Below are 144,179 nucleotides of genomic sequence, written 5' to 3' on the forward strand. Positions count from 1 at the left end.
CATCAGTTTTCATTAAAAAAATTCTGTTGTTTAGACATTCAGGGAAGAAGTTTTACTGGAGGTTTTACTAGGTGCCTGTGCAAAGAAAACTTGACACATATGTTTCTTGTATCCTGAGGAACAGCAGGTCTAGTTGTGGTTGTGGTTTGAAGGGAACACTCCTACAGAATGGGGAATGATAAAAGCTTTCTTGACATGCACTGCTTGATTAAACAGTGTTTTTGCTTCGCATTGTTGTACGTATGCAGTCATGGTTTCCACTATTATAAGTGTGGCCATGTGTAACGCGTTCGCTTTTTCTTGGGCAGGAGTAAAAGTCGAGGGTTATGATCAACTTTCATGTGCAATATGCAATAATTATCCAAACAAACAATTTGTTTACATGGTTGACATGATCCAATTTTAAGAATGGCTACTATAGACAGATTATGGGTGTGAAGGCCTGGAATAACAGTTCATATGGTGAATTCTGACATTTTCTATCATTTTGAACAGAAGTGTGTTTCTCTTGTTTGACCTTAACCACAAAAACAATTGTAGTTCAGTCACCATGAAGAATGAATCAACAACAAAACCTGAACTATCCTTGATCTATGCATATTATGGTGATTCGACTTATGAGCATTTGACTACTGAATCTTGCAAAAACTAATGCAGCCATCTGCTGTGTGTGTGTGTGTTTGTAATGAGTAATGAATAATGACTTTGTGTGTTAATATTGGATTAAATTTTGTGACATACATTCCTCATTGCGACTGTGCTTATGTGCACATATATACTATTTGGCAAATTCATTTAACGTTAAAAGAAAAAGGCAGGGATTGCTAAAAATGAATAAAAATAAATTAAATAAGCCACATTTGGGTCATTGTTAATGTTTTTTATTTAACGTAGTTCAGGGTATACTTTTGTTGGAAATGTAACACAGATAAACTGTTATTCTAGAATCAAAAAGGCTTCTTGAAATTTGGCCCAAAATAAAACTGTATGAGTTACCCACTAATTCAAATCACTTAAAAAGGCCTCAACTAAACTGCCTGATCCTTTATGTCTTTGATTCATTCTTTGGGAGCCCATTAAAGTTGGAATCAATCCGATTACTAAAGTTCTTTCCTCTTGAGAAGTTTGAGCAGAAACAATAACAGTCCTGTACTGAGAAAGAACCATAAAGAAGAGGCTTAGTGGTTTTCTAAAATGAATTAAGATTTTAAGAGTGTTAAGAAAAAACATAGAACTTTATCTAAGCAAAGTTTAAAACAAACAAACAAAACATACAAACTCTCAGATGCTCGTTAACTTAGTACTTTAGCTTACTGGATGTGTAGCAAAAGTACTACCTGATGCTTTGTACAATATTACGGTATAGTGCAATCAAATTTTTGATGCCCTGCAATAAACAGCCAATCACAGGGTTTAATATTGTGCTCAGTATTCCTAGAATGGACTCTGGATTTTATGTATATTGCACTGGCCAGGTAAAGTAGTTAATTATATGTAATTCAAAATGCTTGTTCATTTTATCATGATGCCACCATGATGCAGACCTGATTCAAAACACCAGCAATTTTCACACAGCTGAACAAAGTTGATATTGAAAATAAATATAAGAAATGTGTCTATAAAAATTTGTAAGCAATAAATTATTTAAAATTTACAAAATAAATTTGTTTTAAATTTGTTTCAGTCAAATAATCCAAACTGAAAGACTATGCCATACTTATATTCCAACAGCTCTATATTATATTAAAACAAATGTGATCTTTATTACTTAATTGCTTACATAAATAAAAAAAAAAAAAAATGCTAATGCTCCTAAAACAACTGGCAACTGTCACATTCAGCTTTTACTTTGCCTCATGTGGAGTATGTTGTGTAAATCCAATAACATATTTTGCAATTACAGATTTGAAAATAGAAGCGTACACACTGGGAAAATGTATCAGTAACAATATATCCACAACAGAGTAAGGACTACACCTTTGATAAAATCACTAGACCACTCATTTCATATCCCATCATCATTTATTAATGTCTAGCAAAAGAGAATTATGTTTATAATAGTGAAAACAATAATTATGCCTTTAATGTTTTATTCCCAAGCTCCTCAGAGGTTAAAGCTTTCCGTTGAGATTATAAAGCATCTAAAAGCTATTGGGGAATGTTATGATATAATAATGGTCATTAAGCACTACAATTCCTCCATTCAATTACATGTTAGCATTGCTTTACCCACAAGTATTTTACTAAAGCACAAAAATGCTAGGTGGTTCTATGTTCTCCTATCAGCTACTTGCTATTTTCAAATGCAAATTCACATATTAAAAGTCTAATGATCTTAATTGGTGGATGTACAGTAGTGTTTATAGTTATATGGAATCCAAGAAAGATTTTATTTCACGAAGCTTGTGATTGTCATCCATTTGCTCCTATAAACTGTAACTAACAAAAACAATATTGTGTATATTTTCTTTTGAATACATTTTACATCCCATTCTTTAGTCTGACCATCAATATTGATTGTATTTCCTTGATGATCTTGTAGATAGTGTGCAATTCAACCAAATGAGTAACAATTATTATCTGTGATTTTGGAGTATTTTTGCCTGTTGTGGACCAAACAGCATATAGATAAGAAATGGCCATTTATTTGTATACAGATAGACTTTCAGGCACACACATTATCTCCAAGATTATCATCACCAACTTGGGCCTCTAGATCCCTACCTACCTCTGTTTGTTTTCATTTAATGTTGACCAAATAATTGTGGTTGTTGATGAACTTTTTACACATAGGAAATGGAAAAATACACTATTTGGTGCCACCACCATGATTGCTTTATTTATGATTATGCAATGCAATGCAATCCTGACCAGAACATCTGATAACACTGCATACATTCTCAAATAAATCCCTCTAGATATTATTATTTAATGTCAAAAAACAGATATAGTCATACTGTGTTTGCTGTAGAGAAGAGACCAAATAACCGCTTCTAATTCTTTCAAAAAGTGATGCTATGATGTCAAATGAGGTTCTGTTTGAGTTTGCAAATCATCTGGAAATGCAGGAGTTTGGTTTAATTTACCTTTGGAAACTTCAAAGGCTGGGTCTAAGAGAGACCTGTTCTGCATCTGGAGTCTTGGAGGGTCTTGAAAGTTTTGCATTTAAAACTTAAATAAATATGGGCTAGGACAATATAATGTGAGCCTCGTAAGATATGTCTTAGTATAATTTTAGAATCTGGTTCTGGTCTGGTTGTGGTTAAAGGCTTTGGGGTTGGGTCAAAGATCATTCTTGAGGTGGTCTGTTTTGTAGTTTGGTTTTGTGTCTGGGACCAGAACATCTGAGCCTGGAGGCTGGAGGTTTTTGCCCTCTGGTATGGGTTTAGGCTTTGTGGAACCAGGTTTTCGATCCTGGAGTTTCTGGTTGCTAGAGAAAACATGAAATTAACAAGTAGATCTACAACAGCATTGTTGCAGTCACTGTACCCTTCAATTTTATGTTCACCTGTCAACAGATATACCTATCCTTAATATAAAATATGGAAAACAACTGAGGATTCAAAGCAGCCATAAATGGAATGTTTGTAGCTACACCAACAAAATACATGTTCCATATGTGTGGTGATCCTTTGAACCACAGAGTCTTTATTTCCTTTGCCTATTATGTGTGTTTAAAATGCTAATGTCTCACACCTTTAATTCAAATAACATAAGAATGAATTGGTACCTCTAGGTATTTCCTTATTCCCAAACAAATTGTCATATGCATATGGTATGATAAACAGTTGGTAATTGTCATTTTTTCTTCTCATTTATTTAAAAATGAAACTGTGGGGATAGTCAATGCTTTTTTTGAACTTCATAACTCTCCAAAACATCAAGAAGAACTTAATAGCATGCTGTGTCATCAGTGATGGGGTGGAATTTGTTGATGTTGGAGAGCACTTAGAGAAACACATAAAGAGATATTTCAACACTCATGACTCAACAACCTTCTGCTTATCTATAACACCAACATGGTTTCTTATATGTGATGGCACACACAAGCTATGGGGGAGAAAGTTTATAGTCGGAGAGGGAAGAAAATATTAGTCACTTAAAGTTAAAGCTGTTTTTAACACTATATTTTCCAAAAGGGACATCTTTGGTCTACCTACTTTTAAAACCTTTGATACTATTAAATTAATACAAATATCACAATTGCATTGGCTTCTCTGTGAACCCTGACACACACCAACACGCCCTCAGAGCAGACAAAACAAGACATAAAAGTGCAAACACAAAACATCTGCACAGGAAACAGGCACAGGACCGGAATAACCAAGACCCTGCAGAAAAATGAGTACATGCTGTTTTCCAGGACTTACTCAAGCCATGGGTGGGTGAGTGCACCTCTGACATTGAACTTTCTATCAAAAAGCAAAAAGCGATTTCATCTTTATCAGGTGAAACCTGCACCATTTGCATAAACAGTCACTACTCTTTTTTTATTAAATTAGAGCACTTTGTTTAAAACCTTATATTATTATTATCTATTTATTCATTTGCCTTTACTGATTATCCTTATCAGGTATGTGGTGGATCCCTGGAACAGTGGACATGAGCTTGGACAATTCATCCCGGATGGGAAATGAACAGAATACACCAATGATTTTTTTGTGCAGATCAATTTCTCGTCATTTGAGTACATTGTATCATATTTGCATCTACAATCTGTGGAATAAAACAAAGCAGAAATGTTGATGTGTGCAGTATGGGGCTGACTTTTTTAAAGACCTCTGCATCAGTTGTGAAATCATTGAAAACTCTGCACAGTAGGATTGTAGCTGTCTCTGAAAACAAACTCAATCAAACAGGCATCAGTGTATGCTTATCCTTTGAATTTACTCATAAAATGCACATCATGCTTTTGTCTTGTACTATGTGTATAATATTTAATTAAGATCCTGAAAATATGATCAAATATATAATTAGTAACATAGAAAATAAATAAATAAAACCACACTTTTAGATATATGCATATAGAAAAAACTATTGGAAATCTGAATGCTTGAATCTTTCATCTATGTGTATTGTACTTACCTACATTTTAAATCATATCCATTACTGAGTAAAAAAAACCAACCAAATATCAATAATACAAGGGAGTAAAATCACGCCCAAACTACTGCACTGATTGATTGAAGGGAGGAGAGCAAATGTGCTAAACTCACTAGAAAGAAAGATGGAGATGGACAAAACAGATGCCAATGATGAAAGCGAAATGCCATTAGAACGAAAGTTGTTCAATACATGCACTAAGTCTGAATACTGAATCTGCATTTGCAATTACTCCCATATCATAAATGGAGATTTTAATTTTTTTTGCTGTCAAAATGCATAACTCATTAGAATCAAGTCATGGACTAGTGTTCTGGACTCGTGTTTTTTTTTATTGCACTTACATTTATAAAGGTGTTTATAAATTGACCACCCCACTCCCCGAATGTTAAAACTCATTAAATTTTACTCTGAGTAAATTCTAAATGTTAATTTTTAATTTAACTTCAGTAGACTTTTAGACTGGAAAATTGACTTGCACTTAAGTAAAATGTAATTAATATAACAGTACTTTTACTTGAGTAGCATATTATATTACTCTTTCCATCTCTGGTTGTATGTGTGACTTTAGTTTTTCACTTTTTTTAGTTTTCACTTTGCTTAAACTAGGAGACTTAAACCTGTTTCAGCATGACATTGCTTCTGTTCACAAAAACAAGCAAAGTCAATAATTTTGGAATCAGGTGGTTGATAATATCAAAGGTTCACACTTTTTTTGCTGCAGTTTATTGCTCCTATTCATCATGTTTATGTTTATGTATGCTTGACAGGTACGTATATATTGTATGAGAGCATTTAAAATTTGTGCTTTGAATACATACTGGCCACTGGATGTTCAACATGGCACGTCAATGGAAAAAACTTTCTCGAAATTTGAGAATTAGAATTGTTGCTCTCCACAAAGATGGCCTAGTCTAAAAGAAGATTGGTAATACCCTTAAACTGATTTACAGTGCAGTGGCCAGGTTCATACAAAGGTTTTCCGAAACAGGTTCCTTTCAAGGAACAGGCCTTGAAAGGGTCAATTAAAGAAGTCGAGTCCTGTGCATCAGAAGCTGGCTTTAAAAAACAGACACGAGTGCTGCCAGCATGTACTGTGACATTCGAATGGTAGTTTTCCAACATAAATGACACCAAACACACTGCCAAGATGACAACTGCCTTGCTGAGGAAGCTGAGGGTAAAGGTGATGGAGTGGCCAAGTATGTCCCCAGACCTGAAACTTATTGAGCACCTGTGGGGCATCCTCAAGAGAAAGGTGAAGAAACGCCATGTGTCTAACATTCAACAGCTCTGTGATGTCATTATGGAGTACTGGAAGAGGATCCCAGCAACAACCTGTGCAGCTCTGGTGAATTCCATGCCCAGCAGGATTAATGCAGTGCACATTGACTACTTTAAAATATATCCAGTTTTTTATTCCTATAGTACTGTCCCTTGAGAACATATAATAAAATGGTTGCAGAAATGTGAGGGGTGTACTCACTTTTGTGAGATCCTGCATTTGTATTTGTGTCCCATCTCTGTCTTTCCTTGGTCTTGACCCTGTTAAGACTTGGTCTTGTTCATTTTGAGTGAGTCTTGAAATTATCCTTGACTGGGCACTATCCATGTACATTCCTATACATGTTCAACTGAATGCAATACTTTTTCAGTAAAACAGCAAAACTGCTGCTTTGCACGATTTATCTTTGTACCTTTGTGATACTTATATAAAACATTTTACTGCAGAATATAGTCTGATGAGAACAATGTCTGGACTCAGTCCAATGAGTGTGTGGTCTGAGATATCAAAATGTTTTTGTATAACTTTACTGATACACAGTCAAACATTTTAAGGAATGTAAGTTACTGGGAAAATAAAAACAGGAAGGACATGTGTACTCCTGTAACTATGAATTTCTTTAAGCTGTTTAACAATGTTTCTTGTAACCTTTGACAGACATTGTGCTAATATTCCAATGCTTCTATTGGTTCTGTGTGAAATTAACAAATACTCTATTTTTAAGTACACTTCCTGTGTGTGCCCAATGTGGAGGAGGAAACAGGAAATTTTGACCCACACTGTGCTCAAAGAAAGAAAAAACATAAATAACAATATCACGAACCATCATAAGAGATAGCTGTGGTTTAAGTTGTGAATGCCAGGGATGAGCTAATGTGCTGTCTTGTTTGACTACATTTTCTTTGTTGGTTAAGCTTAGACATGTGTACTGGCCATGATTGTCATTTTCTTCTTGTAATTTTTAGCTTGTGTTTTTTCCCACTGTTCTGTTCTGTTTTTCCTTCTTTACTACACCAAGCTACCATTAACCACTTGGCTTGCTAAATGTGCTTTTGAATATGTGATTGGACTTAGATGCAATAGCTTTGTCATATCTGTCAAATGTCTTGTCTTATATTTTCCAGGGAATGTTGGCGGGATAGTTTGCCAGCATTATCTGTGTGAATGGCTTCAGAGTCCTGAACTCTCCCTTTTGTGTTTGTAGCTAGCTAGCTAAGGTTATCTAACTGCTAACATTCTCAAGACTTAGCTGTCTGTCATAGCATGTGTTGAACAAAGCAAAAGTTTTTCCCCTTTCAAATAACAAGGCTGGTATTTGTTTTCATCAGTTTGCTAGAATTTCTGGATTGTTTTAATCTGGGTTACATTATACAATAAGAGAAACTGACACTTGGCAACTGGTCTCACTACATGATTGTTTTCTTGAAGTGAATCTGAAAATGATATTACACATCAACATGCAGGTGCCCACATTTTACAGCCAAATTAAAACATAAACAAAAATATAACAACATCAACAAAATTGTACAAAATTGTTAGTCATAGATTTGTACACCAGATTTAGCTAAGGTTTTTAGCCACTTAGCTAAATCTAGTTTGCTAGTAGATGGTTAATTTTTGTGCTTTGTAGTTGGCTACATACTGCAAATACAAATACTTACTATTCTATACTATACTATACTATACTATACTATACTATACTATACTATACTATACTATACTATACTATACTTCATTGTACTGTAGTTCAACCATATATGATACAGTAACTGTGTATAAACACAAACACAGTATAATATATCTTTGTATTGTGTTTTAGTCCTATATTACCCACTGGTTTTGCTAAATATTGTGTTATTTGTAATAGGATGACATAAGCTCTTCTTGACTTTTGAGTAATAATGTTACACCATAAATATGGCCTCTTGAGAGCTATTATGAATTCAGAGATCCTGCAGCTTTTATTGACAATATAACTTCAGACAAAAAGAAAGTGAAGGAGTAAAGTAAGCCAAAGACATGCTCTATATTCTTTTTGCACCTGAATAAATAGAATAACAAGTTGATGGAAAATGATCAAACTAATAGAATCCAAATTAAAATAAAACTAACTATATGTTGAAATATGTGAAAATCCTTTACGATAATTTTTTTGACAGTCTGAATTTGAACTTACTGTCTAGCAGAAATTGAGCTTTGTTGTGAATAATACAGCCTGCTTGAGAATATTTATTATAAACACAATCAAATGGCTTTTTCCATATAACCTATTTAGAGAATGTTTTCTAAGTAAACGTGTTCTTATCTTGGAAATTCAGTATAAATGTGACGTGTCGCGTTTGGCTCAGCTCAGTGGAAAACCGAATGGCACATTAAATATACATCAAAAACTTGGTGCTATGACCCAGAATTAGCCAACTGCATTCAACCTTTTGAACCACATCAGACACACTCTGGTTCACCTTAGCATAAGTTTCCTTAGTTAAGAATGTCCATCCTTCATTATTATTATCATCATTTTGCCATGTGGTGCAGTCCAACAAAAGCACAGGGAGTATTTACAGTACGGAATAAAAAAACATAGATGCCTGACTTCCTTGGTCCCACCCCAAATATTCTCTGTTAAGGGAGGAATTGTCCCATAATGACCCTCCACTCTCTTATATTAGACTGATGGTGGAGATACACTCTGACTTTATACGAAGGAGCTTGAATTACATTAATACTGTTGGAAAACAAGACAGGAAAAATAGCTAACACATCACATTCATACAAACACACTGTTCTTTTATCTTTTAATTCAGACAGGATTAATGGTCAATGCTTAGATTACAAAGAATGTCGATATTTTACAGTCATGCATGGTGATTTTTTGAAGAGTAAGTAAATACAAATCCAAGAACAAATAGAAAACCTGTTAATTCGGCAGGCAATGGCAGCTCTTGTTACCACTCTCACTGTTCCCAATAGTATTTAATTATTTTTACTTTCTCTTCCATTGTTTCTGCACAATGGTGATATATATAAAAATAAGATTTTTGCAATTTCATATTGGTTCAAAGCTGATCAAATCTAATGAGTGAGCCATTGATAGAGCTCCAAATGTTATTTCTTTAGGTAGTACAGTTTATTTGGTCACTAATATAATATTTCCATTTATAAAATGTGTGAGTTATTATGCATCATTACTATTTACTTTTATAGTTTTTTTGTTTTATTTCTGCTCATCCTCTGATAACATAGCAATAGTTTAGTAACCCCAAAAACATCAGATGATCTTAACTGGCACAACCAATCCATCAGTCTTATTTCTTGGGAACTCCTTTTTTTCCCAGGCTGTATTATAGCCTAGGATGTTATGTTCCACAGTAAGTAATCACATCAGTAATGGTTTGTTTACAAGTTTATGAAAGTATGCCAGTGATGAAAATCTACTAAACCACTTAAAATTCTTTTGGTAAACCCAACAGGATACAATTATTATTTTAATTTTGATGGTGTTCCCTGCTACTCAGGCCTTTTAATTTGCAGTTTCATTGCAGCCCATGTCCAAGATGTGATATAATAGCTCTGCTTGATAACAACTGATGACAGAAGTTACTTTATCTATAAATAATTAATTATTGTCAATGCTGGAGATTTTATTTATTTATACTTTAAATTAATAGTCCAATAATATCAGCAGTCCCTTTTTTAGTGCATTTTATTTTGTGTCCCAGTGCCATCCATTGACAGAACAAAGATTTTATCGATGTGGTCACATGGATTAATCTTCAACAATTGGATTTTGAGCAGAGGACAAGGCCTTCAATATGCACTGAGTGGCCTAAAAAGTCCTCGAGCTTCTCAATCGCATTATGGTTGAACAGGGATTGCAATTAGACCTCTGTCTCTGAAGAGATTAGCTTTTATTTTATTTGCTAAACAAATTTAGCAACTTTGACCTTTTTTGGTGTGTTAGGTTGAATAACACCAAAGGGGGACAAATGAGACAGGAAAGGAGATGTCGAGGAAAACCAGAGAGATGACAGCCTGAGAAATGGGGAACAGGACAGAGGTGGATGTAAGCGGAAATGAGAGCAGGAGGCAGAAAGAGAAATTCTGTCACTTATCAGTGCTGAAAATCTCTCTAGAGTGGGAACATTGGAAAACAACAGAGTTTAACAGAATGTATTCTTGTTTTGTTTTCTCATACGCAAATAATATATATAACAAAATGATAAGATGGATAAACAAGATCCTGCTATAGACATTTTGATGTTGTTTTATTCACAGAAGATCAGGTTCTAAACTATACCAATTTAACTATACCGATTTAAGTAACAAGAAAATTGTTATTTTAATAACAGATCTACACTGTAAATATTGTAGTAAAATACAGTCAGTAAAATAAATAAATAAATAAAATATAATAAATATATATGTGTCTATTAATGGTTTTGGCTCATTAATGTTAAGAGTAACATTATATTATGTAATGGTATGCAATGTTAAAAGTTAATAGAGTTGACAGAGCTATGACGCTCTGCTGAAAATATCATACTTACAACTCTTAATGTACGTCACCATGGATGGAACCGCATTTGATTATCAGTTGTGTGTTTATGTGCAGGAATAGGACCACTGTGTAATATTAGCCTTACCTCCAGGTGTCCATTAAGCATAGGCTATTTTGAATGCATCTTTCCTTTTAAGAACATAATCAATTTAAATTATTTGAATTTGAATGGTTATGTTTATATATTGTAATGGAACAAACCTGATTTTCAGCCTAAATATGGCAAAGATTTTACTTATTTCAATACTTTGTGGTCACAAAAATCCAATTTGTTCAATTTAGACCTAAGACACTTCTGAATCTGGTGCTAGAATGACTACATGTCCAATATGTAGTCATGTGACAGAAATAAAAACACTTAGATCTGAATGCAATAATATTTTCTTCAATGTGCATGCAGATATCACTTTTTATCTGATTATCCAAGGATGGCAGTGTAAAAAAAAAAAGAAAAAAAGAAGAATGGAGAAGAATAATAGCAGTGATTATATTTAGTGGAAGAATCTATATAAGAAATCTATCCAAGATTACTGTCAATATAAACAGATCTATTCTGAGGAGAATTTGGAATTGTGGAAAGAAGCTCAGAATAAAATACAAATACTTTGTTACTGTACTTAAGTAGCTCTTTCTGGTACCAGTACTTTACTTCACTATTTATTTTTAATACAATTTTTTACTTTTACTCGTTATAGTTTTACACAAATATCTGTACTTTCTACTTCTTATATTTTCACTTTCACTTTTATTTTACTTTAGTTTGAATCTATTCAGTGAAATATTCAATATATTTTCTTCTCACTTCACACCATTTTCAGCTCAACCTATTTCTTGTCAGGCTTTTTCAACCTGCCACTAGTATATCTTTTCCTTTTCCACAGACGCAAGCTAGCAAACAATGAGCAAGGCAGAAGGCAACAAGAAGTATGGGGTTAACGTGGATGAGACAGAGGGTGTCAGCGATGTAAACATGACTGGGAACAGAGATATTTTTGATCACCGTCATCTTTGCTATCCTTGTGTTTGAAATTTGTTTTGTATTAATATATTAATTAGTGCTTTCAAAATTAACGTGTTAATAACACGTTAAGACAAATTCATTTTAATGCCATTAATTATATTAACGTGCGTAGTTCTGTTTGACCATTTTTATAAAAAATATAAATAAATACATATAAAAGAGGCGAAAAGAGGTACAGTTTCTCCTGTATTACCTCATTAACCATCCATGTGGAAACATGGCAAAGGTTCCGTTTGGTGTCCTGATAATTTATGTAATTTAAAACACTATAATTACTTTAAAACATTTACAAGATTATTTTGTCTTTATGCTCTAAATTAAGTATGGTTTCACTAATAATAAACATACATTTGATTAAGCATCATTTGTCCATGCCTATGTTGATTAGAGTATTAAAAACTTAAAAGTATTAATTTAAGCATTTAGAACAGATAAAAATGTATGATTCATTTTCGTTGAATGTTGAGTTAACTCATGACAAGCATGCAATTAATCGTGATTAAATATTTTAATTGATTCACACCCCTAATATTTATTTGAGTACTTTAAAACGAGTATCTGTACTTCTACTTAAGTGAAAGACGTGTTTACTTTTGCCACCTCTGACATAGACTATTTGCTTTCTACAGTTAACCTCTGTGAGATACCCAGGAGAATACTATGTACACCCAGAAGCTGTGGATCTAAAAGTGTTTTAGCATAGTGCTGGTGGATTACTTCAGCAATTGCCAAGTGTAGTTTCCCCTGAAGGAGCTGCAAAGACCACTGGGAAAAGATGTTCTGGCTACTCACTGGCCACACAATCAATTCAATTCAGTTAATTTTTATTTGTATAGCACTTTTAACAATGTCTCAAAGCAGCTTTACAGAGATAAAGTGATGATAAGGTATTGAACAAGAATGTATAAGTTTAGTGCCTATAACTTTTTTCATTATAAATGTAAGTTTATTGGTATTAAGCAAGCAACTTTATAACTTCCATCAGTTACTAATAATTTGTGGCACTTTAAAAAACAACAACAACTGAGACCTGCTCATTGTAATAAATTGCCAGCTGAGTGCTATCATCTAACAGTTCAGAAAACAGTTTTGAAAATGGAACTTGTATTTTCTTATGCCAGATATCCCAAATACTAACCTTTATTTAGGGACTATTGTCTTGAATATAACAAGACAATTCTATGATTCTTAAGAGCCTGGCAGACAATCATTCACCTGTGCTGTGGTACCTTAAAGAACCCTCCTCATAGAGAACTGCATGCTCTAATGGGGATGTGTTCCTTGAATGCATTAATGGGAAAATTTGTCCTGAGGTGACCTTGTGGTAGAACCTGCTGGTATTTCTTTCGAAAGGACATATCACTCAGTTTATTAAATCTATCAATATCACTTTCTGTGTTCAAAGAAGGTAAGACTACTGTAATATTTAGACCGAATAAACCCTGATCTGATTCTCAGGCCATCTGTATATGAAAAAAGCCAACAAAGCTCTCTTGTCTAAGCTGAGATTGGCCCACTGATTGGTAGAAGGCATCTGGCTCTTAGGTGACAGGAACTTTCTTCCTAATGTCACCCAAGGGCTTCACCCCCAGCTTGCTCAACAAGAATATGCAGAGTTCTGTAATACTGCTTTGTCTATTGATAAAAGTGTGTACAAATAAAATTGAATTGATTTCACTATTGGCTATAGATAGATTAGATGCTCAGATTCTACCATGTCAGGGCATGTCAGTTAGCATGAGAGGGCATGACAGTTCCTAATGATATGACCCATAAGCAGACAACTACCCATAAGAACCCATAAGAACAACTTTGTTACTATGAACCCTGGATATCAGCCAGGGTTTTTTATTATTCTGTAGAAGCACCAACAATATAATATATTAGGGAAATTTGTAATCTCATATGGATTTTCTGTCCCATGTTTATGACATGGTGATTGTAAATAAGTGTAAATAAATGGTACTTATTTCTTGTTTGTTTTGATTTTCATTGTAGATTATCCTGAAAGTCTTTTGAACTTCTAAATCTTGATCAGACATTCAACCTCACTTTTTTATGAAACCAGAAACAATGTAGACTATGTCAGTTGTAAGCCACTGTGAAAAAAACAATGTTTTTTTTTTTTTCATGAGAAGGTAGTTTCCAAAATTTTCCACTATCATTTAAAAAAAAAAAAAAGATTGTGACGAATTTCCAAACAATTTCCTTGTTTTTGTTTTTGCCCAGGTTTGTGTTCATAATCATTTATACATGTGCACATTAGTACTTTGGTTATACTTGAGGTAGTGGTGGGGTCAGTGATGTGGCTGGATAATGTTATATCATAATGTTTGCATATAAGTTTGAAGCAACTGTAACTTTTTTACTAGACATGGGAAAGTGGATTATATGGTTATAGATCTGCTTTTTAGTGACTGGAAATATATCCCACAATTTAGCCCAACTTGTTTTGTCCCATGGTTTGATTATAAACATCTTTAGATAATAAACTGATTATTCCAACATTTTCACTGTGCACAGACAAGGCTAGTATGATAATGATTTTCTTTTTACTTAGATTTCTTACAAATGTTGAAATGGCTTTGTTGTATTACATTTGTTTTTCTATATAATTTTAAACCATCATTTGAATTATAGCAGAAGCCTTGCTGTTTTAGAAAATTAACCCACATGGTTAATCTTCTAACCAGTCAGCTTTAAATATAAAACAGTGCATTGGTAAACACCCCTCACCCAAAATTACAAACCCAATACTGTTCCAAAACACAGGAAAGAATAACACTGCACAATTGTTATTGTTCTGTGGAAACCTCTTTATTGTAATAATGTGCGTATTTTAACTTTATCATAGATATCTATCAGTAATGAACAGGACATTTGAATGTCTACTCTGTAAACATTGCTCAGAAACACCAGGATGATCAATTTACCTTTTTGTGGAAGAACCACCCCAGCTACAAAGAACATTTTATATATATATATATATATATATATATATATATATATATATATATATATATATATATATATATATATATATATATATATATAATTTTTTTTTTACAGTTTTACCTTTACTTACATCAAACACATAATATTACAGTAGACAGCCTACATTTAAAATACATTCACATATCATTATAAAGAATCTGATAAATACAAGATTAGATATATAACAAAGAATATATTTAATATATAGGAATATAATTATTAATTAATATATCTAGACACCACACCGTGGCTTAATCCCAACCGGTTACCATGTTTACAGTGTAACGTGTATATATATATATATATATATATATATATATATATATATATATATATATATATATATATATATATATATATATATATAAATATATATATATGAATGTATTTCCAATAATAAATATAGAAAATATAAGAAGAATTTTGGCACTTACAACACTTTTTGTTTCCTTCAAGTGACTTGTAATGGTGTATGCGTTTTTCTATTAAACTAGGGATGCAACACAAATTTGACCTGAGAGAAATTCTCAACATATTAGTAACCCCAAAACACACACAGACACACAGACACACAGACACACACACACACAAACACACACACACACACACACACACACACACACACACACACACACACACACAAACACACACACACACACACATTATCATCAGGGAGAGATTATGATATGGGCAAGACAGTTGTATGTGTCTAACACATGAAATAACTCTATGTACCAGAACATTTATGGCATCTGTCTGACACCTTCATCCAGAGCGACTTAACTTTATCTCATTTATACAACTAAGCAGTTGATGGTTATAGGCCTTGCTCAAGGGGTCAGCAGTTGCACCTCGAAGGTGCTTTAATTTGAACCTTCAGGAGTCCAACTTTTTAGCCACTGAGCTACTACTTCATTGTGTAATCTTCTCAAGCACAAAACAACAGTTTAGGTCTCTTTTTGTCTGTCTAAAAAACAAATGCTTATAAAACCTAACCTGAATTATCTATATTTTATTAGGTAGGATATTTTGATAGTCTTTACTCTTAAATCTCCCAGTCATTAACAGGCTTTAATTAGGCCAAAACAACTTTGATACATGTAATATTCAGATTAATCTATCAGTGACTAGAAAAGCCCTACATTTGTTGATGATATTGAGCATGAGCTTTAGAACAATATTAAAGATGAGCAATTTTGAGCTTGAAAAAATCTTTTTGGCATAGTGCAACTTAAAGGATAATTTTCCTTTATTATATAGAATAACTAATAATTCTGTCATATTACTATAATTATTTAATAGATAATAATGAAAATTGTGTCTGGTATATTTTTTTTTAGAAAATCTACTTAATTCTTGACCACGTGTTCTAATAATTTTAAAGATTTGCCTTATTACACAGATTAAGGGAGCAGTAGATTAATTATAAGGCACTGACACAGTGGCAGGTGTCCACAAAGCTAAAATTGTGTCAAGATACACTGGCAATTCACTAGAGGACACAAAAAAATGTGTATGGGATTCTTATTCCATTTAAGCATCCCATTAGCTAGGGTTTTTTGTGTTTTTTGTGTTTTTTGTTCTGCCCTCATAAACACATGCTCATACACACACACACACACACACACACACACACACACACACACACACACACACACACACACATACAGACATAAAAACATTGACATGTGATGATGTACTTTGGAAACACTAAATGTTCTGCAGGTTGAGGTTAAGTATAAAAAAATAATTAATACAATTCATTTAAAAGGTCATAAATAAAATATAAATTGAGGTTTTAGTGGTGTAATGTATTAAAAATCATTACTATTAAAAAAAGCAAAATACAGACTTTTTTTCTCCACTAATGAGAAAAGGAGACCCACAGGACAGAAGCAGAGTTGTGCAGACACTAGGGTACATTGTTGAGACAGTCATCGCTTTTCTTTGTCTTCTTCACTGGAGGCACATTTCTTTCTGGGTCCACATATGGCACATCAGCCACCTAGGATTTTTAATGGCATTCCAGCACCAGTAGTCACATCAGATGGCAAGCCAGTGTTTGAGCTGTAAAAGGAGGTGCAGAATAATACATGAGCAAGTTAGTGACCAGATCTGTGGTTACTTACCAACAGTCAAGCTTTAAGTGGGACTCAGTGTTGTATTATGGTCTATGACTGTATTTGTATGCAAGAAAACCTCGATTATTTCACAAATACTTTTTTATTTATTCTGTTTTTTTTAGTTTAAAGTCCAATATTCAGTCATTTTATAACTGCAATAAAAGTAATAACGATGGTACGGTATGTAGTGTTGTTAGTGAGGAAGGCACAGTAACTATGACCACTGATGTTGTTTAAAATTTAGGGGCTTAAACTTTGTATCTATCTATCTATACAGTAAACTCCAGTTTATCATGGTGTTTACGTTCCAAAACCACCATAAAAAAAACCCCGCGATAAACGGACGCCACCCCAAAATTCTTTTTTTTTATTGTTTAAGCCACAAATCATCCTCCCACATATTTTAAAAACACACAAAAAACATTTGCAAGAATATAGCGAGATAAATTTTGTGTAAATTCATAGATATACAGTACACTGTATCACATTTATAGTGTTTATAGTGAGTACATGTACTGTACAGTATTAACATTTTAGTTAATTTTAATATTTCATCATAAAACTTCATCAAAACAATTCCCTATAAGTTTTTTGGTCTATCGTGCTATCCGTGAGACACCGGAAAAACAGTCAAACAAAGTAATGTGGAAAATGCAATTACATTCGAACATTCGAACTGCGGTAAAGCAGGGGATACCTGTATACCAGATCCATACAACAGACTACCAAAGAATTATATCAGACAAATATTTTGCATTTTGAGATTTTTGGAAACCTTTCCTCAACTTTTCTCAACTCAAGTTTAACTTTCCAGGCATCCATCCATTTTCTATACCTCTGGATCTTAGCCCAGAGTTCTTTTAGATTATATTAGATTAGATTAGATTATATTAGATTAGATTAGATTAGATTCAACTTTAATTGCATTGCACAAGTTATGGTACAAGGCAACAAAATGCAGTTATCATCTAACCAGAAGGCCATTGGTAGCAGTGTAAAATATTTACATTTGTACAGGCTGGTACGGCTATGATATATGATAGATACAAATGATTTATGACAGATGAATTATATACAATGAGTACAATGGTCATGGATAGTGCAATAAAAGAGATATGTTATACCTAAGTCAAAATTTGGGGGACACAGCCCATCAGAGGGCACAACTACACACACATGCACACCCAAACTATAGCAAATTTGGAAATGCCAATCAGCCTGCAGTGCATGTATACAGACTAGAAGAAGAAACAACCATAACCCTGGAAACCTCAAACGTAAGAGTAAAATATAGAAAACCCAACCCAGGAGATACTATGCAAAGTGTAAGAAAGTGGTGAACAAAATTTGGTTATTTTATTCCACTTCCCCTGGCTCTTTTGCTTTGCTTGCCATCCTTAGAAATAAACACTGTTAACTATAGTGACTGAATAAGCTGTATGGTATATTATTCTCTGTTATGTATAGTAGGGTGTGGAAAGTAGTCATATGATAAGACAGAAATCTAGTTTTTATTAGTTACCTACTCCATTTAGTGATTACTTGATATTTTGTGTTATGGTAGTCTTATGTTTTTATAGATAAAGTTAAAAAACAAAACAAACTAAAGTTCTCACCTTGAACTGCCTGACATTCCCCTCTGCCACCAAGTGATGTTCATGCTCTGGTGTAATACAGTATGCTATTCTCTGAAATAAAAACCAATATAAATATAAATATTGTGCAATATATTAAGGCAATACTAAAAAAGAAATGAAGAATACCAAACATAGGGCACAGCACAATGTATATAAACAGCCAATAGAAAAAATAGCAGAATTTATTGCATGAATTATTAAACAAAACAGCATTTTTAGAACATAAGAATACAGAATATACAGTGTATAGTGCAAAGTTCATGGGAAGCTGCTAACATAAAAGTGACACTTACCTGCTTAAAGGTGCCTGGCACACTGAGGAATTTGTAGATAGCATATAGTGGAACAAACATCATAGAGGAAAGGGCGATGCCCCAGCCCACCAATGTAGCCCAGCCTGGAAAGACATAGCCTTCATACTCCATATTGTTGCCCGTGACTATGCTGGCAATCACCACAACCTAAAGAACAACGTCATGCTATGAGGGAATGTCATCTATCATCCATTGGGGTGTGAGTAAGCTGAGACAATAATAATATTGTTATTGCTCCTATTATGTTTAACTACAACTCCCTGTGCTTATTTGAAACAGAATATCAAAGGTATGAATATCAAGAGCATGTGTTTGCGTATGTGAAATATTACACTACTCTGTTCATGGCCTGTGAGGGCCTTACAGTTACTTCATTGCTTAACAGGTGTCATATAAACCAATTTTGTTCCTTCATTCGGTCCTAAAGTTCACTGAGTTATTAGCAGCAAAGGAAAGAATCTTGTCTTGGTCCAGGTGGAATAATGTTTTACCCAGACTTGCTCATATGTTTCTTATAATACTGTTTATGAGTGCCTTTTAACACAAACATCTGCATTTGATTAATATTTATTTGCTCCAGAAAGAGACCCTGAACCGATATATGTTGCTTGAGGATTGGATGTGGTATATTATTATTTCTTGCTCTGTATGAAATTGTTTAAATAAAGAATGTAATGCAATCTAATCCCTATCACTAAACCCATTACAAGGCACTAAGATCATTAATGTTGATAATGTGACTACACTGTGATAATTGTACAAATTAAATTTACTTTTGCTTCACAAAAGGTCAAAGTAGGGCTTATGCTGCATTGAGCAACTAAAGGGAAAAAATGCCCCATGAAAAACAAGCATCTATCTCATGAACAGACTAAAAAACTTTCCTTCGGCTTCTCCCGTTAGGGGTCACCACAGTGAACCATCCGCATGTTTGATTTGGCACGTTTTTACACTGGATGCCCTTCCTAATGCAACCCTCCCCATTTGGGACCGGCACTAAGGCTTGTGCAACCCTAATGGCTGGGGTTGGTTCTCTGACCAGAGATCAAACCCGGGCCGCAGCGGTGAGAGCGCCGCATCCTAACCACTAGACCACCAGGGAACATGAACAGACTAAAAGCCTTGTTTAAATATCAGAGATGTCAGATTTTCTTAAGTTTAGACAACAATCTTTTTAACATGAAGTGTTCTGTTTACCATGCTTGTTATCCAAAATAGGACAAGGCATGATTATTGACTTGAAACACTTTTAATGAAAAACGTTGTCACAAATGGTATAAGCTATCCTGTCTTTCAATCAGTGTGTTTGAATGTTATCATACATGTTTTCCAACATCATTATCACTCCTTACCAGCAGAAAAACAGGACTGACAAACTTCCAGCAAAGCCTCCAGTAGAGTCCTGGCTTGAAGCCCATCATTTGTTCAATGTCTTCACTAAATCTGTCCACCCCTGAGACAAACACATACAGACACACACAGACACACAGGCAAACACACACAGGGTGAGCGAATACAGTGATTCAGTTTATCCACAAACATCTGGACTCTCAGTTTGACCAGAAATCTGACCTTATAAATTTTGCAGCAAAAGAATAGGGAAAGTGAGATAATCAAGGCTAAGGAGGCAAAAAAGGATGATATTGTGAAACATGAGATGAGTAATGCTGTCAAATGCAAACATAAATGCATTATTCTACTAGTAAGCCCTGCTACATTCTGAAATCAAATAAAGTGCAAGAAATGCAACATGACTTATTAGATAAAAAATTCTAACCGCACATTAGGTCCTGGCTATGACTTGGATTCCTAAATGCCTTTCATTCACTCAGACAGTCAAGCTCCAAGGCACCCATTTAAGGCAGATTTAACGTCAGTGGATTTATTATGAATTGCAGCCACCAGCTTTCAGTACTTATTTTTAAGTTCTTCACTTTTCCATTAAGAAAACATTGAATGACTCCCTATGACATAATTCTATGACTTAATATATAGCTCAGACCGGTCATTACATTACATAGGAATCCTAACATATGGTTTGCATTTAAACAGTAAAAACATGAAATGCAGTAAAACAATGTAATATTTCCATGATATAACTTCCTGGTCTGCCATTTACAGTAAAAACACAGCAACACTTATAGTTTGCTAGTAATACTATATGTCTGCACATGTTTAATACATATGACAGAAAGAAAAACAAAATCAAACCTTTTTCAGTCATCTTTTTTTATATTTTATTTCCACAAACCATCCTTGGACCTCATTTATCAATCTAGATATGGTGCATAAACAATGGGTTTTGTATTGAACTTCTAAAAAGGCAATTGTATTTTACTTATGCTTCTTAGTGTGCACAAATTAGTCTATTGTGGGAGATTATTTTTTCCATTTCAGTCTCCTGCAATATACTGCGGAATGAACAAAAAACATGGAATCCCTAGGATACTCAAACAAAAGTAAGCTTAGACAAGCATTCAAAACTCTTAGTGCCAATTTGTCTTAGACAATCTTTATTTCCTAATCGGGACAATTCTGTTTAAAATGTAGGACACTGAAAAATGTTAAAAAGATGTTAATTCATTCAAAAATAACTTCTAATGTCAGCAAAACTCCAGGCTAAATGTGTAATCCCATGTTCAGCAGATTGACCACTTACAGTGTTATTCCTGTAACAAAACCTAGGCTTATAGGTATGGATATTTCACAAGAAAGAATTGCACTTCAAACAATCAGGCTATAATAGTTTGATGCATTCATTGGAAAGAATATATTATATTAATAAATTCTATCTGTAAACTAGCAGTCCTTACATGTCAAGGAGTCATCATCGTCTGTAAGACCATTATCCGATCCACATGGAACCTCTTGGAACCAGTGGACGATGACTTTACAGGTAAGCCACTACTTTTACAATCCATGCCTCTCACTACCTTTTTTAATTTTTTTTTAATTTAAACAAATTACCAAATATGCATTGCCATAAATAGTAAAAAAAAATTCCAAAGTTGTTGGAAGATTTTACACTTGCTTATTATTATTACAATAATATATATTTAACTATAGATATGTGTTAAAATCATTTTCAAGTCCGCCGTCCTTAAAAATAAAGTCCACTTTAAGCTGTACACTTTACTGTTATAGAATTTTGTGGATGTCTCTATGTGCAAATGAGCTGTTTTGGGAATACACTCTGCACTTTATGTATCAATAACATATGCACAATAAGAAATGTATCCTTTTTTATTTACTTTCAGATTTTTCTGGTGGAAAATCTGAGTTGGGTTTGGTTCATGCACGCATGTACACACAACATTACTACCAAAGTTATAATTGAGGCTAACTGTGAGTGTTTATCAAAGAAAAAAAAAAATAGGTGGATAAATATAAGTTGGTGAACTAAGTCAAAAATAAATTTCTTCTTACAGGTCTGTTCAGCAATATCCTGCTCTTTCAAGTATGATCGCCACCATGCATACTAATATAGTGCAGATTGTATATAGCAAGTAATGCTTAGTTGACTTTAACTATTTAACTGAACTGACTGGCCAGAATCACATACCATAGAACCAGGACACTCCTATGGCCTCCACAAGGACCGCAAACAGAATGGATGTCCCTGCAGCATAGTGGTCCAACAGGGTAAAGACATAGATCCCTCCCTATGGACAATAGTTTTCAAAAATAACATAAAAAAAGGAGTCAATTATAAACAATAAAAAAAAAATTCAAACAATTAAAACAGTTATCACATAAATGTATCATCAAAAATATGCCCAAAAAAATAACCATGGAAGCTCATTTTTACTTTATTAATGTTTAATCATTCCTGTCAGTCATTTCCTGAAATTAAATTAAATTAAATTTCCTGAAATTTCATAAAAAAAAAAATCAATGACCACATGTTAAAAAAAGGTTTGTAAGCAGGAACTATTTCCTGTATCTGACAGCTTACAGGACAAACAACAGTTATCTTCAGAATTTATGAGAAAATCATGTTTTATATAAGAAAGGCTATATATATTGATTATGCTGCTTTTTAATAGGGCATGATATAGCTAAGTAAGTAAGGCATTGCCGAAAACATTGCTGCAATATTCGAAGTAAATTTGAACAGGATTCTGAAAATTGTCAACATCAATTTCTAAAATGTTTTCATTCATTCATTCATTTTCTCCCGCTTATCCGTAATTCGGGTCGCGGGGGCAGCAGTCTAAGCAGGCCCCCGCCTTCGACTGCTGCCCAATCTTCACAGCACCGTCCCTTACGGTCCCTCCTGCAGGTGGTGAGCCCACGGGAAGGCTAAAATATTTTTTGTATGTTCATTTACACTTCTGCAAAAAGTTCTCACTAGCTCACTATCAGAGTTATGCAATCAAATGTTTCATACTTTTGTAATGCACAGTAAGGCAACCAGGAAGGTCCCAAATGCAGTGATGAAGGTGAACAATTTCCTGTTTCTCTTAAGAATCTTGAAGTCATCTGTAAGTCCAGTGATGACTGCTTCCATGCCACCCATCTGAACAAAAAGGACATAGTGTATGGGTGGTGTTGGTTTGTTAAATGGGAGTGTGTTTGTGTGTCGTGTGTTTGCTTTTCTAATCTGTTTACAGTTTTTTTTTCCTGTCAATGTGAAGTTTGTTGTGGCATGCTAATGGCAAAACAAGGACTATACATGTCTGAAATATTTATATATTATATTCATATCAAAAATATTTTCATTTATATATTCTTCTAAATAATTATTGTTTCAAATATCTAAATATTTATTTCCCTATAGGCAAATCATGTTTGCATAGAGGATATTTGGACTAAGAATAAATAAATCGTCATACAAAAATCAACAATCAAAAACAAAACAACAAAACTTTTATTATAGCTCATGTTTACTGGAAAGTCTAGACTTTATGGATCCAAATATGGATTTATGTTAGCACACTAGTTAGTATTAACAGTAAATAAAATACAAATTTGCTGGTTAGATTTAGTCATGAAAATCATTGACATTAATGAGTAAAATCCTCTTAGAAATCTCTATGTCTGGTATTAATGAAAATATTGATTGTTTATTAATTATTAATTTGACTTCAAATGTATCTCAGAGTTTTTGTCCTGTCTTAGCTAAGACATTTGCTGTATAAATACAATTAAAAAATCCTCTCTGAAATCCTTTCACATTAGAACTTTAGCTACTTGTCTATTGCTGGATAGTTTATGAGTCTTACTTGAGGATAGCTAATCTTAGGCAACTAATTTGTGTTAGAATTAAAATAATAAGCATTTACAGTTTGGGATCACAGAAAATCTGTTATGATTTTTTTCATGACAGCAAGCTGGATAATTAAATAATAATAATAAAAAAATAATAATAATCTTGTACATGGACAGAGTCATGCTACCATGCATACTAACAGCATACCAACCTACAAAATTATATATAGACTATATATAGACTCTCTTACACAACTCAATTTTCATATATAGCATCAAAATAGCCAGCATATTGAAAAAGTAATCTTTGCTGATTTGAGATTTTATTTATTCTTCAGTAAGCTACTTACAGCGCTGTCAATGCCTAGGGTTAGAAGCATGATGAAGAAGAATATGGCAAAGAAAGTGGATCCAGGGAGAGTGGAAATGGCCTCTGGGTAGATAATAAACACAAGCCCAGGCCCTGCATTCAAACACACATCAGAAATAAATGCAGTATTACAGGATGATATGCCAAGGAATAACAACATAATCTACATGAAGGAACAAGAATGTTATGATTATGTTATGCAATAAGAAGTAATATACAAATAGAACAATGAGCAATAATAAACTAACTATTAAAACAATGACATTCCGAAAATAGTATTGCTTATATTCCACTCAGCAAACTAGTATTCAACACATTCAGAAATGTTTAAATATTTGTTTTTTTGCACTTGAATGTTCTTTACCATTATTTTCTGATTCAGCATTGTAAAATAATGGAATCAAGGATCTGCCAATCAAAAAATAATGTCTAAATCTAATACAGCAATGTAACATACACACCGTCTGTGGCCACTTCCTTAATGCTGACGCCATGCTCATGAGCCATGTAACCCAACACTGAGAAGATGGCAAACCCTGAGAAGAAACTGGTGATGCAGTTTATGGTGCTGGTCAGGAGGGCATCCCTGCAAAAGCACAATGCACCACAGGTTTATATCAGCATGGGTTTACATAATAGCTGTCCTTTTACCAAATTAATGAAATGTATAAGTGTTACCAGTGCATTTCTGTATTTATTTAGATAAATGATGGACAAGGTTAGATAAACGCCTGGGATTAATTCTGGAATGGTGTCCCATTTATGGTGTATTCCTGCATTGCAGTTTTCCAGTGTTCATAAACCCTAGGTCTACTGTGGCACTGATGTTAATAAAGAATCTAAATAAACTAATGTAAGATCTATGTAAGATCTTTCCTGTAAGTCAGTCTGTGTTATCACAAAAACATGGACTCTTTCACAGACTTTTAGTTTTCTCTAACAGAAACAAAATAGTAAATCTACATTTTTATTGGAAACATGTCTTGGCCCTGAGCTCCATTCTTTTTTATTTAATCCAAAGACAAGAGAGCTTTGCTTTTCCATTAGCATGAAGCCAAGCTATTGTTCATCTAATGGGGAAATTCAGGTTAATGATGAATGAGACCCTGTGTGAGATCTTATGTTTAATTACCTCATAGAACTATCATCGGGCTTGTTTAGCGTGGGGTCAGGCTGTTAACACAGCTAAACAAATGACTTTAGAGTGCTGTTTGAGTGTGGTCTAGTGTTGTTTGTTGTTGGGTTTTTTTTGTCTGTAATGTGACCAATATTGCACTTGTCCTACTATTTAGTGTCCAGTGATTTAGAGTGTCCAGCTCAAAACTGATCAGTTGCATAATCTGTAATTTGAATTAAACAGCTTCTGCAGGGACTTCTGTGTGGTGTAACAGAAAAGCATTTAGCAGTATTATTAGCTAAAATCCAAATGATGCCAACTGTCATCTGATGCCAGAAGTCCAATCGAGCTAAATGTGGATTTAGCTCTCTTATTTTGTCTAAAAGTAGATTTACTCTCTCACAGTACCAGTAGCCAATCATAGGCATAGTTAATGAAATGTAAATGATATACTTAACCAGTGAATTTAAGGAAATGATTTGAAAGGGAGTTGCAAGAAAATGTAAAATTAATTATGTGAATCATGCAAACAATTGCGATAATGTTTTTTCTTAACTTCGTAACTTCATGTGCTTTTAACTTACATATATTTTCCAAATATATGTATGTTTTCATTGCTGTTTAATGTAGTCAATGTGGTTTAAAATGTACAAACAGCATAATCCCTCAATTAATATTACTTATCCATTAAAAAAAAAGGTATTATAAAGAGACACAGACTTAGCAATAAAACACAAACTTTTATCAGTAAGGCTTAAGGTCCTTCTATCTGACATGTTCTTTAGACATTGACACAAAGCAGAAAGGACAATCACCTGGTAAGAGCATAAATGTGACACAGGCCATGACACTTATTCAATTGAGCAATAGCTCCAAGGACAAAGATGGAGATAGCCATCATTTACCTGAACCTATGTCTATTTAATGACGGAAAGATGAGGATAAAATGCACAGAGCGGCAGTGTGCATGATATAGTGCTGGGGAAGGAAGCCATTATACCCAAACCCAACAGATTTCATCAATGACTGTGTTTTACCTATAGCAGTTGTTGTCAAATTTATTGTAGCTGGCAAAGGCTATAAGCACACCGAAACCTGCCCCCAGAGAGTAGAAAATCTGAGTGGCAGCTTCAATCCAAACCTGGAAGACAACAATACATATAAAGGAAAAGAAAGACACAATACTTATACTGTAGATAACTGAAAATGTCAATCATTTATTCCCAAGGAAATAACATAATGGTTTAGGTGTATGGTTTAAGGTTATAGATATGATTATTTTAAGTATTTTATTTTATTATAGTAAATTGATGATAGTAAGTTAAATATTTTTAAATTGCAGTTAACCACAAGCTCACTTGAGGATTGTTGAGCTTATTGAGGTCAATGTAGAGGTACGCACGGATTCCATTCATAGCACCAGGTAGTGTGATGCCTCGAATCAGCAGCACGAAAAGTACAATATAGGGCATTGTGGCAGTGATATACACCACCTGCAAAAAATTGGTCAAGATAAAAAAAATATATATTAATTGAAAATAATTAATTACATAAAATGTTAAAATGCTGTATCTCTCTTTTGAAATATATCATAAATATATATTTTTTGCCTCCAACCACTTGCATATCTTCTTAACAGGTTTACAATCCTCTTTCATGCATTAATCCCTTCATGCATAAATCCCTTGATGCATAAATGAATATAAACCATATCCAGATGGTTAATCAAAAATGGCATTCATTAAAAAAAATCTGAAAATGATTTAATAGTAAAGTTTCCAAGTAAAAGTAAAATCAGAATAAAAAGTTACTGTTGAAAAAAATACTATTAAAATAAATGTCACATTCAACTTTTTAGTACCTTTCCAGAAGATTTAACGCCCTTCCACAGGCTGAAGTAGAGAATAAAAATGACCACCACGAGGCAAAGAGACAGCTCCCAACGAGGTTCCTTCAGATCATGGATTCCTTGACTCTCATGGATGCGTAATACTTCTCGTCTAAGCAAAGAATACATTCCTGCATTTTAATAAGTCTTAATACAGTTTGTTTTTCTGAATGATCAAGAAGACTGTTATTTACATAGATTACGGTTTTACAGAACATAAAATATGACAATTTATTTATAAGTTTAATTGTTGTCTTTAAAAGGGTTGGGAATAATGATTGTAAAATATGACATGCTGCAACTCATCTTTATTAAAGGTGGCAGAAGTCACAAGGCATTCAGAAATGTTTTATTCACTATTTAAAGATCTGACCATTGGAACAACCCACATCCAGAACACAACACTCACATAACAATTGCAAAGTTATTCAGAGGACTAGAGGAGAACAGTTTGTTCTGGCCATGACTATTTATCAAAGTTTATACAAAAATGCATTTAACTGCTTTCAGGATCTCCTCAAATTTATGAGAACTGAAAGGGACTGCATCCTGTCAGAAGACCTCAAACAAGTGGTGAGAATTCTACACAGAGCTTGTAAAGTTATGTGCAAATTTAATTTGTTTATAAAAAAAACTGAATTGGGAGAACCCATAGGATCTTAAATAGCGAGAACATTTATATAAATTGCCTAATAATAAATACATTAATTAATTAATTATTAATTATTTTTTTTTATTTAAAATAAAATTTTTAGGGGGAGAAATTCATTAGCTGGTCTAGTGAAAGTCCCAAGATGCAGCCAATTTGCTGTTTTGTTTTTTATATTTACAATCACGCTTCTTTATTTGAGCTCATATTTCTGAATTAGTTTTTAAGATTGGTCATTGTAATAGCAAATTTGCTGCAATAGTTCTACATTTGTTTTGTGTTTACAAATTAAAATGATCTGTTGTGCTTCTGAAAATTCTGCAATCCTTACACATTTTATGTTATGTTTTCCATATTTGCTGTTGCATCTCTGAATGTGCTGACATAATACCAAAATTGATGTGATGTTTTAAGCTTTGCTGTTATGTTATTTGATTTGCAGTCTTAGTTTGTTAATGTTTTTGCACCACCAGAATACCATAACATTTTAAATGTTTGTCATTTTGTGTAAGAATGCATTAAATTAAATTCATTGTGTCATGACAAAAAACTACATTTTTTGACTGTTTCTAATCTCTTATCCAAAAAGAAAAATGGTCTTATTTTACATACAGTCAGTTATAGACTCAGTTCTCTATGTTAAACACATTCGCCCCATGGGACCTTTTGCTACATCAGGTCTTATTGCTGCTCTGAGTTCCTGAGGGTTTCAGAATTTTATGGCTGCATAAATATGAAAAGATGAAAAGTAACAGTCATATATAGGGCCTCACCTTAGAAGAGATAAATATTAATTATGTTGTTTTTCTTTTTCTAAGTGTCAGAGCAAAATATTAGTTCCACACATTCTGAGAATAAGCTAACCTGATCCAGATTCCCAGAAGTTCCAATGCAAAAGAATTTAAGGCCATTGTTCCTAAATGCTGAACAAACCCCATATACAGTAGGAACATAATTGTTTTGTTCCTTTCCTTCCTAAATAAAAACTCTCATGAAGAAGTTACTGTTTCCTTTCCATTTTATTCATTTACATTACTGTTGGAGGGCTAAATGGTGAGTGAGTGAATTTCTTTACAATGTTGCCATTTAAAAGTGATGCCCAAATAGCTGTCTCTGTGAAACATGGGAAAATATTTCTTCTATAATCTGAAGCAGATCTCATCTGTCTCTACTCACATTTCCACAGGCAAGGTTTAAAACTCTGACCTACACTCTTCAATCTGTACTGACAGCTTTCTTTTATAGCAAAGTCCAAAATTCAGAGTTCACAGTAGAAACTATTCTTGCTGGTATTAGAGATTTGTTGTACATTAGCATAGAGGCAAGATATAATACATATAAAAGTACATATGCAAAATAAAACGTAAAAATAAAAATTACATAAAAAAATATACATATTTTTCATGGAGAAAAAGCATAATTAGAAGTAAAATAAAACACTTTGGAGCATGAAAAATGCCAATTTAATGCTTCCCTGTAACTAAAGTCCCTATTTATTAATTACAACTTATTGAATCTATTTACTGGGCACAATGTCCCCTTCAGTAACAACACTTATTAAGTCAATACAGTATCTTTGCCTTCAAGAAATAACTTCAATGGGTAATGGGTTAGAAGGAAACAAGTAACACAAATAAAATAAACTCCATCATCTTTTAACACACAATGTATAGAGGATATTTAGATTTAGATTTAAATTTCACATCTAAAATGTCCAGACATCTATATATTTTCCTCTACCAAAATTTTTTTTAATAATTTTTTTTGGAAGTAAAACAAAACAAACACTGTTAAACCAACATGATTAGCACTGTTTTAAACTGTGGTTACTGTGATTAAACTGTTTATAGCTACGTTGATGTTATGGAACGTCATGAGACAAGTTAGTTCCTGTTATTACTTAAATTGTAAACATTGGAAAGGCGAGTCATACAAACCTTTGTGCATAAGCTATTACTATAGAAACAACAATGAAACAACCCCATTAGCAAAAAAAACTATCAGATAAAGATTTGAAAACATTTTATGCCTGACTCAGAACTATGTTGTAAACATACATTAGATATTTGCCCCTATTCACATCTGCATAGTGGAAAGACACATACCCTTATGCACAAACTCACGCACACACACACACACACACACACACACGCACACACACACACACACACACACACACACACACACACACACACACACACACATACACATACACACACACACACACACACGTTTACAAATAAACACAAAAAAACACAACTCACATTAATTATTCTGCAGTATACAGAATTTCTCTAATATCCAGACAAGACACTGAGCCTGATATTGTTCATTCCTTAAAGTCGTTATTTAAAGAAACCCAATGCAACATCTATTCTAAAATCAGAAAATGCCTTTTCTCATCTTCAACCAAAATTAGATTTTCAAAGGGGAATCCTCACTGACTGACAAAATTATTATTTCAAAACTAGGTTTAGACGATAATTTTTGACAACTACTATTACGTCCCACCCACCAAAGACATAGATTGACTCATAAAACAATGCACTGAAATGCAGTGTGGGTAGTACGCTGGCTGCTGACACTTCCTCTCCTTGACATTGTCACACTTTCTTTTCTCTAGAAGTCATAATTGATTGTCTACTATAGAAAGACATAGTGGTGACATGTGACATAAATAAATCTGGAAACAACTTCCTTAATGTTGCCAAAGCTATCTATTGTTTTGTGTTGCTTTAAGTTTACTATATGGTGATTTTTTTAGGAAAGTGAAAACCAAGTCAGTTTTCCCATATTGTATGATATATATATATATATACATATATACATATATACATATATACATATATATACATATATATATATATATATATATATATATATATATATATATATATATATATATATATATATATATATATATACTGCATGTATAATTCTTTAAAATTGCTTACACCAATTCTCTATTTAATATGGAGCAGATGTGGGTTGAACTATTTAAAATCATGGGTCCATCCAGGGTGCAAAATCATGATTCTTAAAATGGGATCCAGAGACAACTACTGCTCTGTGAACCATGGGCTTTTTATGATCTGCTATTTTATTGTTGTGTTGTTCTTATATCAGGCAATTTAAATTTGTGTCCCTTTAATGAGTGTAATCCAAGCCTTACTCATTCTCTTTCAGTACCTAACAGCATCCTGGTCATGGTTATGGCATATGCAGAGACTACCTTGAGAACATGAACATGAGGCTTGAATGCACCTTGGTTAGGATTCCAGTTAATCACATAGCACCATATATACCTAGTCACACTTAAAATAATTGTTTTAAAGCAATGTATCTACTGGCATGTTTGTGGGAGGTAGAATAATACTGGAGAACCCATATAAAACCACACAAAGACACAAAGTACATGAAATGAAAATCCCCACACACAGGAATACAATCTTAGGGTCAAACCCTGGGACCTGAAGCTGTGAGGCAGAGAGGCAGACACGACCTGCTGTGCCACTGCACCACTGTAATCCAAACTCAAAAACAGTACTTACTTTCAGGTTTAGAAATCACTACAGTTACAGTATATATCCAAAATATTTAGCTACATTTAATTTAATAATTTAAATCATTGGATTATGTTCATTAAATTAATCTGTAATAAGAGGGTTATTAAATTATTTTTGTCACTTACAAGGCCAAGAAAAAAGCTGATGCAAGACTCCTTCTGGAACACTAATGAGACAAATCATAGTGTCCTGTGTTTTTTTCCTGTGGTACTGGCAAATAACAGCTGTGGAAACCATGTATCATTATGTAAGAGACCAAAAGGAGAAAGGTAACACACAAAAAAGAAAGCAAAATGTAAGAAAAAACAAACTGTAATGTAAGGAAACATAACAGGGACATGAAGTTTAATAGGAAGTATGCTAACTTGACTAAACTTAAGACATTTCCTTCGTAGGGGGTGTGTTTTATTGCCTGCAAGTACAGGGTGGTATAATCAGCTTAAAAAGTCCAGAATCTCTTGTGGCTTTCACTCCCTCTCATGTGCAGTATTAAACAGCTTTATGGTGAGTCTTTTGAATTTTACTTTAACAAAGACATCAAACACAACCTTTCCCTGTTTAGATAGAACTCCTGTATATTTATCAAGGGGAAGGCTTCTGCCCAGTGCCTTGAGATTTTTCCACATAATTCTCACCCTCAGGAATGCTTTCGCAAGTAGAAACTCCAGCACTTTTCCAAGTAGTCAACTTCCTTGTACTTTCTTTAATTATTTCATTCTGTCTGCATGGAATTCTTCTGTGTTGTCTGGTTGCCTTCTAACTTACAAAAAAGTCAGTAGATTGTAGCCTCAGGTGTAAATGTACTGTAATGGACTGGAATCCCAACCATGGTGTATTCCAATATTCTAGGATAGGCTTGGATTCCCTGCGACCCTGACAAATAGGTTGCTGATACTAAAGCGATTGTTTAAAATTAATGAATGAATACATTAAAAAATGTCATTTTGGAAGATATGCTGTGGTTCCAGCTATGATTTGCACATCAGTTCAAATATTATTATATTTTTTAAATACACTCTATGCACTTTTGTCTTTTATGTCAATCAATCATATAATGAGGCAGTCAGCTGTCACATCTGATAGTAAGAAAAAGAAAGCCTTCATATTATATTTTTTAAGTTTTATCGATAACTTTAAGGATGTGTATTCTCATGTACACTTTGTTATAAGAATATACTATATAGAAATAAATTCCCTTTCAGAGATGCTACCAGGAGTATGTAAACAGCTTACATGCACAGAGTCTATTATTATTATAAGCTAATCTTTATAGCTGACCATTGTTTAAGGTATAGATGGTGTTACAGACTGCAATTTGAATCTTTGACCTCATATTAATGCATTTGACTTAATTGACTATATAAGGATTGTATGTGTATGGCCGGTGTTTTACATAAACAAAGACAAGTTCTCTTTGGAGCCCTTTATTTGTCTCCATGTCACCATTTTTAATATTAAACCAAGTGTGGATTTTTGTATTGTTCGCTAACTGGACATTTTAAACGCTCTTTTTGAATCCATGTTTAGAAAATATATACATACACCTCAAAATGTTTAAACCTTCTGCATAAAACAAAGATGTCATTAATGAGTCACTTTTTAAACAAACACTAGATCCACCTTCAGGTTTGTTTCTGTGCATATATTAAATAACTTTCCTATAAAACACACTCATGAGAACACACTCAGCCAGACATCACTATAAATCAAGGGCACTAATGTTCATCCAGCCTGGTTGAACAGAAATAAAACTCTTGCTAACATTCTAATTTTCCACAGAAAACCGCAATTTCTAAAAATAAGCAAAAGTTAGCTCAGATGCTCCACTGCCCTGAGTACGAAGAATTCAAATAGTCTGGATTATGGGTGAACATCTGTTTTTTTTCTTACTTTTATCTTTACTTTATAATCATGGAGCTTTAGTAGGAGTTATGAATGTGTTTCGAAATAAAACCTTGCTGTTTAAATCTTTGGCCTGTAGCAGCAGACTTTCAGGAACCTTCATCTAGGTTTTGACTTATTGCATGAACACATGATAGGTATGAAAACTGTCTTTGGCCAATAACCACAATATGAATAAATATTGTGGTATGAATATAACATTTGAAATGTAAAAATTATAATTAGACCACTAGACAAAAAAGGTAATTTAAAATTTGCAAAACCAAGAATGAAAAATAAATGATATATGTACCCAAACGCTGCTATAAATGGTATACTTGAGCAGGGGATAAATGTCAATGCAAAATAACTTCCTGGTAAATCAGACTAATTAAGTTGATTAAATATTATGCTGAAAAAAGAATTTTCAGTGGATCATCTTTAAACCACTGTTCTATTCTAAACCACCATCTGTTAAATTTTTTAGATCCAACAAATGTATGTTATAATGATACATTGGCGGAATACTGCTGCAGAGCTTTGAAAGAGACCTCAGAAAACATTCGGAATACATAGAACATTATTCTTTCTGCTAAACAGAACTTTTCCGTTCTAAGTTTCACTCCACGTTCAATGCAGAAGATTGTTGGAATGTAAACTGCTCTACTTTCAAACAGCCATCCAATGCTTGTACGCCCCACTGCTTTCAGCCTAGACTGAATCAATTATGGCACCTTCCACGCTCTACTACTGTTAACGATTAACACCTGAACCCATTCAACACAGCCTATCAGGAGTAGGATCCGATTCATCATGTTTTTTCAAAATTTTCCTACATTATCTAAAGAAACACATCTTAATTTAGTAACAGATGCTTTACAGAAGTGCTGTTAACACAGCCAAAAGGGATAGAAAAATTAAATATGGAATTAAAATGGAAGCGAAAGATTTGATGCATTGTCTGAATAGGGCAAAATAATTCTATGGAGTATCTTACTTAATGGATGTAAAATAATCTACTTATTAGAGCAGCCACGAATCCATTATAAATCCCTAGCCCAGACTGATGAAAAAAGTCAGGTGTCAAAAATGCCACACCCTCTAAATCTACTCCTTGCTCTGAGGAGTACATTCATAAACATTTATAAATGTTCATAATCTGAGATGAATTATTTATAAAAATGATAATTGGTAATCATGATGCTTTTACTGCAGAGTGCATTTACACTGTAGCTTGATCTACAACAAATCTGAACTACATGCAATGTCTCATGCAACTCTTGATGAAAACAAAAGTAAGCATATTCAGAGTGAGAAAATGAAGTCAATGACAACTCTGTTGTCCTTAAAAATGCATTTGGCCCAACAGCTCAATGATACAGTGCTATAAAAACATACAGTATCCTAAGCACTGACAAAATATAGGATTTAACATAAGGATTCAACTCACTCATAGAACTCAGCAGCAGGCGTTCGCTTGTACTTGGCATAGGTGGCATTGTTCAGGAGCATGGAGCCAGTGATGAGCTTGGGGTCTTTGCACATTTGGCTGTTCCATGTGTTGTTGCAGTGCTGCCAGGGCAGCTCACTCGTGAATGAAGAGAACAGGTAGTACAGAGACCAGGCTATAATGACGTTGTAGTAGAAGCCCACATACAAAGCTATGATGATCACAGTATAACCAACACCTGTGAATAGATGGGACAGATGATATAGTGCATTCTTTAAAATGGTGTGATAAGATTATGTTGGAATTGCAGAAGTTATAAGTCACGAATGAGTCATTTCTTTAGAAAATATTAGGCAATGTCTAACATTACACACTTGACTGCATTAATTGTGGAAGTCGCTGCATTAATTGTGGAAGTCACTGCATTGCAGGTCATTTTGCAGGTCAAATCTTATCAAATCACATCGTCAGTGTGTTAACAAAATTTCCCAGTGGGTATAACAAGTTTGGCAGAGAATATGATGCCTTTTTAAAAGTGGAAAGCTTTAATTTAAAAATATTTTCTATAATTCCGACATATGAACATGTAGTTAGTTTTCTACAGTGTTTTTATTTGGAAGCAACTTCTGCATTCCACCTGCATTCTGAGCGTTCCACCTGAATGGAAAACCAAAGTCTGTTTTAATGACAGTGTAGCAAATATACTGCATATAGTAGCAAATCTAGGATTCAATTAAAAGTAACAGTAAAGGCAAATTTCTTTTACATTTTTCTCCTACATACAGTACTACATACTACTTTTACTACATCCTGACATTTAATACATTAAAGGATTGCATTGGTTCAAGAACTCTCCATAGTACAACTGTACTGAAGGGATGAACAACATTTTTACAAATAATTGATGATTTGATCATATTATTTGAAGTGATGCTGATCTCAAAGACATTACGTGTACCCAAACCATGTCAGCAAAATAAATACATGCTCCAGACAAAACAATATACCAGAACCATCAACATTCTTTTTTTATTTTATCACCTGTTTGTACTGTACTTAAAATATCCCCAGGAAGACCTGTAGCTACCATTCTAGTATAGTATATAACAGATTGTGAATACAATTACCATTATTTTATAATAGGCAAAAAAACATTGGCTTGTAAGTACACATTTAATTAAAGCATATTAAATATTTGTTCGAAAAACTTCAGGGCATGACATGATCAAACCATGCCTTTGTTTGTGTAAGCAGGTAATGAAGCTTGATTTTAAAAACACACCTTTGAAAATAGGGCAGATCTTCCACACAGTGGCCGCCCCCTCTCTGTTATACTGACCCAAAGCCAGCTCCATGTAAAACAGCGGCATTCCCGCAATAAACAGGAACATGGTATACGGGATCAGAAAGGCCCCTGAAGAAAGAATTTGCATGTGTGTTATCATTCCAGAAACAAGAAAGAGATTGAAAAGAAAAATGAAAGGATTGTCTGCATGTGTACTAAAATAAAACAGCATAAAAGTGAAATTCATGTACTGTTATCTATAATTTAAAGGCAAGGGATCAATAGTGATCACACAGTATACTGTTTTGAGATGTTTTGTCTTTATATTTCTGTATAAAGACAAAACTTTTTAGCACTAGATTAGCACTAGCACTAGATAACGTGTTAATACGGATACGGGATATGGAATAAGCTTTGATTTGAGATACAGCAACACTGCTACTTCTTTTCCATCTCCTCGATAACTTTGTGTTTTTCCCCATTGGTTCAATCTGAAAGCAGGAACAGATTCTCTGAAGGTAAGTGGGTGTTGACAATGCACACAAATTAACAATTTTGAAACACATTTTCACATTTTTAAATGTTTACTTGAATTGAATTAAGCACATGATACAGTAAGCTTGCATTATGCATTATATATTGCATTATAATTCTTGATTAATGTTTATTAAAAGTAAAGAGGAGCTAATGTTCACTTTATGGTTGCCTGTTCTTTAAAGCAGAGCCAAGGGTGGCAAAACATTTCGGCAAAAATTTTGAGCAAACCATACAAGATAAATCATAGTGACTCACACAAAGATAATAAAAAGCTATGTGGGATTTGTCAGCTGGAAAATGTATGGATTTATATGGCAGAAATGGAATGTGTGGAAATAAAGTAAACAAAAACTAAATCTAAATCTGAATCATTATACTGCTGTTAAATTTATTTAAATGTCTGACATCTTAGCTGCAAAAAAAGAAGTAAAAAAAAAAAAAAACCCTTGGCAGACACTACAATAGCCTGCATTTTTGATGATTGTGTCATTAGAGATGCAATTCCAGCCAGAGACAATAATCAGGACATCTGCGTGACTGATCAATCCATGCTCTATTTATTAGCTCTACTTATTTATCTAGGCTCAGTTCACATAATATATAGGCAAGTATGGTGTCCAATATAGCAGCAGTGGAAATAACAGTAAAGGATTTTGGGTAATATGCTGAGTCAAGCTTCACCACACCATACAGTGGCTAAAAATTAAACAAAATGTGCACTTTTCTATGTGCACTGATTTGAACAAAAACACAAACATCTTGCTTATTATGAAGCCTTTAATTCACATGTTTGAATGAACGTAACACTTTTCCTCCTCTTTTGCTGCATCACTAAGAAAAATAAATAAATCTTTGCATGATTGATCCATACCTGGAAATCTGATGCTGATGAGTACAGGAGTCCACCACAGGGTTATTAATAAAGTGTCTGGCCATTACCATTACTTTGACACATTAGGTCTCCTGTCTTAGTTTGAAATTAGTTCACTCATTTTCAGAGACAGTACAAAATACAAGTGGACAATACAGAAACTACGGTCCATGCTTTTACAACCACTCGTTTTAACCAATGCAGTTCTCTTCACATTGGAGCTCAGAATAAATCCATGTGTTTGTTTCTCACCACAACACAAATCTGTTAATGTCGATTTACATCACTGTGTTTTGGAGGTCCTGGTTAATGGTCTTTTTGGAGGCTCCTTGTTGTGCATACAGTATGAGTCCACTATGGGGTGCAGGTCTGCAGGTTTTAGTTCTCTTTCATCTGTCTTCCTCCTCTATTTTTTTTTATATATATATATATGCTGCACTGTTGTGTTGCTTTATGCTTCTTTAACTCAGACTTTACTAAAATAGGTTTAAAAGAAATGCGATGTCCTCTATTCAGTTTGATTTTAAACAGCATGCAAGTATTAATGGTTGAGTCATTTAATGAAAGCCTGCAAGAACTAAGTTGTGAGAAGAGCTTTGTTGCAAATGAAGAACATCAGTAGCACGTCACTAACCTCCGCCGTTTTTGTAGCACAGGTAAGGGAACCTCCACACGTTGGCCAGGTCCACAGCGAAGCCGATGACGGAGAGCAGGAAGTCCAGTTTCTTGCCCCACGTCTCGCGTTCCGGCACCTCGGTGCACGTGCGCGTGCGGGAGCTCGTGTACTGCAAGCCGTTGCGCTCTTTGACCAGGATGAGCTCCACGTCCTTCTTCTCCACGGCGAACGGCTTGAGCGGGGCCACTGACGCCAGCTTGTGCTCGGGCACCACCTGCACGTTCATGACGGACGCTGATGCGCGCGCGGTGCCGGAAGAAAGGCGGGACGGGTGGCCGGCGCTCGAGTCGGCACTGGCAATGATGATGATGATGATGATGATGTGATGCTGGGGAGGAGAACTCTGGGGAAGAGGAGGGTGATAAGGACGACTTTTGGTTCTTACTGATTCATCAGCTGTAGAAGAAAGAGGGAAAGAGATAAGGTTGAAGGGGTAAAAGTCAATGAAATTATGAAACATGAAACACTGAAGTGATAAACAAACAAATAAACAAAAACACTTGTTTTTATGTCGACTATAGACATAAAGTTGTACAGTTGCAAAGTTTACATGCTACAATGAAACTTTTGGATGGTTAAAAAAGAAATGAGTCTTATGTAAAGTTCTACAGATATGAATTATTGTTTGGCGCATCAACAGTAAGTTGTCGCGCGCCCCAGAGTACCGGAGTTAGTACAGGAGTTATCACTAATTCATGCATTAGGCTAGAAAGTGTTGTATAAATCGAGGCGCTGATCAGTTAGATATAACGTCCATCTTTAGAGTAAAGCAGTGAAAGTCGAGTTTCAAGTCCGTACTTCTGTCTTGGAGATTGTTGGTCCATGCCCGACTGCTCGTGCGCTCCAGACGCGAATGAGAGGCTGCTGCCCATTCTTACAGGAGGTGGACTTGTCCCCTCCCTTAGACTACAGGACTATTTAAATTGGCATCCTCCTATTTTTTCACGTGATATTCTATATCTTAGTGTGCCTCGGATCCGATTATTTCCATTATTTCTTTTTTTAGACCACAATAAATTAATAAAGCAATAAATCAATTTACTGAAAATGTGACAAATTTTTTACACCTCTTTAAATGTTTATATTCTTAATGCATGTATTTCTTGTAATTGATGTAATGATTTTGTTATTGCACTTAATATGCATATTATGTTGGCTAATTTATTTATAATATTTTAGTTCTTTAGCTTTTGGCGTTTATTTAACGTGTAATCAATAAAATCATAAATTACACCAATTCCTTAAACATATTAACAAAATATATTATTTTCTTAATATCTTTATTATTATCTTTTTTATTGTTTTTTATTTGTTGGTTGTTCTTAAAGCACCAGTTCAGTTTTCTTTATTTACTAATATTACTTTTTACTACTACTACTACTACTACTACTTCTACTACTACTAATATTGATCATTATTATTCTAATTATTATAATTATTTCACGTATTTGTTAACCATTTGCTTGTTTGTTTGTTTATTACACTAACACCAACAAAATGCAAGAGTTGCTTTAACCAAGCAAGGTTGGATTATGATCTTAATATAGTCTAGTACCTTGTGAGTAAAAATATCTGGGCTGTTTTAACAATTTAAAAGAAATTAGAATAGTTACATAGCAGGGTCAACATTCTGTAGATGTAGATTGATTGAATATAAATAAGAATGATCTAAAAACACTGTCCATCAATTCAAAAATCTAGTACATAATATTCAAAAACAAGTTCTTAACTAAATTAGAGCATAAGTGGAAGTGAACAAAACTTAATGCAGTTGCAGGTAATTTATTTGACAGACTTTTTCTCACTGCCACTCTGTCTTACCTGGCACTGTGGAAAATTCTAGAAAACAAATTTTTACGCATTGTTCCTGCACTAAAGTACACTTCAAAAAGCCTCAGACTTAGCCTCAGACTAATCAGCCTAGATGTGAGATGTGTTACAATACATGTCAGGTAAGAAAACAAGCTGATTTTTTCCCATTTGGATTCTCATTCAGATATTCAATGAAATGTGCCAACTTTGCATCTGAAGTGGAAACACAAATGCGCAAATTAATTAAAATAATAAGAACGCGTGAGCAGTGTAGATTAAACTTTTTGCCAGTTACTATAGTCTTCAAATTTTGTGTAAAAAAAAAGATAAAAACAAGACCTCCTTAAAATTGTATAATCTTCTCTTTAATTGTATGTTTCTCTCCTCTTATTCCTCATAGATTCAATTACCTGTTTTCTAAGAAGCCGTAAAAGCATTGTGTCCCATGTGTAATCAAATCCTGCTCAGCTTTAGCCAAAGGCTATGATTTCTATTAGATATGGGTGATCAGTTCATCCTATTAAAGTCAATGAATGTCCATTTAAAGCTTTCCAGTGCTTCTTTTATGAAACCTTTACAGGCCTGTTTTTGTGGATATTCTGACAAAGATTAGATAAAATAAGGAACCAGGTTACTCAGGCAGGTTTATGCACTCATAAAGAACATTTTCTTACTACAGGAACAGGAATTTGTTCATACTTCTTTAGGAAGTTGGCATACAAATTGGAGACAATGACACCAGGAAAGGACAAACAAGCAATGTCAAAGAACATTCCAAGAACAAGGATTCTCCACCAACATCAAGCCTGTTAGTTTTATCTGTTTCCAATAGATCTGCACCTGTTAGGTGATAAAAACTCATGACTTTGAACAACAACATCCTTTTAAAACATATAACTTACATATAAATCATATTTTAAAGTGGTTAGAAATGTATATGTTAGTAACTGATCAGTTTTTTTAACTAAAAAATTAAACCTTGTTTGATAAGCTTTAAAGGAGAAATATGTATTATAGAAAGTTCTTTATTTCATAAGTTTGTCACTGAAAATTCCAATATGATCTTGCAAAGTGGTAACATCAGTTCAAAAAGAAAAAAATGATGGAGGTTTGATTTTACAACGATCAGTTATAGCATTAAAACCACCTCTGTAATAATGTGCAGTCCCACTGATATCAAAACAGCTTCGACCAATAAAGGCTTGCACTTTACAAGACCTTTAAGGTGGGCTGTTATATCCAGCACCAAGCCATTACGGAATATAACTGCCTTTAAAGGTTATACTTGGCCTGCAACAGTGTTTAGATAGGTGATCAGGGTAATGCCAATATGAATGTCAGGACCCAGGGTCCTCCAACAGCTTACTTTTTCCCTCATAGTGCATCCTGGTGCTATGGGTTCTCCAATAAAACCATGGCCATGCACCTGCTTACATCTTTTATACTCATGTAATTCAGCAAATCAGATCACCTTCTTTCATTGATCCATGGTCCAGTTTTGAGTTTTCCTGTTTCAAACAAATCAACTTTTAGAAGTGACAAATAAATCCCATTGCTGCCTTACCCCCACACACACAAAACACACACACACACGCACGCACGCACGCACGCACACACACACACACACACACACACACACACACACACAAACACACACACACACACACCTCTTATTGACTTGCTGTAGTGAATACAAACAAATAACATTTTGGTAAATGTTTTTTCACAGCAACATTGCCAAGTTTTTTATGTATCTAAAACATCCACAGAATTATATTCAAAACATAATAAAAAGCTAACCATGACGAAAATAAACGGCATGGGAAGATCTTTGAGAAATTTTTGCTCAGGAGACATATATATAGGGCAGGTGTTGGAGTGCCTTGGGGCTCTGGGTGAAAGGTTGATCATTAAACCAAACAACGAGCAGACCTTACAAAATTACATTCAATTACATTACTTCTAGATAAAAATCGCAAGTTTGCCAAACAGCTACACAAAACAGAAAACTATATATAGCTATATAAAGCTATATTTTTCATGTACATGCAGATTTGTAACAGTCTGTGCAACCTATGAAAAGATACATAAAGTAGGAGGAGTTTAAGGTATGAGCAGAACTCACTTCTATACCTTTACCTTGGTCACGTCTTTACTGATAATAATATTAATCCAATCTCAGTTTTGTTTGAATACACACACACACATGAATTAAAGATGCAATTCAGTATAATTTCTGCTAGGCTAAAGTCTTCACACTTAGGATATTGGACTGAACAACAGGGAAATTGGCATTTTATTGGTGCTCTAATAAGATACCATTTTAATATATTTTTTATTAGATCCTTTCAGTTCTTTACACCATCACTAAGCCGCATCTAAATGAAAATTAAATCCACTGGAGGCTTTATTGGAATGAATTGTTTTTATGCTCATACAACACATATCTGTGTGGTCCAAAGCATAAACAGTGCATTTATGAAAGGATGTATGAAAACATCAATGTGCTCCTGACCTTCAAATAATTTCAAGGGTAATTTAAAGCAATATACATTTTATTTAATGACATTCATTTCTAAAAACATAGCATTGTATTTGCACTAAGGACATACTGACCCCTTCAGTAAATAGTGTCTCTTTGTCCAAACCAAGTTTATTTATTTGTTGTAGATTATATAACTGGCCTTCCAAATTTTGATTATCATCCATATTTACTTTATTACATTTAAAAACACATCATTTTAATTAAACAACATTAAAAAAAAACTTTACATTATGTGACACCATGACACTAGTGAGAAAGATTTTTGTGTATCGAGTTAACAGAATGCAGCCAATTATCTCATTTCAATCTTCCAGATATGATACATGATGGGGGAATTAATGCTATTTTGTGATTTAAAGAGAAAAGAGGGCAGAGAAATTATTATTTTTTGTATTTAAGGACATACATGGTCCATAAAAATACAACACAACAAGCAAAACCAAACAAACCAACAATCGCAACACAAAAAAAAAACGACAGGGCATAATCCACAATATCACATATTTACATACAAAGTAAGATGCTAGTGGTTACATTGGAGAAAAATATGACCTTAGATCTGACCTTGTATCTGAACTTAGTTCATGGTTTGTCAGTGTTGAAATTTTACTGTTCACAAAATCTGATATCATAAGCATACACTTGTACAGGGGATTATGTAACGTAGCAGAACAGATTGGCACATCGAAACTACTTTATCGTGGAACCTGAAGCAACAGCCTCATTCCATCATTTTATGATTAAGTTCTGCTCCATGCTGCTCCATGCTGCTTCTTCTGCCAGAAATGGGCAGTATACATAGGGGTAAAGTATGCTCTATAAAATACAATCTTCATAGATCTTTAACACCTACGAAATTTCCAAATCAGCAAGCATATTTGCTTGTGCACATGACACTGTCTGTAGATGTCTCTATCATCAGACAAATGATCAGCTATATAAGTATCTAACCTTATCACATACTTTAAAGACAATACCGGAGAGAGAAAATTCAAGAAATGAAAGTTTCCTGTCCTCCCTACTACTGATAATCATAATATTACTCTTCTTACTTTATTGTATTTAATATCAAAATTTAATCCATACTGAAAATAACCTTCAATAGCTGTTGAAAACCTGCCTATATGAACAAAAAAAATCACTAAATCATCTGCATACATCAAGCGGTTGATGATAGTATTAGCAACCATACAACCTGTTTCACAACTGTTTAGCAGCTTCGATAAGTCATCCTTATAAACATTAAGGAGAAATGGAGACAAGGATTAGTAGTATAATTAGTATTATATGTGACACAAACACTGTTGTTTTCCTTGACAACAACATACAACACTGTAAAAGCACTCCTCAATACGTCACTCCCCAGGTCCAGTAAAAGGTTTCATGTATGTTGCTGGTGGAAAACTAGCTTTGTTTTACACCAGCACATTTATAAAGATTCCTTTTTAAAGCTTCTTCTTTTTCTTCTTCTTCTTCTTCTTCTCCTTCTTCTTCTTCTTCTTCTTCTTCTTCTTCTTCTTCTTCTTCTCCTTCTTCTTCTTCTTCTTCTTCTTCTTCGGCTTCTTTCGGCTTCTCCCATCAGGGGTCGCCACAGCGGATCATCCGTCTCCATGCCCCTCTGTCCTCTACATCTGCCTCTTTCAAACTAACTATTTGCATGTCTTCCCTCACCAGATCCATAAGCCTCCTCCTTGGTCTTCCTCTTTTCCTTTTTCCTGGCGGCTCCATCCTCAGCATTCTTCTACCGACCTACCCCATGCCCCTCCCCTGTACATGTCCAAACCATCTCAATTGTGCCTCTGTCACCTTATCTCCAAAACGTCCTACATGCACGTTCCCTCTAATAAACTCGTTTCTAATCTTGTCCATCTTAGTCTATCCCAATTAAAATCTCAACATCTTTAGCTCTGCCACCTCCAGCTCCACCTGCTGTCTTTTAGTCAAAGCCACTGTCTCTAATCCATACAACATCGCAGGTCTCACCATAGTTCTATAAACTTTCCTTTTCACTCCTGCAAATACCCTTCCATCACAAATCACTCCTGCCACTCTTCTCCACCGACTCCACCCTGCCTGCACTCTTTTCTTCACTTCTCTAACACACTCTCCATTACTTTGCACTGTTGATCCCAGGTAACTAAACTCCCCCACCTTCACCACCTCTTCTCCTTGCAACCGCACCACTACACTGCCCTCCCTCTTATTCACAATCATGTACTCTGTCTTGCTCCTACTGACTTTCATTTCCCTTCTCTCCAGCACGTAACTCCACCTCTCCAGGCTCTTCTCAACCTGCTCACTACTCTCACCACAAATAACAATATAATTTTTAAAGCAAATAATGCGTCCGTAGCGCTCTTCCTCGGCATGAAATCATACTGCTGATCACCGATGGTCACCTCTTCTCTTAGCCTGGCTTCCACTACTCTTTCCCATAACTTCAAGGTGTGACTGATCAACTTTATTCCCCTGTAATTACTGCAGGTCTGCACATCTCCCTTATTCTAAAAAACCGGTACCAGCACACTCCTTCTACATTCCTCAGGCATCCTCTCACCTACCAGAATCTAGTTAAACAATCTGGCTAAAAACTCCACTGCCATCTTTCCTAAACATATCTACGCTTCAGCTCATAAGTCATCTGGTCCAACCGACTTTCCACTCTTCATCCTCTTAATCGCTGCTCTCACTTCCACCTTACTAATCCTATCCATTTCCTTCTTCACCATCTCCACATCATCCAATCTTCTCTCTCTCTCTCTCTCTCTCTCTCTCTCTCTCTCTCTCTCTCTCTCTCTCTCTCTCTCTCTCTTATTTCCCTCATTTATTAACTGCTCAAAATACTCCCTTCACCTTCTCAACACACTCTCCCCACAAGTCAACACACTTCCATTTCCATCTTTTATTGCTCTAACTTGAAGCACATCTTTCCCAGCTCACCATTAATGAGTTTCTTACACCTCTTTACTGGAATTTTGGAACACTCGTCTTTTGCAAACTGCTCCAGGTCATTCAGATTTGAAGGATACCTTCTTCCAATTGCTCTCTCCACAGGTGTTTTATGGTATTTGGATCTAGGCTCATTGCTGGCCATTTCAGAACTCTCCAGCTCTTTGTTTGTAACTATTTCTGAGTGCTTTTTGGGTCTCCTTTTTTTGGGCTTCTGGGTCTCCTACCATAGCATCCCTTTTCATCCAGATGCCGACGGATAGTGCAAGCTGGAACTGTTGTACCCTGTGTCTGCAAATCAGCTTAAATTTGTTTGAAAGTTAATCTGGGTTCTCCCTTATCCACAGACAACTTCTTTCTTTTCTCCATACTCAGTGTGATATTCTTTCTTACAATTTTGAAAAGATGGCAATAATTTTTTCCAGTCCATTTTTGAGTTCTGTGTGAAATCTTATCAAGTTTGACTTTTCTTTTCTGTTTTTTTTTTCGTGTTGTTGCGGTGCAAACAAAAACAATAAGCACGCAAATACAAAACATTTGCAATTGGAAACATTTTCTGAAAGAAGGGTTGCATTTTCTGACAAAATTGCAAGGGTGCCGATATTTTTGGCCTTGACTGTATATATAAGCAAAAGTGGAAAACCACAAGCATTAACAATGACATATTTTCCAAAAATCTTGAAGCTTAGTTTGCTCTTTGGTGTCTTGGGGTTCCTTTTATTCGTACACGATTGCGTAAATATTTCCTCACTCTTTCCTTAGAAGAAAAGGATTGTAAGAATCAGCATGGTGTCATCCAGAGGTTTCGAGGAAGGAGTTGTCCTGTGTTTGTGTTTCACCCTCTGGGAGGTGCCGTTACGGCTTTTGTCCCTTCTGCCCAAGGCCAAGTCTTTTTCCTCAGATCAAAGGCAAGTAAAAGTGCTAAAAGTTATGTTTACTCAAGAAGGCTGCATTTGGGGAAGCTGTGGGAGACTGGGGTATGGCATCTATACAGTACAGTACAGAAAATACCCACCCACAGAGACAGAGAAATGTGACATTACTGTGAGAATCTACAGTGTAGAATACATTGATGCTCACAGTACTTAACTATAATGCATTATATACTGTAATTATTTACCACCACCATACATTACATTTAATCTGACAGTTCACAACACATGGCATCATCTCTTTTAAGCATAATATTCTATAAATTGGGGAATAAAAAAAAAAAAAAGGATTATAATAATATATAGATACAACCACAAAATAGAAATAGAACTATTATACATAGTGTTTAAAACTTGAATCATGGGAATGCTAGAGGATGCAATAAATCTCATGCAAAACAGATGTTTTACTGTCCATTCGGTTTAAGCGATTTGTTAGACATTAAACTTGTACTAATCCAAATAATGTGTATTAATCTGATACTAAACTTGATAGGTGGTTCATCACCTTTAAACTTTCATGTTACATTGACAAATCCAGCCTGAAAACAGTTCCATAAGCTTAAAGATAGTCTAAAGTTGAAAGAACAAAGAAGGGTGTCAGAAAGGAAAATAAACTGACAATTACAGGTAAATAACAAATAAAGTGGTGCAAGTGGGAAGTCCCATGAAATGAGGGCGCAAAAAGGTACAGCAAAAGAGTTATTAGTAGAAAGACGTGGAGTGAAAGAGTGATACAGCTAGTGTGAATGAAAGAGAGAGAGAGAGAGGGAGACCTACAGGTAGATTGACAAAGATAGGTATGATAAAAGATAGAAGTGAGGGAGAAGAGGGGTTCATGCCACACACTGCATGCGTTTTAACATTTGGAGTTTAAAATATTAAAGCTGTCAAGGTCTCTAAAGGTTTTTGATATATTTGATTATCTGCTATGAGCAAACCCTAAATCTGAATGTCGCTTGCACAATTTAGTTAGGCAATAGATTTCTGCAATTGATTTCTGCAAATTTTGGCCACTTTGAGTTTCTGTAAAAAGAACACCATAATTTTGATCAGTTAGAGAAGTTTAGAGAAAGGGGTGTGGTGAATTTGCTGCATATAGCTTGAAAGCATTAGGAGTTGTAGCATTGAGAAATGTTGGTTTCTATTTACCTAACCATAGGTGGCAATAAAATAATATCAGAAGACTAAACACAGTCCCACACATGTTTCTTGAGTGATGGGACATTCTGTTTGTCTTATTTTATGCAGGTGAGGCAAGTATAAGTATAAATGACAAAAAAAGTTTTACAGGCATTTCACAGCATTTCATGTAACTATAAATGGATGTGTCATTCTTAGGTTTAGAACTACAGTAAATACAAATCAATGAGAGGGCAATGCATGTATGCAACGTCTCTAGTGCTTGCAGGATGGTGTATGATTAGCTCGCTGCATTTTGCAACAATTTGGCAGTTTTGCCAATTAACTGCTCATTTTGTCAGTGTTGACCTTTCTTTAGAAGAACATCAGATCAGTCTCTTCTACATTTGTATAGGCAGACACCGGCTCACCCAGACCCCTTTATCCAATCCTCGTTTGGTTGGTGCAAATCAAACCTAATTAGTGGCATTGATTGTTTAGGATTTGACTAGACAGCCTTAGCTTGAGGCTGCTCTAAAATGGATCCAGCAATATAACAGAGAAGCACTGAAAAATAGAGCAGAAGTGGAAGAAAGAGCCAACAATGCTATTTAATTGATTATATGCCATCCCATCAATATTAGTTAAAATGAAATGGCCTTTTTTGTCTGCAAAGGTTACAACAAATTGACGGTGGAAATCACAGCTGGTGATCACAGTGTACTGAACAGCAGGGATTTAATGAAGTGAGCTGCATGCCATCATTCATGCAGCAGAGGCTTACAAGAGAGGACATCAGTCTTCTGTAGGACGCTGCCATCATCATCACTGACCCAGAAAATGAATATTGTACATGGACTAATTTTGAGAAAAATCATTGGTTATATACACATTACATGCTCAATCAATATCATTCCTTTTTCATTATCTCCAAATAGCTCTGCTAAATTTGGTGCTTATCTTGTCAGTGTATAAAGAGTAATATTTCTTATCTGATGAGGAACAATGGAAAATTGTATCAAAAGAGTTTGATTGAAGCTGTAATAGACATAAAATCTTAAAATCCTATACATTAGGTTGTAGGATTTGTGTGTTCTAGTTATGTCAAATGATGTGTTTTTAATTTGGGAAAAGTACACTATACAAAGGTTTGTGATTTTTTTTAACATCCCATTCCACATTTAGTCTCCACTGGCACTATATTTATTTTCTTTATATATGGAGATATGGACATTCAACCACACGGGCATTTGGAAAGTCATGTACAAATGTAAGATGAGAAGGTCTGGGATGCAGTCACCGTTCATCCAAAAGGTGATAAAAAAAGGTGGAGGTCAGCTCTAAAGAAGGCCATTCAAAATCCACATAAACCACATCTTCATGTAAATTTAATGATACCACATTGGAAGACATCCTATACCAATTGTGTTCCCAACTTTGTGTTAACAGTTTTGAAAAAAAAACCCAGTTTTTGTTCAGGTTACGTTTGTATGTTGGCAATCATATAAACAAATAATGTTCCAATCTCAGGATATGTACAGCTGTTCACCGATCAGGCATTATGAACATCTGCCTAATATTGTGTTACCAAAACAATTCTGACCCATCGAGCATTAACTTCCGCAATTTGAGCTACAGTAACTCTTCTGTTGGAGCAGACCACACGGACCAGCCGTCGCTGACCACGGCATCCATAAGCCTTTGACCACCTTGACCATGTCGCTGGTTCACTTCTTTTTCATCCTTGGACCACTTTTGATAGATACTGACCACTGCAGACTGAAAACAGCCCACATGAGCTGTTTTGGAGATGCTCTGATACAGTCATCTAGCCCTCACAATTTGGTCCTTGGTCAAACTCGTGCAAATCCTTACATTTGCCCATACATTTTTCATGCTTCTAACACATTAATTTTGAAGACAAAGTGTTCACTTGCTGAATAATATATCCCACCCAATAACAGGTGCTACGATGAAGATATAATTAGTGTTATAATGTTATAATGTCAGAACAATCGTGACGCCTTATGTTTTTGAAGAAATGTATTTGATGAATGATTTTAACATCAATAACTTTGCGCTCAGTGTTTTTTTTCCTTTTGAAGTTTCATAATTAGTATTATTGCACACAAAACGATACAAAGCAATGGAATAAAAACTAAATGTTTGCAGAGCTTGGTGACTTTTATATTCTAAAGACACTCAAAATTAAATTTTTAATGTATATATGAAAAGAAGCAATTTAAACCCAGTGCAAGTGTGCAGTGCCCAAGGTGTGTTTTTCTTAATAAAATTTCTAATTCGAATGTACAAATATTTTCTAATATTTTACAATAAACATTTCTTAATTTTTGTTACTGCACTAACCCATTTTTCACATAGTTATATTATATATAATAGACCTTATTTAAAGGAAAAACACCTTGTTCAAAGGACCAGGAGCAACAGCTTGGTTGTGCTGAGATTTCAGCTCTTGACATTCCGAACCGAGGGCCAGCATCTTAACCACTGAGGTACTGAGGTGCTTTGCTTGGCTTTGTAAGGTTTAGTCTTGATTTTAAAAGGTTGATTTTGAATTTGTAATATTTGGTCTTTGATTTTAAAAGGTTGATGAAGTGGTGATTGCACGTGAACTCACACATAAAAAACACCAAAACAAAAGTTTCAGTCAGAAAATAAGTAATGTATGAAGAATTGTAAAATGGGTTTCTAGTGTCACCTGGTGGACGACTGCAGAATAAACGCATTGTATATTTCTTCAATGAGTCTTCAGAATAGCTTCCATTCTTTTTCTACAGTGAGGAATCTAAGTCTGTATGCAGTACAACTAAGCACAAATGAGGTTTGGAGTGCTTTTACTGTGTGTAATCAGTAATATTTTATTGATTTACAGTAAAGCTTTTACATGTAATCAGTTTACTGTGTGTAATGAGTAAAACAGTACAAGTGTATAAATCCACTGACAGATCCTTGGAGTTTCATGAATTATTCTTTATAGTCGAGTTTAAAATGAGAAGTTTTGGGTATACAAACATTTGCACTTGACTGTACAAAATGATCATATATTAACTGTTTTTGCAGTGTTCAAGACACAATTATTTAAAGCAGTAAACCTTGTAAAATACATGCTTTCTTTATGCAATATATATATATATATACTAATCCATTGCAAATCCACTATATTTGCTCTAAGGCACATGGGAGTCACAAGATTTCAACACGATGCAATGGCTGTGTTTCAAATCAAGAAAGTAACCATTGATTTCTAGCAGAAATTTGCCACACTGTTTGCCTCACAGTGTAATCAATTTGGCTTTGCGTTTCATATAAGTAAGGTGCTTAGTTATCTTTCTTGTCTTCCTGTTGCTCACTCGGGGGAATTATACAGGAGGAAGTGAGACCTGAGATTGGTCCTTCTCCTTGTAGGCACTGGTAACGCTGGAGTTCAATGTATGTCGTGATGAGTTTAGCGTACTCGGGGTGGGTGTAAGCAAAGGACAAAAACTCATCTAGTGAAAATACGACAGGAAAAAGGTCTGTTAGTTATAAAACATCAAGCATATTGTATATCCCAGCACTGATCTTCTGGAGTTTTATAATTACTGTACCAGGTTAATGCCTATTATTGCATACAAAATCACACAAAGCATAAATAAAATAATGGAAGCTAAATGTTTGTTGTGCTTGGTCCTAAAAAAGACTCTAAATGACAGATTTAAAGCCTATATGAAAAATAAAAACTGTTAAAAGCCCAGTTCAAGCATGCAGTTCCCAGAGTGTCTAATTAGTATTTTTCTCATTACTTTTTATCCATTGTTAAAATATCTAAGTTTTTCATATACATTGACCAGGCATAACATTATGACATTATAACATTATGAACAATGAGTAAAAAGCATCAATGATTGCTTCTTCATGGCACATGTTAGTGGGTGGCATATATTAGGCAGCAAGTGGGCATTTTTTTCCTCAAAATGTATGTGTTAGAAGCAGGAAAAATGGGCAAGCGTAAGGATTTGAGCGGGTTTAATAAGGGCTAAATTGTAATGGCTAGACGACTGGGTCAGAGCATCTCCAAAACCGCAGCTCTTGTGGGCTGTTCCTGGTCTGCAGTGGTCAGTGTCTATCAAAAGTGGTCCATGGAAGCAACAGTTGTAAACTGGCAACAGGGTCACAGGCGGCTGAGGGTCATTGATGCACGTGGGACGTGGGACGTGAAAGCTGAAATGTTTGGTCTGAATCAGCAGACAAGCTCCTGTAGCTTAAATTGCTGAAAAAGTTAATGCTGTTCATGCTTGACATATCAGGACTGTTTTGGCAGCAAAAGGGGGACCAACACAACATTAGGCAGGTGGTCATAATGTTATGCCTGATTGGTGGCCATAAAAGTATGCCTGGTTGGTATTTAAAATCGAAATTTCTTAATTTTCGCTACTGTACTTGAATATGTGACAATAAGGTGCTCTTTTATATTTATAAGATTTAGGCTGTACATTGCACATAAAAATGAACCTAAAAAATTATGTTCTAGGGTTTTGATAAACTGTAAAATATATTAAATTCATATTTTGGCCCCTAGTTTGAAACTGAGGGAAATAGAGATTAAATAGAAGAAAGCCAAAAAGGTGCAAACTTTTGCAATGTAAAACTGTATACTCACCATATGTAATATGGTCTGAGCCATCAATATCAATTTCATTGAACAGTGTGGTGACATCGAGATCAGACACGCCAAGAGTGGAGCGCAGCATACTAGTAAATTCATCTCGTGTAATGATGTTGTCTTCGTCTATATCGAAAAGCTAAAGCCAGACATCAAGTTATCAGAGCTACTTTACTTATATACATACATCTTTCTTTACTACCGTCAAAAAGCTATAATCTAATGGTTTGCCACTAAAATGGTAATATACAATGAAAAACATAATGACTACAGGCATGGGGATTCTGTCTAACTGAATTTGTGTTTAGTTTATACATAGAATATATATATATATATATATATATATATATATATATATATATATATATATATATATATATATATAAAAGGAATGAGCATGTACCTTGAATGCTGTCTGGATCACTTCTTCTGTGTTCGCTGGTCGACACAACACTGTCATTCCAATTACATATTCTCTGAAATCAATAGTGCCATCCCCATTCTGTAGCATAACATTATAAACAATTAATTAAACATATTTAAATGATTATGTCTGCCATAATCTTGTACAGTGCATTCAGAAAGTATTCAGATCTCCTTCACTTTTTTTTATTTTATGTTGCAATTTTTTTTCCTGAATTAATCTACATGCAGTGCTCTGTAATGACATAGTAAAAACAGAATCTGTTAAAAGAAAGAAAGAAAGAAAAAACATGTCATAAGTATTCAGACTCTTTACTCAGAAATTAGTTGAAGCACTTATGACAGCAATTGCAGCCTCAAGGTTTTTTTTGGGTATAATGCAAAACATGTGATTGGGGGATTTTCTACCATTCCTAATAGCAAATCCTCTCAGTAGTTAGTGTACATTAATAAGAAAAAAAATCTCAATTCGAAAAAAGTGAAGTCTGGATACTTTCCTGGTGCACTGGACAGAGAGAGAGAGAGAGAGAGAGCGAGAGAGAGAGAGAAGAGAGAGAGAGAGAGAGAGAGAGAGAGAGAGAGAGAGAGAGAGAGAGAGAGAGAGAGAGAGTGGCTCATAAACATACAATTTTGCTAAAAGAGTAATGTGGGCACACACACACACACACACACATACACACACATTCAGACACACAAACACACACACACACACACACACACACACACACACACACACACACACACACAAAAACAACAACACAAAAACAACAACACAAAAACACACCCTGTCAAAAAGAGAAAAGAGCTCCTGAAGCAAAGGGCTGACAGGTAGCTTTAGAAAACTAGCAAACTCCTCAATCCTGATTCGTCCTCCTTTGCATGATTGGGCGATGGTAGCAAAATTCTCCAGATCCTTCCGCATGCTGTCCCATTTCAGACTGAAGTTTTAAAAAATGTAAAGGAAAATAGATTAATCTACTATTAACAAGTTGACAAGTGTAAACAATACACTTTATAATCTTTATCCACTCCAAAACTATCAATTATTAGCTAGCTGGCTTACAGTGTTAAAAATGAAATATATAAACAGTAAAGTACTGTACATGGGCCCTTAGTCCCCTCAGAAACACTTTTAGATTAGCTCCCAATTAATTAGCAACCCCATCAGAAATACTGTCATGTTAGCTAATGCTAGCTAGCAAACTAAATAAATTAATTTATATACAAATGCTTATTAATTTTGCCTTCAAATGTAAACAATGCCCTCTGTGGTTTCTGATCTTTGTTGAATTTATTTAAGAATAAGTTAAAGGGTTCAGTGTTTAGAAATCAAAAAGTAAAAATTTCATTACATTTATTTATAGAATGCTAGTTACTGTGTTGTGATTATCATAACCTAAGTGTGCAGGTTTATATATGTCCAGTGTTAACAGTATTAACTCTGATGTGATAACAGTGTTGACTGATACTGAAACTCTCTTTCAAAATGGTACAGAGAAAGGCAAAAAATCTAAACAGTATGATCTACTTAAGCTTTTTGCTGATCTTAGTGAACTCTACTAGGCCCGCTTCCATGGGCAGAGTCAGCTGCCCTGCTGAGATCATCAGTCGACAGTCCTCAAAAGTGTGATCTGTTATAGGCACGCCCAGAGCCCTGTCAAACCACAAAAGCTTATTAGAACTGTCTTACTCATTTAGACATATCAATACTAGAGCACCTGAAGAAGCAAACTTCTTATGTATTATATTTCTTACTCTGCCATTTTACTCCTTACAGATTGTGCAAATTTTATGCCGTTATTTTTCTCTTCTTCAGTGGGAATATATGGAGGAAGAAACTGGAAAAGTAAAAAAAAAAAAAAAAACTGATCACATTTTAGAACATTTTACTTAAAACTGTCAACATTCACATAAAACTTCATGAATGTTTATAGTTCAAGTAAATTTGAATCAACATTAAATTATATATTTAGCTAGATTTGTATTTAAATGTTAAACTCTATTTTATGTTTTCTTCTGACTTCTTTGGCAATATTTCTAAGGCTATAGGACATTAATGCTAGTTAACTTTGTAGAAATGTTCTAATGAAAAGAGCACTAATTTTCTGTTAAAATTTGATGCAATGTGCATTTAAGTCATAAACATAAGGTCTGTAAAATAAATTAAAACAGAGAAGTAGACTCCAAGAATGCTAACCTCAACTTGCACAGTTGTATAGAGCTGACACAGCGTGAGGAGAACTAGAGTCCGGCTGAAACAGGAAGCAATGATAATGTTACTACACGCATGCTCAAATAGGAAATCAAACCACAGTATATTTTCAGCTTTAAGCAAATCATTGACTCAATAGTTGTTGACTTGTTTTTTTTTCCCCAAGAAACACATGAAATGTTTTGTGTTGCCTGTCCAGTGAGGATTATTCCCTTGATATTAGGACTGGAAAGTATGAAAATTCTCAGAGGTCATTACAGGATGTAAATACAAGCCAGTTGTGGCAACACTGAAAGGATATTTTATGTCTGGGGCTGAGCAGTGGGCCAGATGATATGAAGATAAACTATTTAAGGTTGTGAACTCTTAACTGAATCTTCACTTACAATGTAGGACCTTGCCATGTCCATGTTACTGTGTCCTGAAGAACAAAAAAAAGAATGAAAACATATTAGTATAAGATAATAATATAGTTCAAGTTCTATTATTTTAACCTGAATATTACATAGAGAAGAAAACCTATTTGTAGTTTTCTCATAGAATTTGCAGGGATATGCTTTGTTCTGTAGAATCTCTCAGTTTTCAATTTCCCTTCTTAGTTACAAGATTCTCAAATAATATATATAAGCAAAAAAATAATAAAATCTTTTCCTCATTCTGTTTGGCTGAGATCATACGCAGTGCAAGAAATGAGTTTTAATAAATACAAGCTCATGATATTTATTAAATAATAATAAATAATAATCTGATCACTATTGACATCACTATCTAAAGTTTCAGAGGGCTTTACTGAAAACCGGTTAATTTTCTGGGCAAATCTCATCATTTTAATTGCAGCCTGAATCCAGAATTGCTGTGAAGTTTTATTAAAATATAGATTTGTAAAAGAAATTGGAAGATTCCATTAAGGCACCTGCTGTAAGTCACAGACTAAGATTACATTTAACAGCATAACTAATTAGGCTTTAGCTAACTTCATCAAGAGCATTTACTGAATGCTTGTTTTATTTGGAATGTCAGTCAATCCACTTATGATAAGAAATCTCCAGTCATTTATTTAAAACAAAGCACTTTCAAACATGGAAACTACCACTTTTACTTTAAAAGATTTATCTTGAAAAATAAATAAATATGCATTTAACAATAATTACCAGTTTATTTGGGTATCTGATAAGCACTGGCTGAACAGGAACTCCTGGTGAGAAAGCACCTGAAAATAAAAAGAATAATAAGTGATAAGGACCCCACCAAAAAACACACACATATGCACGCTCGCACGCACACAAAGTTTTTTACATCTCGTTTTCAAACACTTACACCCATTAAACACCCTGTGTAAATACAAGTATGCGAGACCCACCATGGTTAACTCTTTCCTTACTACATAGCTGTCATTGGATATACTTTAAAATTCTATGCTGCTTATCTGAATGCATATCAGTAGCATGTATTGATCAGACCATGCCCGAGATTTTGGTGTCATATTTGTCCTGCTGTGTAGCATGATCTAATTTAATCAATCACATTTTATATGAACTCAAGACTCATTTTATTCAGTATCAGCTGTCAGCAATGATAATGGGATATAAAATATGGTGAACTAAAATAAATAATTTTTATTAAAAAAAAGGGTGTGTCTGGTAGAAAGATCTGATCTCCAAGATCTGTTTCTGTTACAGATTCTTTCACAAGCAAAAAATAAACACCTTTCAGATCTGTACAGTTTGGTTACTCTGGAGATTACAATGTCCCTGTCCACCAAAGGGACATTCTTATATCAATGTACAGTGCCTGTCAAAAGTCTGGAAGCACCTAGTCTTTTATCAGTTTTGAGAAGGACAGGCATGTCCTTTTAGTTTATATGTAACAAACAAGGAAATCTAACAGTATGAACATGTACTTTGACTAAACAAATATATCATTGTACACATATTCATTGTAAAGATGTTCCTCTCTGGGTTTTCTCTCAAAATCTCCAAACTTCCCTGCTCCAAAACAACCCCAAACCATTGAACTTCCACCTTCATGTTTGACTGTAAGAGCCAAAAATGTCATATTTGGACTCCACAGAACAATTTTGCAGTCATTTACTTTCCAATTTTTTGTGTTATTGCCTTTTGCCTAGTTTGTTGTATATAAATAAAAAGAACATGTATGTGTCTCCGTGGCACTGAAAGATCCACTGCCATCCCTTGTATAAGATGATCATTAATTTATGAATGTATTTATATATTTACTTACTTACTAAGGATGACTTGTATGCATACATGCTAAGTCCAAATTTCACTTCGAAATATAAATACTTATAGAAATACAGAATTTACATAAGAGTACCTCCTTACCTGGTTTAAAAGTAATAAGACATGATCTGTTTGTGCATGTTCCTTCTGGGAAAATTAGCAACTGGAAAATATAGAAGATACAGTCTGTATGTATTTAGAATAACTTAAACAATAATATTATATACATTTACTTATGTTTTTATCAATCCAATGTAATGTGTGCTAATTGATCCATAATGCAAAATTTCATACCAATATATATATATATACAGTGAGGAAAATAAGTATTTGAACACCCTGCTATTTTGCAAGTTCTCCCACTTACAAATCATGGAGGGGTCTGAAATTGTCATCGTAGGTGCATGTCCACTGTGAGAGACATAATCTAAAAAAAAAAATCCAGAAATCACAATATAGGATTTTTAAACTATTTATTTGTATGATACAGCTGCAAATAAGTATTTGAACACCTGTCTATCAGCTAGAATTCTGACCCTCAAAGACCTGTTAGTCTGCCTTTAAAATGTCCACCTCCAACACATTTATTATCCTAAATTAGATGCACCTGTTTGAGGTCGTTAGCTGCATAAAGACACCTGTCCACCCCATACTATCAGTAAGAATCCAACTACTAACATGGCCAAGACCAAAGAGCTGTCCAAAGACACTAGAGACAAAATTGTACACCTCCACAAGGCTAGAAAGGGCTACGGGGAAATTGCCAAGCAGCTTGGTGAAAAAAGGTCCACTGTTAGAGCAATCATTAGAAAATGGAAGAAGCTAAACATGACTGCCAATCACCCTCGGACTGGGGCGCCATGCAAGAACTCACCTCGTGGGGTCTCAAGGATCCTAAGGAAGGTGAGAAATCAGCCCAAAACTACACGGGAGGAGTTTGTCAATCACCTGAAAAGAGCTGGGACCACCGTTTCCAAGGTTAGTGTTGGTAATACACTAAGACGTCATGGTTGGAAATCATGCATGGCACGGAAGGTTCCTATGCTTAAACCAGCACATGTCCAGGAACGTCTTAAGTTTGCCAATGACCATTTGGATGATCCAGAGGAGTCATGGGAGAAAGTCATGTGTTCAGATGAGACCAAAATAGAACTTTTGGGTCATAATTCCACTAAACGTGTTTGGAGGAAGAAGAATGATGAGTACCATCCCAAGAACACCATCCCTACTATAAAGCATGGGGGTGGTAGCATCATGCTTTGGGGGTGTTTTTCTGCACATGGGACAGGGCGACTGCACTGTATTAAGGAGAGGATGACCGGGGCCATGTATTGCAAGATTTTGGGGAACAACCTTCTTCCCTCAGTTAGAGCATTGAAGATGGGTCGAGGCTGAGTCTTCCAACATGACAATGACCCGAAGCACTCAACCAGGATAACCAAGGAGTGGCTCTGTAAGAAGCATATCAAGGTTCTGGCATGGCCTAGCCAGTCTCCAGACCTAAACCCAATAGAGAATCTTTGGAGGGAGCTCAAACTCCGTGTTTCTCAGCGACAGGGCAGAAACCTGACTGATCTAGAGAAGATCTGTGAGGAGGAGTGGGCCAAAATCCCTCCTGCAGTGTGTGCAAACCTGGTGAAATACTACAGGAAACGTTTGTCCTCTGTAATTGCAAACAAAGGCTACTGTACCAAATATTAACATTGACTTTCTCAGGTGTTCAAATACTTATTTGCAGCTGTATCATACAAATAAATAGTCAAAAAATCATACATTGTGATTTCTGGATTTTTTTTTTTAGATTATGTCTCTCACAGTGGACATGCACCTACGATGACAATTTCAGACCCCTCTATGATTTCTAAGTGGGAGAACTTGCAAAATAGCAGGGTGTTCAAATACTTATTTACCTTACTGTATATATATATATATATATTAAAATATGAAATTGTGCATTATGGATCAATTAGCACACATTACATTGGATTGATAAAAACAATCTGTATAAGAAAAATTAATTGTCTGGCTTTTCACTGCTGTGCATCATATATATATATATATATATATATATATATATATATATATATATATATATATATATATATATATATAATTAACTTTCACCTTTGATGCACAGCAGTGAAAAGCCAGATCATTCATTTTTCTTATACAGGAAGTAAGACTTACATAACACCTAGACTCAACTTTGGAATTACCCATTTAAAGACTGGTTATGAAATCAGCTACTTCAAACCAGTTACCTCATATCTGACTCATTCACACATACATACATACATATATATATGTATTCACACACACACACACACACACACACACACACACACACTGAAGCTGAAGCCAGACATCATAGTAATCAGAGCTACTTTACTTATATACATACATCTTTCTTTACTACCGTCAAAAAGCCATAATCTAATGGTTTGGCACTAAAATGGTAATATACAATGAAAAACATAATGACTACAGGCATGGGGATTCTGTCTAACTGAATTTGTGTTTAGTTTATACATAGAATATATATATATATATATATATATATATATATATATATATATATATATATATATATATATATATATATATAGGTGCATGTCCACTGTGAGAGACATAATCTAAAAAAAAAAATCCAGAAATCACAATGTATGATTTTTTAACGATTTTTTGTATGATACAGCTGCAAATAAGTATTTGAACACCTGAGAAAGTCAAAGTTAATATTTGGTACAGTAGCCTTTGTTTGCAATTACAGAGGTCAAACGTTTCCTGTAGTTTTTTACCAGGTTTGCACACACTGCAGGAGGGATTTTGGCCCACTCCTCCACACAGATCTTCTCTAGATCAGTCAGGTTTCTGGCCTGTCGCTGAGAAACACAGAGTTTGAGCTCCCTCCAAAGATTCTCTATTGGGTTTAGGTCTGGAGACTGGCTAGGCCACGCCAGAACCTTGATATGCTTCTTACAGAGCCACTCCTTGGTTATCCTGGCTTTGTGCTTCGGGTCTTGTCATGTTGGAAGACTCAGCCTCGATCCATCTTCAATGCTCTAGCTGAGGGAAGGAGGTTGTTTCCCAAAATGGCCCCGGTCATCCTCTCCTTAATACAGTGCAGTCGCCCTGTCCCATGTGCAGAAAAACACCCCCAAAGCATGATGCTACCACCCCCATGCTTCACAGTGGGGATGGTGTTCCAGGGATGGTACTCATCATTCTTCTTCCTGCAAACACGTTTAGTGGAATTATGACCCAAAAGTTCTATTTTGGTCTCATCTGACCACATGACTTTCTCCCATGACTCCTCTGGATCATCCAAATGGTCATTGGCAAACTTAAGACGTTCCTGGACATGTGCTGGTTTAAGCATAGGAACCTTCCGTGCCATGCATGATTTCAAACCATGACGTCTTAGTGTATTACCAACAGTAACCTTGGAAACGGTGGTCCCAGCTCTTTTCAGGTCATTGACCAGCTCCTCCCGTGTAGTTCTGGGCTGATGTCTCACCTTCCATAGGATCATAAATACCCCACGAGGTGAGATCTTGCATGGAGCCCCAGTACGAGGAAGTTTTAACAGTCATGTTTAGCTTCTTCCATTTTCTAATGATTGCTCTAACAGTGGACCTTTTTTCACCAAGCTGCTTGGCAATTTCCCCCTAGCCCTTTCCAGCCTTGTGGAGGTGTACAATTTTGTCTCTAGTGTCTTTGGACAGCTCTTTGGTCTTGGCCATGTTAGTAGTTGGATTCTTACTGATTGTATGGGGTGAACAGGTGTCTTTATGCAGCTAACGACCTCAAACAGGTGCATCTAATTTAGGATGATAAATGTAGTGGAGGTGGACATTTTAAAGGCAGACTAACAGGTCTTTGAGGGTCAGAATTCTAGCTGATAGACAGGTGTTCAAATACTTATTTGCAGCTGTATCATACAAATAAATAGTTTAAAAATCATACATTGTGATTTCTGGATTTTTTTTTTTAGATTATGTCTCTCACAGTGGACATGCACCTACGATGACAATTTCAGACCCCTCCATGATTTCTAAGTGGGAGAACTTGCAAAATAGCAGGGTGTTCAAATACTTATTTTCCTCACTGTATATATATAGGCATGGATCTATCCTGACCTGTGGCCAACGGCCTTCAGATCTGGCCCGGTTTCTGATATTTGTAAATGTGTTTTTGCGTGAGTCCGGGTCTTCCCGTGAGACAACGACAGGCTGCAGGCAGCGCGTGAATCCTAAAGGACACACACACACACACACACACACACACACACACACACACATTCCTGAATGCACCATGTGAAATATAAACATCGACAAACAAGTTTATGTGCACAAAATCTGTATATTATTATAGTCAAATCCCAATGCAAAATTCAGGCCATTTAATTTCACTTTATATTTTTCTAGTGAGTACTGGATTTCCCTTCTAAAAGATTTTCCTTATTTCGCTGATTGTACATGACCTTTTGGCTTGTCCACCGAACATTAAACATCCTTGTTCAAACAAACTTAAAAATACAATATAAACATACATTTGCCTTGGAGGTGGAACTGTTTGGGCTGCTGTTAAAGAAAATTACCACTTTCTAACCATGTCATATTGAGCAATCAACTGAATAAATTGCATTAAATTATTACCTATATCTTAAATAATATATACCGCATTTTTATGTGCAACCGTATACTTTCAGGAATTATACAATTCTATTAGTCTTATACAGTCAAAGATAAGTTACTTACAAAACAGTTTTAGACTCACTGATTATCCTGTTGACATTTTAACTTGATTTCAAATGTGGTTAGTAAAGAATCTTGAATTTAAAGCATTTATAATCCTGTTAATAATGACTTATACTGGCTAGACTTAGACTTAGCTTGATATCAACATTAGGTTCATAACGAGTCACTTGGACATCACTTAAAGGTAATTATGCCTTTATTTTCAAAACACAGACATAAAAAGTGATGAAAAACATTTCTATGTTACTTACGGCCAAACATGAGAGGAAGTAGATTCTCAGTACGGGACACTACAGATGGCAAACCTGATACAATGCATGTAATAGAGTCAAAGAATGAAGAATGAGGTGCCACGACCAAAATTGGAGCCTCGCTGCTGCTTGCTTGTTTCCCCTTGACTTTTACACGAAAGCCCATTGCGAAGAAACACAGTCGGCCCAGAAACACCAATACTCTGTGACACAAAAAGCTTCACAAACAAACAGGTTCATATATGAGTAGAAACACAGACACATATAGACAGTATTATTAAAGATAAAAGATACATATTAAAAAAAGTTTTTTTAAGTAAAAAAAATATTTGAAAAATTTACCCCATTACATCTTCCATTTTCTAAACTGCCCAAACATTCCAGCTCACCAAACCAATATCTCATGTCAAAAGACAAATGCATGTTCCCTTTGCTTATATACAACAAACTAGATAATTTAACAGTATGAAGATTTGCTTTGACCAAATATATAAATGTACAGTTGTTAAACTTTATTTTAATAATCATCCCTTGCTATACATAAAAGCTTTACACTCTTTACATCCAGATCCAGCTTCTCCAAATATTCTGCTTACTTTGCTATATGCTTTGCTATGCCTATTTCAAAACTTGCCAAAAGTGTCCCCTGCTGTTGTGATCCTTTGTGATCCATTTTATCCCAAAGCAGTTGCCCAGACTGGGCAGGCCATGTGATGAAGGGTAACACTTAAGGAAAATGTATGCTCTCTAAATAATGATAACAGAGCCTGGAGGTATGTGTTTGGTTACTTGTGATTTGTGTCTTTTGTTGTACATTTGTTTGATTCCAGGAGTGGGTTGTCAGGGCCATCAAGACCTTCTCTACTGGCATAAACTCTATTAGAATCACTTACATATTAATAAATTTTTGTCCATGAAAATATATTAAATTATTCCCAAAAGTCTATTCTCCTCATTTCATAACATATCTTTCAGTGTGCTTATTCAAGTACCGTATTTTTCAGACTATAAGCCCCACGTCTTAAACAACGAAGCGGCTAATTTATGAATTTTTCCTGGGTTTTTCCCGGTTTCACAAACTTCTAAACAAAAAACTGAGCGACATAACATTAGACCAATGAAATTTCCAAACGGAAAAAAAACCGCACCTCACCTGTGTTCTGAGCTGCACGGCATCGGGAAAAAAAAACTTCCATTGGTGGTGATTTTAAAACGCACGATGCCAAAAGACAAAGAGAAATAGTTGTGAAAGAAAGGAGGAAGATAGTGAACAATGACTTTCTTGGTCGGCTACTGTTTAGATACAAGCAGTTGTAACGCGTTGAGTCTGGGTCATGGGAAAGCTTGCTAACTCCAGTTGCAATAGAAATCATATAAGCACAGACAAGTTTCCAAAACTCTTGCTTTTTTATTTTTCTTGGCAACAGCGTTTCGGGTTAGTCAAAGAAACTTAGAAATGAGCATCAGAAAATAATAAGGACATATTCCTTGGTCTTGCACACATGCAGTAATACCGGAAAATGTGGCGGCAGGCTATTCCCAAAATGTATTTGTAAAATTCAGTGGGTTCGGCTTATATATGGGTGCGCTTAATAGTCTGAAAATTACGGTAGTGTCTGTTTACATTGGAGTTGGAGATTCAATCCAATCATATATCAGCCATTACATCACGTGTTATCAGCATCAAGGGAATATGCATTCAGCCTCCAGAATCAGCAGTGTGAGAGCCTGCAATGTCAAATCCATAACAATGAGCTGTTGTCTTTCAGATTTTGAGTTGGCAGCACTGTGGCCACCTAGCAGGCTTAGAACAGTGGATTTTCATGTCCTTTTGATGGATTGTCAGAGAGCGCACTAGTCAAAACTTCAAACTGCATCCTTAGCAAAATGCATAAGCTCAAATATATTTGTGTAGACTTCATAGCTGTTGTGTGAATTATGTGTACTTTGTTTCTGTATAATATAAATGGTTTCTATAGGCATGGTGATATAATGAATGTTTAAGTGGTGGACTGATTCAGGGAGGACACCACTAAAGGCCTTGGTGTTAAATGCATGGCCCACCACTGCTGGATTCTCATCCACTCTTCCTACAGTTCATCTGCTAACTTGTCTAATTGATCAGAGTAGGGGACGTTTTATTTTTAAACACCATGCACCATTTAATTAATCAGAGCAGAAAAGGAAACACACTACTTCCTGTGATTCTACAATACAATGTACTGTATAACTGAAGATCAGAAGGTATGATATTTTTATCAGATAAAATGTCTTCTTGCATGTCTTTTTTTTTTTTTTTTTGCATCTTGAAATTGCTGCATATTAAGAAAACAGCCTTAATTTTTTTAACATCATAAAATACAGTTGCTACAAAAAAAAATCAATAGTGAATATTTTAAAAGCATTTGTTATGTTGTCTTTGTTTTCCCTTAAAATAAAAATAAAATAAAAAGGTCTACATCTCACCACCATAAATTCCAATAGCGATGAGCAGTAGGTAGAAACACCATTCCGTGTTGATGTAAACACCACGAGTCTTACCGCACAGAGCTGCATTTCTGTCTGCACGAATCGCGGCTAGCCCGTCCAGCTTAATGGCGGCGGCCGGATTTGGTACCTGGGCATTCAGTGAGAACTTACCCGACATAATCCACCTCTTAATACCACTACTATCACTTCGCAATAATAGAAACCATCAATACTATACAAAAAATATACTAAAATAACTAAAATATAACAACGTGTGACATTACAGAGGGAAAGGCATTTCGCATATAGAGGGTGAATACCATTTTTACTAAAGCAAGCTCCAAACCTCTATACTACAACCTCAAGTGTGCCACCTTCAACATCTGGAGCAATTCAGAATCAATATTTGTCTAATAACATGACAAAAACATTAAACATTTTAATAAAATACAACCTACTCACCAGAGATGCATACTTATAATTTGCACCGCTGCTCAGAGGCTGTAAGTCAGTGGTATTGCTCGTATTCACTGGTCTGGAAGTGGCGAACAAACCCTTTTCCAGGCTGAGACAAGCTAGCTAGCTTCGGGTTTGGCCTCTTCTCAGGATGTCTTGCTTTTCTTGAAAATTTATTTTTAAGTATGTGCGAGACCAAATCATTTTCTCTTCCTCTATAGGCATAAAAAAGTCGAACTCAGATGTAATAATGTGTGCAACCCGCTACAGACGTGTTTTGCCAGTCAAACTTGACTGTAACAGTTTCCCTCTGACCACACATTTGGAGGATGGAAAAATGCTGATGCTATTCTGGGCTAGCTAGCTAGCTAGCCCTGTAAGGCAAATTTTAAATCTGATTGGTTAAAGAAACAGACCTATTGCTTATAGAGACTATGGTAAAATAGCCAACCGTACAGACTTTGAAGGCCCTGGGCAGATTAGATTGACATGGCAGCACATAGATGCTGAAAAAATAGAACATTCACATAGACGTACTGGAAGCAGTGCAGCTAAGAGTAACGCTACGAAATGAAGAGAATAAACTGTTGGGAATAAATTAATACAATTTCATGGAAAATATATTAGAATTTAGGTTGTAAATGTAGCTCAGTGTTTCTAATAGTGTATAGGCCAGCAGAGAAGGCTTTGCTGGACCTGACCGCCCACCACTGCTTTGATCTCTCTTTCTTTATTTTATATTTAAAATGTTTTGTCTTTTTGTATTATAATCCTCATTTTATATTTTTTTCATCTAGTCAGTGGACATTATAAAAAGTATGTTTAAAAACTACACTTATTACCTAATTGTCAGATAAGAAAAGGAATAATAATAAAAAAAAAACCTGTTCAGATCTGAGCAAACCACCACATTTTTCCTGTGTATCTTTGACTCTGTAGTATCTAACAGCATCTCATGGACTACCTTTGGACTTGATATGCAAAGACTGTGGGATTCTCAGCAAACAGCATTTGCAAATTTCGAACAAGGTAGACTATTATTCATTATATAACAACACTTCCCTGTCTTTGGTCACCTATTGTTTGAGCCACACTTCAATAATCATACACTACTGTGTCAAATGACTGGGGTGGATTTTTAACGGTCAATGATGCTTACCTTCTCCAGCCCGTAAAAGGTTCCACCTCACCTTTGAGAGGACACTTGAAAGTAATTAGGGTAGAAACGAGCCATGCTACCATAAGAGCCAGGAAGAGGAAGACAGAGCGCAGTGGCACCAGAATGATTCCCAGAAGAAAACACTGAAAACAAGGAAACAAGTATGGAATGTTTTTTTGCAACAGTGGAAAATGACATATGGATGGAATCTGTAGCTTTTAGACTAACTTAAAGTAAAGCAGATTGATATTACTATTGGGGCTGAATCGGTATTATTAATAAGAGGACTGGAGCAGTATTGTAGAAGTCGTTAATGGTTGTAAATTGTGGTTATTTAAATGATCATAGCTGTCACCTGACCTACTGTTAGAACAAACCAGTCTGGACATTCTCCTTTGACCTTTCATATAAATATTGCTCACTGGATGTTTTTTTTCTTCTTTTTTTTGGAGCCTAGAACATGTTGTGTGCATACTCACGATCCAGCCCAGTCTGACACCAAGATCACATTTTCTCTATTCTGATGTTTGCTCAATCTTAACCCTGATTGCATGCATTTACTGCTGTCACATAATTGGCTGATTGGATAACTACATAAATAAGCAGGAGTACATGCATTTCTATTACAATTAAATGAATTGAATGTGTGTAATCTCTCTCTGTCTCTCTTGCTTTCGTTTTTTAATCCATTTTTGTGAAAAAGTGTATATATATAATAAAAAATACACTTTGCTGCACATAGCTATGTGTAAAGTTCATGTACCTTTTAAAAGCCAAATCACTTTTACACATTTAAGACCGGGTAAGTGCACTATGAGGACACGCCTTTCTTACAGCTGGATTGTACGAATGTTCGTGTAAACAAACGTGTTACAGCTTGTGCACGCGGTTAGTTCGGTACAATAAATAAATAAATACATTTGAGGGATGAACATATGCATGTTGTATTTGTATGCAAACATAATTTCGATTTAAACGCGTGCGTTTCCTCTACCGCGTGATTTGGCAAATGTTGCATAACAGGCGTAAAGAAAATGACCAGGAGCTGCACTCACTTTTATTTTGTCGCGTTTGGTTAATCTGAGGTCCAAGTGGAAGGGATTGATGACAGCGGGGAGAAGGAGGGACTCCTGCCTCGGAAACACTCTTTTAGGTTGCATCTTCAAATTGTGTGGACGTTCGAGCGCGAGGACGCGTGTGTATGGTTCAGTAACAGACACACAGTCTCTGCACTACACTGTACTGCACTTCCTTCTTTAACCCCCGGAGATTCCACACACCAGAAAATAACTACGCAAGCCTTCTGTCCTAGTGTTTCCTCTTTTTTGTTTTTAAGGTGTTACCGCTGTGTAGCAAGCTGTGTGTCCACCCTCCTATTGCTTTAAGACTCTAATCCTCTTCTTAGCTGCACAGACGTGTATTTAAAGGAGAACGGATATAATACGCTATTTACATGATAGGTACAGAAAAAACTCAAATATTTATCGACACTGATTGGTCAGAAACATTTATATGATTCAGCTGGCAATAATCCTGTTAACACTAACTGACGCACAGTGTAGCTTCAATTTCAGAATACATATCTTGTGGTCTTGAGTTTACTGTTTCACAAGATTTTGCCCTGCATTAAGCAAAGAATGGAAATCACTGGAATAGGGTTTCACTGTCACTGGAAATAACTGGAATTGTGTTCTACTGTCACTGGAAATCACTGGAATTGGGTTCTACTGTCACTGGAAATCACTGGAATTGGGTTCCACTGTCACTGGAAATAACTGGAATTGGGTTCTACTGTCACTGTAAAACCACTGGAATTGGGTTCCACTGTCACTGGAAATCACTGGAATTGGGTTCTACTGTCACTGTAAAACCACTGGAATTGGGTTAAACTATCCCTGGAAATAACTGGAATTAGGTTCCACTGTCACTGGAAATCACTGGAATTGGGTTGATGTCAAAAACATTATTAAAACCTGGAAGGATTGTGAACTGTCAAAATGTACAATTGTGATTGGAGACGTTCAAAACGTTTCGTGAAGTCACACAAAAAGATAAACAATTAGTGACAGTAAGCATTATAGGATTATTACTAAACAGCTGTGTGAAGCCACCTCTTAGTAAGCCAAATAAAAAAACAAAACAATAATTCACTTTGTTAGAGAGCATAAATATTGGATCGTGGAGCAATGAAAAAGGTTCATGTGGTCTGGGGAGCGCAGAGTTACACTATTCCAAAGTAATAGGCATGTCAGGATAAGAATGGAAGCACATAGGAGATGCACCCATTACAAATAGTGCCTACAAACACCTAGAGCCAGTGCTATATTTCCTGCTTGCTTTCGTTTGGTCAGGTCTTCTCTCATCTAATTAAGTCAACTCAACTTATCTCAAGCTTTACTGTCATTCTTACATATACACAGTATACCAAAAAAAATTTCGTTATTAATGGGCCAAGGTACATAGACAGTAAAACAGCAAAAGTAACATGAAACATAAAAAGAAGAGTAAACATTAAACATAATAGAACTGAGGTGCGATAAATATGAGGCTCCTCTGCAACCCTGTGTAGGATACGCAGCATAGAAAATGAATAGACACAGAACAAATCTATTCAGTGTATAATTTTTTTTAAATTTTTTACCTTAATGGAATATTTGCCTGTTCTACCTTATAAAAATAATTAGTTAAAAGTATTGATGTAACCGTTCATTCAATTCATAATGTGATATGATTTATTCAGGTTTCTTTTTTTGTTTGTTTGTTTTTTGTTTTTTTTTACAAAATGAGAATTAAGACAAATTTAAAGTGAAAGGGATTTTTGACCAGCTCAAAGTTACATCTCTAGATGTTGAAGGTGTTTTGGCTAGTTAAAATTTTTATGAAATGTTCCGGGAAACGCTGTTGTAAAATTATATACTGAAACCTTTTGGGTCCCCAGGTCAACCAAGGTTCTTAATTTAAGTCTGATGAAAAATCCAGCATAGATCATCTTTGATCCTGAATTATTTATGCAGTTGTACTGGCCTGGTTTACTTTTTTAGAACTATTCAGAATCACCCATGATAATCAGAGATGGCAAAACCACACACATCTTTCACTCAAGCAGAAGTACAGATACTTTTGTTTTAAAAGACTCTGGTAAAAGCTGAAGTACTGTCTACACTTTTTCACTCAAGTTAAAGTAAAGAAGTTTGGGCTCTGACATGGACTTCAGTAAAAAGTAGCCATTACTATTACCTGTTTTAGTGGCACACTGGTAACTGGACCTCACATCATAATATATTAATACCAAATAATATAAAAATGTGTTATCTAATAAATGTAACCAGACTCAACAACCACCATATAGAACACAAGCCGAGAAAAGATGATGATCAGGTGATCATGAATGTCTCTGTTCCCAGCCTACTTGTTGCCTTCGGCCTTACTTGTTGTGGCAAGTTGAAAAAGCCACACAATGGCAACAAATAGTTTGATGGGCTGAAAATGGCACACAATGGGAAGAAAAAATATTGATCGTCACCATAAAACTAATGGGCCTGGTTTGAAAATGTAAAAGAAGTAGAAAGTACAGGTATTTATGTAAAAAAATATAATTAGTGAAAGTCAAAAGTTGTCCAAAAAATAACAGTGAAGTAAAGTACTGATACCAGAAAAATCTACAAATGTACAATAACGAAGTATTTGTACTTCATTACTTTCCATCTCTGATGATAATTTAGTAGGTCTGATAAATGCATTAAATCAACTGATGTAAAAATGGAATTGGAATTTAAAGAATGTAATTGTTCGTTAGCAAGAAAAATATTTAACACTGTAACCAGCTCTCTCTCTCTCACACACACACACACACACACACACACACACACACACACACACAGCTGAGTATTACTCGAGTACATGAACATCTACTGTTATTTCTGATTGTGTTGTTAATTGTGTTCATTGGCACAGACACATAAAATTAGCTTTTTTTTCAATATAAAGTTAATGTTATGTTCATTCTACTGTAATATGACAATATGCAGATTTAATCATTTCAAGTTATATGTGCGTTTCCTTCTATCGGCCAGAAGGTGTCAGTGTTTATTCAAGAGTTAATTGTATAACCTTGCTGTAACCATCATGCTGTATGCCATGAAGTGTATTGATTGTATTATAGGATTAATAGGTATGGCGATAATATTTATTCCTGTACTAATGGATATTTTGAAAATAAAAGGCCTATATTGTGCACATTTAGTTGATTGATTTAATAATAAAAATGCTACGGGAGAAAATATCTATTTTCTGAATAACATTTAATGACAAAGTGCACAAAGCAAACATCAATAAAAAACATATAATGCCAACTCAAAAGATCAAAATCAAAGTACATTGGATTAATTAACAGTATTTTCCATGACACTTTTCGGTCATGAGTCCATCACGCAACAAACCCATTTACAGTCTCAGGCAACCCGTGCCCTCAATTTCCTAGTGCCATGAAAGAAAGAGAAGAACAAATAAAAAAAAAAAAAAAAAAATGATGTGCTACTGTTATGTTTGGTCTCTGTGTTGCTGCAGAACACAATTTTAACTAATGTACAAAAAGTGCTTCCCCCTATGAAATGATATAAAAAAATACTTCACCAGATAATTTCCACTAATAGAATAATAAACAAATGTCAGAACAGCAAATACATTTTCAAAACATTATTTTTTTATGCTTATAATCGTGCTTTTACAGTCCTAGCTTGACTGAATCCGGTTAATGTAAAAAAGAAAAAAAAATGCAATACAATACTGCATGAATATTCAGTGGGGACATACCTGATGTCTTTGCAAATCTAGAGACACACAGTTGAATTTTCTTAAAGGAGGCCATTAACAGAGAACAAAGAGCACTGGAATAAACAGCAATTATTACATGGTTTAACAAATAGTTTGTAAGGTCAGGTTTTTATCTAGGTTTCATTACAAAAGATCACCAGATGTTTGTGACTATAATAAAGCCTCACAGGCTGATTAATACCAGACTGATCTCACCTGAACGAGATCAGTCAGAAAGAAGACATTCGGACAAATTGGAGTGTTGACTATAAAAACGTTACACCATAGTGGCACAGAATAAGATGATCCGAGTTTACAGGTCATGGCAGGAGGATTGTGCTGCTGTTTAGCAGTGCAGCCAGTCTGTTTTCACCTCTCCTACTTTGACGATCCTAAAGTTCTCATCCATTTTGTGATAGTGGGAGCCTTTGAAGAAGTAGCTGTAGCCTATAGGGCACAAACAAATGAAAGGAAATGAATAATGCCAGTAGCCAATCACGGAAAAACTCCTTAATAAATATTTAACGTAATAAACACTACGCATGATAGATTTGTTTTTTCTACCAGATGATACAGTGCATGAGGCAGTAAATACAAAAATTGGCCAAGGAGAAGCTTGAGAGTGCTGCCCAGTCACTGGAAACCCCTGAAATTAACTATGACAATGTACGCTATTTAACATGCAAGCACTGGTAAAGGGAAATTAAATAAAGTAAAGTATATTATTCTTGAAATTATAATATTAAATAAAGTAAAGTATAGTAAAGTATAAAGTAAAGTACATTATTCTTGTATTTTTGTAAAAACCCTGATTAATTATTACCTCAGGAAAGTTCCCCTTTTACATTTTTATTTGAGTAAAAGTACAAACGTACTTAAATGTAAACTATTTCAATAATTGAATCAATAATTGATGCAATTCAATGCTCCATTCTCCTCTAAATACTTCAAATTTTCATTCATTCAGTGGAGTCAAAAGTGAGATATTACACAAAAATATTATAGAGTAAACGTTTGGAAAAATAATATTTTGTTACTATTCACCACTGCTTGTAGCGCATAAAGTGTAAAAAGGTCAAAAAGTGTTGAACACCTTTAAAGACCGGCCTGTTGGGCCAAATAGCAGTTTTGTGCCAGACTTTATTTTGCTCAGTTTGGTCAGTGATTCCAAATAGCTACATGTTTTTATTTCTGAAATGAGAGTTTGTCATTGTAATTAATCTGCCTAGTAGCACAGCAGGTCACTACTGAGTTGATGTATGTAGTGCTGCAGGTGGTGGAAATCGGAATGAGCAATGAACTCTGTAGTTACAGCATCGATGTGCAGCACATTACCACAAATCATCTAATATTACAAGTATTTACTTTAGACTTTTGTAGAGATCATTTATGTAAATCCAATTAAGAAGCAAAAGTAATTTTTTCTCATATCTGTGAATTAAGACACAATTGATATAAATGCTCATTAAAATCCTGTTTAGTTCTGATTCCTGGCTGAAGAAACTGGCTGTTTAAAGCTTTATTAAGGCTTTACTTCTATCTATTACTATTATCTTTAAAATTACACATGATAAAGAGGAAATAGTTTAGCTGGTAAATTCAGTGGAAGAAATTGGTCTTCAAGAAGGCATTCACTCGGAAGCTACACTGGTATGAAAAAAATAAATTGCTGGCATTTAAGGAAATAGGAAAAAATGATATACAGGGGAGAAATAGACTAACATAGAACTCGTTTCAGGCACCACACACACTTGCTCTATTTAACACTTTTTTAGAGTGTATGTGTGTATGTAGGAGTTTAGGTGACGACTGACTGCAGTACAAGTGTGCTTGTGTACTGTATGTTCTCTGCATAGAATGTAACAGATGGAGCAGTGATATAACTGGCAAGAAATCCATGTTGACTTTCTATAAACCTACCCACATATTTAACACAAGTCACCTCAGGTATATAGGGTTTATATATTATACAGTACATTTATCTATTAATAAGATGATAGAAAAACTCTTAATCTCTTACCCCCTCCATTAATACTGAAGGCAGCATCCAAATCATCAGGGACTCCGTTCCAGGAATCGGCAATGAGTTTGGGGAAGCCAGGATCCATTTTCATCTTAGCCTCATTGTATCTGTGAAGTTATAAGCACATAAACATGCTTCGTACAAAGCTTACATGCTTTTGCTATATAGCTAATTACTGTAAGATATAGGTGTTTAATTATGATATTTGCATTTTTACTCCTGCTGGTATTATTATTTTAAATTGCTATGCGTACAATTTAACACAAATTTATATCCATAAAACATAGAATAGAATTTCTGTGGCATTATTGTCATTTTGATGACATGATAAAAAAATCACTTTTATAAAGTTTCTGCTGTTGTGCAAGAGAAATTTCATCTGTGAACATTGGTGGTAAATGTGTATTTGGTAAGATAAACGCTATTCAAAAAGGAGGAGGAGCCAATAAATAGCCACTTCCAACAGCAGCACATTCCAAAGTGTCTTATTCCTTCTATACCACAGCAACTTATTTATAAAAAATACTGATAAATATTGATTCAAAATATTGAAGAATATCATAATTGATTTATTTATAGTTACATTTATGCTACATGTTGTGGAAAACTAAGTTAGTTCCTGTTATTACTTTTGTTGTAGCATTAGTCTTATATAGTTGCTTCCTACCAGTCTCTTTTTTTGGCTTAGTTTATAAAATCACAAAATGAAGCTTGTCATGTTACAGAAAAACTACATCCTGAAGAATTTCTTGCATTGGAAGAAATTATATTTACAGCTGTATCTAATACTGTTACTGACGACTCCTTCCAAAATTGCAAATAAATGAGAAATTACTAATTATAAAATGCATTAAGAAGTTAAATGTCCACCAGACAAGAGAAATTTACCACAGAAATGATAACTATTCTAATATTAGAAAAGGTGTATTGAAACAGCTATCATGGAAAATATTCAACACCTTACGAGTTATAATCATTTTATACAGAATCAATATCACATTATATAGAGTGTGATATTGTACCGTCTTTTTTATCTTCTTGTTTTTGTCCTACAGGAATGAAACCCTTTGTACTGAACTGTATGTATTTTAGTGCAGCATGTTTCCCATGTACATGACTCTTCATCAGTAAGTGTGACAGTGTGCGTGTGTGTGTGTGTGTGTGTGTGGGTGTGTGTGTGTGTGGGTGGGTGTGTGTGTGGTTGTGATAGTTAAGAAGTTACCTCCAGAATTTGTCTCCAGAAAACAGGTAGGTTTTCTTGCTCTTGTGGAAGGCATAGGCCGCATCTATGCGGTTGATGTCTGGTGGAAATCCCATGGAGGAGATCTTTTTGGGATAACCTCTCTCCAGATTGCTCGCTGAATACACCCACATTTCATCACCTAGGACACATAACACACATCCCTTCGATATGAATGCATGTACAGACACTGAATGCAGGTATTTTTTATTTTTTTATAAAAGTCCAAATAAACTAAATGCATCTTAACTTGCAACAATTACAGCAACAAAATCCATTTTACAAAGCTTGGCATTATGTGTTAGGACATTTTTTTTTTGCATTGCTTAATATAGCTCATCATGCAATTTTACATACAAAAATTTTATCTAAAAACCAGAATCTAAAAAACCTCCTTACATACCGCAATGCCCAAGGAATGAACAAATGCAGAGGCTGCAAATATATAACTCTTTTAGAAACTGGCTTAAAACTTAAGTCAGTAATAAGGAAACTTGTCCTGAGTATAGTACAATTACTCATTGTGAGGCAGATTGCACACCACCAAATAGAACTAGCTGCAAATAATCATTTTAAAATGGAACACTGATGCATGCAAGTGTCTGGATGTCATAGCCTGCATATGCATTTATTACTATAAAAACACCATTTTATATTATATTATACTATACTATATTATATTGGAGGTCAGACAGGAGTCTCCCTGGACTATGATGTTTGCAGATGATATTGTGATTTGTGGTGTGAGTAGGGAGCAGGTTGAGAAGAGCCTGGAGAGATTGAGGTATGTGCTTGAGAGAAGGGGAATGAAAGTCAGTAGGAGTAAGACAGAGTACATGTGTGTGAATGAGAAGGAGAGCAGTGAAGAAGAGGTGGTAAAGGTGGAGGAGTTTTTGTACCTGGGGTCAACAGTGCAAAGTAATGGAGAGTGTGTTAGAGAAGAAAAGAAAAAAGTGCAGGCAGGGTTGAGAAGAGTAGCAGGAGTGATTTGTGATGGAAGAGTGCTCTGCAAGAGTAAAAAGTGAAAGACATGCATGTAGTTGGTTTTAAAGAGGCAGATGTAATGAATGGGGGTATGAAGACTGATGATCTTGGTGACCCTTAATGGGATAAGCCAAAAAAAGAAGACATATTACATTACATTATTTTATATTATACTCCATTACTTACCATTGTGAATACATATATTATTGGAGGCAGTTTTATTGACATAGAATGACAGGTGTGCAGAATTAAAATAATCATTGTAAGATTTGTATTTATGTTTGTATATACTTTAAAGAATAATGCAGAGTGCATTTACAACACTGTATATAGCAGAAAATCGTAGCTACTGCTAAAAATTAAAACAATTTATTTTTCAGATATTTGGCAACCTACTGTTTTCTTTCTTCTGCACGTTCTTTTCATTTTGTATTTTTAGCATTTCTTTCTATCTATGAAATCATATATCTTTAAAATGATTGTCATTGATTTTATTTTATGATGTCCTCTGTGCAACTTTACCTGAAAAGAAAATAGACTTTTCCTCCAGTGGATTCTCATAGGCTGCATCTATCTTCTCAGGAATCTCACTCCAGAATGTGGCCACCAACAGTGGACCTGATGGCTTCTTCTCTATATTAGTAGTTCTAAACAGGAACCTAAGAGAGAACAAGATGTTTGACTTACGCATATGCACATTATGAGTTATCTAACTGAGCGACTCTATACACAGATCAATTTGGATTTAGTAAAGGTGGTGCTAGTGAGCAATAGACCAGCATCACTTAAAAAAAAAAAATAGAGAGAAGTGCCAGCCAAAGGCTAAAGGGAAGAAGTTAGACACTGTGTAAGTGAGAGAGTGCGAGAGCAAGACTTAGAGATCAAGTGAGAGAGCTGCTTTAGTAGATCTGCCTCCTGGCAACAATAGGGTGATTCATTGGAGCATCTGTTTCTCGTTATGGCAGAGATCGGAGCCAGCGGGACAGGCCCAAACTGTGCTTTTCCAACATTCAGCCCAGCAACAATACCCACTTCCCCCCAGCTCCTTTTCCGCTGACCTATTTTTCAAAGGCCAAATTATTTCAGACCTTGAATAGGCAGATCCGGTCTATGCATTTCAATAAACAGCAAATAAAAAACTTTTAAATACACAAATTAAGTCTGCATTGAGACCTTCATTATAAAGTCTTCCACCTTTATCCTGTTCTTTGAGTTTAGTAAACCATTGTTGCATGAGATTTTTGCAAAAGATTGCTGCAAAATTTTGGAGTTTCACATGGATTTTTTGAACCATGCAGACCAATGACCTTTAACTGAACTCAGGTGGACAACAACACTAGAAAAGTATAGTACACTGACTGTATAGTCCTATACTGGATAGTACAATGAAGAACAACCCCATACTAATGTGGTGGGTATGAGCTACTCTATAAAAGTATTTTTACAAAAGTACTCAAATATCACAGGTCATCAGCATGATAGCAGTAAGGATGGCAAGATAGTGGGTGAGAACCCATCACCTGGCAAGCCTCGCCACTCTCCCTACACCAGCTCTATGCATAGTAAAACTACCATCTAAAATATTACTCAACGAAATATTATAATCATCAGTCAAGACAAAGTCTTTGGGCTACCTCCACAAAGACCATATGAATACACATTTTTTCTGAAGTTACCACAAAAAGGTAACATACATATTGTCTATTTTCACATAAAGAAAAGTAATGAAGGAGTCCATCCTGAGATATTACAGGGGTGCATAATACCCATAAGTGAAAAGAAAAAGGAGAGGTCTAAGACAGTGTTTAATATTGTTGTTTAAGCAGATGCACAAAAAGCAATAAATAAATAAATAAATAAAAACAACAACAACAATCTTTTTAGGATTCTGAAATACATTATTAAAAAAGGGGAATTTCGACAGTCACTTAATGGCCAAAACAACAATACATCCAGGGCCTTGTAAGGTTAATAGTTTTCACCAACTTTTTTTTATTAAATTTTTTTATCAGTGTTTTATTAATAGCTTTAGTTTAACACTGGTGTTTGTCATTTTTAAAGGGTGGATCCAAGAAATATGTTTGTACCACCCAGACAGACCACCTACACATTTACCACAACTCGTTACCAACACCCTGATGCTTTGTGGATGCTTTAGATATCACTAAATTTCATCAACATTGAGGATCGCCAGCAAAAATATTTCCCACTGCATTCTTGAAAGCAAAATTACTTTTATGGAATGAAACTGAGATCTTAATAACCAGAAACTGATTGCCATCGCCCCGGCATGGAAGGAATGATATCACTAGTTATGAGGAATGGAACATCCAGTGTAGACTTTAAAAATTTAGAGTAAAAGCTACACATTTCAATTAAATGCTACACATATTACCAAAAGGACTACCTAAATACTACATTTACGGCATTTGGCAGATGCCCTTATTCAGACCGACTTGCTATTATCTCATTCATATAACTGAGCAGATGAGGATTAAGAGCTTTGCTCAAGGGCACAGCAGTGGCAGCTTTGTGGTGGTGGGTTTTCAACTCTACCTTCTGATCAGAAGTCCAACATAATAACCATTGAGCTACCACCTCCCCTACTACTATAATAAATACTACCTGCAAAATTGTAGCTATCACTAGGGGCTCTAAAAAATTGAGGTCAACCTCATGTCAGGCTACCAGACCCAGGCAAATAATAAAGCACAGAGTATGCATAGAGAAATTTAAAGACTCTTAAAAAATTTATTAATTAACGATCACATATTGTTCCATAGGCTCAACATACAAAGCATATACTCTCTTGCATCCTTCCAATATGCTTTCAACCATTATTATTTGCTGTTGCACCTTCTGATAATGAATGGTTTCACAAAAGCAAAGGGCCAGATATGCACATAACGAGCAGTCATTCCACAAGAATTTGCTGACAGACATTACTCCTACACCAGCATCCAAACCAAGAGATCTGGTATTCCTGTACACAAGAGATTTCAATCAGGATAAAGGCAAGTTTCCCTTTTCAAACCAGTAGTTTCTTTTCCAACATAAACAACAAATCCTTTCAAAATCACATACTGGGTTGTACTTAATTCTCATGGTCACAGAGGATGGCAACAGTAACTTATACGCTATGAAGTTTGTGACACTATCAAAAAAAGCCTGGATCACCAAGCGCTAAGGCCAAAGATTGAGTTTTAGGATAAACTGCTGTGAAGCTGTGCAGCTACCAGGATGAGAGTTGGAGTTCTGTCATGCGAAAATCAGCACCTGCTGCAGATTACAGTACCCATGAAGCTCAGCCAAACACAATGTTAGCTAACATGCAGATTATGTCTGTATATTCACATTTTGAAGCTTAAAGCACTATAAAGTGGTCCTATGACCAGTTCTATTCTTTAAGAGCAGATTGTCATTTCCAACATACAACCCCAATTCCAAAAAAGTTGGGACACTGTGCGTAATGTGTCAGATACTGGATTCTAGCTGCTTAACAGTTCTGGGTGTCCGTTGTATCTTCCAGTTGATGATGTGCCAAATGTTGTCAAATGGTGAAAGGTCTAGACTGCAGGCTGGCCATTTCAGCACCCAGACTCTTCAACTATGGAGTTATGATATTGTAATAGAAGCAGTATGCAGTTAGCAATGTCTTGCTTAAATAGGCAAAGTTTTCCCTGAAAAAGACGTTTTCTTGATTGAAGCATTTGTAGCTCTAAAACCCGTATATACCGTTCAGCATTGATAGAGCCTTTCCAAATGTGCAAGCTGCTGATTTTACAGCCACTTATGCACTCCTATACCATCAGACATAAAATAGGATTTTGTCATTTGCATTTTATAGGGTTGATGAAAATGGCTTCATATTTTGTATCAAAATACAGTGTTTTGTATTTTTGTTGTTTAAAAATATACTTTACGAAGTCTACATGATGACATCATAAAAATTTAGCCTCTGATTGGTGCCTTCATCTGGGAGATCACAGGGATATGTATGTGAATTGTTATATCCATTAACTGGTTGCCTGTGTAAGATTTATTTCATGACTCAGAGAAAAAGCTGTTGCTATCAAACATTGTTTACTTAATCAAGTAAGTCAGTGTAATAAGGAAGGGATAGATTAAATTGGTCAACTCATTAAAGGTTGATTGAGTTTTTTAATACAGTAGTTTATTTTGATACATGGTGTGGCTGCTGTATTTTCTAGTTAATTTTGATACTCTTAAAATTAAGGTATTTGGTATTTTATTTTAAAATACCTTTTTATGTATTTTTGCCCAACCCTGGCCTCGGTACAATTGAAATGAGCTTTGGCCCAGAGAGGATAGCGGCATTTCTGGATCATGTTCACGCATGCCTTTTTCTTTGCAAGATAGAGATTTCATCTGCATTTGTGGATGATTCGGCAAACTTCGTTCACAAACAATGATTTCTGGAGGTGGTAATGAGCCCCTGCAGTGATTTTCATTACAGAATCATGACTCTTTTAAATGCAGTGCTGCCTGAGGGCCAGAAGATCATGATTCATTCAAGTATGGTTTCCACCCTTGTCCTTTGTGCACAGAGATTTCTCCAGAGTCTTTAAAACCTTTGATAATATTATAGACTGTAAATGATTAGATATTCAACAGTTTGCAATTTGCAAATTTTTCCACAATTCGTAGACATAGTCTTTTACAGATTGGTGAAGCTCTGCCCAACTTTTCTGATGAGAGACTCTGGGTTTAAATATTGTCTTAGAGAAGCAATCATCTTACTGACCTGTTTTCAATTAAACTAATTAGTGGCAAAATGTTCCTGTCCCCGGAACATTTTGTTTTGAGACCTGTTTTGGGATCTGTTGCAGCCATGAAATTTAAAATGAACATAAACCATTTCTTTAAATTGTATATTTCCTCTGTTTAAACATTTGCTATGTTTGTTTTCTATGTTCCATTGTGGATAAAATATGAGTTTATGAGATTTGCAAATCATTGCATTTTGCAATCATTTACATTTTACACAGTGGCCCAACTTTTTTGGAAATGAGGTTGTACTAAAGCCAACAAGCACAAACAAATTTAAATGAATTCCTTAGATAAATGGGAAAGTTAAGTCTTATCTATCTTAACAGTCTGCCTATACCTCTAGACACACTTGAAATGGGAGACGAGGTAATCAAATGGCTAGACACCACTCCCTTCCACCACTGAGTTAACAGCCATTCTTGAACACACACCTGTCAGCATTCCCTTCTTATAGTCCAGCAAGCTCCAACAGGACAGCAGGATTACATAGAAACTGCCTAAAGGTTTTGACTCACAAAAAAAAATAAAAAAAAATAAATGGTGCCCATGACTACTTATTAGACTAGCTATATATTTCCACTGCAGCTACACAAATGTCATAAGCACAGAACAGAGTTTCCCAAATGGTTTAAACACCTGTTGAAAGTGACCCAGACATGAATGTCTCATGGCTAATATCAGCATTCCTTAGAGTAATGTGACTTTTTATTACTTGCTGAATTTGAGTTTAGATCATTATAAAATAGAGTTTACAACAGTGGCATTTAAAATAAAATTGTTCTTCTCTCTAAGGATTATTAGGTTTATCTTAATTTTAAAATTATTTCAGCCTTTTTTTAGATACGTTGAAAATCTTCATTATTTATAGCAAAAATACAGATACAGCTCCCCACTTTACATTGTAAAAAAGTGACATTCACTTTACGAACTTTCGCGGATACGAACAAACCTGTTCTTAAAGTGAAATTAGTTTGAAGTCGAAAAAATTCTAGATTAATTTTTTTAAGTGAATTATTTTTTTATTACATTTTATATTTTTTTAATTATATAATACAAAATATTGTATACAGTATTTTTCGATTATTTCTATTTCTATTATTATTATGTGTTAGTACATTTTATTGTTTATTTGATTGTATTTATAGCTTTTACATCATATGAGATATGCGTAGTCAATAACAAACACAGTAACAACTTACGAACAAATTCATGGTACGACTGGTCGTTCAGAACGTAACGTAAGGTGGGAGGGTTTCTAAAGAATTCTTGTTGCTGGTGTTTATACTGCAGAGTACAATAGATAACATCCATATGCTGTAACTTATCTTAAACTGACCCTAATTTAAAAGAATACACAGATAAGTTACTAACAACAAACACAAGATTATCGGTAAACTGAATCTCAAGAAAACAAACCTGCACATGAGGAGATGAATAAATATAGCTCTGTTACAAGATTTCCATAGCTTATGCCAGTTGTACTTTTTAACTACTAATGTTTTTGACCCCACAGGCCATCAGGACACCATAGCTAGTTATTGTGCCTATAGTAAAGGAATATGAACAGAAATGTGTGCATATTCACAGTACAGTCATATTATTATGCCTCACAGCTGGTCACTAGGAGTGTTTTACTGTACATGTCTAATCAAGAGACATTCTACATGCACAGTGTATTCAGAGTTGGCAAAATTAGTTATTAAGTTAAAAGATACTATGTCATGGAGCTATGTGGGAAAAGTTATATGACTATCACATCCATATGAGGCTCTAAAATGTTGCCACAAACAACTGTAGCACTGAGATTGCCCTTTACTTGAACTAAACTCCAAGCCTGTTCCAACATGACAGTGTACCTGTGTAAAATGCAAGGACCATGAAGCCATGGCTTGCCAATTTGAATAGAAAAATCTTGAACTCAACCCTATTGAACACCTTAGGGATGAATTAAAACACTGATTTTTCGCTGGCCTCCTCACCAACCCTGTCTGGCCTCACCAATGCCAGTAGAAATCCAGTAGAAATTCGATTTATATTCGATTATATTGTTGTTCACTATCACAGACCTAAATATGAAGACGATGTCTATGTGCCACAAGAATGATCAGATAGCTGGACTACATTTCAAACAGGAAAACATTCAAACAGGAAAAAACAAGTTCAAAATGTTTCTACAGGAAAAAGAAAAGACCTCTGTGTAAGTAAACTCCACCCCTCATGCACAGATGTCTAATCAATGCTTAACTCCATAGATAATTCTGAGTACTCAATACTGGTCTATGTGGTATTTCAGCATCAGTCCCTCACTACCGGTGCTTACCAGAAATCTGAATACAGCCCTCAGTGTGTGTGTGGTCTCCTGATTATCATTGCTAACCACAGAGCAGTAAGGATTTAATTTGTATTAAAGATAGGTCTGTGTTCAGAACACTAAGCACTCTCTCTTGCTCCAAAGGTTTGATTCTAAAACCACATTATGTACATAAGCATGGTGTGTGTGTATTTGTGTATGTGTGTGTGTGTGTTTATGAAAACCAACAACTTCAAGGAGTTTTGCTTACGGTTGTATTATTTGGGTCAGCTGATCCCATCAGATCTAGTCCCCAACAGAGGACATCTGGAGTTAACGGATGTCTTTCTGTGTGTGTGTGTGTGTGTGTGTGTGTGTGTGTGTGTGTGTGTGTGTGTGTGTAAAACTTTGGGGTTTAGTTAAAATCACAGCCTGATTAAACATGTATTCATGCAAATTTCGTAGCTTTCATGGCCAATTGAGTTTAGTAATTTTATTACATTACTGCAAGACCCCCTCAAGAGTTTAGAAAATTAAATAGAGCGTCTATTGCAAAAAGCAGACAACACATTTCTTGTAAGCATGTTGTAAAGTCTGTGATGGAATGCTTTATCCGAGGTTTAATTACGCAGTTATAATGCAAACAGTACAGTCAGCAAAACTCCTTGAAGTTTGTTGAAGCATGCTTTTGTTTGTAGCATGAAAAATGTTGCTTTGGAATCTGTAGAGAGATTTGTGGTTACTGCTCACAGTCTAGCCACACAGACTCACAGACTCACACACACACACACACACACACACACACACACACACACACACACACACACACACACACACACAGACGTGTACCCTCAGGGCAGACACACGCAAACATATGCATAAGCACTCACTGCAGTCTGCACTTAAAAGACTTCAACTTTGATTTGAATTCCGTTTAGAATGCAGAAAAATATTGCAGTTACAGATGCAGCATAACATGTATAGCCCTTTCTATGAAACCAGTGGTGGACGAAGTACACAAACCATGTACTTGAGTAAAAGTAGAGATACACTCAATAAAATATTACTTCAGTAGGTGTAAAAGTGCTCTATTTAAACTTTCTGTTCAGTAAAATTACAAAAGTATTTGCTATAATGGCATTAATGTCCTTTTTGGACTTGCTTAATCAACTCAGTTTATGTGAAAAGACTCTATTGTTACTCTTAGCACACCAAACTATTAATTGAATTGATTGCTTTGTATTAAAATGATCATGAGCCCAAAACCTTCAACCAGTAACCATGTTGTCTTCTCCAGAATTCTCTGAATTGTATTTTCTAAGCGTAAAGCTTTCTGACACTACAGAGGTGTAAAGCCTTCCGATTGGCTAAAAAAAATCTCGAAATTGCAAGGAAAGATTTTTTGTATCCGAATTACTCGAGGAATCCCTCCTAATCCTAATTAGATTAATGTTGTGTTGATCAGATTTAATCAATCTGATTTGCTTTTCTGCTAATTTTATCTAAAGATTTTAACAGATTATCTAATCCTGACATGGAGACCAATACCATAACACTTACCTATCTGTAAAGAAGAAAGTCTCCCCTCTGAACTGTGCTATAGCATCAAATACAATGTTCTCACTGCAAATATCCATAGGAGTGACTGGACCCTGAGTGGGAGGAAGTGGCTTTCCTGTTGGTGCTCCTGTGAGTGACAGAAATAGTGTTCCATCATACTGAGTCACAAAATATAAGCGAAAAAATTTTGACTATAAACCTTTTTTATTCTTTTAATGACATTTAACACTATAGTCAGAACTTGTTATAAACCATCTGCCGAAGTCATTTTAGCATCAAATTATTTCGTTTGACTCGAATTACCATAGAGGTCCTGAATTCCTCTGATGTCATCGTTGGAGAGCCTGAAGTGCTTAGTGTAGGTGTAGATGGGCGCCATGAGTGCTCCAGGATCTTGGGAGTGCTCCAGGCCCAAAGCATGGCCAAACTCATGAGCTGCCACCAAGAACAGACTGTAACCTGGTGGATAAAGACCAAAAAACAGGTCAACACTGTGCCTGGTTATTGTAACGTGAAAATGCAATATAGAGAATCCCAAACTGCTTTTAATAGCAACAAAGCCATATTGTTTATAAGGAATTTCTGTATATCTCTGGTTTTAACTTCTGTGTGGTTCTACCTAAGCTGAACAGATCTAGTGATTGATTACCTTGGTCTGGACAAAAACCCCATTTTCGGTCTTCGTCAAAACTCTTGGTGACACTGCACCACGACTTCCCATCATTACGCCCAGAGGTGGTGCACACATCATAGGTTTGGCCCAGGAAAACAAAGGGGAACACACATGGAGCTCCCTCAGCATTCCCTCCAATTGTAGAAAGGGCTGCAAGCAAAAAAAAAAAAAAAAAAAAAAAAGATCTCTCAATTCATGCATATATCGTTTGTAAGACACTCTGGCACATTTTATCAGTAAACCAATGGCCATGTACTTCTTCTTCCATTTACAGTTGCAATATGACTGCAATTGCCATGTCCAAATATTGGCTAGTTCATCACCAACTGCCTCTTTAATAACCTTTAAAGATGGAATGTCATATACCTCCTTAAATTCTGTGTGTGCTAAAAAAAGGTTACCATTAGATAGTTTGTTTTCATGAAGGATAATGGTTCATGGACACACATTTAAAAGTACAGCTAGCTAATCATTGTGCAACCTTTAAGATCCAAATACATGTGGCCAAAAATGTGCAGTCTACCTTTTTGATGCTTGTGGAGGAGTGAATAAGGCTGAGACTACTGCAGTAAAGTCAAGATTGAATAACAGCAAATAAAATGTGCCTGTCTCTTTAAGTCTTCCTTGTAGAAATAAACAAAGTATGGTCAAGATGAACTCCTTCTGAACAACCTGGTGCTTTTTAATACATCTGAAATCAGTTACAAAATAATTTCCCTTTCATCATGGAAAAACCTTCCAGATGTTTCCAGGATTTATTTCCAAAATGAATTTATGAAGTGGTTTTTGACATTGTATATTGGTTCCGTTTTATTTAATGGAAATAAATCATAAAGTGAAAAAGGGAAAACATGAAATGTGATATTTATTATTAAGAAAGGCTGTGTTTATGTAAAGAGTTTAATTTGCTAATATTTTAATTATCATTTCGAGTTTATATAACTTAACCCTTTCATTTGCATAATCCTTATTCTAAACAGTTAGATCTTTCCAGGTTGAAAAACAAACTGAGAAGAAATGTCATACCTTTTTAAAATCCTTAGACTTTTTAAAGTTAAACCATACTTTTAAGCAAAAGTTGTAGATGGTAAAGCAATTTTCTGATGCAAATTTACTGAGTTATTCTTCTTATATACTTAGTAGATCTCTTAAGGGTAGTTAAAATGTTGACAAGGTGGATACTAGTGGAAAGCTAGCTTCCTTAGGCAACATGTGAATGTGTCTGTTATTTACATTTCACACTTTCTTAAGGCTATTGTACAGTACAGCTGGCAGTAATTGATTTTTACAGCGGTGTTTAAATATCCAGGGAGAGATTAATGGCATGAGCATCTGTCATTAAGAGACTAGAATGTCTCACTGGTAGTTAATGGAAAAAGCCTGGCTTCTTATCAAACGTGAAGATACGGCGTTTAAATCTCTTCAGCAAAAGGATCTATCTGACTAGCAAAAAAAAAAAAAAAAAAAACTCATTGGTTATAATATGAAAGAATCTGACATAGATGCTTTTAACATTACCATAACACCAGATGCTTTGAACATTAGTATTTCAGTATTATTAAAGAAATATAACTCCAAAACCGGTGAAATGAGAGGCTTTACTTCCCCCCGCACTGCTCTGGGTTTATTTTGAACGATGAGCTTGATGTAGCCCAAGGCTTCTTTTGCTTTTTAGCCAGAGGTTATACAGTATGAAAACACACACTGGCACAGAAACACTCACAGGGCTACATTCCCAGAGAATTAGATCCAGATGAAGAGGCCTGCTCTCTTAGTTTTAGCCATTTCTTTGACACAATGGAAAAAAAACCTCTGCCAGCCCACAGTGAAAAAAAAAAACAAAAAAACAGATGGGTAAATTTAATAGACTTCAATGATATGAACAAATGGATGCTGCAGTTAGTTCTCTCATGTTTATGGGAAGGTGTTAGGAACTTTTTTTAAGTCAATAAATATAGAAGTATATTCACATGCATATATAGAATGCATATTGTTCATTAGAATGAGTGGTATTTAAAAAAAAAATATTCTACACATTGAACACTTTGTATTTGTGCCCATGGAACTGACAAAGCCTTAAACCGATGAATAAACATTCAATGAATTGAACTTAAATGCACTTATATCTTTATATAAAAGTCTTTCACTGAAGTGGCAGAGAAACCAAACTGCTTTGTTGTTCTTGGCTGGAATATGACCACAGTGGACACATTTTTCCTACTGCGCGCAAAGCCCCGTTTTTAAATACGGTCTGTTTATGTGGATAAAGTAGCATGACGCTCTAAGCATGACTCTCTGCCAACTGTGTGACCATAACAACGATGATCTCCTGAACAGAAAATTAAGCTTTTGTTTGATAATGTTTCCAAATACTATACATCTCTAGTCCTTTAACTTTCTAAAATACTGTTATACTGCACAATGTATTAGCAATAGTTGTCTATAAAACAAAATGCAAATATTTTACAACCCGTGTAATTATAGGTTAATGATATAGTTAATAATGATTATAGTCATTAATATAAGCTTATCACATGATCTTTCTAATGTTTTGTGATTCCACATTGCAGCGACCCCCTTAAATATTAAAAGTGTGATACATTGGGACAGTAAAATAATAATAATAATAATAATTACCAGTTTCAGGGCAGAACCCATAGGTCTTATCCTGGTCGTAGTTCTCAGTAGTGGCACACCAGCGGTACCCATCGTCTCTACCTGCAGTGGTACAGCTGTCATACTTTTCTCCTTGGAAGGTGAAGGGAAACTTACATGGTGACCCTTCTCCATTTCCACCCAGTGTGAGAAGCACTGTAAAATGCAGAGAAGCTCTTATAAAAACGGTTCTTCAAGTTATTTAATATTTCATTGGATAATTAGCATCTTCGATTTGATAAACATTCCAAAAACTGTATGACATGTGCTGTGGTATTCAATTTGTTCAAATCAATTTTCTATTATTATTAGTTACTAAGGTAAATTGCAAGCAAGGGTCTTGAAACACTCATAGAAGTATGATATTGCTGGTATTCAAACTCCCAACCTTCTGATAGAGAGCCAAAACCCATATCATGGTCTCATTTTTGCTATAAGTCGTACAAAATGGCAGTATGATTTTTTTTTAAAACATAAGAAGTATCAACTAAGTGGTACTCACATTCATGTGGACAGAAGCCATACTTTCCATCCTTGTCAAAGTCATAGGTTGTCGAACACCACAGAAAGCCATCATCACGCCCTTGATTTGTGCAACTGTTGTATATTTTACCCATGAAGAGAAACGGAAACTTACAGAACTCCCCCTCTGCATTGCCAAACTTCACCTTTACAACTAGACAGTAAAAGAAAACCTAGTTTTGTTTGCATTTTAGAAAAATAACTTTGTACTCATGAAAACTGTTAGGTGAAAATACCTTGTCCATCTCCCAAAGTCCAATGCTCATCATCGTCAAAGTGAGAATCGCCTCCAATTCCAGGACCTGGAGCAAAAGCGTGGGCCAGGAGACCGTCCTTACCATCGAATGGATAACCGTCGCCATGCTCTAAAGGTCAAACCAATGTCAAGTCAACACATACAGTATGTTCGCTGATTTCTTCAACATTGGAAAAATCTGTACCAATATTCTGGGATTTGTTTGCATGGTTATCTGTGATTTTTGCTTTCTATGTTCTGTTCTTCTTTGGGTTCATTGGCAGGATAGATATGCAGCTACAGGATAAATATCTCAACTGGTCAAAAATTATTGGGGTCTTGGACAGGCATAATTGTCTTCTGATTTCCTTGGACAATTCATGTGCCAGCATAAACTACAATTTCCAGTAAACTGATCTGTGTTTTTTAATTACACACTGAAAAAGCAAAGGCAAAGTTGAACCAAACCACAGCGTGTACAAAGAGGTACTGCAGTTTCAATATGTGTACTCATACTCATTCATTTTCTCAGAGTATTCTAGCATTAAGTACTGCATACAAAAACCTTGAAAACTGTTGCTGTAAACTGGCATGTCTTGGCAGTGTTTCATGTACTTTGCTTATTATATTGTTTAAAGAAAAGAAATTACACAAAAGTGTTTTTACAGATACCATTGCGCCCAAAGTTGATATTGATATCAGCATCTCCGGACATGACCCGCTTGAATTTAAGAGGTGTAACATCACTCCAGACTTTAAAAGCACGAAAGAATGCATCATCAATTGTCTCCTCATCCATATCTGGACTGTGACCTAAAATCCTGAGGAGGAGAAAGGTAGTTAGTTTTAAACTCTTCGAATAAACTGTGTTTGACATTGTAAAATCCTACACAACATACTTATGACTTATTCATAGTGATGGTTTTGTCCTGCTATAAGCATCCAAAAGAATCTTTATCAGAAATATTCCCTTTTACTGTCTTTTCTGACACATTATTTTTGTGGTGATGCAAACACTATCGTTCCGGTCAGTTCTAGCCGCAGAAGGCAGCGTCAGGACATTCTTGAAACATTGCTAATGCTGTCATTGCTTTCCAATTGGTTCTTGTGGCTTGCATTGACACCAAATATGGCCTTTGTTATATGTTTATTTTTACATTCAGAGAAGAGGAAAAAACATTTTCAGATCCAAAAAGGGGACTGAACATCTTTTACCAGAACATAATGTTTAAGTAGTCTCATTTCCCTATCTCACAAAACAAACAGCAGTGGGTTAAGCAATGACTTGGCTTAGCAACACACACACACACACACACACACACACACACACACACACACACACACACACACACACACCTGTATGTAATTTCATTATTTTGCCACTTAGGTTTTGCTGGGAAAAAGTTGTAATTAGCCACATCTGGGACTCCACAGCGTGGCTTCTTCATAATCTCAACTGTATTCTGGTCAATCTCTCCAGTCTCCGGAAGAGAAAAGAACTTCTGCATCTTTTTCAGCGAGTCCTTCAGAACCATCAAGTTGCAGCGGTCTTGTGGGCATCCATAGAACTTATTCAAATAATGCTTTAGATATAGAGAGAGATAAGTGGTGAGGGAGAGGGAGGTGAAGGGGGGGGGGGGGGAGTAAGAAAACAAAAACAGAGTTTATGGAGGTTAACCTCAATGGAGGGGCTACATTCCAAACTTTCTCCACATCCCACATACAAACTATATCATAATGAGTGGTATAATCTTTTAATCTATAATAACGATACGATTTTGAATTGCACCAAGAACAACTGAATAAATATACATTAAATCTTCCATGCCCATAATAAAGATTAACTCCATGGTACAATGTAAAATCCTGATGTATTCACCTGTAAAACGCTCTAAACCATTTTCTACATGCACTCACTAATCATAAGTCACTCACCAGCGCTACTTCTTTGTCTGTCCGGGTTACAGGATCATCGCCTGGGAACTTAATAATAGGCGAAGGCGCTGCAAAAGTTCCTAAAGAAGCAACAATCTGAACCAGGAGAACTCGAAGGACTAAATGCCTCCGACTGAAAGGCACAAAGAAACCCATTTTATCCAGTTGCAGAAGGAGCTCGGACACGGACGGTAGGAACAGATCGGAACCGTGCGCTGTCGCAGTTCTTCTGTGTGGGCGTGCTTTTTAATCGCTAGTTTTCTTACACTACTGCACACGCCGTCGTTTCAAGAGCTCGCGAAATCTCTCTCTCTCTCTCTCTCTCTCTCTCTCTCTCTCTCTCAGTCTCTCTTTCTCTCTCTCTCTCTCTCTCTCTCTCTCTCCCCCCCTCGCCGGCGTGCACCGAGTGACGTGCTGACGCACGCAAACCTGAATCAGACCAGATGTGCAAAGAAGGAAATAAGAAGGATAGTCCTGATGTGGCTCGTGATCTTAGACAATTAAATAATTCCCATATATATATATATATATATATATATATATATATATATATATATATATATATATATATATATATATATATATATATATATATATATATATATATATATATAAAACAAGCAAACAAACAAATTACACTTTTATTTAAACATAATAATAATAATAATAATAATAATAATAATAATAATAATAATAATAATAATAATAATAGTTTTGCTCACAGACTTAATTTACTTTGTTAAATGCATGCAGATCATGCTGTTTTATTTCACAATTTATGTTTTACATATAATACACATCATATGCTTTAATTCCACACTTGCAACTTATTATCCCAGATTATTCATACAATCTTATAGGGAAAACCTTATATGCTCATTTTGTTAAATCGACATGTGTGGCAAATGTTTAAAATAATTCTTATATGCGTTATACACATAGACAGTAAATGCACCATTTGAGGTTGAGATTGACACCAAATAAGGTGTCTGGTTTATTTGTGATAATGAACTATACATTATTATTCATCAAAAGTTGAAACACCAGTAGAATTAAGATTGGTATGCTGAGACAGTACTCCCACCGCCATCATCATCATCATCATCAAAACTTTTACTAAAGAAATATGTTTAGTATGAACAGTGTTCATCAATAGTTGAGTACTGGAGTAAACTAAACATGACAAATACTGAAATTGAATATGAAAGTTTTTTTTCTTTCTTTTTAATTTAATACCTAGACAGGAATCAGACACTATCAAAACAGCATATGTGAATCAACTGATCCAAACCATAAAATATGGCTGCCTAATAGTATATAAAATAACAGCTACTGTACTACTTGAAATGATCAGTGTGGTTATTTTAAACCCTGATTTATATCTGGAAATGTGACACTGGCTGTACACTTGAGTTATAACAACAACAACAACAACAACAACAATAATAATAATGATAATAATATTTAATAATTATAATAATTATAATAATTATAATAACAATAATAATAATTATTATTATTATTAGAATGAAACCCCTTAGCTCAGGAAAACTGAGTAGACAGTATTGTCTACTGAAACGTTTAAAGGGAGAGACTGCTCTCTGGTGGTGCATGACTAAAATTGAACTTATTCAGTTAATATATCAGCAATCATGTGCAAATACCTGCATGCTTTCTTACCTGTATTTTTACTTAAAAAACTCCACTGGATAGTGTAGCCGAATGCATCGTGCTGTTTGTAAGTTTGTGCTACTATTTTATCCTTCTCATTAGAACATACTATATTTGTAAGTATTGAATTTGGTGATATATAGTGGAACGGGGCCCCTGTGTTAACATTAATATACAGTGCATCTGGAAAGTATTCACAGTGCTTTACTTTTCCCACATTTTGTTGTGTTGAAGCCATATTTCAAACTGGATTAAATTAATTATTTTTCTTAAAATTCTTCCAACAAGACTCTATATTGACAATGTAAGAGTGTTTGAAATCTTTGCAAATGTATTAAAAATAAAAAGCCAATACAATTTTTTAAAAAGTGAAGCACCTTTGGCACCAATTACATACTCAAGTCTTTTTGAGTATGATGCCACAGGGCAGTTTCTCCCGAGCGTCGGTGCACAGCCATTTTCAGATCTCTCCAGGGATGTTCAATCGAGTTTAAGTCTGAGCTCTGGCTGGGCGATTCAAGGGCATCCACAGAGTCATACCGTAGCCACTCCTTTGTTATCTTGGCTGTGGGCTTAGAGTTTTTATCCTGTTGGAGGATGAACCCCAGTCTGAAGTCCAGAGCGCTGTGTAAAGCAGGATTTCATCAAGGATGTTTCTGTACATTACTGCATTCATCTTTCCCTTGATTCTGACTACTCTCCCAGTTCTGCCATTGAAAAACATCCCCACAGCATGATGCTGCCTCCACCATGCTTAACTGTAGGGATGGTATTGGACAGGTTTCCTCCAGACATGAAGCTTGGCATTTAGGCCAAAGAGTTCAATCTTTGTTTCTCTTGGTCCGAGAGGTGGTCTTTTGCCAAACTTCAGGATGCAGGGTGACCATCAGATTCTTGGTTAGCTCCCTGACTAAAGCCCTTCTTCCTCGATTGCTCAGTTTGGCCAGGGGACCCGCTCCAAGAAGGGTTCTGGTGGTTACATATTTATGGATGATGGAGGCCACTGTGCTCATTGGGACCTTGAATGCTGCAGAATTATTTTTCTGTGCTGGTTCTGTGGCTCGATATAATCCTGTCTCAGAGGTCTACAGACAATTCCATGGACTTCATGGCTTGGTTTGTGCCCTGACATGCACACACTTTCCAAATCATGTCCAATCAACTAAATTTACCACAGGTGGCACGGACTCCAACTCCATACCATAACAGTGCTTTCTGATGCCAGTGGGAAATATTAGATTAATTGTTTAATATTAATAATAATACTCACACTAATGATATTACAACAACTACTACCACTACTAAAAGTATAAACACTATTAATGATAATAACAAACAACAGTAACAGTAAAAAAAACAATAACAAAATTAATTCCATGACTACTAATATTAATACTCTATAAATAAAAATGCATCTTAATACAACACATTTTTTATTTTCTTATGTATATTTTACATTATTTACATAATATGCATAAAGGTATACAGTATAGCAAAAATAATCCAAGTTTAAGACACAGCGCCCTCTAGTGCTGGAGCAAAACATGACATTATCTAATAATTCCCCATGTCAGGTCATCATTTAATTATGATGATGATGGTGGTGATGATGGTGGTGATGATGATGATGATGATGATGATGATGATGATTATTATTTTTATTATTATTATTATTATTATTATTATTATTATTATTAGTTTTATTATTATTATTATTAGTAGTAGTAGTAGTAGTAGTTGTAGGAGTAGCAATAGAGTAATACAAAGACCCACCATTTCACTATATCAAAAAATTTAAATACTTTTTAAAATTGTTGGACTTTTGGAAAGTATGTTAATTTACTGTATATGTACTCAATACTTGGTAGGGGCTTCTTTTTGGTGTGGCGTGGAGGTGATCAGTCTGTGACACTGCTGAGGTGGTATGGAAGCCCAGGTTTCGTTGACAGTGCCCTTCAGCTTATTTGCATTTTTTGGTCTCTTGTTTCTCATTTTCCTTTTGACAATACCTCATAGATTTTTTTATGGGGTTCAGGTCTGGTGAGGGTGCTGGCCAGTCAAGCACATCAACACCATGATCATTTAACCACCTTTTGGTGCCTTTGCAGTGTGGGCAGGTGCCAAATCCTGCTGGAAAGTGAAATCAGCATCTCCATAAAGCTGGTCAGCAGAGGGAAGCATGAAACGCTCTAAAACGTCCTGGTGGACATCTGTGCTGAAACTTGGACTTGATAAACACAGTGGACCAACATCAGCAGATGACATGACTCCCAAAACCACCCCTGACTGTGCAAACTTTACACTGGACCTCAAGCAACTTAGATTCTGTGCCTCTCCACTCTTCTTCCAGACTCTGGGGCCTTGATTTCCAGATGAAATGCAAAATTCTATTTATTTTAATCTGAAAAGACGACTTTGGCCCACTGAGCAACAGTCCAGTCCTGTTTGTCCTTTGCCCAGGTAAGACACCTCTGACGTTGTCTCTGGTTCAGGAGTGGTTTGACAAAAGGAATGCGTCAGCTGTAGTCCACGGATACGTCTGTGCCTCGTGGCTCCTGAAGCACTGACTCCAGCTGCCGTCCACTCTTTGTGAATCTCACCAAATTCTTGAATGGGCTTCATTTCACCTTTTTCTACAACACTTTTCCCTTCCATTCAACTTTTCAATAATGTGCTTGGATACAGCACTCTGTAAACAGCAGCTTCTTTAGCTATGCACCTTTGTGTATTACCCTTTATTTGCAGAGAGTCAATGGAAATCTTCTGGACAACTGTCAATTCAGCAGTCTTCCCCCATGATTGTGTAGCCTGAACCAGACTAAGACACCATTTAAAAAAAACTTTGCAGGTGTTTGAATGGTTTGGACAAAGCGAGTCTCCAATATTGAACTTTTTCACAATATTCTAATTTTCTGAAATACTGAATTTAGTTTTTTTTATTAGCTGTAAGCCAAAATCATCAAAATTAAAAGAAATAAACACTTTACATATATCAGTCTGATTGTGATGAATCAATATAATATACAAATTTCACTTTTTGCGTTGACTTACAAAAGTAAATCAACTTTTTAATGATATTCTAATTTATTGAGATGTCAAGTCAAGTCAAGTCAAGTTTATTTGTATAGCGCTTTTCACAAAAGACATTGCCTCAAAGCAGCTTTACAGAAAACAACAGTGAAGGTGAATGGTGTGCGTTTGTCCCTGATGAGCAAGCCGTGGTGACAGTGGCAAGGAAAAACTCCCTTAGATGATATGAGGAAGAAACCTTGAGAGGAACCAGACTCAAAGGGAACCCATCCTCATATGGGTGACATCAAGAGTTTGATCATAAATCTTTCAACAATACAGAACACTGGAGAGAGAGAACTAACATGAGTACTGGAGTATAAGATTATAAGTGAATGTTCTTTCTACAGTCTTTGGTATAAAAAGCTCAACATTTGTGATCATCATAGATCCAGCATCAGCTTCTCCATGCCAGGGCCTTTAAACACTCGGCATCTACTTCTCCATGATCATCCATAGGTCCATAATCTTCACGAGGTGGGACGTGACTGGAGCTGGCCAAACCTCAGGATGCCTCGGGATGGGGAGAGAAAGAGAAGCAGTGGAGAGGAATTAGCGTAGCTGCTGTTCATGATATTAACAGCACAAGTTGATAATGTGCATGTGATCATATATTCTGGAGCACAAGGTTGTGATGTGATGTGTGTGATGTGTGTTATGTGTAGGCTTTGCTAAAAAGATATGTTTTTAATCTACACTTAAACTGGGAGAGTGTATCTGAACCCCGAACACTGTCAGGAAGACTATTCCAGAGTTTAGGAGCTAAATGTGAAAATGCTCTACCGCCTTTAGTGGACTTTGCTATTCTAGGAACTACTAGAAGCCCAAAGTTTTGAGATCTCAGGAAGCATGACGGATTGTAGCGTGTTAAAAGACTGAAGAGATACATGGGAGCCAAACCATTTAGTGCTTTATAAGTGAGTAGCAGTAGTTTGTAGTCTATTCGAAACTTAATAGGAAGCCAATGTAGGGACGATAAGATTGGGGTTATATGATCGTATTTTCTTGACCTAGTAAGAACTCTTGCTGCCGCATTCTGAACTAACTAAAGCTTGTTTATTAATGATGCAGGACATCCACCTAGTAATGCATTACAGTAGTCTATTCTAGAGGTCATAAACGCATGGACGAGCTTCTCTGCATCAGATATAGATAACATATTTCTTAGCTTAGAAATATTTCTAAGGTGAAAGAAGGCTGTTTTTGTAACTTGATTGATGTGATTTTTAAAAGATAAGTTGCTGTCTAAAATAACTCCCGGGTCTTTTACCGTTGAACTAGTAGTTACAGAACAACCGTCTAAATGCAGGCTGAGATGCTGGAGCTTCTGTGTACTATTTTTTGGGCCGATGAGCAAAATCTCCGTTTTATTAGAATTTAATAGCAGAAAGTTATGGGTCATCCAATCTCTTATTTCTTCAACACACTCAGTTATGCGAGCTAATTGAGCTGTATCGCCTGGTTTGGATGAAATATATAGCTGGGTATCATCAGCATAACAATGGAAGCTAATTCCATGCCTTCTAATAATATTTCCTAACGGAAGCATGTATATTGTGAAAAGCAGGGGTCCTAGAACTGACCCTTGTGGCACGCCATAATTTACTAGCATTATCCTGGATAGCTCTCCATTTAAATCTACGAAATGGTAACGATTGGACAGCTAGGATTTAAACCAGCTTAATGCCTGTCCCTGAATACTGATGTAATTCTGTAAGCGATCGAGGAGAAGATCATGATCTATAGTGTCGAACGCAGCACTAAGATCTAGTAAAACTAATAGGGAGATGTAGCCTTGGTCTGAAGCTAAAAACAGGTCATTAGTGATTTTAACTAGAGCAGTTTCTGTGCTATGATGGGGCCTAAAACCTGACTGAAACTCTTCAAAGATATTGTTCTCCTGCAAGTGGTTACATAACTGGGCAGCGACAATCTTTTCTAAAATCTTAGACATAAATTGGAGATTTGAAATTGGTCTGTAATTCGATAGCGTGTTTGGATCCAGATTAGGTTTTTTAATGAGGGGCTTAATAACTGCTAACTTGAGGGATTTCTGGACATGACCTAACGATAGTGAGGAGTTAATAATATTGAGAAGAGGCTCACCAGCTGTATATAACACTTCCTTCAGTAGTTTAGTGGGAATTGGATCTAACTGACATGTTGTTGATTTAGCTTTCATAATAGCATCATACAGCTCTTCCTGTCCTATACATGTAAAACAGTGTAGTTGTGGGGTTGTAGGTACGATTGTGTCGGGAGATGCTGTCAGAGGTTGATGCACCTATATATATAAAATAATATGACAATAAAGATGGCATCATTAGACATGAATAAATATAATGTTTATGTGGAACATGGTGAAGAATTACACAATGGGAGTCACCTTTATGTAAAGTTACATCTAAAGCAAATCTAAAAATAAATGCTACAATATTATCTGCCTTTGACGTTCTCTTGCTGTATAATCCCACAGAGAAACCAAAGTGCCCTCTGGTGGAATTAAGGATCTCTGCACACTTTAATGATTTCTGAGTAGGGCTTGTTGAGCTTGACTAGGCCTGTGTATCCACCCCTGGATTTCTTTTAACTCCTCTTGACATCTCTCTTTTCTCATGTGGAGGATTAGACTCGACAGCATATTGACACAGACTCTTTATGAAGGGAAGCCAGGGGACTTAGTGGCGAAATCTTACAGTGAGAGTGCTCTCAAACAGGATTATTTCTGCCTATCTCGGCCTGCAAATCTCTCTGCATCAGGGGGTGGGTTAATTTTTCAGGTCTGACTGCAGATGAGGAGTGGCCCGGTGGTACGGTCCATTTGGCTGCGATGGGCGAAGGCTTGTGGCTCTGCAGTCTGCCTTCATTTCATGCTCTGTCACATACAGCTGTCTCATGCTGCTGACAGGAGGATGCAGTCTCTTGTCTCTTTCCGCCTGCCTCTGTCTCAGTCACTCTCTCTCTCTCTCTCTCTCTCTCTCTCTCTCTCTCTCTCTCTCTCTCTCTCTCTCTCTCTCTCTCTCTTCATACTCCTTCTGTCTCGTTCTGTCTCCCCAAGTGTGTGTACAGGCTCGCTTGGTTACATGAATGCCTTGGAGCATGTGAATGCAAATGCATCGAAGAAAAGCGTGAATAAAGATAGACTTGATAAACTTTGATTTGCATGTAAATTGTTTTTTTTTTCCATGTCTTTTTTTCAGATTTATTTTAAGTTGAAGCATTTTGTTCTATCTGTCTCTCTCTTTTCTTATTTCCAACTCAGTACAATTTCCCAACAGGATTATATTGAATTTGAATGCAACACTGAGTCACAATCACTAGCACATACTTTAAAATGAAAGACATAACATTGACTATATGCTACTGTACAGAATAATTTAGTTCTAACGTAAATAACAGAATAAAAACAAGTTTTCCGTCTAGACAGGATTACATTGAAACATGATGGTCTGAAGTGGCTTTAATCTCACAGTATATACATTTCTTATGGCTTTTTTGGAGTTTAACCTACTTTGCATTCTATTTATTATTGTCTTTTTTAATTCATTGTTATTCTTCTTCTACCTCTAAATATTGTCTTGTTTTTAACTTATTTTATTTGTAAAGCATCTTGAATTGCCTTGCATATACTGTATGAATTGCTATTTCGATTTACCTGTACTTTTTTTTGCCTTTCCTTACAGTCAGAAAAGTCTTAAGGAAGTGAATTCCTAGATTCAGAACAACTATGAAGTGTGTCAGGACACTTAAAAATTAGGTGGCATCTATTTAAATTTGAGATACTGATAAAAAAAACATGATATTTCTGTCTTGTTTTCAACCTATTAAAAGTCACTGGGGATTCCCTAAGCATGTCTTGCAGATCCAGAGAAAAATAATTTTATGTATTTCACATAATTCTAATTGGAAATATGTCAAAATGAGACTGTAGATTATTTGCTTGGATACAAAAATCATATTAAAATCATAAAATTTATATATTTATTCATCTTCAGTAACCACTTCTTCTTGGCAAAGGTTGTGATGGATCTTTCTGATGTTTCTTTTTCATGATGGTGCTGCTGCCAGCTTTTTTTTTCTTTCCACTTTTGCCCCTGCATGTCTTTTGTATAAGGGGAATACTAAAACAGCCCTATGACACAATCTGTGTACTTGGACTGTAACACTGTGTTTTGGCTCCTGGTCTCATGCTCTGGACTCGGACTGGCAGTCCTTTGCCCATCAACAGGCCAAAAAGGTCTTTTGGTGTTTCTGAGAGTGCTGGCCCGTTCATCTGGGTCATGTTAGAACTCGTGTCAACCCCTCAGATGCTCATCTGTTAGGGACATGTTCCATATGTGTTCATGTGCTGCACCGCAACGGGACGCCTCCTCTGCTTTCATGCTCAACTCTCAGCCCTTATGCTCTTTTTTTTCCAGTTTGAATGTGGATATGTGGGAGCGCACACTACAAAGTGAATCACAGTTCAGATGTCGTACAAGCATGCACAACAAAGCGAATGCTGGCCATGTTGGTTTTTCAAAAGATGCCGAAAAGCTTATGTGCTGAGAATTGCACTGTTGCATCAAATATATGTTTGTGTGTTGAAATGGGGTCAGATGTAACATTATACCATTCTTTTTTAACTAGATCTATTCTAAAACATATCAGGAATAAAGCTGCGTTTTCTAAAACATTAGGTACAAATTATGTTCACAGTTCAACTATTTTCAATAACTAAATAAAATTTCATATATACTATAAGAAATAACTAACATTTCATAACTGGATGCATTGTTTCTGTTTTCATAAATGGGTATGTATATGTTATATAAGTTAAAGCAAATAAGCAAAATTGGACCTTCATTTTCAAAAGTTTTTGAGAAAAACCTATTTGTGTAAATTATTTGATTGCATATATTTGTACTATATTTGCCCAAGGTGAACTCACTGCATAAATGCATAAATATTGAGCACTACATGATGCAAAAATATGTCAGTCATACTCGCTGATACATGCAGGTCTTTGAGCTTCATCTTCATGCTACAAAATTTGCAGGAAGGAAACATTTATTTCTAGTACGATGAACTTCATCTGTATTTTGGTAAATATCCTAAATTCTTGCTTCATTAGCGGCACCTCGGACTAACCAGTGTAACATGAAACTGGCGTAGTTTGCTTTTATTTCTATTCAAAATGTAAACATCACAATCAGAATGTTCTTCAAATGAGGAAGTTGGTTTCATAAATTCTTCAAAGCTGTGTTTTTTTGTTCTATTGAGCATCCTGCTGAGCAATTGAAAGTCTTCACCTGACTTAAATCTAACATATTCTCCATGTCAGGTTTTACAATGAAAATTCTCTTGAATCTTTATCTGACTGACTTCATGAATCAGTGTTCTCCAAACAGAAATTGGCAAAAGTAAGATTGAGTTTATTATGTATATAATAATTTATTTCGGCGTATTAAATCGAAAATAAAATGTTTCATTATTAAAATTTGGTAGCTTTCCTGCAAGGTTGGAGACATCCTTTCTATCTTTCTACTGGTAGGTTTAAGAGAAGCGTCAAATCAGCAGTCTCATAATGACATTGCAAGAACTTTAGTGTTGGGCAGCTTGAGCTACGATGGCACTAAATCTTCGAATACGACCAAAGAATACTTTTACGATGTGTTGTTTTTTCTTTGTGGCAGCAAAATTGTTGCGTGCAAAGGCAGCTGAAGAAAGCAGTTTTGGAATGTGACTCAATCTGTTGGAAACAGAAGTTAATTTTGCTAAGTACTTCATAACAGTGCCGTTTTACACCTTGCTGTGATTACGTGATGGAAATATTCTGATTAATAATTGAACATGAATCCATCATCTTTTATTTATGTACGCATTAAGCAGCACTGGGACTCCCCTGGTACTGCGTAATTGTTGTTCCTTTGTGTCACTGCTCTGATTTCTGCTGTGACTGGTGAAGCGAAAGTGATGCATGATAGATCTAGGCCTTTGACTGATGGGTCGTGTGCGGATTTTAACCGGAACGGGCAACAAAATTATTGTCATTTAACGCTTTTTTGCTTTTCTCTGTGTCTCTTTTAGCAGCGACTTGTAAACACTGATGGAATAGCGCTTTCCATTACCGGTGCTGAGGGAAGACGGCTCATCTCCCATGGTTTCTTTCTGTCTTAATAATAGGTCCACAGCTGTAGTTAAAAAATTAATCACACTTCTTGGCAAGTCAGAAAGGTTAGACTCCTTGCCCCGGAGATGTGATCATCTCGGCGGAGATGGGAGGAAATGCCTTTGATGAGAGAGGCATGTAAATGATTTGTGTGTCATAAGGGGACACTGAAACACCATGCATGCCTAAACAGGGTTCCATGATTGTGCATGGCACAACACATGCACACACACATTTACACAGATGGAAATATAGATAAAGAAAAGAAGAGAGAGAGAGTAGGGAAGTGCAGATATGGAAAATTAAGTGAGAGCACTCTCAATCATGGAACAATCAGACTGGTACTGACATATAAATTAGCTCAGAACAGATTTAAATCTAAACACAGATGCACTGATATAAATGAAGACTGTGAGTGGCTCAATGTCTGTTCATGATGGATTTAGTAAGAGATAGAGAGAGAGATAGATAGAGAGAGAGAGAGAGAGAGAGAGAGAGAGAGAGAGAGAGAGAAAGTGAGAGAGAGGGAGCAAGAGAAAGCAACATCAGCCTGTGGCCTCCTTTGATTCTGTGTTTACTTTTTTTTCTAACCAAATTCAAATATTGATGCCTTTTGAGCCATAGACAGATTACTCCCCAAGGCATCAAAAAGTATGAGCTTGTGTGTATGCGTGTGTGTGTGTGTGTGTGTGTGTGTGTGTGTGTGTGTGTGTGTGTGTGTGTGTGTGTGTGTGTGTGTGTGTATGCTCGAGCGTGTGTGTGTGTGTGTGTATCTGCAGATGAAATATGCATGGCTATTCCGAATTGCTTTTAGTTACTGTAAAATATTCACCCAGGTGTGCACTGGGTGCAGCTGACAAGCTGCCAGAAGAGATGAATTTTTCACCAATGTAATCATCCTTGCTGAAAAAGCAATGGCAAACTGTGTGATTGCTCGTGACAAGGAATCCAAAATAATCACACTAACGTCTTAATGAGTTTAATGTGATTTATAGGTGAAGGAAACTTAATTTACACAGGTTGTAGGTGCAGAGATAAGTGTTACAAAATGTGTAGTGTGTGCATGGTCTCTCTCTCTCTCTCTCTCTCTCTCTCTCTCTCTCTCTCTCTCTCTCTCTCTCTTTAAACTAAGCATTCAGTTCCTGTGAGCTTCCAAATCCTTTCCTCTACCTGACACAGAGTGGATATGTTCCCTCTCTCCAGGGGTCCTGTTCCCAAATGCTGCCTATCTGGCATTAGTATATTTATACTCGTGTGTGTGTGTGTGTGTGTGTGTGTGTGTGTGTGTGTGTGTGTGTGTGTGTGTGTGTATTTGTCCCTCCTTAAAGTGTAAGCTTGTGTATCTACGTGTGTGTAAGAGTGAAATATCCTCGTCAGCTTTATGTAGATGTGTTGTCCTGAGGCTGACTACAGAGCAACAAGCGGAGCAAAGTGTTTAGAGCTGCGAAACACCAACCGACTTTGGTGTAAAAGTTTGTACCCTGTAGACAACAGTAAAAGAAATATGAAAGTATACATTATTTTATCAACAAAGGATGGCTAGTGTGTGTTAGGTCTAAAAAGTCTTTATTTAATAACAAAAATTAAATGCTCAAATAATCTCTCGCACTCTCTCTCAATAACAGTAACACTTTCTGGTCAGGGTTGCAGTGCATACAAATCCTATCCCAGAAACACTGTGTATAAATATTAATATTAGGACAATAATTATATTGAATTTTACATTTCTTTATTTAGTTTTAGTATACACTCACTTAAAAAAAACTCATCTGATAAATGATTGATAAATGGTAAGTATGGTTACTTACCTTTAATAAAGTTTGTCATCTCACACTTTTTAAGCCATAATATAACTATTATTATTATTATTATTATTATTATTAGTAGTAGTAGTAGTAGTAGTAGTAGTAGTAGTAGTAGTAGTGGTAGTAGTAGTAGTATTAGTAGTATATTATTGTGTTTCAGTCAGACTGCTTCATTAAATGGCCTAATGATAAAATGTAAAATAGGATAAACATCCCTTTTTACAAAACTTATGTAAGTATAATGAAACATGTTGTTTTCAGTTTACCACTGAGACACGCCCTCCCCATTTAATTATACCTTATACATTCATGAATTTCAGAGACACAATTTCACAGACACAGACCATATAACCCATAAATGTATGCTTTAAACGAATGTCCAGCTTTCTGAACATATTGTACCCAGAAACATCTGGATGCAATCTGCCTTTTGACCTTTTTCAAAAATATTTTTTTTTTACCTGACACCTTGTGTTTAAATCAGATCCTGTCACCCTGAATGAACCTATAGGTATCAATACATTGCTGATATACTGTACTCTCTCTCCTGTCACAACTTTCACACCAAAGTGAATTTCCTCTTCTGTTGTGAGGTTCACTCCTTACATCTGAGAACTGCATGATCCAATAAAGCTATGGCTTCATCACTTTACCCTGTTCACTCCCCACACCTTCTTTACAATATTGTTATATTACTTCCAATATTTGCAGCCTTGAATACAGGCCTATACCTCTATCTCAGAAGGAACTATATTATTTAGGATACATACACTTGCCACTGACCTGGTACACTCAAGCAGACATTTTTGCACTGTTAATGTGTATCTTTTGTTTTGAGAAGGTGAATGTTCTGTCTTTGTTACAGAAAACAACACACATATTTTACATTATCATATAAGTAAGTATGTGATCATGTGAAACTATGTGAAGGTGCATTTGACTGTGGTGTGGCCTGAAATAGCATGCAAGTAGGTTTGTTCTATGTGTTCATATACTGCAGCACAAACACATTTTGCATTATAATTTTATACATTCGCAAATGAATTACATGAACTTTGAGGATGGATTTAGACTGTAATTAATATCAACTGTCTACTACAATGGCTCAGGACTGCAGGTTGCATTTAATCACTGCACACCTTAACTATAATGAACTCTAATGAATAGACATTCGGTGTTATTTAGATGAGAATGGGTTTCACTTTTAAGTCTGGTTCCTCTCAAAATTTCTTCCTCATATTATCCCAGGAAGTTTTTCCTTCCTACAGTCACCACTAGCTCACCCATTAGGGACAAACTTACAATTATAAGGAGCAAACTTACATTATACATGCTTTTATTTCCATTACATTCTTTTTCTATGTAAAGCTGCTTTGAGACAATGCCCATTGTTAGAAGTGCTAAACAAAAAATAAAAATATGAATTACATTTAATTCAATTAAAGAAAACAATGTCTAGAAGCAGGCATAATAATTATATTTTATTCAGAGTACATTAAAGTTATTTGCATTTTTGCATTATAGCATTTAAATGTATTTGTTTAGTTGAACTAAAAACTTGGTCATGGCTTGAATTTTTACTGTATAACACAAAACGTGTGTGCTTGCGTGCATGTGTGCGTGTATGCCTGTACATGCAAGGATGTTGCTGTGTCCGGTATGGCGTCTTTGCCTCCCCTGATTCCGGCAGGGTTTGATTTAAATCTAGCCTAAGTGGCCTCTCCTCTCAATCTTAACCATGACCTGGCACGCCAACTCTCTCCCTCCCTGTCATTCTCCTCTCTCCCTCAGTGCTTCTCTTTTCCCCTCCCTCCTCTGCTCCCTCCATTCAGGATATTGAAAAAGACCTTTGACAGGAAGGGGAGGCCCGTGGGGTGTTAAGCAAGGATATGGTGCCCACTGTGATAGATTACTGTATCACCTTTCAGCTGTCAGGTACCCAAAGTCTGTTTCCTAGATGGAGAAATGTCAAAAAACCACTCCATCAGCACTTTTCAGAGAGATTTTTTTTTGTTTTGCTACAAAATGCACATTATTTTACACAGTACGGTACTATATTAAAAATGACATGGAAAGTCTGGGTTGTCTTGCTTTATTGAAATAAAATATATCACAATGTAGTTTGAGAGATAATACAAAATAACCAGTGTCTATTTTTATTTCAGCCAAATGAATACAGCATGTATACAAGGAACATAAAAAATTTCATTAAATATATTAACAAAGCAAACCTTTTCTCAACCACTTCTGAATATATATAAATATATATTCTAGAAACTAGAATCATAGAATGAATTAGATCATAAGGTCATAAATAAGTATTCACAGCCTTTGCTCAATACTTTGGTTATGCACATTTGGCACCAATTATAGTCTTTTTGATTATGATGCTACAAGCTATTTTTGGGCAGTTTCTCCCATTCTTCATTGCAGAACCTCTCAAGCTGCATCAGGTTGGATGGGGAGCGTCGGTGCACAGCCATTTTCAGATCTCTCCAGAGATGTTAATTCGGGTTCAAATATGGGCTCAAACTGGGCCACTCAAGGACATTTACAGAGTCCCGTACCCACTCTTTTGTTATCTTGGCTGTGTGCTTAGGATCGTTGTTCTGTTGGAAGATGAACCCCAGTCTGAGGTCCAGAGTGCTCTTAAGCAGGTTTTCATCAAGGATGTATCTGTACATTGCTGCATTCATCTTTCCCTCGATCCTGACAGTTCCTGTTGCTGAAAACATGCCCACAGCATGATGCTGCCACCACCATGCTTAAGTGTAGGGATGGTATTGGCCAGGTGATGAATGGTACCTGGTCCAGACATGATGCTTGACATTCAGGCCAAAGGGTTCAATCTTTGTTTATCATGGTCTGAGAGTCCTTCAGGTGCCTTTTGGTAAACTCCAGGCAGGCTGTCATGTACCTTTTACTGAGGAGTGGTTTCCGTCTGGCCACTCTACCAGACTGATTGTTGTAGTGCTGCAGAGATGGATGTTTTTCTGAAAAGTTCTCTCTCCAAAGAGAAACACTGGATCTCTTTTAGAGTGACCATCAGGTTCTTGGTCACCTCCCTGACTAAGGCCCTTCTTCCCTGATTGCTCAGTTTGACCAGGCGGCCTGCTTTAGGAAGAGTCCTGGTGGTTTAAAAACTTCATGTCCAATCAACTAAATTTACCACAGGTAGGATCCAATCAAGTTGTAGAAACATCTCAAAGATTAACAGTGGAAAGAGGATGCATTTGAGCTCAGTTTTGAGTGTCATGGCGAAGGCTGTACATATTATGTGATTTTATTTATTTTTTTACTTTTAATAAATTCGCAAAGATTTTAAACACACTTCTTTCAAGTTGTCATTATTGGGTATTGTTTGTAGATTTTTGGGGAAAGTAATGAATTTAATCAATTTTGGAACGTAACAAAATGGGGAAAAAATGGAAGCTTTCCGAATACTTTCTGTATGCACTGTATATATATATGATAAAGCTTTCAATTACATGTTTGCTAAATATTTTAATACATTGCTAATTAAAGTTCAAGAAAGAAACCAATTACATATCTGCTCTTCTTACAGGAAGATGATAATTTAGGGCCTTGTTGAAAAGGTGGCCTAATCCCTGAATCTGTAATATGTCTCCAACTTTAAAGGTATTGGCATGTCCTGAGCTTGCAGCAGCTTGTGCAAAGTATATTGTGTCATCTGTAGAAGGATCCGACAGCATATGAATTATAAAAGAAAAAAATGTACAGCACCCAAGCAGCAGCTATTAATATGCAAGCAGAAGAGATGGCTTCAGTTTAATTTATATAAAATTCCCCAAAGAATCATTATTATTCCAGGGATCTTGCCAGCAACATTTGGCCTTTAAAGGAATTAACTTTGTCTCCTTGCTAAGTACACCAATACATCAAGCTATAATCTCTGCAGTAGATGAATCGTATTTCAAATTATACAAGACGAATGTATTCGTATTTCATATTTTTCTAATTTTTCCTGTCTGACCATCTGTATGTATTAAGACTTACTAAGATTAATCTCTTGATTCTATTGGAGCAGGAGCCAGGTGTTTTTCCTAATACAAGCATGAGTAAATAAGGCTGAGTATCAAGACCTAATCCCTAGCATTATTTTTTATATTTCAGTAATGTATTTGGGACAGTGATTTCCCCGTCTTATACCAATGTCAGACTCGCTTTTGTGATTCCTGTGTGTGTGTATGTGTGTGTGTGTGTGTGTCTGAAATCCCATATGTGCTGCATTGTGAATATCAGTGGCGTATGAAATTGCTCTGCATGTCTCCAGATCGCAGTGCTAAATCATTTAAGAGCTCCATCCCCTTTGAATGAGGGATAAGGCTTGCTGTGGGTATGGGTGTGTGTTATAATGTAAGATTGGGGTGTTTAGGATTTAAGATGGAATGAATAGGTCAACATTATCATTTATAATTATGGCTGCAAGAATGCCATGATAACTGTTTTACATTACAAGGAAGTAGATAATATTTGGTCAAAACAAAGGTGATACTAAAAGGCTGGTCCTTGGATAACAGCTACCTTCCATTGTCAGAAAATATTTATTTGTTAACATATTTGGTGGTACTGTCTTTTTTCTGACAAGGATAGTAGAGCATGGATTTTATATTTTGCATAGTAACTTGGTTTAAATAACTTCTTATGATATCTTAATTGTATTGGTCTGTTGTTTTGGCGTATACATTCAAAGTCTTTATGGATTTTTTACTTTAAGCATAAGAGATTATTGGGCTAGTTTGTCTGGGGTTTACTCCTAAAAACCTGATTTTGTTACAAATTCTACCAATGAGTGGTTATATGTCATTTAATTTTATTCTAAAGTAATTTTTATAGTCAAAAGGCTTTTATGCTAATTTTAACCTAACCTTAACACATAAATAAACATACACTTTTACACAAATTGGACAGAATGAGACACAGATCATACAGAAAGGTTAAAAATAGTGGTGAGGCCACCCTTTTTATATTTGTTCATTCATATTACAGTAAACCAAATCTAACCACATTGTCCTCACTCACGCATAAAAAAGTACTTAATTTTTATAAGAAACAGAGCAAAATATATTCATGAGATCCATCCATGTGGACAAATACTTAAAAATTAATATTATACTACTACAACACTATCTATCTATCTATCTATCTATCTATCTATCTATCTATCTATCTATCTATCTATCTATCTATCTATCTATCTATCTATCTATCTATCTATCTATACATACATACATACATACATACATACATACATACATTTCTTAGTTCGTCAGTATACACTTAGCAGATTGCTCATGGTCATGTGAATCTCCTGTATGGAACAATAAAGTGTGATGATTAGGGTGGGCATTTGCATTATGAAAATGAATTCCTCAGCTCTCAGGAGGCTGCACCTGGGTCAGTGCTCACACAGCTCACACGCATGCTGTAATTCATTCTCCGCATTATCTCAATAATGATATATGCCCAGGATTATGAATGGAGATGTTTCCCCTGATGACAATTTAAATGGTATTCGAGAAGCCTTTTAGACCACTTTTGCCCTCCATAATCCTGAAGGTGGCAATCAGGCTCCACCATGCCAAAGGAATCATACTGAAATCATAAAGATTATCTCGCGGTGGGAAAGACCCATGCTTTGATTTGCATGTAAAATAAATTCGGAGTTGGTTATAGGGCAAGTTTAATAAACTGTATATTTACTATTAGTAAAAGAGGAGATATTTGGTAAGACTTTAAATGTATTGTTTATTGCTTGCATGTTGTAAATCTTTTATTATATTGCATAATACTGCATAATCCACCCTGACATTTTAAAATTACATTCTCAAATCTGTTTTACTGTTTCCTACAAAAAATACAAATAAATAAATTATAAAAATAACATGGTCTATAAAATGACCAAGGCTTTAACACATCCATGTTAATATGAAATTGTAGTAGTGTGAGCTTGCTCATTTATTTATTTATTTATTTATTATTATTATTATTATTATTATTATTATTATTATTATTATTATTATTATTATTTTATTTATTTTATTTTTTTTAAAGTGGATTTTAAAGTGAATTGCAGTTAAACCAGTTACTTTATTTTATTTTATATTTTACCTATATATTTTATACTTTATTTTTGGCTATAGTTTTGCTGTTTTAAATCACATGTAGCCTGTCTTTTTACATGCTAAAATTGCTAATTAGCTTCTCTGACACTTTATTACACAAAATCAGTCACACTTCAAAATGTCTATAAACTAACTAACTCTATTTTTTCATATTCCTGTTAGCTAAATACCCATAAGAACACTGACACTCTTTGACATGGTGACTTCAACTCTCATGCAAAGGAGCACATATAACATTTTCCTGACCAATTCCTTTGATATTCATGTACCTCTTTGTCGAAGGTTAGCTCTGAAGTCTGCTCAGAGCTTCAGTCTCTATTAAAGCACTGTGAGTCTAAACACTAGGTGGATTTGTGTACACACATGTGTATGTTTCCATGCATTTAAAATAAGATGTTGGGTGTCAGATGGCTAACTGCAGATGGGTGGATGTGTATCAGATTCTCTTTGAACTAAGAGCTCTAGCGGGACAGTGGGTTAGCAGAGCTCTGCATGGGGCAGCTGATTCATTCGTTCTTTCCCTCCTTCCTTCCGTCTTTACTTTCTCTCATCAGGATCTAGGCCTCTAAGCAGCACATACAAAGATGATGCTAAGCAGCTTGAAACACCTCCAGTTTTGCTATCATGATAAAACTGAGGATCACATTCTCAGTTAATATATATATATATATATATATATATATATATATATATATATATATATATATATATATATATATATATACAGTGAGGAAAATAAGTATTTGAACACCCTGTTATTTTGCAAGATCTCCCACTTAGAAATCATGGAGGGGTCTGAAATTGTCATCGTAGGTGCATGTCCACTGTGAGAGACATAATCTAAAAAAAAAAAATCCAGAAATCACTATATATGATTTTTAAACTATTTATTTGTATGATACAGCTGCAAATAAGTATTTGAACACCTGTCTATCAGCTAGAATTCTGACCCTCAAAAACCTGTTAGTCTGCCTTTAAAATGTCCACCTCCACTACATTTATTATCCTAAATTAGATGCACCTGTTTGAGGTCGTTAGCTGCATAAAGACACCTGTCCACCCCATACAATCAGTAAGAATCGAACTACTAACATGGCCAAGACCAAAGAGCTGTCCAAAGACACTAGAGACAAAATTGTACACCTCCACAAGGCTGGAAAGGGCTACAGGGAAATTGCCAAGCAGCTTGGTGAAAAATGGTCCACTGTTGGAGCAATCATTAGAAAATGGAAGAAGCTAAACATGACTGTCAATCTCCCTCGGACTGGGGCTCCATGCAAGATCTCAGCTCGTGGGGTCTCAATGATCCTAAGGAAGGTGAGAAATCAGCCCAGAACTACACAGAAGGAGCTGGTCAATGACCTGAAAAGAGCTGGGACCACCGTTTCCAAGGTTACTGTTGGTAATACATTAAGACGTCATGGTTCGAAATCATGCATGGCACAGAAGGTTCCCCTGCTTAAACCAGCACATGTCCAGGCACGTCTTAAGTTTGTCAATGACTATTTGGATGATCCAGAGGAGTCATGGGAGAAAGTCATGTGGTCAGATGAGACCAAAATAGAACTTTTGGGTCATAATTCCACTAAACGTGTTTGAAGGAAGAAGAATGATAAGTATTATCCCAAGAACACCATCCCTACTGTGAAGCATGGGGGTGGTAGCATCATGCTTTGGGGGTGTTTTTCTGCACATGGGTCAGGGTGACTGCACTGTATTAAGGAGAGGATGACCGGGGCCATGTATTGCGAGATTTTGGGGAACAACCTCCTTCCCTCAGTTAGAGCATTGAAGATGGGTCGAGGCTGAGTCTTCCAACATGACAATGACCCAAAGCACACAGCCAGGATAAGCAAGGAGTGGCTCTGTAAGAAGCATATCAAGGTTCTGGCGTGGCCTAGCCAGTCTCCAGACCTAAACCCAATAGAGAATCTTTTTGGAGGGAGCTCAAACTCCGTGTTTCTCAGCGACAGGCCAGAAACCTGACTGATCTAGAGAAGATCTGTGTGGAGGACTGGGCCAAAATCCCTCCTGCAGTGTGTGCAAACCTGGTGAAAAACTACAGGAAACGTTTGACCTCTGTAATTGCAAACAAAGGCTCCTGTACCAAATATTAACATTGACTTTCTCAGGTGTTCAAATACTTTTTTGCAGCTGTATCATACAAATAAATAGTTAAAAAATCATACATTGTGATTTCTGGATTTTTTTTTTTTAGATTATGTCTCTCACAGTGGACATGCACCTACGATGACAATTTCAGACCCCTCCATGATTTCTAAGTGGGAGAACTTGCAAAATAGCAGAGTGTTCAAATACTTATTTTCCTCACTGTATATATATATATATATATATATATATATATATATATATATATATATATATATATATATATACACAGTGGAACCACGATACTCGCGACCTCGATAGTTTGCGACTTTTTATGTGGAACCGGACTAAGAGCAACTTGCGAACAAGCCGCGAGTGGTTTGAAGGTTCGGAGTAACATTTCAAAACAGATTTTGTTTAAAAAACTATTTTATCATTGGATTATTAATTTAAAGTAGTAAATAAAACATTTATGACAAGTAATTTCACAAGTTTTGTTGAGTTGACAGTTCATACATGTACAATTCCCCTTGAAAAAGGAACCATCAAAAGAAGAGTCAAAACCTTGCGATTTTTTGTTACTCTTGAGGGGTCATAGAACGTATGATAGATCGAGGTTGCACTGTATATATAATGTATTTTTTTCCAAGCCGTCAGCATGATTTCTGGTGGTGACACTCACGTCCAAGCCTTTTATAATCCCTCTGTCCATTAGCTTGGTCTGAATGGCCTTGATTAAAGTGTGTGATTGGGAGCACATGGTGGCTGAGTGGAGTGTGTGTTACCCGTTTCTTTCACACGGAAAGGTGCACAAGGGGAAATTGCAGAGTTTTGCCGTGCTGTAAGCTGACTCCTGGGGCCGATTTCCTGTGCTTGCTTTGCACGCGTGGCCTGCCGGCTGCTCCGTGCTGGGACGGAAACGCTACACACGCAGGGACCAAATCAAGCCTGGCAGCTCAGTAGAGCCACTAATCTCTGTGTATACACTGTGTGTATTGAAGTCAGAACTGAGAAAGCACTACTGTTGAAATGCCAGCGCCTGGCCTGTCTCTTTATTGAGTTTGTGGTATAAACACAACATTATCAAAGGCATCTCTTAGAAACGCCCCCTTGCATACCACTCAAAAGTTGATATTTTTGAAGTGATGCCTAGTGAATGGGTTTTGTCAACAAATCTACAATCAACATTGGTTTATAAATGTAGGAAATATGACAGTAGTATATATGAATATGATGATTGAAGAACCTTAAAAAAAGCATATTGTCACTGGATTGTATAAAGCTCTGATATTGTGTGTGCATCCATTCATGTAGGTGTACGTGTGTGTGTGTGTGTGTGTGTGTGTGTGTGTGTGTGTGTGTGTGTGTGTGTGTGTGTGTGAGTGTAGGGTTAAAACAACTAAAGCACTATGCACACTCCCGACTGCTTATGGCCTGGGTGAAAGATGAAAAGTTTTCCGGACTTGTATCCGTTCTTTCCCAGCCGGTAATCTCCCACAAGCCCTGTAATCCCGCGCTGCATGCAGATTCTGCCAGCATGAATATTACTGTTCATATTCTTCAATTCTCTTCTCATACTTCTGACGAGATGTCCTACGCACCGTGTTCTACCGGGAATTAAGTGTACTACACAGGATTCGTCAAATACGCAGACTTTTTCCCTCTCTGAAGGTTTAGGTTGAGCTCGGAGGTTGGAGCTGTTGTTTAAAGAATGCCGTGTAACCCACACTAGCTCTTGAACGCCATGTTTTTCATAAACACATGACACGAAAGCTCAGATGTGTGGGAGATGCCGAAAGCCGCAGCTCAGGTGCTGGATCGGTGGCAGATGAAACTTGAGGAGGAGTAAAGCAGATTTAAGTTGTCCTTGGAGGTGATACCTGTGCCAGCGCTGTGTGGCAGCCCTGCGGGAGAAACCTAGAGATCAATGTAATGCTCATAAAGCTTATTAAAATACTGTTGACATGGAAGAACACATGAGAGATTAGAGTGGAAGTGTTGACACCGTGCATGTCAGTAAAGTGGGTGAAAATTACACAAGGCGTCTTTGGAATTTACAGAAATTTGGAATAAAATGTCATTACATATTTTGTTTAGTTGTACATGATGGTAATTCTTTTACCGTACTTTATTTAAATATATGCATGTCTTTGCAAAGTACTACTAAGCTGATTAGTCTGGACAGCATTGTAAACAGAGACTTGTGCACAAAAATGTTGAAATCTAGAGCCCAAACATTAGGTTTTGTGGTGTACCCTTAGATTTCTATGATGAACCACATCACATTTTTTCATAAGTTTAATTTCTCACTACAGTTGTATAAACTTATAAGAGCATTTATCCAAAATCCAAAGAATCCAGACTTTGGAAATAAATATATAAATTTAATTTTAAATGTTTGATAGGTGTTTCTATAACAGTACAGCACTCTGATATAACAAGATGCTATTGCTTCTTTTACAATGGTTCATGTTTTAACATTTTTTTTTTATATCTATAACCTAATATTTTCAAATATCAGTAAGAAATTAAGGGTGACTTTCAAACCCACATGACATTTCTTTTTTCTCCCAATTTTCTCTTTTTCTGTTTCATTAACCTCCTGAGTGTAAACAAACAAAAATGGCTAGTAAGTTCTACAACATCAGATACTGTACTGTATCCTTCTTTAAACTGTAGCACGTTGTTAAGGTTGGCAAAGTGCTATGGCATAAAAGAAATAAAGCCTATTGGTTGTTATTGGAATTAAAATCAACAGTAATTAAACAGTAATCATCAAAATATTATTTTACAATAATAATAATAATAATGTGCCTGGTTGTGTTTTATTCTTTAGGTAATGCTTCACACAGAGACAGAGTCATAATTCTTTAACCATTTTTCACCACAAAATACCGATTTAATCTGTATTTATTTAGCTTCTTTTTACTTCCACTTGTTTTTGATAGATGCTTTTGGTTCAGTTTTTTTTTTCTTTGTCGTGTGTGTGTGTGTATGAGGGAGCGAGAGACTGAAAGTGATTTGACTGTCAGCAGGTGAGGCCAGCTTAGTATCAGTGGAGTGTGAAATGCGCTGGCCAGATTGACAGCTGAATGACGGATACCTGTGAAACATATTCTCTCCTCCGAGAACCGAGATTTTTTTTTCCTTAAAGTGATATAAACAAAACATTATCAGAGCCACCCTCAGGATTTGCCTCTTTGGGCCTGAGGAAAGCAGTCAAGTTAAAAATGTTGTGATGTGAAAATCCTGTTGATTTTTTATTGCGTTTATTATTATTTTTTTTTGCAGTGTGGATTTGTGGGAACACTTTCTCAATTATGAATGTATGGAGAGATGGCTGGTGTGCTTTCCGAGCGGAACTTGGGGGTGATGAGCTGTGATGGAAACACATTCTTTTGTGACAGCATTTGCATGGTGTGTGTGTGTATATGTGTGCCGGTGTGTGTGTGCGCATGTGCATGAAATCAAGCTCAGCTGCTTTTGAAATGTATGTGTATGAACCCCATTTTCAGTATGTGTTTGACCAAGGATGACTGCAGGAAGACGAACTGAAATATGGACTTATTTCTTTGTCTTCATGCCATCTTTTTTCTTTGGCCATTTTTTTGGTTTCTTTTTTCTGTCCGTTTATAAATAATTAGTCCTTACCTGCCTGGATCTCGTTAGGTCACCTTGTCGTGATGAGACAAAGTGCCACACATACACACACAGACACTCCTTAAGACGAATGACTGCATCATACCCTTGACCAGGACAGTCTGTTCCATAACAGTTCCAGAAGATTTTTTGTGTCGGATCCTTTGGGGACTGCTCCTCTGCTTTTTCTTTTTCCCTGCACTATCAGCTGAGCAACAGACCACCTTCTGAGCTGCTCCACTAATTATTCCATTTGCAAGATAAATCTTACCGGCCGTGTCAGATCAATCATGGCTGTCATTTTCATACACGCGGACCACGGTGCTACATGGAAGCCTTTTTGCCCCACATGCATTTCCTTTATAGTCATCAATTCTCCAAAGTCGAATCTTTGTAAAGCTGGACAGGAGTTTGGGATGTAATGAATGAGCAGGTCGGTTGAAGTCGGGATGGCAGACCTCCTTAAAAAAGCAGCAGCAGATTTAAATTTAATCAAATTTTTAGGGCCATAAGACACCCACATAAGCCTTCATGGCAACACTCTAAAATCAGATAAACATTTAGGAGTTTAGAAATCAGTCTGCATAAAAATAGGCTTTTTCTGACCCTTACATTGAATACATGCAGACTTTTGTCCATATGTCATGTACTTATGTGATAATTTTACTATATAGAAGATTTTTTTGAGAATGTATAGTTTATTTCAATATATTTATACATCATTTAATATACAGTATGCATGTCTTTGCATAAATTAATCTGAATAGCATTGTAAACAGAGACTGGCTTGACAAAAATGGTGGAATCAAAAATTCAAACATTATGTTTTATGGTTTACCCTTATGTTTCTATGATATAACACCAAAATATCAAAGTTATAAGAGCATTTATTTAAATTCCAACAAATCCAGTATACAATATAAACAGTTTGTGTGTGTGTGTGTGTGTGTGTGTGTGTGTGTGTGTGTGTGTGTGTGTGTGTTTGTGTGTGTGTGTGTGATTATTTTGGAAATAAATCCTATGTATAAATACATTTTCCCCACAATTCTACTATGCTTGATCTGTGTTCTATAACAGTTCAGCAATATATGTTATGACAATATGCTACTGTTTCCATAGTTACTTACTTAGTTTTTACAGGTTTTACATTTATTTTTCTCCACACAAATAACACGCATTCAAATATTATGGCTATTTTTGTCTGTCAAGAGATTGTAATGAGTTTTGTTTATTTTACAGTCCATTCATTAATGTGAGTTAATTTTACTATTTATAAGATGTATAACTTCTTATTTTTATAAGAAGTTTGTTATGAACGTTTTATGACCGAGTTTATGTATATGTTCTTTGTCCCTTCAGTAACATGTGGCAAACTAATTTAGAAGATCTTTATAAATATGGACTATGGTATAATCTGAGTTTAAATTTGGCCTCAAATTTGATTTAAGGCATTTCTATGGCAGTTGAAACATAACAGAATAAGTATTTATTGATATTTATGTAAGTCATAGTCATAGTAAATCAAGGCTTAAGAGTGTCCCTGAAACTGTATCTAGCAAGTTAAGTGATATTAAATATGTTTAACTACAAATATGTTTTAAATATGTTTTACACAATATGCTACATGCACACAGAGTGTGTTAACAGGCACTAGACTTATATTATGAAGTCGATATTTGTGTTAGGGCACAGGTCCTGGGAAGAACCCCAAGGGTTTACAGCATGTCTACATCATGTGTACACTGTGCAAGCCATGCAAAACAATTGCTCTGTCCTCACTGTGTGCTACTGAATCCTGTTTGCTTAGTTGTTCCTCACTAATGAATAGGACTTATATACTAAAGGATGATAAAAGCAAAAGATTTAAGCTGGGATAATATTTTCATTCCTTGTGTGCATGTTACTTGTTTTTGATGTTGGGGATTAAGGATGTTCATCTGGATACAAAGCTGATCACTTGGACTGCAAGATGAAAAGCAGTTCTGTTTATTTATTTATTTGTTTATATATTTTTTATGGCTGTACTTGTGATACATGTTAACACGTAAAGGCTAATGTGGTTTTGTGCTATTAAACAAAGAACAGTTTGGTTTTCCCAGCCAGTTCTTGTTATTGTTCATAGAGATGCATAATCATATTAATAATGTTCAACAAATTGCATTACTTTTGAATCACATTAGCACGAATTTCACCCCTTTCTCTGTATCTCTTTCTTTGGATATTTCTCAGAAGTGCTGTAAATGAGAAATTAGGCTCTTTCAATGCTGCTGCTACCTGCTATTTGATATCAGCAGCCTGCAACAATTCATCTTAATGTGTTCCTGAAAGGATTTCTTGGCTTTTAATGTGCTGATATTAGTTTAGAATATGGCTCCATCGCAGAGGGGAATAGCAGATCGCCCAGGCTGATGGTTGAGGGATGATGGCAGTGGCTGAAATGTCCCGATATGAGCTGTATTACATGCACGAGTGATTCTGATGCTTTTACTGTAATTGATTCTTTTCAAAGGCGTCGTCTCGCCTGACACATTCATTCTCGTTTTTACATCTCTCTCTCTCTCCCTCTCTCTATGCATGTTTTAAGAAGCATCCAAGCATATCCTTCATTTTTAAATTCTGTAGATATGCCCTGACTTGGGCCTTTTTGAGCTCCAGGTGTCATTAAGGCACTTGAATAGATTGCGCTAAACTAGTACAGACTGTTGAGCATTACCTGCTTTCATTTAATCCCTCAACAGGCTCACAACCTTCACCTAATATCTGACACCCATTCAGATGACATTTTTTAATCTGTCTGCAATTCAGCCACACCGTGACATATTAGCTGTTAGCTGAGCAGCATGCTGAGATTGACTGAATGCACATTCAGGATGCTGTAAGCACTTAAATAGACTATAGTGATGTACAGCTGATGCTTTTCTGTGCCATTCATTCAAAGCCAATTTCTTCTATTCTTTCTTTTCTTTTCTTTTTTTAGACTGGGTAGCGTAACAATGGTGCAACCTTATGTTCTGCCCTCGTAAACAAGATGCAAGTTATTTTGGAAATGGAGTAATTAAGCAGAATGAGCACAGTCCCTGTGTAAAGCAATGCACGGCGATGGCATTTGCATGCCTTTGAATACGTCGAGGCGCCTGCTGGGATTTTGCACAGATGAGATTCTCGACGCCTGTGCAGTCTTTGTTTTAAACATCACCAAACAAACAAAGGAAAGTGCCCTTCTGCTGTTTTTTTTTTTTTTTTAAACCTCTTTTCATTCTAAGGACTGTTGCAGTCCGGTAATGGAAAATGATGTTAACCAGGTGTGGTTAAATAGAAAAGGATTCTTACACAGTGTGGGGCTGTATATGTGAATAAAGGCTATTATTTTGATGAGGATCCAATGTTTTTACATGAATAGAAATATCTGTCACCTTGAGACGGACACATTTAGACGGCACCCATGAGAAAACCTGCAGCTTCTATTACAAATTATAAAAATTCAATACAGTTTAAGAGCTAAAATATGATATATAAAAATATAAACTTTTGGGTATTAAGGATAAGGTAAGGGCTAGATATTTGTGATATTTATGGTACTATAAAATTCTGTTAAAGGAAAGTTCTCATAAGGATAGCAAGACAAATATTTGCATGTGACAGAGAGGGAGAGAGAGAGAACAAGAGAGAGAGAGAAAGAGAGAGAGAGAAAGAGAGAGAGAGAGAGAGAGAGAGAGGCAGAGAAGAGACAAGAGAGAGGTAAAAAGAAAGGAGAATTGCGTTTCAAGTTTAGTGGCTCATAATTAGAAAGGCCATCGATCAGTGAGGCAGAGCTCCTATTCATCTCGCTGATTGGACACATGACAAATGAAGGAGACAATAAGTGAGGCGTCAATGAAGAGAAGGGGAGATGGATGGCTCGTCAGTGAGAAGAGAAGGCAGATGCAGTTAACCCTGCCTCTGGGCCTAACCCTGTATTCTGCAACCACACCTACCACACCATGGACTAGAGTTTTCACTCAGAGTTTACATTACGAAATTAACACCCTGACAGTACAACACACTCACACACACTCTCATCTTACCTCCAAACTCCCTTCATTTATTCATTGAAAGGATGAAAGCCAGTCTGATGATTGATGAAGCACCCTGACTCAATTGTACTCTGTGACATTACCGCTCATCCATAATTTGGTGACTTGTTTTTTTGACATCACTTTTTTCAGGATAAATCTTTCACTCAGACATATTAAATGCTTGTAACTGAATCTTTAGCACCTAAAGACATTAAGCATTTTATTTTCTATTCAGAGCGAGCTGCAAATAAATATAGACAGTAGATGGCATCGTGTTTCAAGTATGTACATTTCTTTTAAAGGCCCATGACCTGAAGAAAAAAGCTTAATTGTGAAAGTCTCTTGACAAAATAAATATTTTAAAATAATAATATATATAAAAAAGTATTTGGAAAATGTTACAAATATTAAACAACTCTAATATTTAGAAATATAGAAAAATATTTTATATATACAAATTGTCATCCACATTTTTCCCCTCTCTTAATATGTCCAAGAACCTTTAAAACCATTTGCTCCACAATCGATTCACGGCATGTATAAAGTAGGGTTTGGAGGATTTCTAATTCATAATCAGACAGTAATTGATAAATAATTACTTGCTGACTAAACAAAGACATCAAACTGTATTTAATTTAACAGCCCTACACTGGCTACAAATTACATTTTCAGCTTCAGTGCCTTTTAGAATACACTGTTAACAGTGAAACTAAATAAATCAATGCAAAAATGGGCAAAATAATACACCTGTGTATCATTATTTAAGAATTAATTAAGTATTGTAGGACATAGCAATTCCTTCAATTCAGTAATATAGTTGAGCTGGAAGCTCAGGTGAAACTGAAACTAAGAGCAGGTAGGGTGGTGGTGTTACTCCTCATAGCTTAATGAATGGTTGGATCAATCATTATCTACAGCAGTGCCTAAGAGTTTCTTTTTCCCAACATGTTCAACTTTGAGCTCACAGTGGTGTAGATCTGCCACTATAAACTAGCATGCATCACTAATCTGAGTCTATGAGTGGGAATGGAGAGTGATGGACAGGGTCTCACAGAGCTGGTCTTAATGAAATAGTTACAGTGCTGCCTATTTCTCAAATAATAAAGTGTAATTGTTCCTTAAACCATAATAATATGTACAAAGATTTACCTACTGCAGACTGTTAAATTGGCTTGATCTAGTCTAAAATATTTTACATTTCTTTTAGCAGCATTATTTACAATAAAGTAGCTTCCTTTTCCTTAGAGTTTTTCCACCATTCCAACTAGTCCGTTCTCATAGCAATTGTAATAGTTAGTGAGTCTATGCAACCATTAGAATACTGTATACACAGTACAGTTTTTACACACAATGCACATAACATACACAAAAACAAAGTGTAATCCCAATCTTATGAGACAAATACAAAAATATGCAATAAGAACACCACACTAGAAACCACACTAGCCGAACCCAAGATGTGTGCACTAGCTAGACAGGACAGCTCAGTCTCACAGCATTTCGAGATATAGTCACGAAATGTAATCTGTTTATTCGTGTTCATAGACACGAATTTTCTTCTTTTTTCGGGTCACTTTTTATGTAATGTATTTCAAAAGGAAGTATTTTTGGTGCCTCTGTCAAAGTTTTCTTTCTGTCACTGAATATCACAGTATTGTTTTTTCTCGTTTGTTATTGATTTTTTACTCAACATTTAGGCAGGAGATTTTATCCTTGTTTTTATTGCCTCAAATTCTGTAAACTACTCGCTATAATAAATCACTGCAATCGTCAGTGGTTCCTTCCAGTAAAAATACAGTAAATATATTCTCCTGGTTAATTAAGGAAACTGCAGTAATTAGAGAAACACATTTATTACAGTATACTGTAACTCTAACCCTTACCCTGACCCTAACCAAAACCTTACCCTAAACCCTCACTGCATATTTTTTGCATTATTCTCTCATAAAAATGGAGAAAAAAGATTACCTTTGGCATTTCTCTCAGCATAACCTATGATCCACTGTGTCCGTTGCTATGGAGACGGAGCCAGATGAAGGCAGTCGTGCTGAGGGACACGAAAAAAGAGGGAAATTCCCATTAACAAATTTCCAATAACATGAAATCAATAGACTAAAGTTGGTGACTATATAAAAAAATGTCATGAGACTATATTGGAAAGGACTACGGAGCAGTACTGGATGGGTAAAAGCCATAGCTTTCTTTTGGGAGCCTTCTTTTTTTTTTTTTTTAACAGGATAACAGTAATACATTCTTAGCTGTGATTAAACTGTATGCAAGCAGTGTGTGTTGTGCTTCTAATAATAAATGCATATGTTCAGAAAATCACAGAATGCAGTGCTCGATCCGGCTGCAATTGCACCCTAAAATCTCTGAAAGCACATAAAAATTTCCATTCCAATAACTCTGTATCTTGGAGCAAAAAATACAACTATGGGACAAATCAGCATCTAGTGAATTACATTTGTCACAAAAAAGTGAGACATTCTGGAAAATTCTATGTAGTTTCATGTTTTAATAATATAATCTGTGAATGACTTTAAACTGAATGAGCAATGCCTTTTTACTTCAATGTATTATCCAATGAACGTGTATGAGCATGTATATATATCTGTAAAAAGCTAAAAAAAAAAAAAAAAAAAAAAAATTACACTGGGGGAATTTACATTTCTGTTGCAGCTGGCTAAAAGACGCCAAAGACCCTTTAATGAAAAGGTCCCCTACAGTACATACAACCATTTTTTCCCATTGCACAAAGGTCCCATCAAATCTTGATGGAGTAAATGATGGATTCTAAATTGTTACATATTAATATTATATTCAGCGGAGACTGAGTATAGGTGAATTTTGGTACATACTTATAGTCTCCATTTTGCATGTTTGTTAGGAGTTTGATGCTCCAAAGAAGTTATCCAGCGTAATGTCTAAGTCTTTAACTAAGGTTTGCAAGTAAATAAAGAGCACAAGCCACAAGTGAGCTGTGAAAGAGCTGTGAGTTTGAGAGTTCAGGGTGAATGAGAAAGTACTACTTCTCTCTCTCTCTCTCTCTCTCTCTCTCTCTCTCTCTCTCTCTCTCTCTCTCTCTCTCTCTCTCTCTCTCTCGCTCTCTCTCTCTCTCTCTCTCTCGCTCTCTCTCTCTCTTTCATTGCCTGTCTCTCCTCCCTGCCTGACTTTATTAGCCAACTAACTGCAATCATATTATGCAAAGGAGAATAGTTCATTGGGAGGGGGAAAAAAATGAGGATGAAAAAATAATAACCTTATAAAGATTAATGCTCCCTTCCACTTCATCTATCTATCTATCCATCCATCCACCCACTTTTTTTCCTTAGCACTCCAGCTCCGGTGCTCATAAGAAATCTGAATTGGTTTTTCAATTACTGGGGGTGCGGCAGCTCGCTGGCTAAACAAAGGCTTTCTGGGAGGCTCCAACCAGGCGGTTTGAGATTATGCATTACTGCAATATCCAATTTAATAACTTGGATTTCCTATATTGTTTTTTCTCTCTCTCTCTCTCTCTCTCTCTCTCTCTCTCTCTCTCTGCGTCTCTCTCCCTCTTTCATTGTATTTGCCCCTCCACAGTTAAGCAGGCCTCGTCTCGCACGCCGGGGTTCGGCAGCCAGAGTTAACAAAGACATTCACAATGATGAAGTCTGTATACATGGAGCAATACAGAGGCTTCTCAATAAGGAGACATGAAATTGGATTCATAGTTCATGTCCCAGAAAGAAGCCGAAAATATGATCAAATTAATTATAGAGGGGAGCGAATATTAGTTGGTGGCTAAAGAGGCTTTTAATGTGCTTGGTAATGGCTTTCAGTTTGTCTTTGAATAAGCATAAATCTGGTTTTATTCGAAATCGAGAGCTTTTCTTGCTGCTGCCTTCTGAGCCAAAGTGTGCACAGTTCAGTTAATCAAAGAAGTGAATGCTTCTAGTCAGTTCAACCAGTTTCACACACACACACACACACCCACACACACACACACACACACACACACACACACACACACACACACACACACACAAGCACGCACACACTGCATATATACTTGACTTTGAATAGCCTACTTATTTCTTGAAGCACTGAATGTCATTCTTTTCATTTGCCACATTTCCGTACTTTTTGATTTGACACGTCTTGACACAAGATCAGGTGACTATATTTTGAATTTCGAATAGACTGTCACCATTCAGTCATGATGGCAGACTTATAGAAATAAAGTATTTTATAACGTAATGTCATGGTGGATTTGCAGAGAAGGTCATAAATAACTAACTTTTGCACCAGCCTAGAAAAATAAACTTCAGTTTCAAAAAACAAATCTGTCCTCACAAGAGTTGGCCAGTGATGTCATCTCAATTTGTTTGCGGCAATATGATGGATGTGTATTAGAATCTATGCACATAATTGATGTGCCGATCACATTCAGGGAAAGAGGTGTGAAAGAAAAGGAGATTTTAGGTGAAACAAAATCCATTCTGTGGGATTTATTTGAACACCAAAAGAATAATCACATTTGCTGAATTTATCAGTCGGGTCTGTTAGATGCTAGTAGTCCTTTTCTTCTGTATGTTTGTGTGTGTTTATGTATCTTGGTTTGAGCTGGACAATTGAGCGATTTCCATTATGGCATCTACTGTATGAGTATCATTTGGGCAATGTGTTGTGAAGTGCGTTGCCACTACTCATTGCCGAGAAAGAAAGAGAAATGAAATGAAACACACATTTTGTTTGGTTTGGCCCAAGCAAGTTATGATCTATGGCGTCACACCCAACCAAAGTGGGAAACCCTTTAAAGACATTTTGTTGGAGCAAAACAAAAGGGAGGATGGAAATTGTTGACTAATTGGCAGTTGAACTGGAGAAAAATTCTCCTTTATATTCCAACACAGTCTTGATGTCAAAGTGAAAAATAAACACACACTCACACTTAAAATGCAGCTTTAGCCTGGCCAAGATTAAAGCTCAAACATTTCCAAGATGATTTGATATAATTCTGCTGTTAACTATTTTGTATGATGCTCTATGAGTTTTAGAGGTCAAGAACTCACTAAGCTGTACAGAAATCAACCTTGAACAACTGGCATATAAACATGTATAATCAATTTAATCAATAGTAATTTTCAATGGTGCAAAAAAATAAAATAATCTTCTAACCTCTTTCATCAGCCAGTTGGTCTATTTTTACTTTTAGTAACAATGCCCACAATGCCAATCAGCTTCCCACTGAGAATGTTATGACATTCATTGTATTAAAAGGGAAAAGGCAAATCCAAAGAATGGTCAAACATGGCATAGCAAATTGATAACTGCACAGAAATAGCAATCAGAGAAAACATAGCTTACACAATACTAATCAATGTACATTAAAATACTTTCCAGGGGTAATTGAACTGTTTTCATGCATAGAAAATAAAACAAGAACTGTAAAACTGATTAGACTTCTGGAGACACTAACCTGTTGGCACTCAGGTGTATTGTCCTAGGCTGATTTAACCTGAGAAATACAACAGTGTTTTAGTCACATGGAATGCAAAATTTTCTCATTTTCTTATTTTCCTTGGTTTGTGGTGGACGAAGTACACAAATCATGTATTTGAGTTAAAGAAGAGATAAACTAGGTAAAATATTAGTACAGTAAAAGAGCTCCTTTCACTTAAGTAAAAGTACAAAAGCATCTTCCTTCAAATGTACTTAAATATCCAAAGTACTTTGTTCTGTAATTCCCTATTATCATTTTTGTACCAAGACTCTTAATCAACTCAGCTTATGTGAAAAGACTCTAATGTCACTCTTAGCACATCAATCTAATTAAATTATATTAGTCAAACATTGATTGATATCAATTAAAATTATCATGAACCCAAACCCTTCTTTTCACCTATTCAAAAAAATCAAATAAGGTCAGAGGTGTTGTGACAAGTTAGAGTCAGGAGATTCTACCATCATTTATTATTCTCAAAATAGTCTGCTTACTGTTAAACTGATGCGGAACTGTATGTTCGTGCTAAGTAGATACCACCAAGCGCCACCAAGTGAAGTTAAAGTAAAAGTCTTCCCAAATGAAAATAATTCAGGAAAGTGCAGATACTTGCAAAAGCTACTTAAGTACAAGAACAAATTACATTTACTTCGCTACTGTCCACCACTGCTTATTTATTTTCTCTACTAAAACAGATCAACTTTTAAAGTATCACCAAAGCATTCTTGCATCACTTTGATTTGATAATTAATATAATGTTATATGCAGTACAATATAATAACTTTAACATTGCTGCAAAATGTTGAGTGACAGTAGAAGCTCTTATTTTTGGAAGTGATTTGTGAAGACATACTGTATCTTATATCATTATGCTCAAATACCTCGGTTTAATCCAAGCAGAATAAAGGTCAGATTATGCATATATTTAACTTAAATGTGTTAGAAATTCAAATCTCAACGATTCAGTTTCTGTAGTTTTAAATATTGGTCATTTTTATTTTTGAAGTTTCAGTCACCAAGACTTTTGGGGGTGGAACAAAGAGATCATTGTGTGTCTTGTGATGCCAACACTTCAACGTTTTTGCTAATCCACTCTTTGATGAACTATTCTCTACCTGACAAGCACTTGTGTAAACAGCGTTAATTATGAAAGCTTCTGTGTTTGAAGAGGCAGTTCGTTTGTTCTAGATTTTCATTTCCTCTCTCTTGTGAAATACCTTGTTAAGCTGAACAAAAGTGTGGTGCATGATGGGCAGAAACCAGGCCATGTGTTGTTGTCAAGTGTGGATAGTGCTTTTTAGCTTTTTTAATAGTTTTTTGTCCTTTACATGACTGTTTCCCTTCAGCAGCAATAATATTAAAGAGTATTAGTACATGCTGACATTGGCACCACTGCAGAACTTAGCTTTTCTCTAAAACATTTTTAAAATGTGGATTCCCTCATGAACGTATAAAGTGACGGACTGGCAGTTTGCTTATCCTCCGCCTCGCACTTTGAGTGCTTTTTTATAAACTATTTTTAAACTTCAAAACTTACACAACAATGCCAGGGGTATGACAAACTATAGTTAGCGGAGTGTCACTCCGTACCAGAAATAAGATGTAAGCTTATTTCTTTTCTCTACTCAAACAGATCAGCTTTTAATATATCTCAAAAGCAGCTTGCATTCTAATGCCGTTGTGCTCATAATATATTGCTTACTAGTTGAACTGAGTCTTCAGCTTATATGTATTGAAGAGGTCCATGCATTCTAGGATTTTGAGTCTGTTTTTGTCTGCACTACTTTGATTTTATCATTAACATACTGTTATATGCAGTACAATATAATAACTTTAACATTGCTGCTAAATTGTGATTGACAGTAGGATCTCTTATTTTTGGGAGTGATTAGACTGTATCTTATGTTTTGCATGCATGAAAATATTGGGTATCAATAGCGCCAGGAATTTTTTTCAATTATTAATTTCACTGCAAGTAAAATCCTGCATATAACTATGTTTCTATCGTATGTGTCTAGCGTTAGCCGCTAGCCGCTAGCCACTTCCTGGTTAACACTAGCGCTATTGATTCATCGCGTTTTACGTTCAGTTTCAAGAATTTCTCTTAAAAGCAGAAAATCCTGGCTATTCCACATATCGAGAGAGTGAATAAATGAAGAATGGAAGGAAAGAAGAAATTTGTTAAAGTTTGCTGAAATAAGCAGAACAGTTAAGTAGATCATACTTTCAGAAAACCAAATATTATGTATAACACACAGACACACACTTACATACTAATCTGTATTGTTCTTCTGCACAATATTCTGTCCACATATTTTTGCCACTGTTCGCTTTATCTTGGTTGCTGCTATTTGTTTAAATTGCACAATATTGTTTACAGTTTTCTACTACTGTGCACCTTATTTTGTTAAGACAGGTTTACTGCCGGAGCTATTTTGTGTTTTGTGTATTGTGTATTGTCCTGCACTGTCCTGTGTTGTCTTGCACTGTCTTGTGTTGTCTTTTGCACTGTTTGCACCAGTTGCACACATGCACTTTATGTGGCGAGGATCTCCTACTTAGTTCTTTGCCCTGTGTTTTTTTCTGTTCTGTGACTGTTGTTTTATGTTGTTGTATGTAGCACCTGGGTTCTGGAGGAATGTTGTTTCATTTCACTGTGTACTGCATCAGCTATATATGGTTGAAATGACAATAAAAGCTTCTTGACTTGACTTGACTTGACTTGTATTACCCAAATAGGGTCTAACAAATGTAAACTATTTAATAAAAAATTAAAATTTATTTAATGTTATTTAATCAATTACATTTGTGCCAATGTAATTCATTTAATTTTTTTGTTTAAAGTGAGTAAAGTGATTTGCATTAATTTGATTTATTCTATTTTAATAAAATATTATTTTATGTATTATTTAACCAAGCAGGAATTTTATTTGAATTGTTTGAAAAATATAAACTGTTCAAATGTTGGTCACAAATATAAAAACTAATAAACTGCGTTAATAAAAAAAGATTTCTTCCCCCTAACTGTACCGAAAACGTGACTTAAAAACCGAGGTACGTATCGAACCGAATATATATATATATATATATATATATATATATATATATATATATATATATATATATATATATATATATATATATATATATATATATATATATATATATATATGCACACACACAAACACACACACACATACACACACCATGCTGGATGTTGTCTTGGGCTCTCATGGTTAACATCCAAGTAATACTTCAAAGTGCAGGTTTGATTTTCTTGAGATCTGTGTTCAACTGTGTGCAGGAATGAAGCGCTGGAGATTTCTCTATCTTTCAATCCTCTCACAGGTAATCCAGCCTCTCAAGGGCATTATTGAATTTTCCTGTTTTTCTTCTTTGTCAAAGCAGTGTGTGTGTGTGTGTGTGTGTGTGTGTGTGTGTGTGTGTGTGTGTGTGTGTGTGTGTGTGTGTGTGTGTGTGTAAGAAGGGTGGGCTAATAGTGCAGGCCTGACTTCTGAAGGCGGCTCGCCTTGGCTGCTTGATTCTCATTCACCTCTGCAGATTCACGTCAAAACCCAGACTGACCTTTTCAGGCCTCAGACAGCTTTGAAGTTTGAGGGAGAGTCTCGTTTTCTCTCTCTCTGCCTCTCTCGGTTGCTGTCTTACTAAGAAATTAGTAGCCACATAAGGCCTGTTTGCCTCTTTGATGTTTATTGGTCTTTTCTCTCCTGGCTTTTGCATATATATAGTCTTCCTGACATGCAGATTAAAACAATAATAATACTGAACAATATCATGAATACATAGCTTGTGTTAAGAGGTTCTTTTTTGAGAAGAAATATATTTAAGAAAAATTTTTATAAAATCAGTTAGAACAGAATAGTCCATCTAATTTTGTTGGAATGATGTATTGTCAGCCTCAGTTGCTGATCTGTTAAACAATTATGATTCTGTTAGCAGAGGTTTATGAAACATGGCAGAACATATTTAGTTGGTGTTTTGTTATAGAAACAAATTTTTTATTTACTGAAATAAATAAATGAAGACAAACACTACACATACACATACACAGAATCCTTGGGGTGTAGAAATGCCAGGAATGTCAGCATAGTGTATGAGGTCTTGCTTTAGCAGTTCCTCAAACTAAGTTGCATCCTTCAAGTTTATAGCTGCTATTAACCAGAGATGTGTATGTTATTGTTAATTAATTGTTATTTAATTGTTATTTGAAATATTGTAACAAATTTAGTTGGTTAACAAAAAAATTAAGAAACTAGTTGCCTTAAACATGGTCACATTATCACCTGACCAGGCAGTTACTAAGTATGTAACTGGCAGTCACTCATACAAAAAGATAAGGCAACATTTGGGCAAGTGGTGGATTTATGTGAATCCTAACATAATTCCTTTTGTTTATTATAAGTCCTGTAAATCTGACGAGTTATTGGGTTCAATCATTTTTAATTACTAGTTTAGTATCCTTACAATATACCCAAACCAAACCCTGAATTGTACTGTGGCCTGATTTTGTTTTTAAATAAAAAGAGAAGTAAGTCATATTATGCTTAGCATGGGCTCAAATCTTCTCTTTCCAGACCCTAAAACATGTAGCACATACAATCTCAACTTCATGAATAATGGAATAATTTAAACTAATTTTATTATGTTCCTAAATCTAGAATGTTTTAATAACTCAACATAACAATGCAAATGTTTCTGAACTTGTCCACAGACAGAAAATAACAAAGAGCAAGGGAGATTAACAGCAGATTGAAAGTTTTGCTTCATTGTTTTGCCTGTATATGGCATGTATAATACCTTCACATGGCCTGTATATGTGCTCTTTTAGCAGGTTAAATTATCACTTGCTAGCTAGGCCAATAATCACAGATATGATCTGCGTTAATAATTCTCAATAGTTTAGCAACGAAATCACAAATTTGACTACATTCTTTTTCACATGATGTAAGCACCCCCCCAATCCATCCTTCAACAAGTGACTTTTCTTCCAAGGAGTTCAGCAGTTAGTGCTTCTTTGTTCATGACTGCCTGGAGCAGGGGAATTGTCTGCTATCACTAACAGTATCACCACACACACACACACACACACACACACACACACACACACACACACACACACACACACACACACACACACACAGTTGAAAAGTGTTCAATCTGACAAAATGGTAGGGAGGGCAGGTAGGCTGTGATAGGTGACAGCAGTGTGAGTGTGGCTTGGTTTTCATCTCCTCTTCAAGCTTAAACTGTTACCTTTTAGTGAAAAGAAAGAGAAGATGAGTGAGAGTGAGACAGAGGAGCGAATAGTGATACTGGTGGTGCCGGCATGCGGCGCGCCGCCAGTCTTAAACGTCTGATCTTATCAGGACATGGGAGACAGGGTGAGAAAGAAAGTTTGGTTCAGCTCAAATAGCATGTGCAAAAAGAGAAAAGAGTGATGATTAATGATTTTTCTGAGGAGAGAAGAAAAGGGCTCGTTCTTTTATTTGCCAACTCTGAGCAGCTGCAATGGCCGGGTCTTCATGCTAGTTTTTACTTGGGGCAAGTCCATCTCTCCCACCCACTGTCTCTTTATTAAATGTACAAGTAGAGAGATTGTTCCAAAAACTGCTGCTGTACTTATTTCTTTAATAACTCCAACCTGAGTCCGAACTAAACAAACACAAGGCTTATTATTTTATTTTTTAAATAATTGCTTCACTTCCTGTATTTGGCCCTAAATTAGTCTCACTAATGTTCTCATGCATAATGATAATAATCCACTGTGCTAATAATCCACAAAACCTCTGTGCATGTACAGCCGCTGGGTCACAACCCAAAATTGTTGGGAACCTAAATGTTTTTGAGCTTGCAGAATTTTCAGTTTATCATTACAAGTATCAAACCACATGAAACAACAAAAAAACAACCCCAAAACACTTGTATGTAGAAGCTCTTCAAAAGATACTATTGACAAACATATTTTTCAGCATCAAGGATCCACAATGACTGAAAAATGACTAGGTTTTGGACTGGATCAGTTTGTCAATTAGTACCTTTTAGAAAATACACAAGCTACAGTGTAACTAACAGATTTCTGGTTATATAATTACTTCTTATTTATTCATGTATTTATTAAAGCATTTATACACCACACTAATAAACATTGTTCAGAATACTGATTACATATGAATCAGTTTATATTGCAGTTAGATTACTTTTATAACAAAACAAACAGAGTTAACATTATACCCATACTACCTGTAATATTCTACACAACTGTATAATGATCACTACAATAAGCCAACATTAAACTAGAATCAGTGATTTTTTTTTTTTTTCTTAATCCAGTGATCTTAAAGAAAGTGAAACTCATCAGAGCTCATGTGTCATCTGCTGTTTGGTGGAGCAGCTGGTCAAGGATTAGTAGTTTAACTCAAGAGGGCACACGGCCTGCCACATGCTAGTCTTAAAACTGCCGCGTATAATCTTTACGGATTGTCTTGTAATTAATCCTAATCACTGCAGAAATGGTCAACGCGTGGCTGAGTAAATCAGGGCCGAAACTGGCTTAAGACATTCTTTCTTTTTTAAGAAGGGGGTTTTATTAAGGGTATATGGTGTTTCGACTATAAGGACTATTACAGTGTGAATCCAGAAAATAGAGAAAAAAACAATAGGGGTTTCTTGTTTACGAAGGTCTGGAACTAACATAAATGCGTTGTGAAAATATTTTATCAATTATTCAATTGATATAAAATAAGACAAATTGAATTGCTTATGCTTAGTTTTTTTTTATGCAAAGGCACTTCATAATACTACTTATGAATAGAGCAACAGAATTGATCAAGGGAGAATACTTCTACGCTTCTAGTGAGGTAAATAGCAAAAATCTGTGGTAACGTTCTTGTTTTTAAAGTTAATGCTCTAGTATGAGGTGTTTTCAGCTAAAACATTTTTATTAATCTAAAAAAAAATTATTTGCTAATCTATAGGAAAGCTTTAGCTTTGTTACAGTATTTTTGCTGTTTTTATTCTTGGCCTGTATAGATGACAGTTTGACAGAAATACCCCAATATATATATATATATATATATATATATATATATATATATATATATATATATATATATATATATATATATATATATATATATAACAACTGCCAATAAAATGGCATTTTTTTTCACTGCATTCTCTACACCAGATCATTCAAAATTAGCACCGGTTCTGTGCAAATATAGCCAACTATAACAAACAGCAGCATACATGTATCAAGATTCACAAGTTCCCAGAAAAGCCTGATTCATTTGCTTGTGGAGCAAACAAACTACCCAATGAAGTAATGCACCACTAAACTGGAGGTTATATAGCATGTGCCAACACTCTGCTCTTGGGTATTGGGGCACTTGGTATTAAAAAATTGCCACATTTTCATTTCTTTCCTCATAAATGAAGTGTGCAAGAGGATCTCTTGAGGATATGGTCACTGTGATGACTGAGCTGCCAGGCATGATGGTCTCACAGGGAGTGTGTATGAATGACTGCACATCCCAGTGGCAAATGGTTGGTGTAATTTTACATACACTTAGGCAACATAATTTATGCACACATGTACAGTCAGTAGAGTACATTCATATGCATGAGTGTATGCACATTCACAAACACATCTGTACACACAGGCACAATTATAAAGATGGCACATTTGGACTGAAACACATCGAATTGAATATTCATGCTTGCCGCCAATGTACTTATTACTAGCAGTCTACTGAATCACAACATGTCGCGGCATGTGTTAGTATTTTGCATTCAAAACCCTGCACACACACACAACCTTTTTTCTTGCTCCCACCTTTCCGTTCCTTTCACATCCTTCTCTTTTACTCCCCTCCCTCAACCTTTGTCTCTTTAGCTATGAGAATTGTCGCTGTAAACATGTTGACAAATGGCCCTTTGAATGAAGACATTTCTTCAGTAACAAAGTGGATATTCGAGAGGGCTTGCAGGGCTTGCTTTACAGCCACTTCAGTGATCGGTTATCCTCTCGCCAAGCACCTCAGGCCTCCTCCAGCCCACCCATGATGGCTCCACTATGAAGGAACTTATTTATAATTGCGGCAGAGGCAGGGTTTCCTAAAAGCTTTCCTAACACCCATTCTCTCTGACATGAAGTTTAGTTGGCACTGGATGTTTCTGGGAAGCCAAAAGGTTTAGTGTTGTTCCCTAACATTTTAATATAATTTGTTTTGGCAACCAGCATACCAAAGAAAAGAAAATAAAGAAAAAGAATAATAAAAACAACCAAAAAAGAAATTGGCACACACAAGCAGTCAATAGTGCAGCACAATGCCAATGCCAAATTTGCTGTCAACAGCTGTACTTCACAGAGGAAGGGCAATGGAAGAAAAGATGTAATTAACGTTATTGTGTTTCCACCCACAGCAGGCCAGCTTTGAACAGGAGCTGGTAATTCCCATTCATCTCTCTGAATGGCCTTTGTTGGAGTGGCCCTTGTTGAAAAATTGGATTATCCTACACACCTTCGTAAAAGGAGATAATCTCTGACCTGGGCTATTATCAGGACAATCCTCCATTCAGTTAACCTGGGCCCATTTGGCAATAATAATTAGTCTGTATATTATTTTTTAACCTACCTTACTATTTTGTAACTACCATGTAACATTATTTTAGTGTATTTGTGATATAGTCTTTAATATCAGCAGAGTAATCAGGATAAATAACAAATCAGGTGAAGATGCAGAGTGCAAAGTTATAAACTATTACACCTAATATAATCCTACTCCATGTTGGATTCAGTCATGAAATTAAAATCATACATTTCCTTACACAATGTTTGTACCAAATTCAAAGATAACTTAAATTAAATTACAGTATATCATTAAGATTTTTGCAAAAAAAATTACAATATTAGGAGTTATAAATGAAAAAAACATAATAATCAAGGATCAATTGCAAAAGAAATAGAATATTTATATGTATAGGCAATACAATATGCAGAGGAATATGCAAGTGGAAACACCTTGCTTATTTGTGTGTGTGTGTGTGTGTGTGTGTGTGTGTGTGTGTGTGTGTGTGTGTGTGTGTGTGTGTGTGTGAGTGATGTGGGTAATGTGTGTGAAGGCCCTGGTTAGCAGAGCGTTGCCTATGTGAGAGGTCCTGGTCGTAGCGGAAGACTAGCTCGACACAGATCAGGTTTTCATGTGCTCACTGAGTGGGGCTCCAACCTGCAATAAAGGAACATTTTATCTCTTTAAATTTGTCCTGTGGCCTGCCTTTGATTCCTTTATCCACTCACTCTCTCTGCATTCCCATTTTAGGGAGGGGAGCACAAGGTCAGATGTCCATCTGAACTGAGACTTAGACAGACTGAGACAGAAAAGTAGTAAAGAGAAAATAATAAAGACAGGTATTAGGTGTTGGTCAGTTTATATAAATGTGTTTTTATAATGACTTAGACAGGTTGTTTCATCACTTTTTCTTGTATGTGTCTATTGAAAGTACAAATCTACATTTGTAAATCTTGTATATCTAAATGAAATACTATAAACAATTATACAGTTTGCTATCCCAATGTTACTCATCCTGTTCAGTTGTATGTGGGATTGCAATGTGTCCTCCTACAGTATTTTTCTGTTTGACACACACACACACACACACACACACACACACACACACACACACACACACACACACACACACACACACACACACACACACACACACACAGAGAGAACTCACAATATCACTAGAAAAAAAGGACAGATGGACAGATGAATCAAGAAAGGTATTTGCTAGTCTAGGGTCTTAACATTTTTTGTCCTTGAACAGTAATGTAGTATGTAAAAAATATTTTATTTAAAAAAACCTACGAATTTACAGTTATCAGAATTTTACCAGAAAAAACCCCACAATGATTAAACTGTATAAACTGTATTTGCCATTTATTTGGATTGGAAGTTTGCATGCTGATTTTCCATTCTGTTCTTTAGAAAACAGGTTGCTTCTTTTAATCAGCTTAGGAGGTGAGGAACTGGCCCCATGCTACTGGTTTCAGCCTGATCCATGAGCACTGGAAATTTAATATGGCACTGGTGTTCTGTGTGTTAGTTCTGTGCCAGTCAGGGGTGCTTGGTCCTTGCTGTGCCACCTGTTCATACCTTGCAGTCCCCTTTGACAGGAGGGCAGGATATTGGCAGAAAGTGGACGGGGGGCTTGGTGGAACCATCTCACAGGTGTGCTCATTAGCTGTGTGTTTGTGAGTGTGAATGTCTGTTTCTGCAATTCAGACTTACCACCTGCTCTTTGGAGCACTTTGAATGTTTCAGACACTCGGCCCAGAACTGTCTGTTCCACCACATGACCTTAATGCATGGAGAATAGACATTTCCATGCTAGACGTTCTATAACCAGTTGTTCAACATGTATATGTTACTGTGTTTGTGTGGAGACACAGTTAACAGAGATCTTTGATGTTTAGAAAGGTGCAATAAATACCAAACATGGCCTCATGGGACTCAATTTGTATCAAATGTTATGAAGGTTAAAGTAAGCTTAAAAATCAGTAGTTGTTGCATATGACTGGATTAACTGCAGAATCTGAAATCTGTATTATCTGGCTGGGGAACATAGCTAGCAATTTTCTATTTTAGAATTTTCATAAAAGGTTTGTATGGTCAAATTTGGAAATTTCCACTAGTTACTTGTTTATAAGTTGCATTGTCTTTAAGGTCTAATACTATAATCAAGGAGGATAGTTGTATTTCATATTGTATAATTCTTTAGAATTTGTAGAAAATAAAAACATTTTGAAATTGATTTAAATAGCAAAAGTTTAATGTGATTGGTTAAGAATTAGCTGGACTAAATAGGACTGCAATTTAATTTAATTTAATTGAAAGATCACACCTAAACAAAATAGAAAGAAATTAAATCAAATGTGTTCTTTCTCATTCAAATTAAGTATTAGCTGCCATTAATTCATGACTCCTGATCTATTGCTGAAGTAAAACTATGTCAAATTATATGACAAATTTTGTATTTTATATAGCCAGCCAATAGTAAAATCATCTTTGCTAATAGCTATATACTGTATAAACATCATATTTTGCTGTACCAGACAACTTTAGTCTTTTAGCCATCTTGTGTAAATAATTTAAGAAACAGCTCACTGAAATGCTAAAGTATGATTGCTTATCAAGAAAGAAAAGACATAATGTATGCACCTTCCATAGTAGTGACCTCTTTTAAATAATTTTAAGGGTGGTGGGTATGTGAGGTTACCATATGTTTCTTGTGTGTGTTAAGTTTTAAAAAAGATCAGCCGTGGTGTGAGTTTTTTTTTTTTTTTTTCTTTTTTTTTTTTTTTTTACCACAGGCCTTGTTAAACAATCTTATTCGTATTGAAAATAATGGAAAACATTGTCAAAGGAAGAATTAGTAAGTCAAGGTGGAGGATATGTGATACGGTGTGTGTTTAGATGGATTCCAGATCTGACATGGAAAATGAGAGGAGTTTATGTAAGGAGGTGAAGAGGGGAGTGTGAAGTCTTGGACACGCTTATTGCCATGTGTGAAAAATGAGACAGTATGAGTTACTCGATGCCCAGGCAGTCAAACCCAGAAAATGATTTGCTTTTGATGTATTAAACTGATTTGTAACAACATAAGTGGTGGTGAAATGGAAACCATTAAGCCTGAATATAGTGTGAGTGCTGAGAGGGCACACATTTGCAAATTTAAAGTCCCCATGAAATGGCTTGAAAGTCGTGATTTGATTCTTTATGACGAATCAAGCAGTCTGAGTGATGGCATATTGGAAAGCTTGACTGACACATGGGCCCACAACCTTCGAGATACAACACAGCCTCATAAACTTACAAAAGAACTTGGCATTAGCATATAGAATTAGTGAAAAATGTATAACAGCCACTTAGAAGGACACTTCTTTTCTCAACACTGACACCACCCATCACTGTAGACCTTAACTAAAACTTGTCCAGTTGCATAAAAGTCCTTACTTACAAAAATCTGGATTAGAAACTAACATGAGTGTATGGTGACCAGTTGTATTTTCTTTGCTAACTATAAATGATAGTGACTATACTGAAAATTACTGGATCACTTAAACACTTTCAACTATAGACACAGACTCCATAAAATCATACTTTGTCCAAATGTCTTTAAACATGCTTTTGCTTGTTCAATGTTGCCTTTTCTGAAGAAATGCCTTCAATTCATTAATCAGACTAAAGATGACTAAATGAAATAATTTTTCTTTTTTTAGCTAGAAGGGCTGTAGACCACTATTGTCAAATCCAATACATGTCCAATATCAAAACTAGCAGATATTGAGACAAACTGGAGAAGGATCAAATATTTTCAAAATAAAAGAGAGACAGAGTCAAGATTAAGACCATAAAATGAGTATCAAAGACAACAATTTACTTTAACTACTTTAGCTAATTTGTTTACTGCACCAATGTTTAACTGCAAGCAAAAGGAAAGATATCTTATACACTATATTTTTACAAACTCTTAGTCAAGACCAATACTGTAAAGCAAATGCAAGTGTCAACATGTCTAGGACAATACAACATATCTCAAGACTAGACTCTTCTTTTCTTGCCCTGGTAGCTAGTCTTTGTTTCTAATTAGCTGCATATGGGTAAATCACCATTGGACTGGTAATATAACTTGCTGATTCTATGTCCAAAGCCACCATCTGCCATGATACTTGTATTTTGGAGCTATGCCTCCATTACCCCTGTAAGTATTCTATAAAGCATTTTATTAGATGAATACATGAAAAGTCATTATGGAATAATATATGATCTGCACTCAATATAATGCAAACTGATGCTCAAACTGATTTGGGATTGAGATGTGGCCATAATCATAGTCATTCCTGCTTCACACACCTAAAAAAATAATTTCTTTCATTGATGAAAAAACACATTTGGACCACAATGGAAAAAAAAAAAAAAACTTTTGAAATGAATGCTGACATGTGAAGATTTCTTTGTTCGTTTATCATTAGAAGTGTCTTGCCAGTTGATCCAATTAATTTTCCCTTTCAAAAAAACTTCCTCTCATGGGACATGTCTGTGTGAGTTTGTGTGTATGTGTGTGTTGTGCGGAGAAAGACACTCTTGAACCCATGGCCGCCTGTGTTTGTATCTTCATAATTAGTCCAGGGAATTCAGTGAGATCTTGTTTTGAGGGCGACTAAAGGTACCAGATGGACTTGGAGAGGGGGAGGGAGTTGGGCACAGCAAGACAGGCAAACAAGAAAACAGGCGGAAAAGAAAAGAGACGAGCGATGGATACGACAAAGGGAGGAGGGGAAAAAAACAACAAGCGCATCACTGCCAAGATGGACATACTCCCTCATCCCTCCTCCTTCTCCTCTCTGCTAATCCCCTCATCACTCCATCACACTCGTTCTGTCCGTCTCAGGGAATGCCAAGCAGCCTGGTAAAGGCAGCTAGTGTCCTTTTTAGGGAGAGAGACATAATCTGCGATAAAACCCACCCAGGCCTCGCTTGACCCATAAATATCCTGTTTGTGTTGGTGACATCTCCCTCTCCTAGTCACTAAGTACACACTGAAAGTAGCTTAAGAAAGAATACAGAAATGAATTTGCATCTTATGTGCATATTTAATGTTGTTGCTACTTCCTACTTGATTGAAATCAATGTTTTTCCCCAATTAATCTCAATAGATTCATTTCCTGAATAAGCAAGAAGGTCAGTGACTTTGTGGTAGCATAAGCAATAAAAGAAATACAATTTCTGATTACATTTAAATAGATAACAACATGTGTTTTTATTTGGTTAAAAAACTAAAATATAAAACAGAAACAGTTATTAATAAGTCTGGTGTTGTTAGTGCTTATAGCTTGTACTATATTTTTATTTATATCCATATCTAATAAGTGGGTACCATCTGCTCCACACAGCTCCAGGGTTCCCAGTTTGATCCTAGCCTCAGGTTTATATTTGTACATACTTTTACCAAATGGGTTTCCTTCAGGTTCTCTGGTTTCCTCTACCCTTCACAAAGCAACCCAGAAGGTAAACTTGCTACTCTAGATTTCCAATAGAAGTGAATGAGTGTATTAACATGTTTGTAAGGTGTCCTAGTGTTATGTTCAGAGTATTTTCCTGGCACATGTCTAGTTTGCTTTAAGGCCCTGGATCAACTGTAACTCTAAAGTTGAAAAAATAATCAAATGAATATAGTCAGGAATAATTTGTATAGTGCTTTATGAAATGATTGAACTGTGCATTGTAAATATATTTATAGGGTTAATTATGAATAAAAACTAGTTTGTTGTTTAACATGTGAAATTTGCTGTTGTGGCAGAAAGGGAATAAAGTGAATTTTATTTATACAGTTTATGTCTGCTTTTTTTTTTTGTAAAATTGATAAAGGTAAAATAAAGATGAGAAGACAAAACATTGGCATGAAAAGATCCTGTTATGACCTTTATCTTTGTCTGTAGCATCTCTTCATTATTCTTAGTAAAGCTTGCACTTTTTGGCTTTGCATAGCACTTCATAGAGAATAAATAAATATATACAGTAAATGACTTTTTATTCTTGAATCCTGAATAAAAGTCTTGAATATGCAAGAAAAAGATATATAAAAAAAGGAAAATAGGATGATTGAAAGACTTGTCAGGGAAGAAGAGAGTCTAAAGTATCTGCAAAACCCCCACTATCCCAGTGGAGAAAGACACACTGAGGTGTAACGAAGAACTAAACGAGGGCAGATTACATCGGCAGCATCTCAGAGACGTGACAGAGCCATCGACTTGGAGAGAAGCGAGAGAGTAGACATGTAGGAAGATGAAGAGAGGGAGGGGAGAGCTTCTCTCCAGCCCAGGTTGACAAGCGCCTGGCTCTTGGGCCATACGGCCCTGTCTTTTGCACCAGCTGCACCCGCCGCCTGACACTTTGACACGGGCACAGCGGTGACAAATAGCCAGGGCCTTCACCCGCTGCCACGCTGTCTGCCCGCCGCTAAATCAGGCCAGCGCTAGTGTAACGCGGCCCTGCTGACAGGTCTTCTGTCACAGCATGGCGCTCATCAGGGGCTCCACGGGTGGCTTAACCCTACAGAAGGGGCTTGGACAGCACTCGTTTCTCTCTCTCTCCATCGTTTCTCTCTCTTAGTGTTTTTTTTTCTTTGAAAGACATACTGAGGCTGAGAGCTCGAGAAGTCCCAGCTGAGCAGGTTGTCAGTTCTCTGTGTGTGTGCGTGTGTGTGGATGGGTGGATGTGAACTTAAGTCTGGGATATAGAAGCAAGTAGGAGTCTTCCATGATCACTTTCTCATAGTAAATAGTATGTTAAAATTGTATGACACAGTTCAGAATCGTAGCTTGGACAGCTCAGACAATTTACTAATCTTCTTCATAGATCTTTCACCATCATTTTGAACATAGAGGTAGTTTTTAAAAAATCGACAGAGATTTAGAGCGATAATTCAAATTCTTTAAGAAAGAGTGATCCAGGTTTTCTTGTAAACCTGTGCTAAATTTGAAGCCTTACTTTGTCAATGTAGGCCATTAGTTTCCACTATCCAACTACTGTGGTCATATAATGGGGTTTGATGGTGCATAGGAGAGCATTGCTACTTCTAGTATATCAGACTCTGTTATGAGCTTGAGTTACAGTCTGTGTGGATGCTGTCTCAATGTGATTTCTCTGGGTACTTCTCACATTCCAAAACCATGGCAATAGGTGAATAGGCTAATAGAAAATTATCCCATTTAAATGTGTGTGCATGGTACCCTGTGATGGACTGGAGTCCCAACAGTGCACTTTATTACCACCTCATGCCCAATGTTTCTGGCAAAGGCTCTGACCCCCACAACCCTGAGCAGGATATACAGCTGCTGAATATGGGTGAGTGAATGAGTTTGTCATGCTGTCTGCAGAATGTCTTGCTTTGTTGATTTGTATATACCCCAGACTTTATCCACCATCTTTGTTGGTGACAAACTTAGCATTTTCACTCTATTCGCTCTGTTTGAGTGACCCAAAAAAGTATATTAGCCTGTGGTTTATATATCTTAAACATCTTTCATCTCTTCCTGTGTTTATGTGAGTACATTATGCAGGATCAAATAGCATAAGTACTCAGTTTCTGCTTCTTTTCATGAGCCCAATCTCTTTCTCAAACCCAGATACTAGAGATTTATGCCTATAGCTGCTGCTTTTATAATAAAATAATACAGACTGTTCTATGCTCATTCCAGGATTTAAATTACTCATAATTAACATAATTTTCACATACTTAGTAATGTCTGACTACTGTACAACAACATTATACTATAATGGTTTATAATTTAACCGTATGCTGTCAGACAAAGTTTGGTTCCCGGTTTCTCTCTGCTCTGGGAGGTTTTCCTTATCCTATTCACCTCTGAATTACTCATCAAAGATCCAAATCTACAACCAGATTTCAGTAAAGTGGCTTTCTGACAATATTGTTAAGTGTGCTATTAAAAAAACTACATTAAAGAATGTTCAGGATCCTCCGAGACCCAAGCTGGGGGGCAAAATAGGATTTTCACTGTATACATTTGAGAAAAGAATGGTATCGGTGTCAATGTGTCATTCTCATTCCAGCAAAATTTTCCTTTGAGAGCTTTCTAAAGTCAGTGTAGTTGTATCTGTCAGTACAGGTGTGTCACTAAGTTCACTCTTTTTACTCGTAGACATGTTTGTGGTGCTATTCAGCATCTGTCTATATAGTACACTGACGTCAGATAGTGTGCGTGGTGTGTAGTCTACATCGTTGTGAGCAATGTCTGCTTTAACTGTGTGTCACTGATTAATCTCATCCAGCTTGACCTCCACCTCACTTTGAGGAGCCCCCATACACATTACTCCAGCGCACAGTAAACTTCACCTGATTAATGCTGAGACAGAGAGGAGGCCATGTGTCAAATAGATCTGTTTCTTAGCAAACCATATAGATTATCTATCATTCTGTCCCTTGAACTTATGACATCTAGCACACTCTCGCTTTTTTTTTTTTTTTTTTTATGGTCTCCATCATACTCCCACTACTAGGCCTGGAGAGACCAGCTGCATTTAACAATATGTTTAATAGATAAGTCTCAGTATGCTTGACTTTTCTTTCACCGCCCCATTCCTTCGTTTATCTTTTTCTCTTTTCCTTTTCCCATTTCTCTCTCTCTCTCTCTCTCTCTCTCTCTCTCTCTCTCTCTCTCTCTCTCTCTCTCTCTCTCTCTCTCTCTCTCTATCTCTGTCGCTCCCCTCCTCCTCTTCCTCCTCCATATCTCTAGCAGCTGAAATGGAATTGGATCAAAGACGGGAGGGAGGAAGCGAGAGAGAGGGAGAGAGAGAGAGAGAGAGAGAGGAAGAGAAATCGTTCTCGCCGGGTTTTGTTGAAATATTTATAGGTCAGGGTTGACTGGCTAAATTGAATATCTATGCCGATCTGGCTCGGCTGTTTAACTTGTGCTTAGGCAAATATGTTTCCTAGGTGATAACCTTTTATGTACCAGTCTGACTTCATTGAAATGCATGAAGACAGAAACGTGTCACACTTCACGGGGTGCTTCGAGGCCGTCCGCCACCGTCTCGATTATTCAAATGATAATTGACCCCCACCTGTAGCCGCCTGTTTTTTTCCTCCACTCGATCACTTCATTGGCTGTTAAGATATGGAAGAGAAATACAGTCCTGTCATTTACATTACAAACCACCGCTGAATGTCAAATACCTCCAGCGTGTTTATCGAAAGAAGAATGAGCAGAGGAATATACAGGCAATTATTATTACCGCGCTCTTTAATAATTTAAACACGGGTTCCCTGTTTAAGTTTATGCTAGCATTGCTTTCGGGGGGCTCTCAAGTCACTGTGTCTCTCATAACACATGAGCTGAGATTCAAAATCCTCAATATGTATCTTTCTTTGTGAATATAATTTGAATGCAATGGCAGGCTGTCAGATGGCGATGAATTTGCAAACAGCACCAAGACGAGGAAATGACACTATAAAAGGATGCAGGTGTAATATTATACATTATAAATTATAGCGAGACCAAGGCCCACAATGGCAATTATTCAGCATTGCCACTAAATTACACACACATGCATATCCACCAAGTCTCTAAAGAGTTATTTGTTTGTTCTGTAATTTAAAGCTTGTTGAGGGGGAAAAAAATAATAGTAATACTAACTCATTTATGATGCATGAATTATCTAAGTAGGTGCTGGTGGGTTTTTTTGTTTAGAATTTGAATAATTTGAAATAATTCATTAATTGTGTAATACATCCCCGTTATTAAATGTGATTGACCATGTGCTTTGATAACCCTCTTCATTTTCTATACAAACAAATGCCCTCAGTTTAGCTCCTAATGAGCAGGGAAACGCTGAATGTCCTCCCGTTTCATTACCGCCCACATTAAGAGGGAGCTCTAATGAAAGACATTGAAGTGCTTGCTCTCTCTCTCTCTCTTTCTCTCTCTCTCTCTCTCTCTCTCTCTCTCTCTCTCTCTCTCTCTCTCTCTCTCTCTCTCTCTCTCTCTCTCTCTCTCCTCTCTGTGTGCATCTCTTGCTCTCTCTGCCCTGCTGCCTATTTGCTCAGAGCCAGCCAAAGCTCTGAAATTAGAAGTGTTTAATTATGAAAATGGTTACCGTGGAGAATTTTAAACACACTCCCTCCCCAGATCATTAGTTACAGCGCCTGAGAAGTAGAAGATGAAGAAGAAGAAGAAGGGGGGAAAAATCGAGCAGTAGAGACTATGGGAGAAAGAAAAGAGGAATAACAAATACATTCACTGGTGAAAGGAATTTCAAGCCTATAACTGCTAAAAGGTTGTACACTGAAAATCAATTTAATGAAACTTCCCTAAGTTCCCTGTGCAGACTCAAGGTATGCAAGTAAGCGAATTTTTAAATTGCGCATGAATGGCAGGAGAAAGCGCTGACTTTGACTGCACATCAGGACTCTCCTTGACTTCTGTGTTATCCTTCAAGTGGCAGGGTCAAAGGTCACTCCCTGTTTTAAATCAGCTTGTGTTTCACATAACTGATCTCTCTCTCTGTCTGCCTGTGTGAGTGTGTGCGAGTGTGTAATGGAGTGCCTAGCTGATAAGCAGCGGTTAGTGAGGAATGAGATGGAGAATGTTCACTCAGGTTAAGAGATTAAAGCAGAAGTGGCTGTCTGTCAGCGAATCAGTTGCAAGTGACCCGGATGCCCATGTGTTTTGCGACCGAGAGGATCCCTGTGTTTGTGTTAGTGCTGAAACAAAGTGAGAATGGACACTCTCCATGCCTGCATGCAGCACTTATGGCTGTTGAAATGAAGAAAACTGAAAATAAACATCCATAGAAAAAAAATTGAATCTGTGGAAACATGGGACTTTTTTCCAGTCTGATCTGTCTGCTTGATGAAGCCTCATGTGGAGAAGGTCCTCCTGGGTGGGTGAATATGGCACACACATGTGTGGACACCAGCACACACTGAGACCCAGACAGCTGACACATGGGATGTGTTACTGTATGCTCCCTTGTGCCCTGCTGAGAAGAAGCTGAAAATGAGTGTGGTGCAGTATAGGTGTGTCAGCATATGTGAGTGTGTATGAACACCTATATGTAAATTATAAGAATGGGATACGAACATGTTTTTTCTTATTATTTTATATCATTAATGGTTTGGTGTGATAGCTTGGGACAAATTGGTTTTATGTAACGTTATTTTTTTCTTTTACTATTATCATAATATTTAAAT

General features: G+C 35.8%; 3 protein-coding genes and 2 long non-coding RNA genes across 5 annotated transcripts; 2 read left to right on the forward strand and 3 right to left on the reverse strand.

The window, feature by feature from the left end:
- Positions 1-3,995: 3,995 nt before the first annotated feature.
- On the forward strand, positions 3,996-4,744 carry LOC310731404. The gene is made up of 2 exons (XR_014535194.1): positions 3,996-4,381; positions 4,574-4,744. It is a non-coding gene; the product is annotated as an uncharacterized lncRNA (long non-coding RNA).
- An 11,807-nt stretch (positions 4,745-16,551) lies between these two features.
- slc6a2 (solute carrier family 6 member 2) lies at positions 16,552-39,417 on the reverse strand. Its single transcript, XM_083549656.1, has 15 exons — positions 39,335-39,417; positions 38,495-38,932; positions 36,450-36,581; positions 35,168-35,405; positions 27,595-27,733; positions 27,092-27,226; positions 26,771-26,874; positions 25,078-25,202; positions 24,597-24,709; positions 23,426-23,554; positions 22,598-22,697; positions 20,388-20,488; positions 19,015-19,182; positions 18,701-18,772; positions 16,552-17,028 (listed from the first exon to the last, which is right to left on the reverse strand). The coding sequence occupies exons 2-15, from the start codon at positions 38,760-38,762 to the stop codon at positions 17,005-17,007; spliced, it is 1,848 nt and encodes a 615-aa protein (XP_083405782.1). The 5' UTR covers positions 38,763-38,932; positions 39,335-39,417; the 3' UTR covers positions 16,552-17,004.
- A 954-nt stretch (positions 39,418-40,371) lies between these two features.
- LOC310731555 lies at positions 40,372-49,019 on the forward strand. Its single transcript, XR_014535258.1, has 3 exons — positions 40,372-41,156; positions 46,605-46,750; positions 48,573-49,019. It is a non-coding gene; the product is annotated as an uncharacterized lncRNA (long non-coding RNA).
- Positions 49,020-51,008: 1,989 nt separating this feature from the next.
- Positions 51,009-67,996, reverse strand: lpcat2 (lysophosphatidylcholine acyltransferase 2). Its single transcript, XM_083550902.1, has 14 exons — positions 67,585-67,996; positions 66,530-66,672; positions 62,446-62,663; positions 61,574-61,686; positions 57,537-57,597; positions 56,346-56,404; positions 55,581-55,615; positions 55,180-55,234; positions 54,738-54,820; positions 54,511-54,636; positions 53,767-53,920; positions 52,963-53,061; positions 52,557-52,698; positions 51,009-51,405 (listed from the first exon to the last, which is right to left on the reverse strand). The coding sequence occupies exons 1-14, from the start codon at positions 67,687-67,689 to the stop codon at positions 51,236-51,238; spliced, it is 1,563 nt and encodes a 520-aa protein (XP_083407028.1). The 5' UTR covers positions 67,690-67,996; the 3' UTR covers positions 51,009-51,235.
- A 2,817-nt stretch (positions 67,997-70,813) lies between these two features.
- Positions 70,814-90,725, reverse strand: mmp2 (matrix metallopeptidase 2). Its single transcript, XM_083550879.1, has 13 exons — positions 90,250-90,725; positions 89,671-89,897; positions 88,987-89,135; positions 88,316-88,444; positions 88,060-88,233; positions 87,540-87,713; positions 84,879-85,052; positions 84,533-84,688; positions 84,230-84,356; positions 76,111-76,247; positions 74,587-74,746; positions 73,362-73,471; positions 70,814-71,788 (listed from the first exon to the last, which is right to left on the reverse strand). The coding sequence occupies exons 1-13, from the start codon at positions 90,403-90,405 to the stop codon at positions 71,688-71,690; spliced, it is 1,974 nt and encodes a 657-aa protein (XP_083407005.1). The 5' UTR covers positions 90,406-90,725; the 3' UTR covers positions 70,814-71,687.
- Positions 90,726-144,179: the final 53,454 nt, after the last annotated feature.

This window comes from Silurus aristotelis, assembly GCF_946808225.1.
Source record: "Silurus aristotelis genome assembly, chromosome: 9".
Taxonomy (NCBI): domain Eukaryota; kingdom Metazoa; phylum Chordata; class Actinopteri; order Siluriformes; family Siluridae; genus Silurus; species Silurus aristotelis.

Excerpts from the sequence above, each read along its gene's own strand:
- slc6a2 (XM_083549656.1), bottom strand. The coding sequence starts at position 38,762 with ATGAACGTGCAGGTGGTGCCCGAGCACAAGCTGGCGTCAGTGGCCCCG. Across the intron at positions 36,582-38,494 it reads GTGCTACAAAAACGGCGGAG|GGGCCTTTCTGATCCCGTAT; the intron begins GTTAGTGACGTG and ends TTCTTTCTTCAG. Across the intron at positions 26,875-27,091 it reads ATAAGCTCAACAATCCTCAA|GTTTGGATTGAAGCTGCCAC; the intron begins GTGAGCTTGTGG and ends GTTGTCTTCCAG.
- lpcat2 (XM_083550902.1), bottom strand. The coding sequence starts at position 67,689 with ATGCAACCTAAAAGAGTGTTTCCGAGGCAGGAGTCCCTCCTTCTCCCC. Across the intron at positions 57,598-61,573 it reads CTGAAGGCCGTTGGCCACAG|TTGCTAATTTTCCCAGAAGG; the intron begins GTCAGGATAGAT and ends TATATTTTCCAG. Across the intron at positions 54,821-55,179 it reads ATACAACTGTGCAAGTTGAG|TTTCTTCCTCCATATATTCC; the intron begins GTTAGCATTCTT and ends TTACTTTTCCAG.
- mmp2 (XM_083550879.1), bottom strand. The coding sequence starts at position 90,405 with ATGGGTTTCTTTGTGCCTTTCAGTCGGAGGCATTTAGTCCTTCGAGTT. Across the intron at positions 89,136-89,670 it reads AATAATGAAATTACATACAG|GATTTTAGGTCACAGTCCAG; the intron begins GTGTGTGTGTGT and ends TCTCCTCCTCAG. Across the intron at positions 88,234-88,315 it reads GACTTTGGGAGATGGACAAG|TTGTAAAGGTGAAGTTTGGC; the intron begins GTATTTTCACCT and ends TTTACTGTCTAG.